The 144,179-nt window shown below is 43.6% G+C and overlaps 4 protein-coding genes and 2 long non-coding RNA genes across 12 annotated transcripts; 4 read left to right on the top strand and 2 right to left on the bottom strand.

Annotated features, from left to right (window-relative positions):
- Positions 1 to 8,891: 8,891 nt before the first annotated feature.
- LOC308585929 lies at positions 8,892 to 10,805 on the top strand. The gene is made up of 2 exons (XR_014007686.1): positions 8,892 to 10,161; positions 10,197 to 10,805. It is a non-coding gene; the product is annotated as an uncharacterized lncRNA (long non-coding RNA).
- A 3,155-nt stretch (positions 10,806 to 13,960) lies between these two features.
- On the bottom strand, positions 13,961 to 21,844 carry PAQR9 (progestin and adipoQ receptor family member 9). The gene has a single exon (XM_081190455.1). The coding sequence runs from the start codon at positions 17,857 to 17,859 to the stop codon at positions 16,486 to 16,488; it is 1,374 nt and encodes a 457-aa protein (XP_081046581.1). The 5' UTR covers positions 17,860 to 21,844; the 3' UTR covers positions 13,961 to 16,485.
- A 20,837-nt stretch (positions 21,845 to 42,681) lies between these two features.
- U2SURP (U2 snRNP associated SURP domain containing) lies at positions 42,682 to 78,610 on the top strand. 5 transcript variants are annotated; one of them, XM_081190083.1, is made up of 27 exons: positions 42,682 to 42,810; positions 47,137 to 47,184; positions 48,542 to 48,640; positions 49,997 to 50,111; positions 50,518 to 50,660; positions 52,695 to 52,762; positions 53,874 to 53,968; positions 54,051 to 54,086; positions 54,177 to 54,259; positions 55,836 to 56,001; positions 56,849 to 57,060; positions 58,564 to 58,607; positions 62,647 to 62,751; positions 63,435 to 63,501; positions 63,594 to 63,757; positions 64,136 to 64,298; positions 64,932 to 65,011; positions 65,733 to 65,820; positions 67,171 to 67,293; positions 68,845 to 69,001; positions 69,867 to 69,962; positions 70,242 to 70,308; positions 71,789 to 71,951; positions 73,731 to 73,841; positions 74,893 to 75,011; positions 76,206 to 76,382; positions 76,735 to 78,610. In XM_081190083.1, exons 1-27 carry the CDS (start codon positions 42,766 to 42,768, stop codon positions 76,871 to 76,873), a joined length of 2,973 nt encoding a protein of 990 aa, XP_081046209.1. In that variant the 5' UTR covers positions 42,682 to 42,765; the 3' UTR covers positions 76,874 to 78,610. The 5 variants fall into 5 exon arrangements, with proteins under 5 accessions (XP_081046209.1, XP_081046212.1, XP_081046211.1 ...); XM_081190086.1 differs by having other exon boundaries at positions 42,683 to 42,810; positions 50,521 to 50,660; positions 54,051 to 54,083; XM_081190085.1 differs by having other exon boundaries at positions 42,683 to 42,810; positions 50,521 to 50,660.
- Positions 78,611 to 78,641: 31 nt separating this feature from the next.
- LOC308585040 (uncharacterized protein) lies at positions 78,642 to 118,320 on the bottom strand (the record flags this gene model as incomplete). Of its 3 annotated transcripts, none has more annotated exons than XM_081190536.1 (4): positions 78,642 to 79,459; positions 80,853 to 80,949; positions 82,584 to 82,656; positions 116,719 to 118,320. In XM_081190536.1, the coding sequence occupies one exon, from the start codon at positions 118,318 to 118,320 to the stop codon at positions 117,367 to 117,369; it is 954 nt and encodes a 317-aa protein (XP_081046662.1). In that variant the 3' UTR covers positions 78,642 to 79,459; positions 80,853 to 80,949; positions 82,584 to 82,656; positions 116,719 to 117,366. The 3 variants fall into 3 exon arrangements, with proteins under 3 accessions (XP_081046662.1, XP_081046661.1, XP_081046660.1); XM_081190535.1 differs by having other exon boundaries at positions 80,853 to 80,944; positions 116,719 to 118,028; XM_081190534.1 differs by lacking the exon at positions 80,853 to 80,949 and having other exon boundaries at positions 116,719 to 118,028.
- A 122-nt stretch (positions 118,321 to 118,442) lies between these two features.
- On the top strand, positions 118,443 to 120,285 carry CHST2 (carbohydrate sulfotransferase 2; the record flags this gene model as incomplete). The annotated part of the gene is made up of 1 exon (XM_081190461.1): positions 118,443 to 120,285. One exon carries the CDS (start codon positions 118,443 to 118,445, stop codon positions 119,766 to 119,768), a length of 1,326 nt encoding a protein of 441 aa, XP_081046587.1. The 3' UTR covers positions 119,769 to 120,285.
- Positions 120,286 to 128,607: 8,322 nt separating this feature from the next.
- LOC308585198 lies at positions 128,608 to 143,725 on the top strand. Its single transcript, XR_014007140.1, has 3 exons — positions 128,608 to 128,809; positions 142,902 to 142,966; positions 143,614 to 143,725. It is a non-coding gene; the product is annotated as an uncharacterized lncRNA (long non-coding RNA).
- Positions 143,726 to 144,179: the final 454 nt, after the last annotated feature.

Here is a 144,179-nt window from a genome sequence, read left to right as displayed (position 1 = left end):
AGGGGAACCAATTCTCTCCAGAGTGCTATGTAATACAAGGCTGAAGATTTTGCTTACTTTCTGGTACTGCTGCACATGGAAACCAAGGCGAGCAAGTCGTTATTGATGTCCTTAGTAAGAAATTCAATTATTCCCGGGAAATACCATTCTTTTTTTATTGTGCTTTCTAGTGTGGAATGCAATCCCTTTTCCTTGCCTTTTGCAAGTCACTACTGTGGCAAATGCCATGTCAGGAGAATGACCACAACTGACACTGGTATGATGAAAACTCAGGAGCAACGCACCACAACATGGCAAATACCTAATTTACCACAGCAGGAGCTTGCAGATACATACCAGTGAATAAAAAGTATGATGTGCTACAGTGGTACCTCGGGTTAAGAACTTAATTCATTCTGGAGGTCCGTTCTTAACCTGAAACTGTTCTTAACCTGAAGCACCACTTTAGCTAATGGGGCTGCCGCGCCACTGCCACACAATTTCTGTTCTCATCCTGTAGCAAAGTTCTTAACCCGAGGTACTATTTCTGGGTTAGCAGAGTCTGTAACCTGAAGCGTCTGTAACCTGAAGCGTATGTAACCCGAGGTAGCACCTTATTTGGTTAGCTCTCATCTGTCTTAGTGTGGGCCCCAAAGATAACAAGTGTTTAATCTTTCCAGACTTAAACAAATGGCTGTCACTTACACAGATGGTGGTTTCTCTGACATACTAGTGTTTTTCTATAGAATTATCTTAGATTAACAGCAAATTTTACTGCTGTTAATCTCACCCACATGATATATGGCAAGGTGGAGACCCTCTGCCCCACCCACCCCAATATTGTTGGACTGTAGTTTCATCATCCTTGACCGTTAGCAATGAGGCTGGGGCTGATGGGAGATAGAGTCCAGCAACTTATGAAGAGTCACAGGTTCCCCATCCCTGAAGTATGCACCAGACCTCGTGTGTCTCAACATTCCCAAAAGTATGCTTAATTGGGACTGGGGACAGGCCTTTTTCAGTGGCCATATTGAGGCTCTGGAACTGCCTCCTGTGAGAGGCTCATTTTGCTCTCTCAATACCCTTAATGTGGACAGCTAAAATCTCTTGTACCATAGTTTTTCCTACTTTACATTCACAACAACCCTGCAATGTAGGTTAGGCTGAGAGAGAGCAACTGGCCAAGGTTACCTGGTGAGCTTCATGGCCGAGTGGCGATTTCTCTCACACCTGAGTCCAATACTGGCTCTCCTGCCCTGATCTATTTTAAACTTGCAATTCTGTATTGGTTTTTACTCCATGAGGATGCCAATTGTCTTAACAGCTGCCTCGTACTTGGTTGTGTTCTTCTCCTTTTAATAATTTTGTTTTACTGTATTTGCTTCAGCTTGTTGTTAGCCTCCTTGATCTTAAAAGAAAGGTGGAATATGTGCGCTTTAATGAAGGAATATATTTAGACACACAAGGCCAAACCTACAATTCTTACACTTGCTTTCATCTCCTGCACACATCCGAGGTGGAGAGCCACTAAAAGCGAACAATGATTAATTGTGTCACTTAAGATGGCGATCGGTGTTTTTTGTTTTAATGCAACATCAACTTTACCGTGTGTCAAGAGAGGAAGTGAATTAGTGTTGCATTAACAAAACAGGTCACCACCTCAAGTGACATAATTACACTGCCATCTGTACTCAATAGGGCTCACTCCCAAAGCAGTGGGTAAAGGATAATAACTTTGGTGTATGTCTCAATTTTTTAAAAAGAGCTTTGTACATAGCAGCCAGAAGAATGACGCCACATTCAGCACACCTTCGCCTCTCCTTCCTGTAGAGTTTATATCTAGAGACAATCATGTTCAACAGGTTCACAGTCAGTTTTCTGCAATTCTATAATCCTAGCAATAGCTATCTCTTCTCTGATGCCAAGCACTCCAGCTTGCCTGTCTTGGCCTGCAGGTTTGTAGAATTAGCATATCTAGAAAGATACTACCTGTATCTTTTGTGACTGGAACAGACACGTACCCAGTATATGTGAGGGCAATTGAAGCCACCTGTTACTACAGCACTTCCCTTTTAGGATAGGATGCCTCCTTGATTTCATTCTCCAGCTCAAGACCAGCCTGAACATTTTGATCAGAGGGACGATAGCACACCCCAAAGCCAAAAGGAGGAGCTGGAAAGACAGGTGGAAAAATAAAACGGAATATATGGCAGGCTGCCTTCCAACTAGGTGAGAACTCACCTGCTGATTACATGCGCTTTGCAAGTAGGAACACCAATGGAGATTGCAAGGAGATGCGGAGAAGCTCCTGACACAGACTTCTGGCAAGCCTGTGGCACTGATATACAGCCTAGGAGGGCATCTTATGACTCTAGTGTTTAGTCAATTGGGCACAATGACTGTCAATAATAGCTACAAATCAAAACAAGCTCCTTATCACTCCTTAAAAAGGAGGTTGGATCCTTCCTAAGAAACAACTGGCAACAAAACAGTGAAAAGAGACGTCTCTGCACAACAAGACGAATGATACTGTACGGAATTTTGCAAAATGTTATGCTTCACCAGTGACCTTCTGGTGTAAACTAAGCCTCTTGGGTTTGTCGATTGGAAGGTTGATGGTTCAAATCCGTGCAATGATGGTGAGCTCCCACTGCTCTGTCCCAGCTTCTGCCAACCTAGCAGTTCGAAAGCATGCCTGTGCAAGTAGATAAATAGGTATCGCTGTGGCAGGAAGGTAAACGGCTTTTCTGTGCGCTCTGGCTTCTGTCGTGGTGTTCCACTGTGCCAGAAGTGGTTTAGTCATGTTGCCCACATGTCCCAGAAAGATGTCTGTGGACAAACGCCACCTCCCTCAGCCTGAAGCGAGATGAGCGCTGCACCCCATCGTCGGCTTTGACTGGACTTAACTGTCCAGGGGTCCTTTACCTTACCTTTTTACCTAAAGCAACCAAGCCCCGATGACATGATCGTCGGGATTTTGCTATCTTCCTGAGCCCGGTAGCTAAAGAGAACGTTTCTGAATATAGTCATGTCCTAAGGACTTATTATTAAGAATATGGTGCCCAGTGTTGTGCTGACACTGAAGAAATGATAGGGCCCTAACTTTGTCTTGTAATATAATCACTGTAGGACCAGCTAGGCTGATTCTACTGAAATGAAACCACTGACAAAGCGTTCAAGGCTCATCTGTACCACAATGTAGCCTTCTTGAAACTTAACACATTTCAAAATTGTTCAATTCAATGACATATGGTTTTCCTTTTTAGTTGCTCATATTGGCTAGATCCAGAGAGGGTTAAAGGGAAAAAAATGGTGTAAAAAAAAAAAAGTACAAAGATGGAAGTAATCTAACCAGACACAACAATATAGTAAGAGTAAATTTTTTGAGGTCTTAGAACAAAGGAAGGAAGTCAATATGTGTAAATGTACGTGATGATATGGGTTTTTTTCTGTAGATGTGTGTTTTTTCATTTTTGTTTAGTTTAGTTTTGTTTCCTTTGCTTTTTTTCTTTTTCTTTTCTGGTTTTTTTTTTTTGGTATGTTCCGTTTTGTTTGTTTGTACAGTATTATTTTGGATTCAATGTCTGTAATTTTTGTTATGATTCTGCATTGAAAATAAATAAATAAACAAAAAACAACAACAAAAACAAAACAAAGAGATTTAAATCAGCTAAGACTGATTTGTCCCACTGATTTCAATGGGTTTGCAATGAGCATGACTAACACCCATTACATCTTCCAGATTGCATCACAGTCTGAGTCTAAGTGACAGTAAAAATGCAGTGAGAACACTTATGTACACATTGCATGGAATCGTTACAGCTGCGAAGGCCATCATTTACATGTAACATGGGAGACAATGGGAACTGTGGTCCAGCAGATCTAATGTTCATAAGCAAACTTCACAAGCTGATCTAAAAGCTGATTTCAGAAACAGTTTTATTTGGATTTCTTTACTTCCCCCCTTTCTGCCAAAAAAATGTACAGTACCTTGATTTGACAATATAATTAGCAACCAAGACTTTTAAGAACAAATTATTTAAAAAGCAAACAAGCAAACACAGAAGATTAAAATAAACACTTGCACTTTGCTATCTTCGTTTTCACAGGCATCATCTTAACAAAACCCTGTGGCAAGAACAAGTGCTCAACACACCAGCAGGTACAAGGATATCCCTAACAAATTCCATTCAATAAACTCTTAAATACAGCAGCAAACTCAGAAATATGAACTCATAGTGGGATGTACAATATAGGCCCTTTAACCATGGAGTTCCTTCACTGGTAGCCCAGGGGAAATTGTTGCCCATTGGATCAGACAAGAACCCCCCAGAAATGAACAGACATTGACACGGTACACATATCTTCTTCTCCTTCCTGTAATAGAAAAGGGATGGAAGGAGAAGGGAGGAGAGCTGCAAGGTTGATAAAGAGAGGCTGGAAAGTGACTGGAGAAGGATTCCCCCCCCCCCCATTGCAGCCATCAACCAAGGAGACTATAAGTAGTTTCCACGGCACCTGATTTAAGGCTCCAGAAAGTGGCTGAATTAAGGTCTCTTATTTCAGCTTCCCAGCCTCAAAAACACAGTGCAACTTTATTTGGCCCAGTTCTGGGGACACACCTCCCCTCTTCTTTTTTGCCACCCTGCAAGGAGGCAGAGGGAAAGAATGCATGCAAGGAAAAGGTGCATAGCCCCAAATCCATGGCAGGCCACCAAGGAAGCAGTTGTTCAGTGGCTGCTCTTGTTCCCCCTGAACACACTACTTGGAAGTGGTATTAGACAGCATAACAGCAAGCTGCACATCCTCCGTCCCTGCTGATGTGAACAGAGGGCCCGCCACATCTCTCCTGGGTGTGCGCATGTCTGTGAGCTGTACCTGTATTAGCAGCACATCATAGTCCCCCGCTATGCCTGATATTTTGAACTATGTTGCACCAGGTCTCCACAAATTTGTCAATGAATAGCTCAAGCCTACCCCAGGGTAGGGCAATAGGCACCCTGTTCAAATATGCTGTTTCTACTTTAACATTTCCACTGAAGGGAGAGTTTCTACTTCCAGGGAGATGCTGACATATGAGTGCTTCCAAACATGTGAGCTATATTCACCTGGGCTCACTTCTTTTACCCCCCCCCCCAATTATTGGGTTCATCGGGTGACAACAGCAGAAAACAACTATTTTTGCAGTTTGCATCCTGGCTGTGGAATGGTCTCCCCAGAAAGACTTGCCTAGTGCTCACTTTGTGGTCCTTTTGGGCCAAGACCCTTTTATTTTCCTAGTCCTTCGACTCTTACATTTTAAAATCTAAAATCTATTTCTTGGTGAGGATTTGTTCTACTGATTTTGTTCTCCTGGTTTATATTTTATTGTTTGTACTTGCATTTTACTGTTATTAAAAGCCATTCAGAAAACTCTGTTATTGGGCAGCAAATAAATATTGTGAATGAATGAGTAAGTAAATACCTTCAGCTACACTTCTGAATTGACTCTAAAAACCAAAATCCCATTCTGCAGCAAGTGTGATTGCAGTTTATGCCTCTATTAGCAATCTTTCTAGGGAGATACACATACCACAACTTCTGAAAATAAAATTGGCCTTAAAGAATACATAGGTGCTGGAGTTATCTCTCTTACTCTGTTATGTTGGGCAGCTCCCAACAGAAGGACTGAGAAGGAACAATTCTCAGCAGGCTGTTATCAACAAGCAACACATGGGAGAGAAAGAGATCTGCATTTTTATAAGATCAAGTACTTACAGGCACACCCCGGCTCTTTAAAAACCAAAGACAGCAAAAATAAATTACATAATACCCAAGAATAAAATAAGATAAATATCCAGTGGAAGTCACTGAGAATTAACTGGCTTTAATCCAAACCCTTCTCTTTAAACTGGCTGAAGCACAGACTGCCCTTCAAATTTATCCAGATCTGATTACCACCACTCATCGAGTAAGTCCCTAGATATATTTTGTCTGTCTCACCTACTCAGATGTACCATTCAGAAAAGTAGTTTCAAAAAGAGGACCACGAAGGTTGGGAAAGGGATAGAGTCTTTGAAGCTACAATTTTGTCCCCACTTACTTGGGAGTCAGCCCCACTGGACTGTGAATAATTTTCTCTGAAGTAACATTATTACATCTGGGGAACATTGCAGTCATTTCAGTATGTAACTGTACCTTGCCTTTCACTCTGAAAGGTGAAACACTGTACCAGCGTTGTACCAAAACAAATACAACAATATAAAACCAACAAGAATTTCCCCTATTTATTTTCACTGGCAGGACAGACAGTGACTTGTTTCTAAGCATGTACTAAAGGTAAATTCCGGGCAAAGCAATAAATATTTTCAAAAGAAACATGTTTGCCTTACCCCTCTCTTGCAATTCTGTATTCTGTTGTAAAGACACTTTGCTGTTCACACCATACCTGGGTAAGGCATTTTGGTAAAGACAATGAGAATTTGCAGTGCAATCCTAACCATGTCTATTCAGAACTAAGTCCCATTGAATTCAATAAGGTTTACTCCCAAGATCATTTCTGCATTTTTGAAACAGAAACTGAACCACAAGTGGAAGGGTTTGCAAGCATTTGTTTGTTTGTTTAAATCTTACAGGCATAAATGCTTCTTCTACAGATGAGAAAATGAACCACCAGAAGTAAACAACACTCTTAGTGTCAAACACTCCATTAGTTCTTTCTGCATTGCTTTCAAAGTGTTTCGAAGACACTTACTCATAAACATTTCTGATGAGGTAGTTAAGCAAATAATCCCCACTTTATAGGTGGAATAACAGAGAAGGATGACTGAATACATGTCTGGCATAATCCTGTTGACTAAATGGTTCATTCCTATGCACAATCAATGGAACTTAATTTGGGTAGGGGGATCTTAATTCCCCAGTGAGGACAACAAAACTGCATTTCAAAAACGTGAGCAATCTGGACAAAGTTAAGCACTACAACATACTGTTTATTTCTCTGAGTGTTAATCAAGCATGTGCTTGAAATCGGCAGCACTTTAAAAAGTGCCGAAGCTTTACTGGATTGCACCACAAAGCCACGACCACAGTGCCCCAACATGGCACCAGCAGCTGGAAGATACCCAAGACTCAAATAAGCCCTGTTTCCCCCTCCCCACATTCATACGCACATTATGCAGCGATGTAAGTTGCAATGAATGGAGCTGGATGAGTAGCAATATAGAGAACGCCATAGACCTCTTATTGTCTGTAATAACTTTCAGTCTGCTACCTGAAATATAGGCAAGGACGGGGACTTACAAGGCTCTACACCAGGAATGAGGAACCTGTGGCCTTCCTGACCTTGTTGGACGACAACTCCCATCATCTCTGACCATTAGCCATGCTGGCAAAGCGGATGGTTGTTGCATTCTAACCACACCTGGAGGACTCCAGGCTCTCTGTCCTGCTTTCTGCCCATGGTTGAACCAGATTGTGTCCCAAGTGTTTATGGTGAAGTTCTTAATTACATTTTCTTCTTATGAAAAACTTGTGAATGACTATACTGACTGCTGGCAACCAAACTGGTATTAGAATCCAGGTGCAACTTTAATTCTCAGCTCTGTGCTCCAACAACTTAAGCAGGAAACTGTAACGTGCATAATTGGGCAATTACTGTGTGCATGATGCCTTGCTTGTAAGGCAGGGGTGTGCAGCCTGTGATCCTCCAGATATTGTTGGACTACAATTCCCATCGTCCCTGACCACTAGCCACATTGGCTGGGGCTGATGGGAGTTGGAGTCACCCAACAACATCCTGCTGTAAGGCATGTGGACAACAACCAAATGATTTTAGCTAGTCCCTGTACAATTTTGCCAGGAGGAATACAGAAGATGGCTTCTACTGATTCAAACACAGAAAATAGTCAAGTTACAGTTCTGTTGGAATGGCTAACTAGGTGGGAGTCTGAACATGAGAAACTAAGTTCAAAAGAAGCTCAGAATGAGTAAGGCAGAATGGCAACGTTTTTGTCTGCCTGCTCCATTTCTACATATTAAACATGGAGAATTGTGGATTCACAACCTTTTCTGTGGCCTCTCAACTTGAAAATGTTAGCCTCAGAAAGGGATGAATATTTTGATGCCAGTCCTAAGGATACCATTTTTGAAAAAGTGCAGCTGATGAAATGGACCGTGGTCCTTGAAAATTTATGCCGTAATAAATTTGTTAGCCTTTAAGGTGCCACAATAATCCTTGATGTTCTCACTCAGAAGCAAATCCCATTGATTTCAAGGAATCGAATTCTGAATAAATGTGTTGTGAACCGCCCTGAGACCCACGGGTATACGGCGGTATACAGATTTAATGAATAACAATGATGGTGAACAAATGCTTTGAAGTGCACTTTTAGCTGCACTCTTAAGTAGGTACAACTGACATACAAATGAATGTACTCCAGGCCCCACTTTCAGACATTCTATCATATCTAGTATGGTCAACTTGGGATGAAAAATAAACAAACTGAGAACTGGAACATGTTCTGCAGCAACTGGAAACATTATGTTTTGTGGCATATATCGTATTTTTCACTCTATAACAAGCACCAGACCATAACACGCACATAGTTTTTAGAGGAGGAAAACAAGGAAAAAAATATTCTAAACAAAATAGTGGATATATGATTTTTGTGGTTCATGCTGTGGCCACAGACATGTGATCTGACAGTGAGTTTGGAGTAGCCCAATGCAAAAATCCTGAGGATCCATGTGGATCCATGCTTTGTAACCATGGAGGAGGGAAGGAAGGGGAACCATGGATCCTCTGCTCACGACTGCAGCAGATCCCCCCCCCCGCCACCCGCAGGCATTCGCTCCATAACACGCACAGACATTTCCCCTTACTTTCTAGGAGGAAAAAAGTGAGTGTTATGGTGCAAAAAATACGGTATATCACATAAACTCTCAAACAAAATGTTTTGCCAAAGCCAGCAGGTTTCCCTTGGTACGCACAGCACCTGCCCTTTATAAGTGTGTATAAAGATGCCTTCAGGATAACATCCACTGATGCACTATTTTACGAAACACAGTTGTAAGCCTTGTATGGCTTAAGGGCCACATTCTGTTCTGGGAAACCTTCCAGGGGCCTCATGCCAGCCCAGAGGCAAAAGTGGGCAGAGAAGCAAATGTAAGTTTGAAGTTTATGCGGTACGCTAGTTTCCTCACTCATACACCTTTCTATCTTCCATCCAGACAAACAAGGGGTCATGATCAGAGTTCAAGATCACATTCCAGCAAAACCACCTGAGGCTGGTGTGAAGCAGGGCTAGTAAGGGGTGTGGCCTGGGAAGAGGAGGCGTGTCAGGGGAGGGTTTGTAGCCTGGGGGTGGAGCCCTGAGGGCTGAATAGGCTTGTATGGCTGGTCCCTGGATCTGAGAATTCCTACCCCTGGTCTATTAGGGAATCTTCCATAAAGGGGGTCCATGGCTCAAATACCAATGAACAATGGCCATCCCATTCCCCTACAATGTTTTAGAGAAAGGCGTTGAATCCAGACACATTACAGAAAGGAAGAAATATTCAAAGCTTTGTACAGATCTCTTCCCTAAACAGCCCTCAGTGGCAGAGCTGGTGTCTGAACATAGAATATGTCTATGGATATAATGAATGGCGTTGTGCCCTCTTACCTATCTGGAGTTGCCTCTTGCTCACAAATAACGTAGCATAGATTTTGCCACTGACTTAAAAACAAAAAGAAAATGATGGACCTTCATATTATAGAATCTTTCTCTCCATATTTACGGACAATAAATCATCAATTAGCAAACTATGCCGCCTTTGCTATAGGTGTGCCCTTCAACGGGGCTAAAACATTCAAATACTTGCACCCAAATATCCTGCATAGAAATGTGGCAATAGATATCTGAAGCACAGATAGCCTTAGCAATGATTTTCAATTAAAAAATGGTGATCTAACGTGATCTATTTTATCGGCTGTCTTATTATTTCTTGTTATGACATAAATTGGGTTTACACCGCCCTGAAATTCAAATGGGGTGAAGGGCAGTATATAAAGATTTCTAAACAAATATTTGCCTTCTGATAGATCCAGTAAAACACATGTAAGCACCCACAAGTAACAACTGACTCCTTAGGTGGACTTGGGATGGTTAGCATGCTTCATATCCATGGATCATGGAATGACTCCCGACTAGGAAAAAGGCTGTTAGGTCTCTAGGTGGAAAGAGTAGTAAAGTAAGTAGCTGTAAGAACAGCTAACACCATATCAACACCATAAGCTTTTATCTGTAATTGAGATATATATAGAAGCCATCACATGGTCTAAATATCAAATGTATTTTTACCGTTCACCACGGCCTTTCTGACATTGCTTTGCAGGATGCCCCTGACGATGTAACTAGTAAGCACAAAAAGCAAAACAAAAAACCCACCCGCCACTCATTATACTGTATAAACCTCTTTTCAGATTTAAATTGGACTCTGAGGTTTCTCATAGCAGTGAGAGTGTTAACTCCTTGACTTTTCCATTTTCCAGTGCATTTCTTAATTGTCGAACTCGATGCTCTAATGGCCTCTCCTGGAGAAAAGCTTCGGATAAATTATTTATTTTGAAGGCTGGGTGAGTCATTTTGGGGGCAAATCATTAAAACAATTATGTTGTTCTGGATGAATTTCACCCCAACAACAACATTTATTTTTAGCAAGCCCATGTCAGATTCACTGTGCCGTATACGCGGAATATGTGCAGAATACGATAAAAGGTTAAAACCTGCAGCTGCTCCTCATTTGGAGAAGAGAAGCGTATGAAACTATACAAAGTCACAGGCTGGGCATACTTAGCTAAAGAGAAACAAAATGTTGATATACTGCATACAGTGCAATAAACATGTACTTCCCCAGCCAGGCCCTTTTTTCCCCTTTGTATATAATGCTTAGCCATAACTGAGACTAATGAAGGTTAAGGCCACAAAATGTGTACCAAACTGTGGTTTCACATTCTAGATTGTGGCCAATACTTAATTTATAATTGTACTGATACCTGTTATCTTACTGGGCTTGGTGTTTTAAATTGGTTTTAACACCTGTCATTCGACTCATGGCCTGCTATTTGTTGTTTTAATGTGATGACTGTAATTTTCAATAGTTGGTGGTACTCTCTGTTAGCTGCTCTAGAAACTTCATTGGAGTTGAAGAGTGGATTATATATATGCACATTTAATTTTTTTATAAAAAAAAAATCCTAATGTATTAAAATGTAACAGTTAGCCATGGTTAAGGAAAACATAATGATGGTTTAGCATTAATCTGGTGCTGATAATCATTCAGTCACCAGACGAAAATGTTTCTTTATAAATAGGCCTTTGGCTGATTAAACATTCTATGGCCTTTTAAATGTGTTTATGGGAGAAAGGTTATTGCTGTGATTTCTGTGTTCTTGTTTTATTATGTATTTGTGTTCTCATTTTGTATTTTTATGTTGTGAAGCACCCTGTGATCTTCAGATGAAGGGCAGTATACAATTTAATAAACAAATATAAATCTCAGCTCAGTTATCCACAATATGAGCCATCCTTTCCCCTCCCCTCACACAGCCCCTCTGCTCCTAGCTTTTCATGACACACAACTAAACCAGGAGCCCTGTAATTATTCATAGTTTCCCATTTTGCCCAAACCTGAAAACAATAATTATTCGCTGCAGAACAAGTCAGGATATTAAACCAACTTCAAATTATGGTTTAATATCCTGGAAGCTGGCAACCATAGCTTCCCAGTTTGGATTAAATGGGAAACTATGGTTGGCCAAAGAGTTCCTGGCTTGTTTGCTTGCTCTGCTGCAGGCGTAGGCAAAAAACTTGTTCATCTTGGCTTATTAAGCAGAACCCAACCTTTCTATCTGCACGGGAGGGCCTCAGTGTTCTGGTCTTATCTGTGATTTGATGATCTAAGAGAAGAGTACCTATGTTTCAAATCAAACCAGGAACAATCCACTAACAAATGATACCATTTATTTCCAGTGGAGAAAACCAATGGTTTGCCACCTAAACTTCATAGTATAATATCCTTGCATTATATAGTACCATACCGCTATGTCATGACAATTATTGTCACGATTTGCTCGGATTATGTTATCTCCCCCTCTGGAAAAAATACTGCCTTGCTTACAGCCTTAAAATGATATGAGTACTGACAGAATGTCTGGTCAAGAATAAAAGCAACTGTTCATCACAGAACAACTTTTGAACTGAAATACCCTGAACTGCTCTTGAATTTATTCATTAAGGGGGTGGGGGTGCTCTTTATCCATATATCTAACAGGAAACTGAAAAAACAGAGTCACCAAAAAAAACACAACACCTTCAGATTATCCTGAAATTAGGTGACTCTTAAGGCCCATCTATGACTGCACAATGTTGAATTAGGAAATAGCAGAGGAAGAGAGAAAGAGTATAGAATGACAATTTTACTTCACCTAAGTTCCTGACAAATGGTTCACTCTTCCAAGTTGATCCTGATGTTTTCCTTACATTTTGATGTATTCAATTTAGGCCAGCCCACAAGACGTGTTGTTTCTGCTATCGAAATTCAAGGTCACCACTACACGAAAAGGCTACTTATCAGTGCCTACTAACCAAAATGGCTATGTTGTCAATATGGGAGTCTGAATATGAGTTGGTGGAAATTACAAGAGGGGAGAGAGAGTTGTTGTGCATCCCATAGGGATCTAGTTGACCATTGAGAGAAGGGGATAGTGGACTTGATGGGTCTTTGGCCTGATCCAGCAGGGATTTTTTTATGTTCTTATGTAGGATTCTGGATCACAGAGGGGTAGCTGTGTTAGTTCATTATAGTAAAAATTAAAATCATTTAGTATTGTGGCCTCAAAAAGACTAACAGGTATATTGTAGCATAAGGTTTTGTGAACTGGAACCCATCATCACACAGGTATATGCAAAATAAGCTCACACAAAGCTCAGGTGTATGCAAAATAAGCACGGTGACCACTCCCAACTGCAGTAATGCTCTGTGCTTTGCTATGCTAATTCAAAAGCCCAGAGTGGAAGAGAAAGATTTGTTTCCAATTTGACTCTTAAAATAATTGATTCAAACTGCTTATATGTACATTCAAATTTGGCATTTCCGTGCTGGAACCTCCCTTGGAAAACTCCCTTTGGTTTTGGAGTGCAGTGATTTTCCTGTAAGCAGCAGTGTGTTCTGGGAGAGTGAAATGTTCTGCTGTTTTCTTTTTAATGCCTGATGTACACAGACTTTGGGCAAAGACTGACCTGTTTGTGTTAGGCAAGACAGCAAAAGGGTGTTTGTTGTAAGCAAGGAGAGGCCTCTACCCAAAGGTCTGCAAGATTATGGATGACCACGTCGGACAATGATATTCCTTTTCATAGGTCCTGTGGCTGGCTTGATCTCTAAGAGTTCCCTTACCAGCAACAGGACAACTAGTGAGACTATATCAATTTAGGGTAACAACATTACACAATCTAACATTACCCAACAAGAAGGTAATAACATTACACAAGGCCACTCTGTCAGGGGCTCATTCACCTGCTCCTCTCTGAACTGGATATATGCAGTGACCTGCAAACATTGTCTTTTTGCTGTCTACCGGGGACAAACTAGACACAAATCTGACACAAAAAATGGGGAAGCTCACAAACCAGGGAGAGAACATTCCAATCCTCTCTTCTGGAAGCTTGCCCCCTTTAAGCAGGCAATTAGGACCTTCCTCTTTAGACAAGTGTTTTGTTATTTCTCCGGCTTAGTTGTTTGTTTTTAAATGCCGGCTCTTGGCTTTATCCTCACCGGTGACACTTTTATGATTGTAGTTGTGCTGTTAATGTTTTAAAACTGTATCCGTTCTTTGAGAATCACAATGATCAAAAGCATAAACAAATAAATGAATCACCCAGGACACCGCTGTTGATGAACAGACAGCTGATGAACAGAACAACTTCAATAGGAGCCCCGATGTAAAACTGCCAAACTATAATTGCTTGTAGGAGTCTGATTTTATTCATTTAGGGCTTGACTGTGCCCAAGGTTCTCTCCCACACTATGGGTATTCAAATTAGCACAGGAAAGCTAAGAAGATTATAAGCAATTACAGGGCATTGTGGGTGGTCACTGTGCTGAGTTTGCACAGAAATGGCACAGCATGTCTTGCCCACAATTCAGGTTGTTCTTTGCTATGCTGCTTATGATCCCATCACCGCCCCCAGTTTGTGTGTGTGTGTGTGTGTGTGTGTGTGTGTGTGTGTGTGTGTTATATTCCAACTGAGGAAACACTTCATGCACCTGATGAAATGGGTTCCAGTCCATAGAAGCTTATTATTGTAGGTTTCTAAATGCTGGTTTTTCTTCTTGGAATAGGAATCATGGACCAGTGCTTTGTTTACTTCCACAACTCTCCTGAAACAGTACAGTTGCGGATTTTCTCTCTGTGCCTCTGAGCTTTTATTTTCATAAGTTTTACCGATGATTTGTTTACACAATCAAAATTCAGAAGTAGTCCCCCCCCCCGAGTTATAGTCCTGAGATAACAGTTGCTATCAACGTGAACATAAAATTTTCAGCATCTTTCATGAATACTTCCTTGTCATCTATCCTGGGACATCCACATATTTTTCTATGAAACTGTAAACGTGACCAAGAGGTGTAACAACCCTGCCACTATCATATAGCACAGGAGGTGATAAAAGAACTTGCCATTGGATTGTTGTAAAGCTCTCTTTCAGCTCAACTCTGCCATACCCCCCTGGGTATGTGGGTATGTATGTATGTATGTATGTAAGCAAATCAGAAAGTTTGTTCTGTGGCTGTTATGCCAGGATAACTAATAGTGCAATCATATTCTGACACGTTAATACAGTGGTACCTCGCAAGACGGATGTCTCGCAAGACAAAAAACTCACTAGACGAAAGGGTTGTTTTTTTTTGAGCTGCTTCGCAAGACGATTTTCCCTATGGGCTTGCTTCGCAAGTTTGTTTCCTTTTTCTTAACACCGTTAATACAGTTGCGACTTGACTTCGAGGAGCAACTCATAGAACGCGGTGTGGTAGCCTTTTTTGAGGTTTTTAAAGACTTTGGTGATTTTTGAAGCTTTTCCAAAACTTTCCCGACACCGTGCTTCGCAAGACGGAAAAAATCGCAAGACGACAAAACTCGTGGAACGAATTAATTTCGTCTTGCAAGGCACCACTGTAAACTCACTGCTGATTTGGTCCTGTATTTAGTGCTACTTTTTCTAAGATGTTCTGAAACTATGTTAGTTCTAAAGTGAACAACTCCTTCAGCTATACTTTCAGCTTATGTGCCATTTATATAAATGTGCACCCTTCACAACTGGCAAGAGATGCATATTTTGTAAATGGGCATCAGAACCAGAGTACAGCTGTACCTTGGAAGTCAAGTGGAATCCGTTCCGGAAGTCTGTTCGACTTCCAAAACATTCGAAAACCAAAGTGTGGCTTCTGATTGGCTGCAGGAAGCTCCTGCAGCCAACTGGAAGCCAGGGAAGCCCTGTCGGATTTTCGGCTTCCAAAAGAACGTTTGAAAACCAGAACAGTCACTTCTGAGTTTCAATCGTTCGGGAGCCAAAACATTAGACTCACAAGGCATTCTGTATAAAGGTACGACTGTATTTTGCAAGCATTTTGCAAGAGATGGGCTTTATGTGTAGAGGTTGGGCTGGCTATGTTCCCTGCTCACCTTTTGTTTCTCACAGTTTAACCAACAGCTTTTGATCAAATTATAACCCAGTTCCACTATAGTTCACAGTTACTTAAAGGTATTTCTATACAGAAGTTTTAAGTACTGCATTTGCCTTGGGGCCAAGGCAAGTTAATGCAAAAAGAAACAGAACTCAATCTGCTTGTGTTGAAAACCAAGTTCCAGTGCATATGACTTCAAAATACTTTAACAGAAAATGCACACACACATCCTTGAGTGCATCATGTGCATTATCTGGTTTTAAATCTCAACAGTTTGTCAGTGCAGGCCTAGCATATATTGCTAATTGAAATAACATCTCCTAGACAGTCTGAAATCAGTAGATAGCATTCATATGGTCCATGCATATTGTTCCCCTGAAACCTTGATCCTAGGCACATTAGTTGAAAGTAAGACGGCGCGGCTTGCTTTCAAAAAATTTACTGAGGATCAAATTGTAGGAGAGTTCAAGAAAGGGTCCTAAATGGCTTTTCTTTGTATCCTAAGCAGCAATAAATAAGAGTAAGTTGTATACAGTGATGCGGCTAGAGCGCCTTTTTCTAAAATCTAAATTTGTTTCCAGAGAAACAGAAGTGTTCATTTTCCCCTAAGGAGTTCAGTGCTTGATTTGGACGAATTCAGTGCTCTTCTTAGCACCTTTCTCTGAAAGGTACCAGGGCTTCTTAGAGAGTTAACCTCCTTGAGTTTTTCTGCGGCAAGCCAGCAAAATAAAATATTTTTTTAAAAAATACCCTCCGGGCGATTTAAATGGAGACCTGCAACAGAAACCGTAAGGGGAGGCTACCTCATTCGTGTTTGCAGGCTTCCGGGACGTTGAGAAACTTCCTGATGACCAGGCCTAGGCACAGTATCAAGAGCAGCATGTAGCCCACCGTGCCCGCGAAGGTGGGCGAGGCGGGCGCGTGCCCTTTCAGGAACTGCTGCAGGCCTTCCTCGACGTAGAAGAGCTGGTCGTAGATGCTGAGGAAGGTGAAGATGTGGAAGAGCTGGTGGCTGTGGCCGATGATGTCGAAGAGGCCCGGCTGGATGCGCTCGGGGATCTTGCTGACGTTGAAGAAGGCGGCCACCAGGAGCCAGAAGTAGCGGCGGTAGAAGTGGACGAAGAGCGTGGGGTTGTGGCCCTGCAGGTCGAAGAGGAGGCTCTCGAGCATGATGGGGCAGGCCATGCTGAGCGGCATGACGAAGACGAAGGTGCGGATGGCGAAGGGGTAGGCGCAAAACTCGGAGCGGCTCTTGCAGCAGGCCACGGTGCAGGCCACGGCCAGCGCGAAGGCCACGGGCAGCACCAGCGCGCTGTAGGCGGCCAGCGGCGCGCTGCAGTCCACGTGCCAGCCCAGGCGCTGCTGCAGGTAGCGGCTGAGCGCGCGGGGCTCCAGCAGGCTGAGGCCCGGCAGCAGGTAGTAGTAGTAGGCCACGGTGCTGGCGAAGCCGTAGTAGCTGATGGAGGCGTAGTCCAAGTAGAAGAAGGCGGCGCGCAGGCGCAGCGACAGGCAGCTGAACACATGGGCCGTGCAGCTCATGGCGAAGGTGAGCAGCACGCCCGACGCGTAGCACCAGAGCGGCAGCAGCGCCGGGTGGTGGAAGGGCACGTCGCCGGCGCCGCGCAGCAGCAGCAGGCGGCAGAACTTGGCGGCGAAGAGCAGCAGCGGCACGAAGTGCGTCCAGAAGTTGAGCGTCTCGTTGGTGGGCTGCAGCACCGACGCCAGGCACTCCTGCGCCGTGCAGTGCAGGCGCCGGTAGCCCGACAGGATGAAGCACTCCACGAAGTCGTCGGGGACCTCGTCCCAGCGCAGCAGCGGGCCGGGGCCGCCTTCCCGACGAGACGGCGGCCGGCCCGAGGAGCGGGCAGGCTTGGGCGACGGCGCGGCTCCAGGGGGCGCCTGGCCCTCGTCAGATCCGCCGACCGCGGGCATCCTGGCACCCTCCTCCCTCGACGGCTCCCCGGCGTGGGGCTGGAGGAGAGGCCGGCCGCCGGCTGCTGCGTGCCGCTTAGAGAAACAGCAGCCCGAGCCGGGATTGTGATGTAAGCTCACCAAGGCAAAGCCGCTTTCCTTGCTGCTGCTGCTGCTGCTACTGGAGGAGTTGCGGTGGATTTGTGCTTCGCCCGAGCAGCGCCGGCGGCCACCGCCTCCTCCTCCTCCTCTTCCCGCATCATTCATTGCAGCAAGGGCAGGAGGCAGGCAGCAGCAGCAGCAGCCTCGCTCGCCCCCAGCCAGCGCGCAGCAGCAGCTCCTGCAGGGAGAAACGGCAGCCGCATCGCCGCGGTAATTCTAGCCCGGCCAGGCACGCCTGGGTCAATTTCTATAGCTCAGCCAGACTCCCCACCCGCTTGCGCCGCGGCTTCGGTTTCTTAAATCATCTGCGGGGAAAGTTTCCCCTTTCCCAACTGCGCCCTCGGTGCCGCGCGCCGGTTGAATGATTGATGCCCCGACGCAGGGCATAGACTGCAGTGCCTTTCAGCTCTCCGGGAGCACCGATTAATTGCTAAAGCCGGGGATGCCCCGCCCCCGCCGCCGCCGCGTGAGCCCTCCCCCCTCTCTCCTTCCCTCCCCCCCCCCTTGCCTGCCTGCCTTCCCATCTGTCACTTTCTCTGAATACTAGGCGAAACCCTGGCCAAGAAAAGGGATCCCTTCTGCTCTCTCCGCGGAGCTGTCCTCCTCTCACTGGTAATTCGATCTCCTTAGGCTTACCTTGGAGGTCTCTCGATGTCAGCTCCTGTGCTTGAACGTTGACGGGGGAGAAGGCAAGAGGCTGATGTTATAGAGGCGTGCACAAAAGCCATAGATTTAGGCGCAGTGAAAATTGATTTAAAGCAACATGTCGCCATGCGTTCATTAACAGACACAAAGATCTGTAGCCTCATTTGTGGGCAGCCCATTCAATACAGTAGGACTTGGTTCTGCTTTTACTGTAAGCGGGCTGTAACTTCTGACAACAGTAAACAAAAAGGACCCAAGGGGACAAGACACACTTCAGTACTAGAGCATAGAGATTTTTTTAAACAAACAAGTTAGTGTGAGCCCTTAAAGATACATCAACTAAACAATCTACTTTTAAAAAAACCCAAAATATTGCTTGTTCTATGATAATTAACCCATATAATGGCATTGTGTTGTACATTTTAATGCAAATTAATATGTACAGCACAATATCATTCTGTGGATTATTAAACTGACTGGTATATGCTTGACCTTTGTGAGATAAAGGGCCTGCTTTTTCCATGCCAGATGGTGTGGAATGATGGTGTGGCCATGATTTTTAGAGCACTTCCAGACTGCCATTACTTTGGGGTGGGATCCAGACCCATCCTGGAAAATTCAGGCTGCACAATTAAAGCTGATTTTGAGCCCTTTTGCAACAAAGCCTCTTTCCCAAAAGATAAGACTTTTTGTGACAAGTGAGTATGCACTGGAAAGTGTGGGATAATGCCTGATGCAACATTGTCTAATCTCACAAATCATGATGAATGCTCATTAAATCACTCATGTAAGCTTCTCTTGCCCTTGATAAACAGATACACCAAAAAGCTGAATGAAACAGTCCTGTTATCTGTGACTGGCAGTATGGAACAATTCTTTTGCTTTATCTAGAGTTTCTCTTCCCTCCCTGCCTAAAAGCCTCCTTCAAAACATATTACTGTATTTAAAAATCAGTTGAACAGGGTTTTCGATAGTCATTGCGTATTACAGAAATGTAGGTATTCTTATTGTACTGGGGCATGATGGCTGACCATAACTGATGATCCATTTCAAAAGATGAAATGAAGCAGCCACTTTAAATTTCCCACCAGTTTTAGGTGACCAATAAATAATAAAACAGGGAGATGTAATGTATATGCAACAAATTAATAATTGAAAAGAAAAGACAAAGGAGTGTTATACTGTAAACAATGGGACTTTCCATGTGATTAGATGTGCCCATCCGTGTATCCTGGGTGGCCAGAAGCCTATTAAGTTGCCACTGTGCTTAAGACCCATGAGTGCAACAATGCCACCCCCCACCCATGATTCTCAGGACCTTATATTCAAAGGCATTCTCTGCCTCCAATACCTGGAGGCAGTAGCCACCTTGTCTAGAAGCTTTATCCCCCCACAAATGTCTAATCCCCTTTTAGAGCCATCTGGTGGCACTGAGTTCCACAGCTTAATTATTTGCTCTTTGAAGAAGTTACTTTTGTCATGGCTCCTGAATCCAGCAGTAATCCACACATATAACTGGAGGCTGCAGAGGCACCAGCTGAGGAGTCGGATGAAGTTCAGGGTTCTAAGCTGGCTGCCAGATACCAAGAGACCATTGTAACTGAGGCTGTTGGATAGGGGCCTCCAGAAGAACCTCTGGACCACTAGGGACCTTTGTGGGCATCTTCCCCTGAAGAATCAGATGCCTCCCACTACACTTCACCAGTCTAGCAGCACAGGGAGTGCTATGGAATGGAGAAGGAGTAGCAGTCCTGAGGCCAGAAGATTTGCCCTTTAAAGTTCTGAAGTTCTCCGCAAGCGGGTGGAGCCCAGAGGAAGTCGACAGAGGGCTCCTCCACACTTCCATGGAGAAAGCATGGGTCCGAGCAACTTTTGGAGCAAACGTCAATCTGTGGAAAACCCAGTGGTAAAGATCAGGTTTCCCTGGGGGGAAGCGGTGCAAGTGGAAGTCTGGATGAGCCCAGAAGCTTAAAGGATATCAGTCTGCTCCCAACTTTTGCCAGGGCAAGTCATTCACTTGGAGCTATCCGTGGTCCTGTAACTTGTGAACAGCCTGGCCTCCATGAGATCAGGCATCAGATTAGAACATGACAGTTTGGTTCTTTGTTCTGACACACTCTTCCCTCTTTTCCTCCTTTTCCTGTTTGGCTCCAGGCCAACCAGTCAGTGTGACGCAATGCTTAGCGTAATGGATGATGAACAGGGAGGCAAACCTGCAGTCAGCCACAAAACTTGCTGGGTGAATTCAATTGCTCATGATCTTTTGGTCTAATGTATCTCGCGAGTTGTTTTCAGGATGTGGGGTGGCATCTATTTCCTTGGAGGAAGGGTGGAATAAAAATGCAATCACTCAGATCAAGTCAGAATAAGAGGCAATGAACATTTGGAGAAAGAAAAGAGAACCAAGTGCAGTTAAACAAGCCATGTTTGGCTTTCATACTAGAACAACAGATCCTACACAGAAGAAGATCCTGCACATCCAACAAATTTATAATAAAATACATATGGCAAAGGAAAATAGTATTTAATAAATATACAGAGTCATTCTGTATTCCAGCAGGGAAGTGGAAAAATATTAGGAAAAAAACTTTTCAGTGTGTAGCAAGAGAAGCTTAGGATCTTTGACCATACCAATTAAATTTCTTTATCTGCAGGCTTAGTATCTATGAAGAATGATGTTTCTCTTTAACTTCATATAATTTGACATTGAGGAATAATGCTTTTCTTAAGAACCAGCTAGTACTGGAGTCTATTTTGTGTGCTCTTTCTCCATCTATGAGAATCTGAAATGGCATCAGTGGTATTCTGGCTGCTTTAAGGAACCTTTCTTTCATTTGGGTCCAACTTGTATACAGTATTTGTAAACAAAGACAACACAAGTTTTCAGTGCTCTTCTTAATTACAGGAAACCACTGCTCAGGGAAGTGGGGAGCATTTAATCATACTGTTTAGGGTGCTGCAATAAAAACAAGTTGCAAATGCATAGGCAGCTCCCATAATTCCCCTCCCATTCCCCCCCTCCTTTTAACAACCATGGGAAGTGATGTAAACTAAGAGATAGTAACTGGCCCAAAGTCACTCAGTCGGCCCTATGGCTAGTGTAAATTTGAACATGGACCTCTCAAGTTCATGTCTTGATACTTGAACAACTCTACCCCAATGGCTCTCATATGGTCAAACTTCCCTCTGAAACCAAATGACTGGTTAAATAAAGTAAAGGATGTTGCCTGTATCGGCAAATTAACTAATATGGTTTGTGAGAGAGAAGGCAGACAGGATTACAGCAGTACCTTGGTTCTCGAACAGAATCCGTTTCGGAAGTCCGTTCGACTTCCAAAAACATTCGAAAACCAAGGTGCAGCTTCTGATTGGCTGCAGGAGCTTCCTGCACTCAATTAGAAGCCGTGGAAGCTGAGTCGGACGTTCGGGTTATAATAATAATAATAATAATAATAATAATAATAATAATAATTTATTATTTGTACCCCGCCCATCTGGCTGGGTTTCCCCAAACAAAGAACAAAGAACACTAACCAACCAGAACACTCACTTCCAGGTTTGCGGTGTTCAGGAGCCAAAAAGTACGAGCACCAAGGCGTTTCACAACCAAGGTACGACCAAGGTATGATCATTTTGCCAAGAAACACACACACACACACACACACACACACACACGTACACACGTGTGTGTGTGTGTGTGTGTGTGTGTGTGTGTGTGTGTTTAATTATATACTGGGTAACAAGGTACAAGAAAACACAACCCCACACTCCTTGTTAGGAGTGGCCTAATGCTGTATATTCAGCTGAATTTATTTAAGTGTAAAAGAATCAAAGTAGTTCTGGTAATGTTAAAGAGCCCCGTATTTTTCTTTTGTATTGTTCAGTGTTAATGAGAGTGGTGTTTATTTTCTCCTTTTTATTATTTTTTTCTGATTTATTTTATTTTATTGCAAAATGTTTTTGTATTAGCATTGTAAAACCTTTGAGATATCAAGCAAAACATAAAAGGTCAAAAAGGAGAAAAGAAATAGCTGTGCACCTGGATTAGGAAGTTACTTGCAGGGTGAATCTGATCAAACCTCTCCCTCTCCCCTGGTTATGAAAGATTGTGCTTCTTGTGGCAAGGTAAAAAGAAATTGCTTCTTTTGGTACTCTACACTGAAAATCTCATTTAAATAGGAAGTATAAATTATGCAAAAGAAAATGTGCAGGCGTTTGTTTTTCCTAGTTGATTTAGGAAAGCTTCACATGGTATCTTGAGCAATAAATTTCACTTGGTTGGCAAATGGTTGCAAAACCTATGTATGCAATTGTTTGGCAACTGTTGGTGGGAGAGAACACATTGAATAATCTGTATTTGTGGGAGTACTCTTTGTGTATAGGATTACTTATAGCACGATCCTCTGCATGTCTACCTGGAAACAAATTCTTCTGGGATGTATAGGACTTAAGCAGAGGTACATGTGTTTAGGGTTGCAGCCTAAGGCAGCATCCAAGCTGGAGTAGTTTTATTACTTTTGCCAAGCTGCCATTGTAGACAAATCCATTGTTGGCCTAGTAGCCAAACTTCTTCTGTGCTACAAGACAAGAGTCACGACTGGGAGAGGTATTCTGCTTAGGCATTGTGCAGATCATTATTCACCATTGCTAATTTGGCGTGAGGAGAATGTTGGTCACAATGATAATTAAGAAATAAGAGGCCTTTGCACAACAGGCCAAACCCTGTACATTAAGTGAACCACAGGAGGTTCTTTGAGATTTTATCTCTTCTAATACCTCAATCCAGCCTACACATATTAGGCAAGTCAGGTCAAACCACGTGTATATGCAACACATTCACCTGCTTCAGGTGATTCCTCTTCAGGGCTCACCTGCAGTTCCCTTTGCCCCACAATTTATTCTGTATGGTCCATGACTTCTAGGCATGGGTCCAAGATGTTTTTCTTTTGTGCCACTGCTTTCCCTGGGAAAATCTGCCGTTTAACGCTGAATCGGAGCAAACATCAATTCGCTGGAAACCCAATGGACATTTGCTCCAATTCAGCAGTAAACAGTGGGTTTCCCCAGGGAAAGCAGCAGGGAAATCCATGCCTAGAAGGACCAAACAGAAGTGTGGGTCAAGCCTTGTTTGGGGTTACCACTTATCTATCACTATAGAGGAGGAAACACATCTCTGGAAAATATGATGTATTTGCATAAAAGCTGCATGTGCTAATTGATGGTAGAGATGCACACTTAGAAATACAGAGCACTCCAAACTGTAGGAATGCTCTATGCCAGTGTAATTTACCCTTATTCCAAACTCTGTTCAGGAGTAGCACTACTGCTGCCTGAACTGACTGGGACCTGGCAGAGGGAAAAACGAGTCTTTTAAACAGTTTGATTTATGCCACCCTTTTTTGTCAGTATACCTTCTGCTGGATTGCTAGATCCAGTGCCAGATTTACATATAAGATAAACAAGCTATAGCTTAGGGCCACACTCTCTTGGGCCCCCCCAAAAAAATGTAAAGGAAAAAAACACCTGGATGTACATTTCCAAAATATAAGATAAAAAACAAATAAAATAAAACCTGCACACAGCAACAGTGTTTTGTATTGTGTAGGCTCCTATGATGTACATAATGGGCCCTGCCTGCTAGCCTGCTCCCATATATATATATATATAATATTCAACACAAAAAACAGCGACAATTTGTTGTTGACAAAGGACAGCTGGACATATAAAGGGCCCCATTACCTTCAGTAGCTTAGGGCCTCATCAAACCTAAATCTGTCCCTGGCTAGATCACATGAACAAGGTAAAGGGAATTTGGAATAAGGGTAAGTCTTCCCTTGCCCTGCTTCTGCCCTATGTTGCCTTGCCTGTTTTACAGGACTTGCTCCTGCTGACTTACACAGGTGCATCCGTGCTTGAGCTGGGATGAGGAACTCCTGCTGGGCGAACTCCAGCTCAGCTGGAAAACTGCCTATCCAAATTCCATTAATCCAGGCAGAACTTGGGCTTTGGATGCTCCCATAATTACTTTAAATATAAATACCATGCATCTCACAATACTGGGGAAACCTGTAAGCAGGTGGCCTGTGTGCTTGCTCAGTTGGGAACATCGGAATCTGCCTTTATGCTGTATCAAACCATTGGTCCTCCTAGCTCAGTACTGTTTACATTGACTTACACCAGCTGTCCGGGGTTCCAGATGGGAGTCTTTTCCAGCCATATTTGCAGATGCCAGGGGTCTTCTGCATGCAAAGCAGGTGCTCTGCTACTGAGCTATAGTCTTCCTCATTTGCTGTCCAGGTATTAGCTATTGATGGGCAACATCAAGGTCTCTGTTCTCCTATTTGTATCTTTAAGCCAGATTTGAATACTGGACAACCCTTCAAATAGAGGACACCTATCTGTAAGGAAAGACACATGGCCACCCTACTCTCTGGGGTTTTCAGCATTCACTTGTGCACAGCTGCATTTCTGGGCACTCATTGTAACATGTGTCTAGAAAAGCTACATTACAGGTGCAGGTTACAACAGCCAAGGCGACATTTTTCCACCTTCGCCGCATCAAGCAGTTGGTCCCTTACCTTTCCCGCCCCGACCTGGCCACAGTGGTTCCATGTGATGGTCACCTCCAGGCTTGACTACTGTAATTCGCTCTACGCGGGGCTGCCCTTGTTCCACCTGGCCTTTGGCTTAGAATCAGTTTGATCCCCCCCCCTCTTTCTTTTTCCTGTCTCCTCCTATGAAGAGACTGCATCCTAATGTTTTAATGTTGTATCTTAATCTTTTAAATTGTATTTTAATGAACTTGTTTTTATTGTTGGTTATTAGCCGCCCTGAGCCCAGTCTTGGCTGGGGAGGGCAGGGTATGTATGTATGTATGTATGTATGTATGTATAAATAAATAAATAAATATTATTACATTGCTTACAGTGGTGCCTCGCAAGACGAAAATAATCCGTTCCACGAGTCTCTTCGTCTAGCGGTTTTTCGTCTTGCGAAGCAACCCTATTAGCGGATTAGCGCTATTAGCGGTTTAGCGGCTATTAAAGGCTTAGCGGCTTAGCGGCTAAAAGGCTATTAGCGGCTTAGAAAAGGGGGGGGGGAAGCAAAAAAAATCGCAAGACTCGCAAGATGTTTTCATCTTGCGAAGCAAGCCCATAGGGAAATTCGTCTTGCGAAGCGCATCGAAAAACGGAAAACCCTTTCGTCTAGCGGGTTTTTCGTCTTGCGAGGCATTCATCTTGCGGAGCACCACTGTACTTTCCATACTGTGATGGTTCTAGCAACTGAAGACAGAAATGCATTCTAAAAGTTTCTGACCTACCTCTGATCTCACCTATGTGTACATTTTGGGGCAAAAATAGCCTGTTAATGTCTGAACAGCTAGAAGAAACACATTGCAGAAATGCTTGTGGATGTGTGATGTCACAGCCATATTCAAGAAGGTAGAAGGAACTGTGATCACGCAAGTAAGCAAGTTCATGTCGACTGTGGAAAAATTCTTATACAACCACACCAAGGAAGAACGGAATCCTAAACAGTGGACAGGGATGGCATTTCAATAGGGGAGGGTCATATCCACCAGCCACATGATGTGCAGGACACAGAAATGGACAATTTCCAAAATACGGTCTAAAGCAGGCATCCCCAAACTCGGCCCTCCAGATGTTCTGGGACTACAACTCCCAATATCCCTAGCTAACAGGACCAGTGGTCAGGGATGATGGGAAATGTAGTCCCAAAACATCTGGAAGGCCGAGTTTGGGGATGCCTGGTCTAAAGTACGTGGGGTCCTGGTTGAATTGCATCCCTGACTGGGCCCTACCCTTCCAGAAGCTAAATTAAAGTACTCATTTTAAAAAAACAAAACTGCAAAGAGTGTAATTTTCCTACCCCTAATCGCCACTATGTATTGAGCAAAATAAGGGGGTGGGGTGTCCTGTAGCCTTTGACCTAATTTCATAAGTGGGGGGCAGAGGGAGAGATGGTGGGTGGTAGGTGGAAAACATGGAGATACCAAATCAAATCAATTAAAAGTGGAGGAGGGTAGCAAGCAAACAATTCAGATCTTTGGAAGAGTGATATGCCTCTCACCCAGCAGTCCAATGGGCAAGAAGAAGTGGGTGGCAGGAAGACGGAGAAGCAGAAATGTATGGCAGAGTGTGAGTGGGGAAAGTGGGTGGCTCACCCACTGTCAGCTGTGGCCCTGCCCACTACCAACATGTGGTCCCTGACAGATTATCTTGTGAGAATGCAGACTTCAGATAAAAAGGTTAACCACCCCTGATTTAGAAAACGAGGTACTGCTCAGAATGGGGGAGTGCAGTTTTATGATTTTTCACTACAGGTGCAGAAGTGTTTTCCCATCAATGATTAAGGCTGCAGTTCAAAGCACGTTGACTAGACAGTCCCACTGAACATTGTGGGATTTCCTTCTGAATAAACACACTTAGGATTTTGCTGCATGAGTAGCTTCTCTTAGGATTTTGGCATTTTCCATCAACTATTTTTGACATATGCATGCTGGTCTAGTGCATGGTCAGCATGTTACATGCTGCTAGAGCTAGTTAAATATTGAATAGTAGTAGTAAAATAAATGATTCATAGTGTAAGGCATCACATATTTAGAAGTCTGAACAGTTACATCTTTCGACCTTGTAACCTTGAGCTTGTGGTGGACCAGCTGAAAAAAAGAATGTCCACCCCAAAAATGTTTATTCAGGTATAACATGACGGTGAGGTTTTGTGGGGTTTTTTTTGTATACTATGCAGTTTTTTAATAATAATAATAATAATAAAATGATGCTGTTACACATCACTTATTACTTGCTAAATAATCTTTTCTGCCTTTTATAAGACTTGGGATAATTACAGGCAAGTTCATTTTCCAAATGAAAGTGGCCCATTTCCAAGAGTTCTATGACAGTTTTATTTCTGATGAAATACCACTAATAATTCTCTTTAAAAAGATAAATTAATTTATGCATACCTGATACATAAATGTGGATAAACAGGCATATTTGTGTGACACACCCATAGCGAAATTTTCAAAACTTAGTTGCCCTCAACTTGTATGTAATTAAACAGCCTAATTAAAAGCCAATCCCATATGTGGATTAAGTACATTTGTTCCCGATGTCTTGCAACTGCAATATTATCTCTGGTCTCTATCTAGGGTGTAGAAACCTTCATATTATTTAGTGGAGGAAAGGCCACATCTCAACATGCATTGGCTATCTACTTCTTTTCTCCTAGCCTTCTAAAGCATTGTGGGATTTTCACGTTTCCTGGGTCCAAGTATCCTCCAGACCAGGCTTCCTCAACCTTGGCCCTCCAGATATTTTGAGACTACAATTCCCATCAACCCTGACCACTCGCCCTTCTAGCTAAGGATCATGGGAATTGTAGGCCAAAAACATCTGGAGGGCCAAGGTTGAGGAAGCCTGCTCCAGACAGTTCCAAAAGCAGTCACAAGGTGGCCACCTGTAATGGGCCACCAGAACTGACCTCCAAAGAATGTGTCACCTGTGGCTTGTTCCTCTGAGGCTGGATCTGCCATCATCTTGGCACCCCCATGCCACTTCCACAGCAGCCTATTGGTGAATAGGGAACACTGCTGGTCTCCTCTCACCCTTAGGGAAGAAATGGTGGGGGCTGCCTTTGTTAGGATTTTTATCTATCTGAGCTGCTCCGGCGAGTGGTACTATGATTGTATACATCATGTGTGTGTCTGAGACAGCGTGAGAAAGGAAGTCTGTCTTATCTCTTCCTTTGAGTACTACTGGAAGTTAGTTTCACTTCTGTGTGTGTCGCAGGTTTCTGTACTGGTGTTCAGAGAGCGCAGACATACTGATGGAGTCTCTGTATATGACTGTAAATAAAGTAGTTTTAGAACTACGACTGAGTCTTTCTTCTGCTATGATATGCTAGAAGACTGGCGTGCTGTTTTCAGGAGAGGAGGGTCGCCTATTACTGGTCTCTCTGGACTGAGGGAGATTTATAGCCAGAGAGGACCACCGGAGAGACGCCTCGAAGACCTGGGAAGTTGGCAGCCATTCCCAGGGCATTTTTCCAACAGCCTTCAGGGGTCTCCTGAGCTCTGTACCCACTGGGCATGATTCAGAGTAGATCCATTTCTCCCTGTGAAGGCCTTAGATTACCAGTTCAGCTGCTGGGTAAGGTTGACTCAATTCCCTTCTTTGTTCCCGATGTCAATCTTTACTCTCCCTTGTTGATCATTATTCCCCCCCCTTTCAAATTTTTCTTCACACCCCTTTCTTTCCTAAAAAAGGCCCATTTTGTGATTTGCCTCAAGTGCCAAAATGTCATGGGCCAGCTCTGTTTTTTTCCATTCTGTTGTAGCCGGCTATTCAGCACAGCCCACTGAGTGGCTGAGATTCCCTCTCTGGGAGAGAGACTGGGGCTGGGAGCAGGGGGCAGGAAAACACCAAAAATAATAACTATACCAATCAACAGCAGGGAATTAGGGTTGCAAAGAGAGTTGTGGAGGGACATAGCAAAGGGAAAGTTATGAAGCACAGGAGGAAAGACATAACTGGATTTAGAGAAATCTGTGGAGTGGTGAAGGATAGACAAAATGTTATTGAGATAGGGTGAGTGTGATGGGTAGGGCAACAGGAAATGAGCAAAACAACAGATGGAAGTACAGAGTTTGATGCTGTTGCCTGGCAACCAGCAACTGCCAGTAAGGGAAGACTGTTTCCATCATGGGATGAGCCAGGTCCAGCTACTTGGCCTCAGAGGATTTTTTGCGAGAACTGTTGCCTGGTTTGACACTAGGGAAGGGACAAGGAAATGAATAGGAAATGCTGCCTTTACTGTGAATTTTCTGTTCTTCTGCCAGATTTCTACTAGATCTGAGTGTGATTTTATTGTGAGAATCTTTTGTAAGCTGCTATGAAAACCTTGTGGGGCTATAAAGTGGTGTGGAACTATTTTTTATATAAATATATAAATCTGCATCATAACCTGCCCTATGGGGTGCAGAAGGAAGATGGAGCACTATAAAGCAGAGAAAGAAAAGGAGAGAATGAACAGAGTGCATTTTGGGGTGCTGAGGAAAGTGGAATTGGATTTTAAAAAATAACCATACCGTTAAGACGTTAGCAATTTCCCCACTTGCTGGCCCTCATAGTGTCTTGAGAGATTCATCCCTGGTTTTCAGAATAAGCTTAATGTATTGAAATCACCAAAGCAGAGACATCACCTTGCCAGCAAAGGTCCGTATAGTTAAAGCTATGGTTTTTCCAGTAGTGATGTATGGAAGTGAGAGCTGGACCATAAAGAAGGCTGATTGCCGAAGAATTGATGTTTTTGAATTATGGTGCTGGAGGAGACTCTCGAGAGTCCCATGGACTGCAAGAAGATCAAACCTCTCCATTCTTAAGGAAATCAGCCCTGAGTGCTCACTGGAAGGACAGATCATGAAGCTGAGGCTCCAATACTTTGGCCACCTCATGAGAAGAGAAGACTCCCTGGAAAAGACCCTGATATTTGGAAAGATGGAGGGCACAAGGAGAAGAGGACGACAGAGGACGAGATGGCTGGACAGTGTTCTCGAAGCTATGAACATGAGTTTGACATGAGTTGAGGCAGTGGAAGACAGGCGTGCCTGGCGTGCTCTGGTCCATGGGGTCACGAAGAGTCGGACACGACTAAAAGACTAAACAACAACAACATTGAAATCACCATTCACTGGAGTGACAGCTATACATTATGTTTACCATTGAAAACAGTTTGTGGGGTTTCTTTCAGTGGTGCAAGACAACAAAGATAAGAATGAGCCTGCTGCTAAATGCCATCCTTTCAAGTGTCAAGATCAAAGAAAGGTGTGCCATATTTTCACTATTTATTTATTTATTTCATTTATATGCAACTTGATTAACAAAAGCTCTAATTGATCCTAAAATGTATCAATTAAAACAGTTACAAAATTAAGAGCATTTTAAAATTTAGTCTCTTTTACCCCACTGTCAACACTGAGGTTCCGTCATAAGCATCTTTGAAAGATCTCCTGTGCAAAAGACCTGGCATACTGAGTGATATCATTCAGTGGCTGCTAATGTGTACTGGAAAACAGCTGTGCCACATTGTGCTATAAATAGCACAAATTCAGGGATATACTTCCATATGGAATCAATTGTTAGGGGGATGACCTTTCAGATTCCAGCTAAATCTCTGCCATGCTTTCCCTTTTCACAGAATTCCCTGATACCACCCTGCTTGTAATTTGGCAAAGATTATTCATTATGAAAGCGCACAGAAGCTGAAATCATGCGTGTGCGCGCGCACACACACACCAGTTGGTTTTTAGTTAATGAGGTGGATAATTAAAAAGGATTAATGAAGTGGAGTAAAATGAATGGGTTATGACCGAAGATAACAGTGGAAAGCACTACAGACTTTGCAACCATTCCTGCTTTCACACGGACACTGTCATTTTCTCATTCTTCTCCCCAAACCAAACATCTTACCTTAAATGTTTCCTATTCACCTCACGAGCAGAACTCTAGGCTCCCCACTCCTGTTGTTTGGCCTTTTACTTCTCTGCATGCATCCACTGTGGACCAGATTAGTTCATGGTGCTTTGCTTCTAAAGTATGGCCTCTGTCTGGGCCTCTTTTGGCTCAGAACCAGATCAAAAATAAAGAAGCAAGGCAGAGGATGAGACTGTGTGTCAGTTCTTCTGTGAAAGATGGAGGGGCCACCTAGACGTTAGCAGGAATCCAGTGGGAAGCAAGTGCCCTATTCCCCTGTCAGGTCAGCTGTGTTATTGCTGAAGACAAAAATGCTGCAATAATCACATTTTAAAAGAACGAATTAACACAGATTACTCTCTGTCCCAATAAAAGAGGACTGGATTAACCATAGACCCAACAGTCAGTGTGGCATTACTGTTAGACTAGGTTAGACTTGGGAGTTCAGTTCCCCAATTAACCATGAAGCTCACTGAGTAACCTTGGACCAGTCACTGTCCTCCAGCCTAACCTACCTAACTGTGAGGAACAAATGGGGAGGGGAAGAATCATGTACACAATCTTGAGCTTGGAGGAAAGGCGGAATAGAAATTGAATGAAAATGCATAAGTAGTGGAACCAAGGACAGGTTTTAAAGGTTTAGGACTGGTTTTTCCACACTATTAAGTTTCTTAAGGGTGTTGAGAGTTGTTAAGAGACACCCCTCCATTCTCCTCACAGAGCTCCAATTCCCAGAGTGGATTAACAACCAGTCCTTCTTTCCCAGGGAACTCTGGGAACTGGAGCTCTGTGAAGGGAAGAAAGCGGAATCTCCTTACAATGTAGATGGTCAAATTATCCTTGTCCAGAAAGGGCACAGTTGATGCACCTGCTGAACCTGGTGATAAATGCTCTTTAAAGGTGCCTGGGCCTCCATGGACAACGACTGCTCCCAGAGCACCCCTAAACTGCATACAAGTTCTTTCACAGGGAGTGCAACCTCATCTAGAACAGGCAGACCCCCAATTCATGGACTTGGGAACCACTTGCCCACAGTGATCCTGTCTTAGTAAAGGTAAAAGGTAAAGGACCCCTGGACAGTGAAGTCCAGTCAAAGACGACTATGGAGTGCAGCGCTCATCTTGCTTTTCAGGCCAAGGGAGCTGGCGTTTGTCCACAGACATCTTTCTGGGTCATGTGGCCAGTATGACTAAACCGCTTCTGGCGCAACGGGACACCGTGATGAGTGCCAGAGCACACGGGAATGCCGTTTACCTTTCTACCAGAGCGGTACCTATTTGTCTACTTGCACTGGTATGCTTTCAAACTGTTTTAGTAAGATTGAGCTTCAGTCTGTTGACCATTATTCACTCCACTGCATCCAGGCATTGGTTCAGATTATCCTCTCCTGACTCCTATTTAATAGAAAAGTAGAGCTGAGTATCATTAGCATGCTAAGGACACTGTGCCCTGAACCTCCTCATGAATTGTTCCCAAGGGCTTCTTAAATAGGACTGGGGACAAAATAGTGCTTTGCGGCACCCCACAGCTGTGCTGCCAAGATGTAAACACGTAGTTCTCCAATGCTTCTCTCTGCTACCATCATACATGTAGAAGCGGAACCACCATAAAACCATGCCTCCAACTCCCAACCCAGAGAGATGGTCCAAGAGGATATTCTGCTCAATGGTATCTAAAGCTGCTGAAGGATCCAATAGCAGGCTTGCACTCCCCTAGCTGCTCCATCAAAGGTTCTCTGTCAAGGCGATCAGAGCCAATTCCATGCCAAACCCAGGCCTGAATCATAGGAGTCAAATCCTACAACTCCCCCGTAAAATATTTGAGGGGTCACCCCCACAAAGTTAATAGGCATTGCCATTCAAAAGGTGTGTGTGCACTATGTCGTGTAATCGATTATTGAGAGTGGCGCTAACCTGCTCCTACTCCCCCCCCCCCAATATTTTATTCTAGTTGGCACCCCTAGCCTGAAACCAGAGTGAAACAAGTAATCTGTTTCCTCCAAAGGTGTCTGCAGCCAAACTGATATTACTCTATGTTCAGTTTCTGTTTCAGTTTCAGTTAATTGGTTCTCGTGGGAAACTTGCAGATTCTAGCTTCACCAATTAACTCAAGCTGGTGTCAATTTACTCTTGGCAGAAAGCCCAGGTCTGCTTGACCTAGAAACTACTCACTCTGATTGGTTAACGAGCAGCACTCAACTCTGTTATCTAGGGATTGCTAGCACAGTTTGATGTGAGGTGTGTTAGGAGTTAGAAGTGCTGTGTATGGTTTTGAGAGAGAGAAAGAGAGGGTTTATTTTGCTTTTATTTGTATGCAGAAACTCTGCTGGTTTTATTTTCTCCTTTTAATAAATCCTGTAAATAGTTCTTCTGAGTCTAGCTGACTAGTCATTACTGCCGCAACTAGCTTCTTCGCTGTGCAGGAAAACTCTGCTACGTTTGGGCTAAAGCCAGTAGGGCTATGCCTGACACTCCAAAGTTCCATTAGGTTATGGGCATTGTGCTGCCAGCCTGAGTTGCGGTGGTGTCAGCATCAACGGCGTTGGTTCCAGTAGTTCCAGAAGTTGTTGTTCCTGGCTGGTTCCTGACCGTGGTGAGCTGGTGACGCAGCGGACACAAGGACAACAGCTGCAGCGTGTGAGTGCTGGGTGCTGTGGTTCCTGTTTTCTCTCTCGGTGGTCGTGAGTAGCTGGTTCCGGGTTCCAGGGACATCGCTCTCAAGATGGCCTCACAACCAGTTCAGATGGCTTTTGAGCGTCTGAATGACTCCAATTACTTGCTGTGGTCGGAACGCATGCAGGCAGTGCTGCAGAGGGATCGTCTCTGGCAAGTGGTGAGTAAGTTTCCTGCAAAGCCTGATGATGAAGACCTCGATAGAGACCAAAGAGCAAGGGCCACAATTGTCTTGGGGCTGGAAGATTCCCAGTTGCCGTATGTGAGGGGAATCAAGACAGCTAGAGGTGTGTGGCAAGCACTTAAAGAACTCCATGTGCGTGAGACAGCGGTTTCCAAGCTGTTCATTCGCAAGGCATTGTACAAGGCAATGTTACAGCCTGGGGTTACAATGCAGGAACACCTACACAGTTTACAGTTAAAGTTTTCTGCGCTACAGGAAAGAGACTGTGCGTTAGACCAGCAGGAGAAGGTGGCTATTATTTTGAGTTCTCTCCCTGAAAGCTGGGATAATTTAGTTTTGTCTCTAGAAGGCATACAGGAGCGTGATTTATCAGTCAGTTACGTTACTGGGCGTTTGATTGAAGAATGGCAGAAGAGGCAAGAAAGGTCGGTGGCTGCAGAGGCTTCTACAGGTGGGCGGTTTGGAAGGAGTTCTCATGCCGTGCCAGAGGTGAAGCAAGAGCAGCGTACTGGTGAGGAGTCAGCGTTTGCTGTTAGGCGTTGTTTCCGATGTGGGTCTTCAGCGCATCTAAAACGACAATGTCCGGAGTTGGTCAAGTCTCAGTTGCCGGTGCAGGAGCAGAGACGAGATCAGCAGCAGCAGCAGCGGAAAAAGAAATTCTTCAAACGAAAACAGTCGGCTCAGCTGGTGACCGGCGAGGTCAAGATTGCTGATGAGAAACAAGCGGTCTGGGTGGTCGATTCGGGAGCGTCTCGCCACATCGTGAATTCAGATGAATTGTTTGTTTCCAAGAACTCAGCACAGCGCAGCCAGGTGGCTCTAGCAGACGGAAGTACTTCCGAAGTGATTTCGGGGGGTGCAGTTTTTGTTCCTTGTCTTCGTGAGTGCCTGAAAAATGTACTTTGTGTGCCGTCATTAAGGAGCAATCTGATGTCTGTAGATTGTTTGCTGAAAGCTGGGTTTAAAGTGTATTTTGAAGGAGACAGTTGCATTATTAAGAAGGCTGGTGAGATTTTAGGCACTGCTAAGTCAGAGGGAGGCTTGTTTTGGCTTAAAGCAGGATCTCAAGTTGCAGCAGTAGTCAGTAAATCCCAGCCTGCAGTGAATAACAAAGCTATACATGACAACTGTGTGCACTTATTGCATAGGAAAATGGGGCATGCTTGCTGGAAAAGTGTACTAAAAATGTCTGAATTGGCTGATGGGGGTAATTTAAAGAGTTGTAACAAGTACCTTGATTGTAATGTCTGTAAAAAGGTTAAAACCCACAGAGTCTCTTACCCCAGAAGTGACAGAGTTAGTGAGTCACCGCTACAGCTGGTTCACATGGACGTAATTGGTCCATTTGCTGTAAGCAGGGGTGGAGCGCGCTTTTCATTAACAATTGTGGATGACGCCACGCGTTATTCTTGGGTTTTTCCCATGAAGAATAAGGGTGACGTGTTCACTAAGTTTAAAGGCTGGGTGGCATCTGTGGAAAGGTTTCTGTCCATTAAACTCAAAAGGATTCAGACGGACAGAGGTGGCGAATTTATGTCAAATGCCTTTAAAGATTGGTTACAAAAGCGTGGCATTGGGCATAGAAAAACGAACGTTTTTTCCCCAGAGGAGAATGGCGTTGCAGAGCGAAAAAACAGATCTTTACAAGATATGATGTTTGCCATGCTTGCTGATGCTGATTTGCCCATGTCTTATTGGGGGGAGAGCATGCTCACCGCGTGTTATCTCCAAAACAGGCTCTTTCATCAAACAATAGGTACAACCCCGTACTTTAAATTGTTTCAGAAAAAACCCAAAATTGACCATTTGCATGTGTTTGGATCAAAAGCCTGGGTATTAATTCCGAAACAAATGAGAAAGAAGGGAGATCCTAAGACCAAACAGCTAGTGTTTGTGGGTTACCAGGAGCTGGGAAAAGGTTTCCGTTTTGCTGAAGGGACAAATGGCATTGTGATCTCCAGGAATGCCAGTTTTTGTGAACATAGTGGCTGGGAGAGACTACATGCCAATACTGAGGTTTGGTTTGAACCTTCCCAGGAACTTCATGACTCTGAAGGTAGACACAGAGAATCAGAGTCTGAGGGGGAGGAAAGTTCAGATAAGAGCTCTCAGGAAAGTGAAGTTAGCCAGAGACCAGTTGCTAAGCAACAAAAGAGAGGTCGTAGTTCTGAGGAGGAAAGTGGGTCAGAAGAAAAATTTTCTCCCAGAAGATCTAAAAGACAAAACAAAGGAGTGCCTCCAGTGCGTTTTTCTCCTGATACTGCAAATGTGTTTAGTGTAAGTGCAGAACCCAAGAGTTTTCAGGAGGTGTTAAAGTTACCAAAAAAGGAGGCAGAGCGCTGGAAACAGGCAATGGAGGAAGAAATATCCTCTCTGAATGAGCACAAGGTTTTTACACCAGTAGCAGCGCCTGAGGGGGCAAAGATTGTAGGCTGCAGGTGGGTGTACAAACTTAAACCTCTGGTGACAGGAGAGTACAAATACAAAGCTCGTTTAGTTGCTCAAGGATATTCTCAGAGGCCTGGAAAAGATTATGACGAGACTTTTTCCCCTACTGCTAAGGGGGACAGTGTAAGGCTGATTTTAACGCTTGGAGCAAAGAGAAAACTCCTGTTAAACCATTTTGATATCCAGACTGCATATTTACATGCATCAATATCAGAAGACCTGTATCTAGCCGAACCGCCTGGTTATGAGACAGGTTCCAATAGAGTGTTAAAATTAAACAGAGCTCTATATGGTCTCAAACAGGCTGCAAGATCTTGGAACAAATGTTTCCATGAGGCCTTAGTGTCATTTGGTTTCAAGCAGAGTACAGCTGACAATTGTGTTTATGTACGTGGTACAGGCAGTGATCAAGAGTTTTGTCTGATTTATGTAGATGATGTATTGTATGCCTGTAAAACAGATAAACAAACTAAAAGGTTTGCCAAGCAATTGTCCAGTAAGTTCAAAGTGAAGGACTTAGGCCCGGTTAGGACATATCTAGGGTTGGAAGTGTGCTGGGCCCAAGATGGCAGCTGCCTAATTAGTCAGCAGAACAAAGTTAAACAACTACTGACTACATACAGGATGCAGGATTGCAAAGGGGCAGCGGTACCTATGGATCCAGGTTTCATAAAAACACTTCATACAGATGAGAGTCCTGAATTTGAACATCCTGATGTATATCACTCTGTAATTGGAAGTTTATTGTATATAGCACAGTGGTCCAGACCTGATATTAGCTATGCAGTAGGCATATTAAGTAGATTGGTCTCAAAACCCACACTAAATGCCTGGAAAGGGGTAAAACAAGTTCTGAGGTATCTCAAACAGACAATTGGCTATATGTTACAATTAAATTCTTCAGAGGATGAAATGTTGAGTTGCTACTGTGATAGTGACTGGGGAAATTTGCCGGATAGAAAATCTGTCACAGGACTAGTCATAATGGTCGGTGGAGCTTTAATCAGCTGGCGGTCACGCAAGCAAGACGTTGTAAGTGTGTCATCAACGGAATCAGAGTACGCCGCATTGAGTGAATTGTGCAACGAGGTGATTTATTTCAAGCATTTGATGGCAGATTTAAATGTAAATTGTGGAGAACCAGTACAAGTTTACATTGATAATCAAGCTTGTATAACCTTAAGTAAAACAGAGGGTTTCAAATCACGTTCAAAACATATCTCTGTAAAATACCAAAATGTACGTTGCTGTGTACAAGACAATGTAATCACCTGTACTTATGTGTCAAGTGAAGAAAATGTAAGCAGATGTGTTAACTAAACCATTGGCAAAGATAAAGAACATGCGAATGTGCAAGGGTTTAGGTTTGCTGGAAAAATAATCTCCTACATAGGTGTATTTGGTGTTAATTGTTCAGCAGAATCTGTGAGGGGGTGTTCAGTTTCTGTTTCAGTTTCAGTTAATTGGTTCTCGTGGGAAACTTGCAGATTCTAGCTTCACCAATTAACTCAAGCTGGTGTCAATTTACTCTTGGCAGAAAGCCCAGGTCTGCTTGACCTAGAAACTACTCACTCTGATTGGTTAACGAGCAGCACTCAACTCTGTTATCTAGGGATTGCTAGCACAGTTTGATGTGAGGTGTGTTAGGAGTTAGAAGTGCTGTGTATGGTTTTGAGAGAGAGAAAGAGAGGGTTTATTTTGCTTTTATTTGTATGCAGAAACTCTGCTGGTTTTATTTTCTCCTTTTAATAAATCCTGTAAATAGTTCTTCTGAGTCTAGCTGACTAGTCATTACTGCCGCAACTAGCTTCTTCGCTGTGCAGGAAAACTCTGCTACGTTTGGGCTAAAGCCAGTAGGGCTATGCCTGACACTCCAAAGTTCCATTACTCTAAGCATCTTACCCCAAAAGGGGGTATTAAAGACTGGGTGGTAGTTGTGAAACCCCTCTGGGTGCAGGAAGGGTATTTTCAGGAGCAGACGTACCACCTTCTGCTTTAAGGCAGTCGGAACAGCACCCCCACCCCCCCTACCCCAACTATACTGTTTGTCAGCGCTGATCACCCTCTGGGTGAGGAACTGCCTTCCTCCTACTAAAAAAAGGTCAGCCTGTGATTCATTTTAGGCAGACAAAAGCATGTGATAAACAAACAAATCAGTGTAAGAGTAAGCCAGTGTTTCAGAGTACGGTGGTACCTCGGGTTAAAAACTTAATTCCTTCTGGAGGTCCGTTCCTAACCTGAAGCTGTTCTTAACCTGAGGTACCACTTTAGCTAATGGGGCCTCCCGCTGCTGCCACGCGATTTCTGTTCTCATCCTGAAGCAAAGTTCTTAACCCAAGGTACTATTTCTGGGTTAGCGGAGTCTGTAACCTGAAGCGTCTGTAACCCGAGGTACCACTGTATATGCTGCCTTGAGGTGTACATGACACATTGTTAGCGTCTATGAATAGATTTCTGTATGGTTCATCTTTTCCTTTAGAAAAATGTGTTGACTGCACCCCCTAGTGGTGAGGAACCCCACAAAGACTTAAAAAGTGTTCATGCAAAAATGTGGCGTGGGTGAGCACAATCTTTTACTAGACCATGCCACTAAAAATGTGAGGCCTGGCCCTGGCAGCTGACTTATCTTTATATGATGTACCTACATCTATATACACAGTTGATGCAAAAGCTCAAGACTTTTAGGCTTCTGGAGATTTCTTCCATTCCTTTGATACGACAGCTGCATCACCACTCTGAACCAAATATGATGTGGGCTTTTTTCTTCTTCCATATATTGCCTATTTGTTGTTGTTGTTGTTGGGTTTTGGTTTTTTTGCAGGTTTCAGCACTTGATTGTATTTTTATCCCACCTTTCCAGGCTGGAAAGTCCTCCCAATTCAGCTCACAGAAATAACATTACACTCAATACAAATAAAAATAAAGCTGACATAAAAATATGAAAACTAAAACAGCAGCATAGAACAACGTAAACTCAGATCAGCAATACACAGAATACATAATACACAATCATAAGCAGTGGTGGCTTAAAAATCCATCCCCACATTAATAAAAAATGAATGAGAACAAAAAGCTTTTTAAAGCCCATTCTGAAATGGCTAAAGTGGTGGTCAAATGTACTTTGGTGGAGGAAGACAGTTCTACAAAGATGGGGCCACCAGTGAAAATGCTCTTTGCACCTTTTTCATTTGGGCCCACTGAACTGATTGGACTTAATGTAAGTACGATCTGTGTGATTGCTCTTAAGAGTATGCCAGATGGAGGAGCCGTATGGGCAAGTTCACGCAAGTGTGCTGGTACAGACTAGGTATTATATATTCTTATCACTTTACTCCTCAAGCAGCTGTGATTTATGGTAGGTGCTTTTTTTGAGCAGCCTTTAAATGCATATAGAGCACATTACAGTAGCATACCCTCCAACATTTCTCCGATGAAAATAGGGACATCCCATTCTATAATGATAATTTTATTATTGATACTCCACCCATCTTACTGGGTTGTCCCAGCCACTCTGAGTAGCTTCCAACATATGTCAAAAGGACCCCTGACAGTTAAGTCCAGTTGCAGAGGACTCTGGGGTTGTGGTGCTCATCTTGCTTTACAGACCGAGGGAGCCGGCGTTTGTCCACAAACACTTTTTCCGGGTCATGTGGCCAGAATGACTAAGCCGCTTCTGGTGCAATGGAACACCAAAACCAGAGCAGTGCACAGAAATGCTGTTTACCTTCCCGCTTGAGTGGTACCTATTTATCTACTTGTACTTATTGGCGTGCTTTCGAACTGCTAGGTTGGCAGGAGCTGGGACTGAGCAATGGGAGCTCACCCTGTCGTGGGGATTCGAACCGTCGACCTTCCGAACGGCAAGCCCAAGGGGTTCAGTGGTTTAGACCACAGTGCCACCTGTTTTTACAAAATATGTAAAAACATAATAAAACATTAAACATTTTTTAAAAAACCTTGCCTATACACTACACGGTTGCCTTCAGACAGCTCGAGGGTTGGATAATTCCATACCCTCCCAATATTTCTCCAATGAAAATAGGGACGTCCTAAAGAAAAGCCGGACATTCCAGGATCAAATCAGAAAATGGGTCGACTTCTCTAAATCAGGGACACCCCTGGAAAATAGGGACACTTGGAGGATCTGCAGTAGTCTATTGATTGTAACTTGTTTGTTTTCTCTTCCTGAATCTAGCCCAACCTCCTGCATTGCAGGGGATTGGACTCGAATGACTCTTTGGGTCCCGTCCAACCCTACAATTCTATGAACTAATACATGATTGTACCAAGTCTTCATACACAACCCTGGACAACGTACAACTTCCTGGGCCTTTTGATTACATAGCTGACATCCCAAGTGGCTTGCAATAATTAATGTATGGAATTTTCTGCCACAAGATGTGGTGGTTGTCAGCTTCATGTTTTTCCCCCTTTAATATTTCTGGGTTGCTTTTCCAGGTTGTTGTTGTTTAGTCGTTTAGTCATGTCCAACTCTTTGTGACCCCATGGACCAGAGTACGCCAGGCACCCCTGTCCTCCACCGCCTCCTGCAGCTTGACCAAACTCATGCTGGTAGCCTTGAGAACACTGTCCAACCATCTCATCCTCTGTCCCTTCTCATTCCTCTGTCCCTTCTCCTTGTGCCCTCAATCTTTCCCAACATCAGGGTCTTTTCCAGGGAGTCTTCTCTTCTAATGAGGTGGCCAAAGTATTGGAGCCTCAGCTTCAGGATCTGCTTTTCCAGGTAGTACCCATTTAAAGTGGCTAACAACAATGTAGTACATGAAGCACACAAGTAAGAGATAAAACCACCTAGTCTTCTCAAAGATAAAAATACCAACAAAACAAAAAGGAAATAGCCACAGTCCACCCAACTTCATTACGCAGGCAGGATAGCGTAGGTGAAGCCAGCTTCGGTCCAAAACATTTAGAGCTTTAAACATTAAAAACAGCACTTTAAATTGAGCCTATAAATGCACTGAAGCTTCCCCTCAACAGGACTCTGGACCACCTCAAGTTTTCAAACCATCTTCAAGTACATCTGCAGTGTGTATTGAAGTCTAGTACAGTGTTTCCCAACCTTTTTTGGGCAAAGGCACACTTGTTTGATGAAAAAAATCTCGAGGCACACCACCATTACAGCCCCGTGACGTCAGCGCGCAGCGTCACGCCGGGAGGGACGCACGAAAGTGTAAGTTTCAATTTTTTTCCTCCCCCTTGCCGGGGAACCTCCAAGCTTTGGGGGTGGGGTGGGGAGGAGGCAGCAAAGTGAGGCAGGAAGAAGAGCGCGGCTTGGCTGGGTGAGCTTTGGCAGGGAATGAGAGCCGCGAGGCGGGCGCTGCGGACGGAGGCGCTGCCCGCCGAGCTCGCAGGCAGCCAGGCAGGCAGACGGCGAGAGCCCCACGCTGGGCGGCCTCTCCTCGCCGCCCTGCCTCTCGCCGCCCGACTCGCCCGCCTCCCTCCAGGCAACATCTCGCGGCACACCAGGCAACATCTCGCGGCACACTAGTGTGCCGCGGAACAGTGGTTGGGAAACACTGGTCTAGTAGAATATTTCCAAATAGCGCTGCAATTCGCATACCAGCCGAAAGCTGGGAAAACGCACTCCTGACTACCAAAGCCACGTGGTATTTCCCAGCCAGCGATGAGTTCAAGAGGCCCTCCAAACGGCACACGTGGACTTTCAAGGCGAGTGCCGCCCCATCTTGGACAAGCTGCAAGCCTCCTTCTACAGCTGGGCATCTTGAAACCTACAGGACCTCCGGTTTTCTCAGAATTAATCTGTTTGTCCTCATCCCAGAACTGTCTCCAAGGCGCCAGTTTAGGATTTCAACACCACTTCTCTGACTCACATTATCCCTGAAATAAAATCCGCCCGAAAGCTCTGTCCCGTAACGCTATTTATTATACACATTACTACTGGAGCTACTCAGCGCTATAGGAAATGCATATAATTTACTTATGGCCAGGATTCTATATACTGTGTGTATATATATATATATATATATATATATATATGTATATGTGTGTGTGGGGGGGAGAGCGAGAGATAAAATGAATATATCCCTGCATAATGAATACACACACACACACATATATATGTGTACATATGAATATGTGTGTATATATGTGCATAATGAATATATATATTCATTATGCATTACTTAATTAGCAGCAATTGGGCTCATGGGTTGGCGGGCTTTGGGCGACTTGCTTGAGTGTCCGGATTAGCGTTTGCAGCACATGCCAAGCTGACATAACGTCAATAGGATTTAAGAAATCTGCATCCCATTCGAAGCAAGCCCTATCACCGCGCATGCGCGCTAACGCGCCCTCTCTCTCGCCTTATGCCCTGCGGGCGAGGCGCAGCTAGGCTTCCTCCTTTGCTCAACCTTTTTTTTTTTTTTGCCTTCCGAAATCTCGCGCTCGGCTATCGGCTCGCCTTGCCTTGCCCTTCCTCCTCGCCGCCGCCGCCGTTCCTTCCGCCTAGAATCCCTCTCTCTCCCAATCCGTGGAGTCGGTGCTCGATTTCCCGCCGCTGAGGCTCGAGCGGGGGAACAGAATCAAGATGGCGGACAAGACGCCTGGCGGTTCGCAGAAGGCCAGTGCGAAGGTGAGGCCGCTCTTGGGGCCGAGTCGGCGGCTCCGCCTGGTCCGAGGGGGGCAGGCGGGCAAGTGCCGGTGGGTGGGCGCGGGGAGCCGGCCTGGAGACGTGCGTGCCGCCGCTGCGGGACGTGGTGCGCTGGCGGGCGAGGAAGCGAGCTCGGTTGGCTTCGCGGCCTAGTCTCTCTCGGCCGGTGGCGGTGCGAGGGCGACGGATAGGGGGGACTTATAGCGGGGAGGAAGCGGAGCGGCCGCGTCTCCTCCGTTTCCTTACGCATTTTTAAAAAAATTTCTCCCTTCTCTCCGGGAAAGAGCTGCTTCTCTTTTTTCGTTCTCTCGCTCCTCCGATGCACCGTCTCTCCGGGGTTTCTTCGGAAAAGGCTGCAAAAACGTGGGGTGTATATGGGTCACGATTGCATTCTGCATTTATTATTATTGGGAGTTTATCTCGGTGTGGACTTTTAACCTCCCCTCCCCATTTTTAAGCCCTTGTGTGCTTGGAGAGAGAGGTCTGGTGTGTGTGATCCAGGCTTGTGAGCATCCCCTCCACCTCCGAGTCGCATAAACATTCAGTTTAGGCATCCTGGCGATCATTTTACTTAGGTAATATTGGCACATATTTGCGACGCGGGGCCATTTAAGATAGCTAACAGTGTAGCAGTTTACAGTATTTTGAATGTATTGTCCTGCATTGTCACGAAGGAGATGCAATACTTAAAAATGACAGAAATGATTAAACTGTAGATCATTGCTAACAAGGCTGCACAATTCTCATGACTGGCTTTTCATTGAATTTACACACCATAAAGTACTTTATGTACAAGGCCTTTTGTTACATGGGGGAAAAATATGGATATAGACTTGAGTGAAATGGCCCTTCCTTATTTGACACGTTAAAGCTGTTCTAGAGCAGTTTATTCCTCCTTACATGAGTTATGTTTCAGAATTTTGTTGACTGATTTTGTTCCCAAAAAGTTTCTTGTCTTTAGGTATAGATTGAAAATACTTCCCTCGGTTTTGTGCTGCCACCTTAACTGGGTTTCTGGAATTAAATTATGTTTATTATAAAGGAGGGTACAGAGGTTATAGCTTATGCATCTTTTAACTTGGGACCAATTAATCATTTTATTTGTATACTGCCTTTCCAAAGTTAAAACCATGCTCAAGGCAGTCTGCAACATATATATTAAAAAATCACATAATTACAAACATAACAAAACTAAAAGTAGTCATAAACAATAAATTAAACATCAAAAGTACACAACCACATTGAATAATGTGTCTTCAGCTAGTTGTTTCCTTAGTCTTTTTATACATGAATTGTTTGACATATATTCTTATTCATATATTCATGTAGGTATTTTTGTTTTGCTTGTATTTTTGAGGATTATGTGTGCATTATTAGAGATCAAGAACCATTTAAATAATGGTAGCCAGTAGACTTCTCTAGATGTTGAACTCCCATCAGCGTCAGCCAGCTTGGCCAGTAGTGGGGTTGACAGAAATTGTAGTCCAACAGTGTATTAACTTGAGGCGACCACATTGGCTATCCTTGTTCTAAATCAAGTAATAAAATAATCAGCAGTACTGGGAAAATGTGTTGTGGCTTTACCTTTTGAAAAAAATATATATATATAAAGCACCTACTGGTATATTTTTTCTAGATGCTGTACAAATATTTAAGAAACAAATTGTCCATACCTACACTCTTACAGTTTAACAGACATGATACAAAAAAAGAAAAGGAACAGAAAGCAAAGCAAATTCAGGCACTAGTTTTTTTAATGTTTAATGAGCAAGTGGAATGCCCTTCTGAGAGGAGTGTTGCCAGCTCTGCTCCAAGCTCTTATTACATTTGCAGGTTAAAAGTTTAATATACAAAAAAAGGACTTGGTTCATTAGGTGCTGCTGGGCTACAGTTCTAATCAACCTTGACTGTTGGTCATAATGACTTGGGCAGAGGGAAACTGTACTTCCAACATCTGAAGGGCTACCCCCAAGTTGGCTACCCCCACCCTACAATTTGGTAGTGGTGGTGAGAATCACCAGTGACAATCATTTATGAAGCAGGGATTATTATGTCTAACCTGACCAAATGTTGCACAGCATCCACCTTCTTTCAAGTGATTTTAGTTGATGTACTTTCTATGGGAAAGCAAGTTTTCCTAAAATATTGGGACAGTTTGAAGAAATGAAGAGCAGCGGTGATTTAAGCAGACTGCACAGTGCAGAGTTGAGTAAAGAAAAGCTTATTCACCCCAATTCAATAACTGTGAAGCTGAAACCCAAGTTTTTTGGTTAACTGCCTTTTCTCCCCACCCTGTAACCTACCCTGCCACATCATCTGGCAAACTGCCTTTGAAACTGAACAGTTTCAAAAGTACTGTGTGGTACAGGATAGGGCTCAGCTCTTCCAAGAGGGGAGAGGATAATGAATTTCACTTACGCAGTGCAAGCCACCTGTGTGTGTTCGAGCAGCTTTTGGAATCTCAGCCATTGCCTGGAATACGGTCTTCAACTGGATTATTTCTGTAGAAAACACTGGCAAGGCCCCCCCCCCCATTCTATCTATCCAAATATTACTTGTACAGTAAAGGAAATGCAATATTCTTGCCTTTATTTTAAGAGGGAAAAGCTTCCACTTGCATTGTATGCAGATGCATTGAGAGATCTGTTCTTAAGTCCCACAAATAACAAAATTTAGGTTGTAGTAAAATCAGTGAAATTTAGCCTGTTAAAATCAATGAGAAATTGTTACTGATTGCCATTTTAGTTGTATGGGAACGGAACAATAGTAATAATGATGCATGGTCTCTGAAACCTGCTTCTTTTCTAGATACTAATAAAATCCATTTTCTACCAGTGCTTGGCTTTCAATAAAGTTGGATAGTTTTTTGTATTAGAAAATAAATTACCAGGTTGTGATTCAGTTTCAGTTATTACTTTATTTCCAGTGTTCACATATTTATTGAACAAGAAAGTTAGACAAATGGTTTTCTTCATAACATGGCAGAATAGACTTGTTTAGAGAATTTGAGGCAAGGATCCTGTCAGGGAACTGACATCGGAGCCAGAGGCGGAGGGAAGGCTCCCAAGTGATGCTGGAGAAGGACCCAGTAGGGAGAGAGGCAGCTCATCAGCTGGGGAAGGAAATCAGCGCAACACCAGGGATAAAGGGGGGCAGATGGGGGAATCGGCGAGAGGCCTCCAGGACTCCTCGCCGGACACCAGCGGGGAGAGCACGGGTCCTCCGCTACCCACACCCTCCCTGCGCAGAAGACTTCCGCGCAGGGAGAGTAGGAGGAGACTTGGCGTCAAACAGCTTTTATGCTGGAAAAGGTTTAAGAAACGCCCACTGACGGATTCTGCTAGCGACTGAAACAGCCACGAAGTGAAGGGCTGTCCAGACAGAAAGGTTTAACCAGGCAACCTAGCCAGGAGTGGCGGCAACTTACGCACGAGCAACCCCTATTACTATTACAGATCCAATGAACCATAAAACTCGTTCTGTCTCAAATAGCAGGTACCTTAATAAACAGTATAGAGTTCAGTTGATCAAAACAAATAGACTAAAATTGAACCTAGGCAGGTGTTTGGATCATAATGTTATTGCTTTGTTTTGTTGCTTTTTGACCTTTGTGAATTAATTTAGTTTTTGAATACTAATTTGAGAGAAACCACATAATTTCATTGCATAATTTAATCGGCTCCTTTCAAATCAGTATTCAAAAGCTAAATCATTCACGAAGGTCAAAAAGAAAAGCAATAAAGTTACCGATTAAATTCTGCAATGAAATTATGTGGTTTCTTTCCAGGGTCTGAATAGCAGATTGGATTTTGGTCAATGAAAATAGGAGGAATTTAAAATTTTACTAAAATGTTGTGTGCTTTATAGCAAGTGGATTACATATGAGGTAGATAAAGGAATTTCTGGATCAGCAGCTGGAAATGAAGATAGTCACATTGGAGTACCTGGAATAGACAACTTCAGGATTATTGCTGAAAAGCCTTACAAAGTGAAGGAAAGTGTTATATCAAAGATCCTAGATGGTGAGGTGACCACTTTGTTCAGTTAAAAATAAGCCAGATTATTTTGAAGAATATTGCCCCTCCTTTTAAAAGTATATTGCCCTTATAGAACTTGAGCTCATTTTAGAATCCCTGGAGTAGAGAGATGACTGTATTTTTCACAATTCTTTTCAGAATGGTCAAACCTGAGTTTTGAGTTGATGGTGAAGGTAGTTCAAAAGAAAATTGATTATTTATGGGTGTAAAATGTGTTGACAACCAATTAAATGCCTCCAGAATGTAATTCTTGTATATCCTTCATTTTTAGGCCAGAGTGCCGGACACAACACGTGTAACTGGATCTCCAGAGAATCATGTAAGTCTCAAGGTGGATGAGCAAAAATCTTAACAAAAATCTTGTCCTCACCAATGGATATGTATGAGCTGTTGTCTCTTTAAAAATGATTGTTGTTACTTTGGTTCATTCCCTTCCCAAAGTGGGCTTTTTGTCAGTTGTACTACATGTTGGATATAGTACAATGGCCTGCAGTTTCTTTAATATCATTGAATACTGTTGGTGTGAATGAGTTTTAATGTGGTTGAGCATTTCAAGAAGTGTTCTGTAAAACGTATTTTAAAGACCATGCTCATTGATATAGATCCTGCTTTGAGATATGGATCTTCTCAAAATCACAAAGTACTTCGTTGTTGTTAATTAAATTTGTATGCCACCCTACATCCGATCTCTTAATATAAACTTAAATTCACTTAATCTTTGAACCCTTTCCCCATCCCTTCTATAACCTATGATTTTTCTACTGTTCTGCCTCCCAGATCACCATGTCTTGTTCCCTTGTCTCTTCCCTCTTCTAAAACTTTATTTGGCCTGTAAACCCCCAGCCCTTCCCTACCCAAACATTTTCTTCTGTATCTTCCTGATATCTGTCTTGTGCCTTTGACTAACAGGTTTCTCTACCTGTAAGAATCCTAGTCCTCAGCATCTCAAAGTTGCCTAGCTTGGTTGCTGATTCCCAGTGGTGCAAATAACTTTCCAGTCTTTTCATATCCACCCCATCCCAGGAAAATGTGGAGTTTTGGGGCAGTATCACAGGCACAAGCTCTCTGTCTTCCTGGTGGCAGAGGTGTGTTTCCCATACGTCCAGGTTCCCCACCTATAAGATCCTTCCAACTGTGAAGAGGACTTCTTAGTCTGCCGAAGACCTTGGAGAAGAGAAATGTTTTTACCTGGTGCCTAAAGATACATAACAAAGGTGCCAAGTGAGCCTCCCTGGGGAGAGCATTCCACAAGTGGGGAGCCTCCACAGCACTTTGAATTGTCAGTGAATGCAGGCAGGCAGGCCAGGATTGACATTATACGCTCAAAACTCTCTTGCCCCATTGAGCAACCTGGCTGCTGAAGTTTCTGAACTGTCTTCAGAGGCAGCCCCACGTATAATGTGTTGCAGTAATCTAACCCACAGGCTACCAGAGCACAGATGGCAGAAGTTAGGCTATCCCTATCCAGATGGGGACTACATTTCCTGTGTCTCTACCGACAGAGGTCATCGTACAGGGCAAACAAAACCGTTTCCGTGCCAAAACAGAACCTAAACCCTGATTGAAATGGATCTAGAAATTCAGTTTCCTCCCAGAGCACTTCAGGTGTTACTGGATAAATGAATGCATCTAAAATCCCAGTCTTATGATCGAATTAATGTTTTTTTCTCTTGCAGCCACTTTTAGAAAGCAAACTTAAAGCATTTAGTATTGGCAAGATGAGTGCTGCCAAGAGAACTTTAAGCAAGAAAGAACAGGAAGAATTGAAAAAGAAGGTAATACTTCGGAACTATTTTATTATTTAATCAGATGGATATGTTCTACTTATTGCTGCTACTCACAGCTTGTTGCTGATAAAATCAGGAGCTTTTATTTGGATAACACTGACTTAGTTTAGTGTTGTTTTTCCTGTTGTACTCTTAAAATTGTATCTTGTTAACATTTGCTGCCAAATCTAAATTGTGCACACAGCTGTTTCTCTAAACCAATGGACAGATTTCAGACAGAAAAGTTTAGCCCAGTAAGATGCAAGTTCTAACCAAGAGTAGGTTGGGCTACAGGATCACTCTTTGCATCTTGCATGCAAATTTCTTCTCAGCCCAATTTGGCTATTGTGTGTGGTGTTTATTGTTTTTAATCCTGGTTATAATGAACCTGGGGGGGGGGTCCCTTTTTTCTAACTGAGTCTTAAAGAAAGTTCAAGAGAAGCAAATTAACTAATTGGGACTGAACACCCCAGTATGTCTGCCATCAGGGACAGGCACAGCAGTTGGCTATACCATGTCCTGGTTTTCCAGTCTCAGTTCTTTGTAGCCGTTATGTTTCTAATTAGTCCCAGATTTTATCTTGAGATTGGAGTCTTCCCTTTGAAAATGGAGATTGTATCCTTCATACTCATAGTTTTATTTGTAGTCGTGATGTAGGTTTTAGAGAAATTTTTCCAGTGTCATCATCAATTTGGATCTGACATGTTTCACTTAGTAAACAAGGTGTCCCTTTTTAGTTATGTTTACTATTGTGTCCTGGATGAATCAAAAGTGTTTCCAGTGGCCATAGGGAGTAGAAGCAAAAATATTTAAATAGTGGAGAGAAAAAATGTAAGCTCATTTAATGACAGTTATTTTTATTGGAATACTCTTAAGACAAAGCATCTCAATAGTGCAGGCTTCTTACATTTACCGGTAAATGGAAAAAATGAAAGCATTGTTAAATGACAATTCCTAACGACTGCCACCTGAAAAAAGTTAATTGCAACTTTGAAGATATCCAATCTGGGCAGTATTATATTATCTCTATTTTGCTAAAGAATTTCCCCTTCTCTCAGTGTCTGCTCATGAATGCTGAGATACCTTGGGCATGGTATGGGATATGTTGTTGGAGGCTGCAAATGGAGGAAGGACTTAATGGAAATCCCCTTCCTTAAACTAAAGGAAGAGCAGTTTAGGATCCAAGCCAGTAATGCTAACTTAAATCTATGAGTTTCCTCTTCATGTGGGGATAAAGTATAGTGGCAAGAGAATTTGTATCCTACACCTTTGTTGGTAGTTCAGGTTAGCATGGGTACAAAAATGAATAAACAATATGAAAATCTCTCAGAATTAGTAATTTGCAAAACATTTTGGTGATTGTAGGAGGATGAGAAGGCAGCTGCAGAAATTTATGAAGAATTCCTTGCTGCCTTTGAAGGAAGTGATGGTAATAAAGTGAAGACGTTTGTCAGAGGAGGTATTGTTAACGCATCTAAAGGTAAGATATGCCACTATACTACATAGAATTATTTATCAGGAATATTTTGATTACTTAATTTTTTTATGCTACTTAAAATGTTTGGGTTTCAGATTAAGAAATATTTCTGACATGTTTCCTTGTAATGATGAAGTACCATGAAGCACAATTGTTATGCCCCTCCCCAAAAGCATGCGTCTCATTTTGAGAGCCCAGTGGGGCTTTAGATTTGAGATTTTTGAACAGCAACTCCCTGCTTCCCATGTAATCTGGCAGAAGAAGAAAAAAAAACACCTTTGGAAAGGTGTGCATTTCTCAGTTTGTGATATTGCGGGTTGGGAAACTGTTTAAAAGGGGAGAAAGTTAAAAGGCACATTGCTAGTGTGTTCAAATAGAATCTTTCAGTAACTATTAGCCTGTCTTTCAGAAGAACACGAAACTGATGAGAAACGAGGGAAAATCTACAAACCTTCATCAAGATTTGCAGATCAAAAACCCCAGAGCCAGAGCCAGTCATCATCTTCTAATGAGAGGCCTCCATCCCTTCTAATAATAGAAACCAAAAAGCCAGTAAGTTTAGATTTTGCAAGTTTTTTGTTTCCCTATATCTTGTTTTGAAAATACATTAATTACTATTTTAGTTATTTATGCTTTTCAAGTGAATCTTATAAAGTGATGTAGATGAAAATTATGGAATAAAGCAGAAAAGACAAACAGGAAATTCCTGTAGTGGCAAACCATGTTTTGGTGTTATTTACGAAAAGTGAAAAAGTCAATATTATTATCATTATTTATTGCATTTATTTGTTGTTTACCATATAAAATATCTCAAAGTGACTTACAGTTGTGAAAGCATAAACAGTGCAGAATTTAAAATAACATCAATTCTGGTGGTATTTGATTTAAGAAACATTTCTAGAAGAATGTGCTGTTTTCTAATTATATTAGTTTCAGTAAATAACTAAATTAATAAGAGGGAAAAGGTTGTGAAATCCTACCTGAAGGCTAGTGAGTCTTCTCCCCATTTTATCCAAACATAAGGAAAGGCATCTTGTTATCACCAGCCAGCACAGGATAGGGCTGTTATTAGAAGCTCAGGGATTATACCACAGCCTTCTGCGGGTCTTGGGATGGGGTGCAAGTGATTTGTGGCTCTCCTCTTCACCTGAAATACCCCTCAACATAATGCTCTTATATGGCGTTGCAGCTTCTGTGTGTTGAATTGCAGGCCATTTTAGTGTTGACGTGTGATATTGATGAAGTGTGAATAGGTTTTGAGCTTGAATCCTGACAGGATGGAGGTTGCATAGGTGTTTTCCTGTGTCCTTGAAACTAAGCAATTCTGTAGCCTGGATGGGGTTGCATCCCCTTGAAGGAGCAGGTTTGCGGTCCAGAGGTACTTCTGGATACAGCTTTGTCACTGGGGGTCCAGGTAGCCTCAGCCCTTTTAGCCACTTATCAGCTATGACTGGTAAGACAGCTATAACTGTTCTGGACTGGAGAAGCTTATTCACAGTAGTTCATGCATTGGTTATATAGCACTGTGCTATATGTAGGGCTACCCTTGTGCTCCCATATGGAAGCTGCAGTTAGTGCAGAATGCTGTGTATGGTTGCTGACAGAAGTACCGTATTTTTCGCCCCATAGGATGCTCCGTCCCATAGGACGCACCTAGTTTTTTTTTTTGGGGGGGGGGAAATAAAGGAAAAAAAAATTCCCTTTATTTCCCCCCCAAAAGCAGGTCGGGGAAACAGAACCAGGTCGAGGAACAGCGGGATGGCGGCGCTGCGCCTCCCTGCTGTCCCCCGAGCTTGTGGGGCTGGCCGATGTCTGCCCCGCGCGAGGGGTGCTCTGCATCAGGAAGTCTGGCAAGGCTCCACACACTGCGGATGTCTGCCTGGCGCGGGGGGCGCTCTGCTTCAGGGTGCCCCGCCCGCCGGACGGCAGGCTGCTATCGACCTCCTGTAGGGCTGCTAGGCTGCGGATGTGTTCCTGAAGCCTGGAGAGCGAGAGGGGTCGGTGCGCACCCTTCAGCTAAAGCCTGCATTCGCCCCATAGGACGCACCCAGTTTTCCCCTTCATTTTTGGAGGGGAAAAAGTGCGTCCTATAGGGCGAAAAATACGGTAAGACCCTTCCAGCAACAGTAACACCTCTGCTCCCAGACCTCCACTGTGGCAGTGTGGTGTAGTGGTTAAGAACGGTAGTCTTGTAATCTGGGGAACTGGGTTCGCGTCTCCGCTCCTCCACATGCAGCTGCTGGGTGACCTTGGGCCAGTCACACTTCTCTGAAGTCTCTCAGCCCCACTCACCTCACAGAGTGTTTGTTGTGGGGGAGGAAGGGAAAGGAGAATGTTAGCCGCTTCGGGTAGTGATAAAGCGGGATATCAAATCCAAACTCCTCCTCTTCTTCTTCTTCTCCACCACTGGTTTAATCTGGTTTTTAGCTAATTGTTCATTATAATTATTTCTTGAACGTTTTAAACAGTTGCTTTTAACTGGTATTTTTTTTACTGATAATGTTTTATTCTTTCTGTAAACTGCTTTGAGATGTTGATAAAATGGTCATTGTGTGTTCCTGAATATTATTCAACTTGTGTTATTAGCCTTTGAAGAAGGGAGAGAAAGAAAAGAAAAAGAGCAATTTGGAGCTTTTTAAAGAAGAATTAAAACAGTAAGTATTTGCCTTCATGTTGGTTCAGATAATCAGATTTTCAGAATTTGATTTCTGTTAAAACGTCAACATAGGACAGATAGTCCTGTTAGTATATTGCTTGAATTTTAGATAGTGTCTTCTAATGTTAGCAAAAATATTAACGCCTCGGAAATTTTGTAGCCCTATAATCCCTTCTGTAAAGATTTGTTTAGAATTTGGAAAATTCCACAAAATATAGAAGCAATAGAATATATATGAATTAGGGAAGATAAGAAAACATACTGAGTGTTCTGAAAAATCCTAGCTCCTCTTATTTTAGCCAAGTAATAAACATGGATCTACATAATTATTCTGTTTTCTGGTGTTTTTATGTGCTTTTCTTATAAATGTAGGTTATTTTCATTGGTTTTAATAAAATATGAACAAAATGCCAGTGGAGGTGTTCTTTACCTGCTATGCCATGCATAGAATGCAGAATTGATAATATAACGGGCCTACGGTTAAGTTACATTTTCATTGAGTTTTAAAATACATTTTTTGTGTTAAAAAGTTGCATAAGTACAGTATAATAGACTGTGTCAGAACTGCTGTCATTCACTTGCACTGGAATGTTGAACTACAACATGAAAATGCAAGTTACGTTTCGAAAGTAAAGACTACAGGGCTGGGCCCATGGGAGTTGTAGTCCAGAGCTCTGGAGGTCACCTGGTTGAAGAAGGCTGCTCTACATCAATGAGACGAAAGTGTCACCTCTGAAATTTTGAATTGTGCATGCAGTTTTTATTGGGTTGGATCCAGACTCTTGAATTTAGTCCCTATTGAAATCAGAGTTATAACTAATTTCATTGATTGAGGTGGGATTTAAATAAACTTAGTCTTGATCCAGCCCATTGTAGATTTGGAGAAATGGGGAAAGTTGCTCCTGTTTGAAGTGGAATTACCTTGGGCTAAACATGATGACTTGACACAAGGATAATTGAACAGTCATCCTGTGGGACCTTTATTTTAAAGTATTTAAAAATGCTTCAGGCTGTTCTCTGTGTTGAAATTTTTTAAAATAAAAAAACCCATTTAACTATAGCCATTAGGATTCCAACCAGTTACCACTTACATAAAATATCTTCTGTAGAATTCAAGAAGAGCGTGATGAAAGACATAAAACCAAAGGTAGATTAAGTCGTTTTGAGCCGCCTCAATCGGATTCAGATGGCCAACGCCGCTCCAGTAAGTAGTTATTATAATTTTATTGTAGTTATTTAAGTCTACAAAAGCTGTGGAATTAATAGGCATATTTTGCTTCCCTTAGTGGATACGCCTTCAAGAAGAAACAGATCTTCGGGTGGTAATAAAGTTTCATAACTATTGAATTAAAATCTTTTGTTAATGTAAAACTTACACTTTAGATTACATCCTGTTTTCTTTTTCTTTTTAGTATTAGATGACTATGCTCCAGGTTCACATGATGTAGGAGATCCAAGTACGACAAATTTGTACCTGGGAAACATTAATCCCCAGGTAATGATTGCAGTAATTGATGTTTGGACCAATCCTTCCTGTGTTAACTTTATATATATTCCCACGTCTGCAGTATACAAATATTATTGTACATATTTCGGATAGCACTTAGGTGTATTAAACCCATTTTTGCTGAACAATCATGAAATGTCAATTCTCATTTTACAGCTAGGGAATTGATAGAATCTCTTTGCATGAAATTATCAGTAGCTGAGTAGAGATTTGAATTTCGGCCTCTGAGTTCCAGCTTTATCTGCTGTACTTGGCGACCATTTAATTGTTTGCAGTGGTACCTCGGGTTACAGATGCTTCAGGTTACAGACTCCACTAACCCAGAAATAGTACCTCGGGTTAAGAACAGAACAGAAATCGCATGGCAGCAGCTGGAGGCCCCATTAGCTAAAGTGGTACCTCGGGTTAATAATAATAATAATAATAATAATAATAATAATAATAATAATAATAATAATTTATTATTTATACCCTGCCCATCTGGCTGGGCCTCCCCAGCCACTCTGGGCAGCTTCTATAGAAACCAAAAATACAGTAAAATATCACACGTTAAAAACTTCCCTGAACAGGGCTGCCTTAAGATATCTTCTGAATGTCAGGTAGTTGTTTATCGCTTTGACATCTGCTGGAAGGGCGTTCCACAGGGCGGGCACCACTACCGAGAAGGCCCTCTGCCTGGTTCCCTGTAGCTTTGCTTCTCGCAATGAGGGAACCGCCAGAAGGCCCTCGGCACTGGACCTCAGCGTCTGGGCAGAACGCTGGGGGTGGAGACGCTCCTTCAGGTATACTGGACCCGAGGCCGTTTAGGGCTTTAAAGGTCAGCACCAACAGTTTCAGGTTAAGAACGGACCTCCAGAATGAATCAAGTTCTTAACCTGAGGTTACCACTGTACTTTTTGCAGAAAGCTGTTCCAAAAGTGGCCTATATTCTCATGTTTAAATATAATGGAAAGTATGGTTCAAGCTCTAACAACATGAGTGAAGATACTTCACTATAACTTTGTTGTGCACCCTCCTGCTTAAAAAAAGATTGATGGAATGAGATACCAACATTCTCATGCCAGGCATAAAAGCCACAGAAAAGAAAAAAATCTCTGCTTGCCCACTTGCACTTCCCATTATCTTTTTTGTTAGTCTTTCTGCTTTATGTCTAACCTTTCCCCCATTGATTTATTCTCCCCTTCACCTTCCTGCTGTGTCTGGGAAGGAGTGGCCAATTGTTTCTCCTCACACAGCCTAGGCTTTTGGACCAGCATATATTTGGCAGATTTTTCACCATTCCCATACCTTGGAATTAATTGCAGGATAAGTGGCCACATGCTATGTCAGTGAGCAAGGAAGTAAATCTGTATTGCAAGTTAAAGGTACAGCAGATTAGTATGTTTTAGAACTAGTTCCAAACCATGATTTGGTGCTATGACAGTGAGCCTTCAATCTGTGTCTGCCTTATTCATGGCCTTCTCATAACACTTTTACAATGCCTGGTTCCTTAGCTGCTTTCTTCTTGTGTCCAGTTGAAAGGAAATCGTTGAATCACATTCTGGTTTCTTCCTATTTGCTATAGATGAATGAAGAGATGCTGTGTCAAGAATTTGGACGCTTTGGGCCTCTGGCAAGTGTCAAAATTATGTGGCCAAGAACTGATGAAGAAAGAGCGAGAGAGAGGAATTGTGGATTTGTTGCTTTCATGAATAGGAGGGATGCTGAACGTGCGCTAAAGAACTTAAACGGTAAAGAGAGGGTTTCAAAAAAACTTTTGAAATATGAAATTTGAGGAAAAGCATTGGGAGAAGCAATGTACTTTTTAGTAGAAATTAATTGGGGGTAGAGGTATATTTTCTCTTTCATTTGTGCTCCATGTCCCCCCTCCCCCCATTGTGGGGTGCTCTAAATTTTAGAAGAACCCTTCTGAGCCAACTCAAGTGGAACTAAGACAACAAAGAGACATCTTTGCTTACATTAATCATTCCCTCGTGGGGCACAAATTAATAAAAGGCAAAGGCTAGGAGGTAGCATTGGAATTTCTTTGAAGATTCCAGAGTGAAAGAATCCAGGAAAGGGGGAGAAAAAACCCCCACTTTTGTACACCCTATGCAAGCATTGGGCACTTCACAAAAATAAGTTGTGTTCCTGTCAAAAAGGACTTGTAATCTAAAAGTCTGCCTGAGTTGCCTTCCAGTGTAGAAGATTGTGTAGGCAGTTCGTAAAAGTTGAAGGCACATGAGTGAGTATTCCGATACTTGAACTAGAACTCCTTTATATGTAATAAAGTTTTACTATGCTTGCTGGTCTTCAGGGTCAGCAATGCTTAGTTGTTATAGGCGCAGTATGTCCAGCTAGATTCTTACTCTTGTCCTTCTTAAGGATTGGAAGCATACATTTCTCCTAAATAAAACTGAGAGTGCAGGACTTAGCGGAGAGGGGAGAATTCACATTCTGGCAGCAGCAGGCAGCATTATTCTTTGATACATGACACAATAAGTGAGCTTTTATGTGGACACCACTTGTTTTCATTGAAATACTGCTATTTCTTTCAACTTGCCTATTTCTAAACCAATGCAATCTTTCATTTGGCAGGCAAGATGATCATGTCTTTTGAAATGAAACTAGGCTGGGGCAAAGCTGTTCCTATTCCTCCACATCCTATATATATTCCCCCCTCCATGATGGAGCATACTCTCCCGCCACCTCCTTCAGGCCTGCCATTTAATGCTCAGCCCAGAGAGAGGTTGAAGAACCCAAATGCTCCAATGTTGCCGCCGCCAAAAAACAAGGAGGATTTTGAGAAGGTAAAAAGTTAACCAGGGCCATACCTCATCTTTATAAATGCTAAATCTATGGCAGTCTTTAATATTGTCTTTATAGAATTGCACTGTCCAGGTCTTAGCTAAAACTGAGTTGTTCCCTGCCTTAGCTTAAGAAGCCTCATTTCAGAGGCATTGCCTTGGTATATTTATGCCACAGAATTGGGCCTTGTTTTTCATTGCACTTTTAAATCTGGCCATCTTGGGGTTTTTTCCCCCTCCACGCTCCCTGGTTTCCCCCCCTCTTATGTCCCCCTTTTTGTTAGCTGCCAGATTTGCATTATCTAAATTATTTCACTTTAAAAGGCTAAATTTTAAATCCAGGCAGATAAATTAACACTAAACTGAGCTCACAATTAGTTTTTTTTAAAATGAAGACATTGATTCAGTAGCTGAAGAGGGCAGGATATTTAAAAGGATATTAGTCTTTAGAACATGGTAAGTATATCTTAAAACCAAGTGTAAGGTCACAATGATATAATAAGTTGTAAAGTTCTTTAGAGTTGGAAGGGTTGGGAACTAGAGGCCAGTGCAAATGTAACACTCTTGTTTGAATTGAGAGCTGGCTGCAAGGTTGTGTGCCCCATCACTTTCTGAAGTGTAAATTGGCCAATGTTGGCCTTAACCATGGCTAACAGTTGTGTTGGCAGTGTTGCTGGCTGTGAGCAAGGCTACCCAGGGATCGCTCCCCCAAGCAGGATCTGAAATCAAAGGTCCAAGCTTGCATTCTCATCCTGGTTAAGTGAGAGTCCTGATTAGCCTTAAATGTAGTCCATATTACTGCAGATGTAATGATTAACTGTGGTTAAAGCCAATGGTGCAGATTGGAGAAATCAGTCTTCAGAAAGGAGGGGATGGAAAGGAGCACATAGTCTCACAGCCTGATTACTTAATCATGCTTAAGTAAATCATAAGCTATAGTTTGTGCAGGACCCAAGTAGCATATGGAAGGGAAAGAAGATTTCTTTTTTTCTTTTTACATTGGTCTTTCATCTAGCAAGCCCCTTCATATGCATGCAGTGGACTTGCCAGGGCACAGTAAGGTTTTGATTTTTCCACTTCCTTTAAAGCCTTTCCCCTATTCTGTACTAGGAAACTGTTTCCAAAACGCAAGAGGCCTTTGGAAATGGCTACTGATGCAGTAGTGGGGAATTGCTGTTCGGAAAAAGAAAAGCCCTGCTGTGTGCATGGATCCTGCCTGCTCCTCTAGATTGCTGCCATTGCCCGTATAGTACCTATTCAGTGCATTGATGTGCATTCTCTCAGGAATGTTCTAGTGCTTTGAAATTCGTGAACCTTCAGTGGTTCGCTGCACACAGCCATTTGCTCTTTATGTAAATCCGTAGTGTATAACTTCGCAGCAGTGATTGCCTGCAAAACTTGTGATAGATGTGTAGTATTTTCAATGCATATGTATTTTTTTGCTTGTTACTTGTTAACAATACTCACATATTCTATGTTTATTATCTGATGTGACTTCATATACAGACTCTGTCGCAAGCCATAGTCAAAGTGGTTATCCCAACAGAAAGGTACATTTTTTTCTTTATTATTACTGATCTAAATATAGCAAATATCCCCTTTTGGAATTTTACAGAAAAAGTGTCATGTTGAGGAAAGTTTTAGGCTTGACTGAGCAATGGTTATACCACCCAGGTTGGCAGTGAGAATGTTGGGGTCTATATTAAAATTGAGGTTTCATTTATTTTAACTAGTATTTCAGTTCAGAATAATAATTTAGATGGATTAAATATGGGATTATTTTTGCAGGTGAATGAAGACTGCTGTATTTCAGTAAAATTCTGAGTGGTATATATTTGCCGAATGACTGATGGCTTAATGGGGTATATTAGTATAGTCTCTCTTATCCAGATAGTCTGAGAGTATCCCATGAGCATTTACTCAGCTAACCTGTGACCCTTTAGATGTTGCTGGATTATGAACACCCCATCGGCCCCAGCCACCATGGCAGGGGTAAGGAATTATGGCAGTTGTCCAACAACATCTGCAGAGCTGCAAGTTGGGCACTCTTGTTTAACTACACAGATAACCAGAAAGATATAAATGCTACTTACATTATCAGAAGGTTTAATGGAGGATATAAAATTGGGATCATTAGAAGAATTTGGTTACTAAAGTTAGGATAACTATATGTTCTTTTCTGTAATGTTTCCTTAAAGGCTGTTTTGTTGCACTTGCCCCAATTACGTTTTGCTTCCCCGAGTTAAGAGTGTCTAAATATGGAAGATAGCTACATAGCCCAGAGATTTGACACCAAGGGTGCAACTCATGATTAGTGCAGTGTAAGTGCTAGGCATACCCTTGCTCAGCCAAGCATAAAATTATTCTCAAACATTGTAACACAAACACTTGCTTTAAAAAAAGAAAAGAAAAAGGAACACCAAAGAATTCAAATTCTCTTTGACATTGGCCTTGGTGAGCAACACCAGCTGAACTGTCTGCGGCAGCGGGGGACCAGGAAAACATCATGGGATGGATTGGGAAAGTATACAGTTTTTGACCAGACACTGGTACGATCGGCTCCAATTAATGTGGTTTTATTATAACTGAAAAGACTTTTTTGTTGGCCAACTTAATGTTTGAAATTTTTAAACTTATCATCCTTTCATGCTACACTGTTTTTTGTCATGAACATTCTCAGTACTTTTGTAGCAAGGCTGTAAGTTTTTGAGAGAGCAGTGAAGACATCTTTTCCATACATAAAACACGCAGTATTAACGTAGAGGAGTTGCAGCTTCTGGTGTTGAGGAGTACTAGTGCAATGGGGGATAGTTGAGACGGGCCAATAGAACGTGGTTGCAAACATTTAGATAGATTTTTGTTGGCTAGCGTTTAAATTAATATCTTTTAGAAAAAGCAGTGCTCCTATTTTGCTCACTGCAGCATTTCAGTCTGTGCCATAGAAACTGTTCCTATGTACATCTATAACTGTATTTGAAAGTATTAATATGAAGCATTTTGAGCCTCCTACTAGATATTTTATTGACATAATTTTGGTGAAACAGTTAATGAACATTTCCAGTATTTGCTTTGATCCACTGAGACCGCAACATTTCTAGTAAATTAGTTTTATCTGTGATGCTGCTCAGCGACCAAAATGCAAGAGCATCAGCTTTGAACAGTAAGAAGTGGTAAGATTGTAGCTCATCTTTAACAACTTTGCCATCCTGTCCTGTTGTTGCTTCTGAGTGTGATGCAAAGTTTTCAGAGATTGGATGCTGCAGACCTCTTATTCCTTGATAAAGGGTTTGGTTTAATTTTTTAAAAACTTCATTTGGAGCATAAGAGGCTGATATGCAGAATCAACATTGGGGAGGGGGGACGTAATACTTTCAAATGTAATAAAGGAATGCAAAGAAGGGCAGGTTTGTGCTAGAGGAGAAGTGGCATACCATCAGGGCTTATTGTGAAGCCTAGGCACCTCAGTTAATAGCTTTTTATAACTTGTGTGCCACTACTGAATATGCCCAATTACTTGTAAGTAATGTGATCCCAAAGGCTCTTAAAAGTCAAAACCAAAAATGACTTCCCAGTATTTTCAAATACAGTTGGTGGATACTCAGATTTTTTTTCCTCCACTTGAGACTTCCAGAAAACTGCAGTGAGTAAAATGATTACTAAGTTATTTGGAATGTGTGTTGAGCAGCGGTTCTTGGATGATCATAGAAAGTTTTTAGGATAAGACTTCTAGACTGCTTCTAGTAGTTAACAGCATGTTTTAATTGTAGTAAGAATAGTCCTAATATTCATGAAGGTAGGAAAAGATTTCCCTTTTTAAGTTGTCAAACAGATGTGCATTACCTGTGAGTGATTAAGATTGGACAAAGTCCTAATGTGCAATGATACGCACATTGAAGATCTATGAAAAGCATTAAGCAGAGTATGACACTTAGGAATAATTGTAGTTTTAAAATACTGAGACATGCATCTCGTTTAGTAGTCACAAACACCTTTTGAATGTGGCAGGAAGCCAATACTGCTTTGATTTAATGCAAATAGCATCTGTAGTAGGATGAAATTGGGGCTGCTGGGGGGGGAAATGTACTGCTTTTATTCTAATACCTATTACATATTGTGATATCTGTCTTGGTATACAACTGAGCAACCCAGGGAAGCCCTTTTCATGTGCAAATGAGCATTCATGCACCATGGGTTTTTCATTGATTGGATTGATTTCTTTTTAAACTCTGGAAAGCTTAAACTGCAACAAACTACTGCTGTTCAGAAAAATACTTTTTAAAAAACAATACCCAGCCCCATTGTGTATGGATCTCTTTGCTCTTCTCTGGATTGTGGTCAAAGGCTTGTATCTGAAGATAAATTAATTCAATGGAGTTTGATGGAAGAAAAGTTTTCAACTTTCTTCTGCTGCAGCCACCTGTACCCCATGAAAAGCCTCTCTGGAGGGTTGGGGTGGGGGAACTCCTCAGCAATTTTGGATGTGGCCAAAGTTGGCCAGCTCAGTTTGGGCTGATTTCCCCCGCCTCCTGTTTTGGTTAACTTCCCACCCCATCCCTCATTTCGGAGGAGGGCCCCTGGCTCTCCAGTCAAGCATTTGTGGAAGCTCAGGTGGTTACAGGCAGACGAAGGCTCAAGAAACTTTCTTTCCTTGACCTGTCTTAACTTAGGATGTAAGCAAATCGGATATATTTCAAAATTAAAAACTTTTCTTACTATATTGTAGTAGTTGATTTTTACATTGTTTTATGAGTTGACTTAAATCCTTGAGTGCAATTTGAAATGCCTAATGATTGAAAATCTTTAAATTATTGTTCATGGTAGAGAAGCGTTTAGAACTTGTGGCTCAATAATTATTATTACTAAGCGGTATGTTGTCACTGTTGACAGCTTCCTTTTCATGGCATAAATACTCGCCTGAAGAAAAGTGTTCTTCCTAGTGTCCTTGGAAGTAAAATGAAAATTGTATCCTGGTGGCTTCTCATCCAAGGAACCTGATTAAGATCAGGTTCTTAGGCACTCAACTTTCAGCAGTACTGAAGCATAAGATGCCATACCGTTTCCTTCCGCCTCTGTTGTATTTTGATTGTTAGCATTTGTGTGTGTATGCACAATATTTTAAATTTTAATTGAGCTTAAGCAAAAGATTTTATCAAACAAAAAGTTTAATTTTGAGAAGAGTATACTCCTGCAGCACAATTCTATGCATGTCTAATCAGAAGGAGGCCCCAGTGAGTTCCAGTGGCCCTACCCCCTGATAAGTGTGCATAGAATTGCATTATTATATTTAGAAACACAGTTTTTATTGCATTAGTTCCGATTCAGGCAAAAGTGAACAACAAACTGGAAAAGAATATTGCATTTCTCTTTCTAATATAATTCAATGAGCCACAGGACCTACTACTACTTTATACTAGTTTTATTTTTGCCCATCATGGTGTTCAGAACACTGCTCCAAATTCTTAATTTGTATAAATCTTCTTAACTGTGCAGCAAAAATAATCTTCTCCATTTATTAATACCTTAGGTGGAGTGTAGTTTGTTTAGTGTTAGGTCTGAATCAATTTTTCTTTAACTGTGTTGTTGTTGTAGGAATTTGCTTGCGCTGATACATCGAATGATAGAGTTTGTGGTGCGTGAAGGACCTATGTTTGAAGCCATGATTATGAACAGAGAAATCAACAATCCAATGTTCAGGTGCTTATTTTTCTATTTCTGTTCAGTGCTGTCTTTGTTGCATGTACTGTCATTGTTGCTTCAGTACTGCTGTGTGCAGCTATTCACAGGTGTTTATGCAAACCCGACTACTTTGTAGGCATAGTTCTCGCAAGCAGAAAATGAGGTTTCAAGTATTTGTGTGTAGTGCACCTTTTCAGACACAATTGACTATATTTCTTAAAAAAATAAATGACAGTGGATAGGAAAACTGACCTAACCTTTTCCTTGACATGTCAGTCTTGTTTCTTCTTCTTCTTCTTCTTCTCATCATCATCACCACCACCACCACCACCACCACCATCATCATCATCATCAAATTTGTATACTGCCCCTATACCTGTAGAATCTCAGGGCAGTTCACAACATAAAATTCCAATATAAGAATCACAAAATCTCTCCCACTCCCGTTCTCTTATGATTGAATAGTGTTTCATGTGAATATTCACCAGCAGCCTGAAGTGGTACAGTGCAAATACTGGTATGCTACCAGATCTGCTGCTTGTAAGATCTAGGTCTTGAATGTTGCATTGATCAAAGAATGGTAGGGGTGTGGTATAGTGGTAGAAACTAGGTTTTTTCTGGTGCTGAAATGCTGCTTTTCCTTATGTTAGTGATCTCAATAGGGACATGCTCTGATTTCACACCCTCTGCTTTTTATTTAGGTTTTTATTTGAGAACCAGACTCCAGCCCATGTATACTACCGGTGGAAGCTTTATTCAATTCTACAGGTAAAAATACTTTTAACTGCAACTTCTAATATTACCTGTGATCGGCATACTGGTTGCTTTGACCATGGATGCGTGTGGTTTGTTTTTTTTAGGGTGAATCACCAACCAAATGGAGGACTGAAGACTTCCGTATGTTTAAAAATGGGTCATTTTGGAGGCCACCTCCTTTAAATCCGTATCTCCATGGGATGTCAGAAGAACAAGAGCCTGAAGCATTCGTAGAGGAACCTAGCAAGAAGGGTGCACTTAAGGAGGAGTAAGCATCTTTAAAGAACCTAATATGTCATCTTTTCACATAGACAAGTGATAGCTCATCTGCACTATTCCAGTGTGTAGAGATAGGAGCCTACACAGAAATTCCAGTATGTGGAAGAGCTGGCCAACTTTTTTGAAAGCATCCTAACACAAAGTTTCTTAGAAGTAACTAATTTCTAAACATCCATGTTTCCCCTCCTGTTGAGTATGGGTGAAAATGATAAACTACTACTAAAATTCTCTCGTCTCAGTAAAAAAATGTATTGCAGATTGTTCTCAGTTACTTTGACTCTGAAATAGAATGTTCAATAAGGCTCATTTATAAATATACAGAAAAGGTGTTGCTAAGTTTTCTAAAAATTTGAAACTGGAATTTTAGACAGAGGGACAAGTTAGAGGAAATCCTGCGTGGGTTAACACCGCGTAAGAATGATATTGGAGATGCAATGGTTTTCTGTCTTAATAATGCTGAAGCTGCTGAAGAAATTGTAGACTGCATTGCTGAGTCACTATCCATCTTGAAGACTCCACTTCCTAAAAAGGTATGATTGATTTCTCAACAGTTTTTATGTTTTATGTGTAAATTTGTGCATTGTTGATTGGCTGCAAAGCAATCAGTATCTATGTATATAGTAATAACCAACTATGAAAGATGCTTTTTGCTTAATTAAAATAGTCTTCTACCCTAGTTGTAAAGCTTTATAATAGCCACATGTTCCTTTTGTGTTTTTCCTCTTTGATTAAAAATAAATTGCACAGGTATTTGCCTTTTGTCAGATTGTGCCAACTGTTCATGAATCCCCGCTGTCCCCCCCCCCCCCGAAGTTGGACATTGAGTATTTTGGTGCTGAACTTTGGATAGTTTGGCCTTTTGTAGCAGCAGTTTACCGTATTTTTTGCTCAATAAGACTCACTTTTTCCCTCCTAAAAAGTAAGGGGAAATGTGTGTGTGTCTTATGGAGCGAATGCAGGCTGCGCAGCTATCCCAGAAGCCAGAACAGCAAGAGGGATTGCTGCTTTCACTGCACAGCGATCCCTCTTGCTGTTCTGGCTTCTGAGATTTAGAATTTTTTTTGTTTTGTTTTCCTCATCCAAAAACTAGGTGCGTCTTGTGGTCTGGTGCATCTTATAGAGCGAAACTGTAATATTGGTAACACTTCTAATTTTTTTTGCAGATTGCAAGATTATATTTGGTGTCGGATGTTTTGTACAATTCTTCTGCAAAGGTTGCCAATGCTTCATATTACAGAAAATTGTAAGTATCAACATTTTAAGCTTTCAAAAAAAGTCAAAAACCTTTGTAGATTTTGAATTTTTCATGTTCTACCTTTTAGTACTGTCTGGCACCTTGACAAATCTATAGGAGTACCAATCCTTAAAAAAATGTTTACACTTGATCAATTTGGAGCCAACTTAAAATTGTGTAACTTTCCTCTGTAGCATGCACTCATTGTTAAACTAGGATAATTTCTCTCTCTGTATGTGTGAATACAGTCATACTTCAGGTTACTTGTTTTTGGGTTACAGACCGTGGGAAACCCGGAAGTACCAGAACGGGTTACTTCTGGGTTTCGCCACATGTGCAGAAATGCTAAATCATGCTTTGCGCATGCACAGAAGTGCCGAATCGTGCCTGCGCAGACACGGCGCTTCAAGATGCGAACGCTGCGGGTTGCAGACGTGCCTCCGTCACGGATTACGTCTGCAACCCGAGGTTCCACTGTATATACATGTGCTAGGTGTCTTGAAAGGCTGGGTTGGCCTATAGCAATAAATTTTGACAAATTGTAGTAACCTTTCTAAAGGTTTTATTTGTGAAGCTAATTTTAGACCTATTCCTAAATGGGTGTGTTTAGGGCCTCTTCTGAATAATAAGAAATTTGGGTGCACATTTTTGTAGCTTAGATGCAAGTTGAATGACTTTTGCTGTGGCTACTCAGTAATGCAAACTGTAATATATGAAAATGTTGTTTCAGTTTTGAGACAAAACTTTGCCAGATATACTCTGATCTGAATGCTACATACCGAACAATACAAGGCCATTTACAGTCTGAAAACTTTAAGGTATGTGTATGATTATTTATTGAATTTGTTTACTTCCATGCAGTGAGCAGTTTCAGGGTGAAAACAGCCGTCCGTTGCAACTTAAAATACTAACCAATTTATTATCATGCAAGCTTTTGTGGATCATAGACCACTTCAGCAGATGAATGAAGTGTAGCTGTGAATTGGCAAACATATATATGCATGATGGGGGCAGGGCAACAGAGAGAAGAGATGGGAAATGTAGAGAACTGATTCAGAGGGAAATGAGGAACGAAACCACCACTAACAGACAGTGATATTTACGTATCTAAAAGTAGATTCGCTGCAGTGACCAATTTAACAAGGCCATAACACACACATCTTGCTATTGGTAAGCTAGTTAATTCAAGTAGAGTGGAACAATAATATCAATTCTTGCCACAAGTGATACAATTTATCAAGTGTTTCAATTCAGTGGTATCCCATGGAACTTTCTCTCAGAAGTTTATTTTTTATTTCCAATATTTATATACCACCTAACAACAAAAGTCCTCTGAGTGATTTACAAGTAAAAATTAAAAGCATAAAATATGATAGGAAACTAACATCTTGACACACAGTAAAACCAGCCACAGAGAATGACATCAGTACAACAAATAGTACAAATAGAAAAAAAATAAAAAAACCAAAAACATATGACTGAAAATGTCACCTGGCACCTGGTACTTAAAGACAGACCTCTGAGGATGCCAACCCTGGAAAGGCCCTCGCTACTGCCAACCTCATTTGTTCCTTTATTGACATAAAAAATGAAATTATAAATATATAATGTAAATAATACAAAACAGCAAACAAAGTAGTGTTGTAAAAATATAAGTATTAAATAAAAGCTGTTCTGCTTGGTGCCAAAAAATAATCAGTGCAAGCCTCCCTGGAGAGAAAATTGAATTAGGAACCTGCCCTTCAATAAATATACAACCTTTCATGTCAGAAAAAAATGACTTTGTTTATCACCAAAGCAAAGTTTGTGTATAGTTTGCTGTGAAAATAAAATCCCAATTAAATATAAATAGTGCAGTCTACACTCCATTGCAGTCTGCACCAAATATATTGGTTTTTATTGGCTGTACCCAAAAGGTGGTATCTGTCTAAGTCATACTTGGAGTAGACCCATTGAAATCAGTGGACTCAAGTTAGTCCCTAACAAGGATTTCTGTGGGTCTGCTTTGAGTATGACTTTGCTGGATGCCCCCCAAGTTTACTAAACACATCAAAACCGATATGAACAGTGATGGGTGCAGTGCTAATTAGATAGGTGGCGTTGTGCTTTGTGTAATGTTCTTAAAGTACTTCTCAATACAAATGACTAGCATTGTTTACTACTTTTAGCAACGGGTAATGACATGCTTCAGAGCATGGGAAGACTGGGCGATTTATCCAGAACCATTTTTGATCAAACTGCAGAATATTTTCTTGGGGCTTGTAAATATTATTGAAGAAAAGGAAGTGGAGGTAAGTGTGAGATGAGACCATTATTGGTACTATTCGTTTGGAAGCAAACAAGAGAATCTGAAGCCTTACAGGTAAGGAAATCATAGCAGAGGTTTGTAGCTGGACTCTAGGGCATGAAGGCTTCTCTTGGTTCCCAAATGAATCTTTCCTTTCATTTGAAGTTGCATAAACACAGTTTTCCCCTAATGTGAATGTTAACATTGTCCATACCTTTGCCTTTGAACTAGCTCATTTACCAGTTACGTATTGGAAATTACTTGGAACCTGAAGCACGTGCATTGCCTCTTTATCAGTATTCAGGTGTGTGTTTGTGAGTGAGAGAGAATTTTAAAATACCTGAATGCTTGAGACCAGCCTCCATCTCTTCCACATTATGTGGTTAGAGTTGGAATTAACGGATTAAAATACATGTTGTCTATTAGGGCATTTGTCTCAAGAAGCTGGAATGTGTCTAAAAAGTTGTTAGAGCCAAGAATTTCTAACCTGTGGCTAATTCCTCACAGGTGCAAGGAGAAGCAATTTTGAGAAACGTATAGTTGTTGAGAGTTGGTTGGTTTTGTAATTAGAGCAGAAGATACAAACAACTTAGGGCCTGGTTCTTGTCTTACTGCTCATGGTTTGTTTGGAGAGAAGCAAATGAGCCTAAGTTTGACAAGAAGTCACAGTACAGTTTGTCTCCTCCCCTGCACAGTAGCAGTGGGGAAGGAGCAAAATGCCCATAGTTTCATCAGCATGTGTAAGCATAGTTTATTTTAAGTACTATTTCATGTGAAGTGCAAGCCAGGCCAGGCCAAAATTATTGGGTTATCCAAACCATAAACATGTACTACTCATGCCAGTGTCTTTTGTGAAGTAATTCAACAAAGTAAGCAGGAGAGATTACATATTTTGTATGGAGACTTACTGCAGTGTAAACAATAAATGAACTACAGAAATATGGGAACTCCGCTATCTATTAACTGGTTTCTAAAGGAAAACATGGAAACTTGGAAAGCGTTTGCATGTGCTGAACTCTTTATTAAACACAAACATTGGTGTCCCCTTCCCCCCTCCCCCCACCCAAGAAATTGTGCATCTACTACATTTATGGACCCTGAGAAAAATGTATTATATTTGTAACCAGGGTCTTACTTCTGGCATCTTCATGTATTTTGTGAATGGTAAACTGCTTTGCATACTGGACAGAGGTATTTAATGCGTCAAGTAAATCCAGAAACTTCCTATGTGTTCGGTTGTACAACAAACTGTGATGCTAGCATGCTAGTGGTGCTAGTAGCATCCAGATGTGGAAAACAGTATGCTGCAGGTTGAAAGACTGGGGGAATCAGACATATTGTGCAGATGCCCATGTCACATTGTATACCGGGTGCACACACTGGGCCACTTCAGCCCACAAGGAAAAGTGCTGGATTTGTGAATTGCCCCGTAATAGGAGGTGAACATAATTGCTCTGCACATTTTTGTGAACTAAATGCATAAAATGTATCTGAAATGAAGCTGTAACAACTTGAGGAAAACACTATGCATATAAAACTTACATTTGGTTTACAGGAAGTACCCGATGATCTCGATGGAGCTCCCATTGAGGAAGAGCTTGATGGTGCTCCTCTAGAAGATGTGGATGGAATTCCTATTGATGTTGCTCCAATTGATGATCTTGATGGAGTCCCTATTAAGACGCTTGATGATGACCTTGATGGTGTTCCCTGTAAGGAATACTAGATTTAGTGTACTTAGAAGCCTGCACTTTCTCACTGCAAAACACACATTTAACTGAGGCCCCATTTTTTCTGGTACTTTGGTGTTTAAAATGCAGTGTTGCCGAGATTTGAGAACAGGTGTTTTTATTAGAAATTTGGCTTCCATAGAATAATAGTAGAAAATTGGAAGATGTGAAGTGTGTTGGTTATTACTATTCTGTCTGTGTTCAATCATATATAAGCAAGATCTGTATTTTCATTACCTTGTTAGGCCATAAATCAACTTGGGGCAGAAACCCTTTTATTACAGGTTTATCTTGAATGCCTCCTAAAATTGATAGCTCCAGTGCAAAATGATAACACAGCAGAAAGACTACAGCGACTCCTTTGCACAGGCTAGCTCGAATGTTCCTAGATCCCACAGAGCTTTAGATCAGGCCTCTCCTAATTTGTGCATAATTTCTGGAATTTAGAGGGGCTTGAGTGCATGTCTCCCAGAATTATGATCTCTGTCTATGTCTTGGTCTTCTCCATGACATACAAGTCTCCATATGCAGTAGGCTTTTATGTGAAGTGAATCCTCTGCCTTTACTTTAAAATGGCATGGGCCTTAGAAGATTGTGTTATGGGCCCTTCCTGAATATTCAGGTCTGCCATTCTAAAAGCACAAGGTCATAGATCCCATTGGTGGGATGCTTCTGAGTAAACATGCAGAGACTTGCTCTGCGCGTAATCTTTTACTTGCAGCAACGTATGCTGAAGCCTGCACCTTTTAAAATAGCTTCTCTTTTTCAAGTGCCCTATATAAGAGAGAGCATACTAAGCTGGACTACTTTGGAATGTTGGTCATTGCTATAATCTTTTATTCAACAGTGGATGCTTCTGAAGAGTCTAAAAAAAATGAGCCAATTTTCAAAGTTGCCCCTTCAAAGTGGGAAGCAGTAGATGAAGCTGCACTTGAAGCTCAAGGTTAGTGTCGTATCTAGCTTCTGCCACTTTCGTTACGTACATTTCAGTTAAATGGGTTTTAGTTCAGCATTTCTTGCTAAATATTAATGAAGCAATACTTTAAATTCACTAGCAGACATCACAAGTGCTGCTCTTATTCTGGAACAGTGCCATTAAATAAAAAAGTTAGAATTTAACTGCTATGCAGCATAGCTACAAATACCTTTTTTTAAAAAATAAGATTTATATTATTTTATGTAACACTGGCCAATGTTTTTGCATCCCCCCCCCCCTTACTAGCGGTAACAACATCTAAATGGGAGCTTTTTGACCAGCATGAGGAATCTGAAGAGGAAGAAAATCAGAAGTAAGAATTAAGGTGTTCTGTATGTCTTCTCTCCCCCTTTTCCCGTGGCCACTCTGATCCTAAACATATTACACAATAACAAGGATCATTTCAAACATGCTATGGGGGTGTGAAATGTCTATGCTTCTGGAGTCCCATATTAGGGAAGAGATCAGCCTCCCATGGATAAATACAAAAGTTGTAACCTCATCCATTAATGCACATGTTTCCTTTAATTACTGGACTCTGGTAGCATGTTAGACCAAAGAACTGTCTATTCCTGCTTCCACGCCCAGTGAAAATCTGTTCAATGTCCCATGTGAGTTAGGCTCTGTAGAGTTATTTTAGAAAGTAATGGTAAAATCTCTTCTCCATTAGTATCTCAGATATAAATGATGTGGGTGCCAAAACAGCCTAGAGGAAAGGCAAGAGTGGATTCCTAGATATGTGGGAGATCCTTCAGGTTTTATGGGAAAACATTAAAAAAAGATATGTGGCTTCTATCCCAAACTGAATCTGACTGATTCAGGTCTATCTGAGATTTGCCTGAAGTGGGTTGAGGCAGCCCCGGGTTGGGTTCAGCAAAGGGGAGGACAAAAGGAATGGGTTTTAAACCCTGATTAAATGTATGGTTGGGGTGGGGCAGAAGTAGATGCAAGCAAAGACGCTTGCCTGTCCTCCCTCCCTCCCATGGCTGCTGGCTGCATGTTTAATTAAGGTTTTAAACCCTACATATACATAGGGCTATGTGAGGCCCCTATTTGGATTTGGGGTCAGATTGGGCCCAAATGATGCCCCAAACTGGCTCAGAGGGAGCTGAAGCAGCACTCTCTCAGTAGTTGGATGCATGGAGCCAAATTGGGACACATGGTCGTCTTCTTCTTGAATCCAGACACATCCTGGCTCAAAGAGAGGTGCTGCACTGGCTTTCCATAGATCTGGGCATCCTCATCAATGAAGCACTCCATGCATTGTTGGATCAGTCACTGTTGATTCATTGCTGGGTCAGTAACGGGGAAATCAGATGCACTTTTGCACCGCTTTGGTTTCATGCTGAGTTGTGTATCCCCTCCCATAGTTACTTTGAAACCAATCCAGCAATGATATACTTCAGCCACACTTCATTGTGCTTGATTATACCTGTGTTATATTTCCTGTTCCTGGTCAAGCAAGTGACATTTATATGGAAGGCTGCTTCTGCTTGTGAAAGCGTGAATGAAGGGTTGAGAGGAAGCGTAAACAGATATAACCCATCCTCCCTGTTTTCCCTGTGCTGTTCTTCTCCTCAGTAATTTTTCTTTGCAGTCCATGCCTAGTATTTTAAATAAAAAGGATGTTGTATAATAATAGTAAGAGGATGTTACAGAACAAAAATAGAAGTATGCTGGCACATGTATCTGTGCTTGACTTTATGTAATGACAAAATGCTCTGTTGGAAAATGATAAACAGCAGATTTCCCCCAGAGAGAATTAATTCCTGTACTTCCATTTTTTTAAAAAGCCAAGAGGAAGAAAGTGAAGATGAAGAGGACACCCAGAGTTCTAAATCGGAGGAGCATCACATGTACTCCAATCCAATCAGAGAAGAAATGTCAGATTCAAAATCTTCAAGCAAATACTCAGAAATGAGTGAGGAAAAGCGTGCCAAACTCAGAGAAATTGAGGTGTGTGAGAAAAACATGGATAAAATTTATTTTTATACTCTGACATAATTGATCAAGCATAAAAATAATCAGTTTCCCTGTTTTCAAATTTTTCACTTGGATTTCAGGAGTGCTAATCAAATTTTATCATATTTAAGAATTACTTGTATTTGTACTATGTATATGTGAGGCTGGCACTGGGTCTTAATAGTTTTATTATTGAGAGATGTAACATAAGGGAAACATAGGTACAACCTGGAGGACCCTCCTGGGCAAATTTTGGGGGAATGTGATGGGAGAAGAGGAAAAAGTTAAATTGCACAAGCAAAAAAACTATTACACAGTTCAGTGGACATAATTAGGGCATTATTCAATCATAGCAAGTGTTGGGAAATAAATAGGGGAGGGCAGAAGAGGCAACAATTGAGCCATGCACATGAGAAGCCTCGAACATTTTGAACTTTGAAGCCCATAATGTACTGAGCAAGTATATTTCTAAGCTACTTATTTTGCATAATTATTGGAGCCTATGCACTTTATTCAGTCTTGATTTAAGGATGATATTTGATCTCTTCTCAATTGTTAGAAGAGAGTGGTGCTTTTATTTTTGAATTTCTAAAGCACTTATTGCATTCCTAGAATGTAGGAAGAACTATTGGGTAAAAGTGTATTCTAGTCATAACTACTTGGAAAGTCTAGGGTGCCCTCTGCTGGTGAGAAGAGTATAACTGTATTACAAAATGAGATTGGTCCTTTAGGATTAATGGATTCTTATTCATGGATGCTTATTTTAAGGATCCCTTTTCTAAATATGATCTCAAATATTAGGAGTAGTAATGCCCAATGAAAGTCAATACATTGGGGCATAATAATCTCTAAATTTATTGTATGATCTCCATTAAGGTTTTAAGCTGCATTCCTACTTGAGAGCGAGGAACTCTGCATTAATTTTCCTTTCATTTTTTGAGATTTAGCAGTTGTGTTGAGATGTAATGCTTAACCATTGTTAAGCGTTATGTGAATGAGCCCCTCCTGTGTGGTTGCTTTCAATTAATCACAGTTCAGGTTTACCTGTGGTTTAGGGTTCAGGCATAATCTTAAATGAGACCCACTACCTGCCAGTGTAGACAGTACTAAGTTAGATGACCAGTGGACTGACTTGATATAAGGTCGCTTCCTGTGTTCCTAATTTGGCTTGTTTCAGTGGTAAAAGCTAACAGCAGTTTGTCCCGGGATAATGCTAAACTGCAATTGGTTAAATAAAAGCAAGAATTTCAGATCTTGTCATGACTGTGGAGGAGAATTTCCAAACCCAAGGCTTATTCATGTAATGCCAAGTCATAATTTTCCTTTTATCGAACCTGATGAAGAGACCAACTCCAGAGTCTTTCAGCCTCACTGATAATCTGAGGCGTGTGGTGGGATTTTATTTATTTATTTATTAAACGGAATTTGTATATTGATTAATGATAAATAAAACTTCTAAGTGATGTACAAAGAATATAAAATATACATTAAAATGGTCAAAGCTTTAAAGGATCAAAACATAAAGTCAGTTTAAATTTTATTATAAACTAAAGGTACATATTAAAATACATGCCAGCTTTACATGTATTTTACTATCGTAATTGCACCAATTAATTGTTTTGAGAACTCGCCACTGAGGAGAAATTTATGTGAATGTATCTAAACCATGTACCCTAGGGCCAAAACGAAGTAAATAAAAAGCCTAATCCAAATGTGTATGTTGTAACTTTGCCAAACTTGCAAGTAACTCTAGTTGCATGTGTATTTTCGCAGCTGAAGGTAATGAAGTTTCAAGATGAGTTGGAATCTGGAAAAAGACCCAAGAAGCCAGGCCAGAGTTTTTCAGAACAGGTCGAACACTACCGTGACAAACTGCTCCAGAGGGTAAGTAGTGCTACTGTTCTGGATTTTTTAATTTAGTTTAGATACAGATTTCTATTCATATTACTGGAACCTGTTTTGAGTATAATTCTAAGTTATTGCTTAGCATGATATGCACAAGCAGCAGCGCATCTCAGGCTCAAATCCACTTGCAGTCTGGATCCAACCCATTGAATGGTACTGGCCTCACGTTACACTTGGCAATCTTAAATAAGAATAGTTTTTGGAGCAGTTAATAGTTTGCCTGTTTAGTGTTTTAGACTTATCCAGATAGATTATTTGATCTGTATAAGTGCATGATATCTAAAGTCATTTCTGTGGGTGATAGGTGCTTTGTGGTAGGGCTGCATTTAAAATTGAATATGAGCATACAGAAATTGACACAAGGCTTTATTACCTTTTTAAGCATATTAAAGTGATAGACTTGTGTAAACTAGACAAAATAATAAATAGCTTGGTATTTACTGTCCTGCAATAACTTCATGATATTTGTTGTTACTGTATTTTTAAAGCGATTTAGCATCAAAACCTCAATTTTAAGGTTACTACGCTTAGTGATCACATTGCCACATATAATGGGCACATTTAGCTCGATATATTTTTTTAGAAGTTAAATGCCAAAGGTTTTGTAGCTTTGAGATAAAGATGTTTGAGAATCCGAAAGAATGTGATTAAGAAGACAAAGATGTTTCCAAACTTGTTTTAAAAGTGGCTACTTGATTTTAATGTTTGACTGTATGGCAATGACTGTTGGTTAGTAGTAGAGGATATACAGAAGATCCCGGGTTCGTTCTCTTATGTATCTAGGTAGCGGTGGGAATGTCATTTCTCTGAAACACAGGAGAATCATTGCCAGTCAGGGTAGATAGACAGCATTCAGCTAAATGGATCAGTGATCTAATGTGGAGTCATAGGAAGCTGCTTTAGACTGTTTCTTGTTCCCTCAATGTCAAGCTTTGGCTCTGTTTTGTAGGGCTTAAAATGAATTAACATATACATCTTGCTGTATGATAAATTCTGAATTCTCTGAAGTGCCCAATTACTTTTAATCTAGGAGAAAGAAAAGGAGCTGGAGAGGGAAAGGGAAAGAGACAAGAAGGACAAAGAGAAATCTGAATCCAGATCAAAAGAGAAGAAAGAGAAAGAAGAATGTACACCAACAAGAAAAGACAGGTATATAACTTAAGGCGGCTAGATAGAATGCAACGAGTTTTCCCCTTCTTCCCCTGCATGCTCCCCAAATTTGCTCCAGGGGCTCCTCCAACCCTTCAGAGCCAATTTTGAGGGGGTGGGCTGCAGGGGAAAGGAAGGGAAGTTACATTCCGCAAGCAGAAGTCTCTTGCACCAGCAGAGCAGAAACTTTGGGGGCCACTCTGTTTTTGAATTGTTTTTCTGGTCACCTAAATTTGAGTGTCTGAATTGGAAAAATACTTTCAGTGGGATGTGAGTTATCACGTTTGTGTGTGTGTATGAAGACAGTATTGCTTCTGCCACCTTGCCATTGTTTACCCTGCAATTTCACAATCAAGGATCTTGGCATTTAGAAGAAAATTATCATCCAGTCAACTGATAACAGTGATGATAAATATATACAGCCACTTTAAAAGGAACATTTAAAGCAATGGTTGCTTTTTTAAATGTTAAGCATGTCAGGATAAAACGGCAAACAAGGGTGCACACAAGTTACAATATCTGAAGAACAAGGCTATAGCTTAAAGCATTGGTGGGGAATCAGTAGGCTGTGGGCCTATTTTGGCCCAGCACGTGGCCTAATTTAACCTGCAAGGTTGTTTCCCCACAAGCCATGCACACCCAACCTGTATGATGTCAGGTGTAGGGCAGCTAAAGGTGTGGCTGCAAAGGAATAATCAGGAAGGCTTTAAATGCTGTTTGGCACAGACTTCAGACCCTGCTGGATCAGCTACACCTTCAAGTTGCCAATCAGGAACACTAGAGTAAAGCTTATCCCTGCCAAAAGCAAATCTTGAATACAATGCCATTCAGTACTGGGAACTGGAGTGTATTCAATCCCAGCAGGGCTTGAAGTCACTGCTGATTAATTCAAATATTAATCATTACTGATAAGCATCTGAAATAAATTTTACCATAGGTTTTCGGACAATCAGTTGCAGTTGTGTTTTTTTAAGGCGGTATAATTAAGTCCCAAGTTTTATTTAACCATGCAGTTTTGATGGGCAGCCTGATTGCCGCTGTAACTCCTATTGCTCTGGAAATGTGCATAAAGAGATTTTGAATATTTATGCATTTAATGTTCTGAAAGCAATGTCAAACTGCTTTAATATATTTGGTGAGGTGATGGGCATCTTTGTATAGGTGCTCATAATTTCTCTCTTTTTTTTGAAAAAGGAAAAGGCGACACAGCACATCACCCAGCCCATCCCGCAGCTGTGGAAGCAGGCGAGCAAAATCACCGTCGCCAAAATCGGAACGCTCGGAGCGATCTGAAAGATCCCACAAAGAAAGCTCGCGCTCCAGGTCATCTCACAAGGATTCTCCCAGAGATGCCAGTAAAAAAGCTAAAAGGTAACGTTCATTTCTGGAAATCCATTTTTGGTCAGTGTGACTCAGCAGCTAAGCCATCATTTGGCTTGGCCTGTCGTCTGAACCTGGAATCATCCCTTGAATAAATAAATAGGAACAGTTATCTTTGTGTAATACTGTGGCGTTACAAAATTCTTGGGTGACACATATGCAGTAAAAAGGTACAGGTAGTATTTTCTTGTCCACTTTTATACATACATGTTAAAGGATAGAATTAATCTGTTTGGGGAAGAGTGCATCAGATCCAGTTCTGAACTACTCTAAGAATGGGGTTGATCTTGGCAGGCAGAAGCCAAATAAACAATCTATTGACATTAATACAATTTATTTTTAGGTCGCCGTCTGGCTCAAGGACACCCAAAAGATCAAGGAGGTCGCGATCCAGGTCACCTAAAAAGTCAGGAAAAAAATCCAGATCTCAATCCCGCTCTCCACACAGATCCCACAAGAAGTCAAAGAAGAGCAAACACTGACAAACTCTTAATTTTTATGATGCTGTCACTTACTGGAAATGCGGTTTTGTTTTTGTGCCTGAAGAGTCTGTTTAAAAAAAAACCACACAAAACAAAAAAAGCATTCCTAATTTTTTTTTTTTGTGAATGCACGTGTATACTCATGAGTAACTGCATCGGTAGACCTGTCATTGTTTTATATTGTACAAAATACCTTCATTGTGGCTACTTCCCAGAATGAGATTTTGTGTTTAGAAACTTCATCTGAAATGTGTGTAACTGATCTGCTGGCAGTAGTGATATTTTGTTTTAGAATGTTGTGAGTTAGGAAAAAACCCCACCCACACACAATTGTTTTACCCCTCCCCCCCTTTTTTTGTAGCTTTGACAACTTGAATTAGATTTCAAATAAAATCTGAAAAGAAAATGTAAAAAAATAATAATGGTGTTTTCTTGCCCCTCTGAAACAAGAGTTCTCTCCCCCAACCCCAGCCATAGTTTTCCATCATACAGAGCTGCCAATGCGAGCTTCTAGCAGGAATCTTTCATACGATGGTCAGGTTATAGAACTCTTCCGGGTATGTTGGGATCTATAGCATGAATATTGTCACTTGGCAATACGTTTTACTTAATGCAGGGACATTTATGCAGTACAGGTGTTCTTAAATGTTACGAGCTCTTGCTTGAATTTCCAAGCATAGCCTGCAGGCACTTTGAGAACACTTATTCTCTCTCATCTTACAGCCTAGCAGCCAGAATGAGTCTGTTGATAGTTCTTTCCAGGGACATCAGGTCTGCTTCTTCCATACCTACTAAGCAATGTGATTGTTTACTGGAGAGTGATTATCACTGTTGCAGCTACTTTCTATCTGTCTGGTGCTATAGATGCTTGAGCAGCAAAGTACATAGGAAGGAAGGAAAGCAGGGCTTGTGGGTATTAGGAACCTCAAATGCAAACTTGGGCCTATGGCCTCTTCTGTTTGCTTATAAACTCTTCCCTTTCGACACCATAAATCTCTTGAGTCATTCATAGTAGCAGGATCACATAATTGATTAGATTAGATTTAAACCAATGCACTAGGGCAGTTTTAGTACACATTTCTGGAAATGTGACTCTGGCAGACTTCCACTATTCAGTTTCTTCCTGCATGCTCTTTTTCTCCCCTTTTACTCAGATGTGAAATTTGCTGTTTCCATCTGAAACACACATATTTCATAGGAATGGTTTCAAGGCACATAGTTCTTCACTGAACATGAAATCCTTTCAGCTGGTATCTTCAGTGAAATGGTATTGAAGCCACAGTATTAAGTGTTTTAATTACTTTCCATGAATAGTGAAAAGAGAACAAATTATATTTCCCCCTTACAACAAATACTGTCACAATGATCAGAACTCTAAAATGCACATCATGAAGTGTCTTTATAAAGTGGATTTTATTCCAGAAGATGACCTTGTAAATGCATTTTTGTATTGAATTCCTCCTTTGGCTGTGAAAATTGTTGAAAGAGTAGCAGAAATTAGATTTTTTTAACTTGTATCTTTTTCTAATATACTTGTATTCCTCCCCCCTTCTCCTTCCCCAGTTTTGGATGCCCTTCTGTTTTAAACCTGTTTTTTTCCTCTTTTGGCATTGATATAACATAGCACCTCCTCTGGGTCACTTAACTTTTTTTCCATGAAAGAAAAGTCACAAAGGTTCACTGTTTGTTTCCTGGAGGAGTGGGCAGATTGTAATAAAAATGCAAAGTTTAAAGGGATCTGGACTCCGGTGAAGTGTTTTTTTTTAAAAAAACCATAATTATGTTTATAGAAAGCTACGTGCTCTTTTATGCTATATATGGGGTTTTTAAGTGTTTGAGAGACAAAATTTGTATTTGTTAGAGGAATATGATGCAAAAATACCTAAAATACACATTTGGAGGGTAGGACCCAGATTTCCTGTCTGCTTACCTGTATTGCTTGCACATTCTCATACAGGTGCTACTGATTTTTTTCCATTCTTGCTACATCTCTTTATTCAAATATATAATTTTTTAAATTGTGTTTACATCCTGCCTTTTTTCCAAGGTATATCCAAGCGGTTTACAATTCAAAATGATGAAAATAAAAAGTTATGAAACAGCCAAACCCTCTGAAGCTAATAGAGGTCTCCTCGGCAGTGGTAAATTTTGAAGTGCCGGATCTGATTATGACCGCCCCCATACCCATGCCAGCTGCATTGTTCTCTAAAGAGAAGCAAGGACATGGGTAGTCAAAGAATGGAGTTGGCAAAGGATGTTGCGCTGGCTGGTCTTTCGGAAGACTTGGGCTCGTCCCTGATTACCCATGAAGTTCACCACATTATGTTGGGTCAGTTACCATCTGAGTTTACCCAAATAAAAGGGTTCATTAGATGCCTGATTAGACTTGCTTATGCTCCACCACATCATCGCTCTTCAGGAGCAGATGGATGGTATGAGATCACTGACCTGGGATTCTCTTCAGCCTTCCGCTCAGTCTTTGTGGACCTCCGAGTAGTGCCAGCTAAAGTCTTGTTACACGCCAGTTCGAAAACGCAGAGACGATGAAAGCTTAGGAACAGTGTGGTGTGAGCCGACAGAAGGAAGCTGGGGAAACGAGAGATACATGGCTTTTAGGCACGAGAAGAACAGAAACCTTGTGGAAAGTGATGGTGCAGAACCTCTCCATCTACACTCAGGTTGTAGATATGTGTAAATAAGCCATATTTCATGAAGACACCACAGTCTCTGCTGTTTCCAAAAGAAAGCAGACCCTGGGCAAAGCACATCTTGCAACCCCTGGAATCTCACATTGTTGGGGAGATTGGGGTGGTGTGCGGTATTTTAGCAGAAGCTACTTCATTCCTGTTTCAAAGGTCTTATTTTTGGCATGCGGCATTACAAATATGAGTATGTGGAAGTACAGCTCAGACTCAACTTTTTACAAAAATAAGCCAACCACAACGTTCTGAGAGGTTAGCACAGGTTAATATGTGTGCAGCTGAACGGAAATTCAACAAGAGTGCTGTTCTGCATGCATCTTTAGATACAGTTTTAATGTGTAAAATACTGAAAGCATAAAGTGCTGAAAAAGCTTCAAATACAAACACTGTCAGTGTTGGAAAAGGAAAAAGTCCTGGCTTCCTTTGTCTCCTCAGCCTGGTCCTCGGACCCTTGTCAGCCTAAAAGAGTCCACGAGAAGAGCGTCCTTGCAGAGTATTTTCTGCTTTTATTCTTAAAAGTCTTTATCTGCAAAACGAATGACCAACTGTACACACATCAACACTACCAGCTTTCTCCAACCAACCCACCACCACACCAACATTGACCACTGTATATAGGTAAAGGTAAAGAGACCCCTGACCATTAGGTCCAGTCGTGACCGACTCTGGGGTTGCGGCGCTCATTTCGCTTTACTGGCCGAGGGAGCCGGCGTACAGCTTCTGGGTCATGTGGCCAGCAGGACTAAGCCCCTTCTGGCGAACCAGAGCAGCGCACGGAAATGCCGTTTACCTTCCCGCCGGAGCGGTACCTATTTATCTACTTGCACTTTGATGTGCTTTCGAACTGCTAGGTTGGCAGGAGCAGGGACCGAGCAACGGGAGCTCACTCTGTCGCGGGGATTCGAACCGCCGACCTTCTGATCGGCAAGTCCTAGGCTCTGTGGTTTAACCCACATCGCCACCCGCGTCCCACACTACCAGCTTTCTCCAACCAACCCACCACCACACCAGCATTGACCACTCTATATATATATACACAGGTACAATTAGGTGAAAGGTTGCATGAGTCATTGTAGGTCGCCGACTCATGCTGACTTAGTTCTTTTAGCATTAAAGAAACCGGCCAATTTTTAGCCGTGACAAACATGACCACCACCTGAATATGAGTGGGCAATTGAGTAGTGTCTTTATTGTTAATAGCTAAGCAAATTGCAAGGCGAAACTGATGGGCCTTATAACCAGGTGGTGGGCAAATCAGTTGGTTTGGTTGACTCTACCTGCAAGCGTTGTTTGTCTTGGATTTGCCTCTTCTCTCCAACTTCTGATGTCAGCGAAGCTTATTAGTAATGATAGGCTTTCAAACAGTTGTCTACCCTTGGACGACAATTATGGTGTTTTTTAAAGAATGAAAAGAATCTCCTTTGATAATGCTCGTCTTCTACATACACGAAGCTTGTCTTTTTTGTTAATGGGATAAAAGGGGGGGGGGAATTTGACATCTTTTTCATGCCTAGGATATGCATTTACTGTGGGGGAAGAGTGGTGTCTAAATTTAGGAGAAAACCTCTGGAAACCTATTGCAAGGAGGGTGTTTGTATTTAAAAGCTTGGGGTGGTGAGAGAGAGGTGAGGGGAAAGGAACTTGGAAACATGGTAGCAGAGTGATTGGTTCTCACAAAGTGCCAAATGATTCATAGTTTGGTATGCTGCTTCCACTGTGGTCTATCCAATTACAGTCATACCTCGAGTTGAATGTGCTTTGGGATGAGCACGTTCAAGTTGCACTCTGCGACAACCCAGAAGTAATGGAGCGTGTTACTTCCGGGTTTCGCGCTTGCGCATGCGCAGACGCTCAAAATGACGTCATGCGCAGAAGCGGCAAAAAGCAACGCGTGCGTGCGCAGGTGTGCCATCGCTGGTTATGTTTGCTTCTAGATGTGAACTGGGCTCCGGAACGGATCCCGTTCGCATCTAGAAGTACCACTGTACCGTACTTTATACCCCGTGTATAAGACGACACCTATTTTTTTTTTTGGGGGGGGAATTGCCAAAAATCGCTCAACCACCTGACTGACTCTGCCAATTGCACGTGTCACGAAGCCTACATTCGTCTGCCCGCTCGCCGCCATCAGCCGCCAATCACCTCCCAATTGCCACAGCAGCAGCCAATTGTCAGCAGTCCTTGCTGCACCTACCAATCACCCACCCAATCTAAGATGGCAATCTCCTGCTCGCAGCGGCAACCCATCGTCTTGTACACGGTAAACTACGGTACTTCCTGGTTTAAAACCCCACACATACATTAAGTAAAATATAAACATCAACAACCAACTACACCCCAATCACCACGGCCCCCTCCACCTCTCCCCCTTTTCTTCCTAATGTAACACTATTGTCTCAACAAATGAAAGTGATCTGTAGAAAATGTACGGTAACTTGGAAAAATAGACATTGCACATACTTTTGTAAACCAAGAAATTTGTAATAAAAAATACGTTAAAAATAATAAAAAACCTATGTTTTGATATTTTCCCAACACACCAGGATTGCACACCAAGTTCAACTCTTGATTTGCAGGACATGGATCACAGTTTTGGATATGTAATGAGATGGATCCAGAGACGCGGACAGAAGAGGATGGTAGAAGTGGACTTTTGTGCCTTTGATCCCTTTGGGGGGGGGGGTTGGTGGTGCGAGTCAATTTCAAAAGTAGGTGGATGTTCCTGGATACTTACCCTGGTTACCAAAAGGCATATGCACCTTTTGGCCTATTATACAATTTTCTGTGGCTTACCTACCTCATTCTTTTCAAAGTTCAAAGGACAGCATGGGGCACAATTTTGTTTTGCAGCCTTCCGCTAAATGTGCAATACCGTGAAATATTGCACAAATTGATACGTTAACCATTAACTGTTGAACACAACTCCTTAAATTATCTAACAATCTGAGAAACACATTGGCTTTCCTTACTACATATATACCATTTAGCTAGGAAATGTAATTAGTTACCTCTCTGAGTGGAAGCAGGAGACCAGCTTTCAGGAGAAATTCCATTGGTATTTGGTGTGGTAGAACCACTCACCTGTGAAGGGAAATGCATGTGACTCTCAATGGGCAGTCAATACATTTCACGGAGAACCAATCAATGAGCAGTTGCCTAGCATATGTCTCTGGATTGTTTGGGGGACAAACGCCCATGAGAAATATCTGGCTGCATTGTAAAGTGAGAAACAGTGTTAAATATGTAATAAACAGGGATGGAGCTTTTTGGGATGGGAAACATGCATGTGTCTGCACCCAGGGCTAGGCATTTATTTTTTTTAATTACTCATGCATCTCAGCTCATTGCCAATATTAGTTATGCAAGCATGCCACTTTTACTTTAATTTCTTTTGTTGCTAGGGGGGAAATATATTTTTATTTAACTCCATTGGGTCTTCCATAAGGATGCACTCATTATTCCAGAGGCCTTGATGCTCCCTGCACTTCCATATGCTGCTTTCTATTTAGGCTATATTGAACTGACCTAGTTTTATTTTTTATTTTTTAAGACAACCCCTCTAGGGTTATACGGATATTGTATTGTCCCAATTATTATATATATATATATATTTAATTAATAGCTAGTGTTTCTCCCCTGTAGCTTTCTCTTCTAAACATCAGTACCGCAGAATCTGGGTTGTTTGAAAATTATGTTTTATAAAGCCTATTCAGGTTACATTTCCCCTCCAACCAGTTTCACTGTTACAGCCTTCAGATGTGAAAGGACCAGGTTGAAAAATGTTTAATTTTGTCATTTTCAATATATATACTGAAATACAATCTGGCTAACCAACTGTTAAGTTGTGGGTGAACATATCAGACGACACAGCGATTCTTCAAACAGCTCTTGTTTATTCACAGGCCAGAACAGAACTGAACTGAAGGGTTCAGTCAGCCTGCTTATATAGAGCTCCAGTACAACGTAACTGTAACAATTTTCTAAAACTATCCAATCACTGAACATCACTTTCGATCTATCCCTTATTTGCATAACTATCTACAGTATCCCTCTGCTGGCCCAGGGTGAGAACCTCAGTACATAACACTAACAATGCTTTCAAGCAGGAGTGGAGAACTAACGGCCCTCCAGAGATGTTGGTGAGCTACAGCTGCAGCCATAGGCCATGCTTTCTGGGGCTGATGGGAGTTGTAGTTTTGCAACATCGGGAGTGCCATCGGTTCTCCTCGGCTGCTGTAAAGTTTGAGCTGTAAAAGTTAATTGAATGAGTATTCAGATTTATTCCCTTAAAAATTATTGCTCGTTTAAATGATCCATCTTATCTACTGAAGACTGATCAGAATTTTTAAAAAGTTCTTAGACCTGTAATCTATTTTCACTTTTAAACATGAAGTCAAGTCCATTGTGTCTGAGTAAGAATATAGTGGTACCTCAGGTTAAGTACTTAATTCGTTCCACTGTTCTTAACCTGAAGCACCACTTTAGCTAATGGGGCCTGCCGCTGCCACTGCGCCGCCACCGCGCGATTTCTGTTCTCATCCTGAAGCAAAGTTCTTAACCTGAAGCACTATTTCTGGGTTAGCGGAGTCTGTAACCTGAAGCGTATGTAACCTGAAGCGTATGTAACCTGAGGTGCCACTGTAATTGTTATTAGATGTTTGTGGTGAGAAACTTCTGTTTAATTTCAACTGGGGGTATTTCCACCGCCTTCAAAAGTTCGGGTAGCCTGGGAGACACCATTCTTTGTGGCAGCCTTTCATTTATAGAACCTGAGTCCCCATGGAGGTGCATCTGACAGCATCACTTTATAGTTTTCATTGGTACCAGAGCACAATATCCCAGTTTCAGTCCCAGACAACTGGAAAACACAGGTGATGCTTTAAACTATGTTAATGCCATTAGTTTTGCAGCTCATCAATAGTTGAAAAGGGCTCAGAAGCAAAACAACAGCAACAAAAATCCCATCATGTTTTTGGTTCAACAAGGACATTATCTTTCATCAAACATGAAGGTATTTTTATTTATGATAGAGTAAATTTTATATGGCCTTACGTAGACATCTGTAAGCAACCTTGTACAAAACAACAACAACAGATGTAGCCTAAGCTAGTTGATTTATGGGAGAAGCCCTAAATGTCTAACAGGTACATCTGTCATAATTCAGCATATCTGACACTGATCACCATGGAAAACACCCTACCTATGCAGATCTGCTGTGCTTGGAACCAAGAAATAAGATACCTCCAGGGACCAAACTGAGCATTTTCTGTTGAGGTGGCCCAAAACTTTGAAGGAAAACTTTCCTAGTGGGAGCTATTAAGGCATGAATGTTCCATTTAAAAACAGGCTTAGACTAGTTTATTTGCAGTTACAGATAGGTAGCCGTGTTGGTCTGCCATAGTCAAAATAAAAAAATTCCTTCCTGTAGCACCTTAAAGACCAACTAAGTTAGTTCTTGGTATAAGCTTTCGTGTGCATGCACACTGTATCTGAAGAAGTGTGCATGCACACGAAAGCTTATACCAAGAACTAACTTAGTTGGTCTTTAAGGTGCTACAGGAAGGAATTTTTTTATTTTGACTAGTTTATTTGCTATAACTGGATGTAATGAGGAAGATAGCTTTTTTAAAAAAAAACAAAAACCTGCCTCTTTCATTCAATTCCCCACAGGGATGGAGGAAGATGGCAAATGTGTATGTTAAGTAATATACACTGCAATATACAGAGAGGCAAGTTAAACAGAACCCCACAACACTCCACCATAGGCACTTGCCACAAGGAACATAAAATCTGAATTGAGATTCTGGGAGGAAGTTAAAAGGAAGCAAGGAAGAGGCCTCAGAAACCAAGGACAAATGCAAGTAAGTGTAGTTATGCACACTTATATTAAAATTAATTAGGGAAAGTTAATTAGGGTGGAGGGATGTGACAAAAGTTTTACTGGATTAATAAACCACTGGAAGGTGTAAGAAGTTTTCAATCACTTATGTTTAAAATATTTTTATATGCATTCTATACTGAAGTTTGTAATATTGAGCAGTATTATCTGACAGCTTGGAAGCATTCATACACAAACGCCAGGGACAGGGAGGGAGAAATCATGCTGTTAAGCCACAGCAAATATTTGAAAAACGTTAAAGATATTGAATTGCCTTGAAGAATATTACACGGTTATGTAACCCTAGAAAGAATTGCTATTTCAGTGCAACTCTGAAAAATGGGCTTACTCATCCTCGTGTCCTGAGGACATTCATAAAACTCAAAGCATTTCTCAGGATGCAAAACACTGTCAAAGCAAAAGGCAAGTATTGCCCAATTGTGCTGCCTTGCCCAAATACAACAGATAATGACTTGATATTGATTTGGCTTCCTGATTATTCCGTATTCACCATTGTGAAGCCTTCACTTTGATACCTGCCATTTTGCATTGTAGCATTTCACATTTTATTTACTTAACAGTAATAACTTTATATTGTTCATATCCCACCCTTCAATTAAAAACTCCTAGTGTGGCTGACGTAGAACAAGAAGATACAACAGAATAGAGTGCATTACTGCCAAACCAGCAATGTACAATAAAAATCTGTCAGACCTGATTTAACACCCCTGACCAACATCCATCAAAACTACTGCAGTAATTTGCTCAGTAATAAGGCCTGGCCAACTAAAAGGATTCTTCGCTTGCTGATTGTATGTGTCTCTGCGCGTGTGTTTATCACCTGCCAACTCATAAAACATGGCAGCATACAACAATATAGACAAGTATGGCAAAGCACTGAACAACATAAAAGCAATACAAAATAGCCCTGTTGTCATAAAAAGTTCAAGAGATGCCTGAAAGTCAGTACTGCCGAATCTCTGGTGGAACTGTATTCCACAGCACGGACTTGGCAACACGCAATGGTCGACTTCTAGCTGAAGCCAATTGGACCTCTGCAACAAATGAGAAAACAACAAACCACAGTTCTTCTCTCATGGATATAAGGGATGTAAGGACTCAGGTGATCTTCAAAGTATCATACAGTCATGTTGTTCAGAGCTTTGTATATTAACACGAGCCTTGAACCTGTTCCAGGAGACATCTGCCAGCACAGATGTCTTAGCAAAGGTGTCACATACTGTCAACTGTCTGCTCCCATCAGCAGTGTAGCTGTTGCCTTCTACACTAGTTGGAGTTTCCAGACTATGTCCAAGGCCAGCTCCACATCTAATAGGAAAGAACTCAGATTTAGTGCCAAGAGAACCACTCCATGTTTAATGTTTCACATTGTGAGAAGCAAAGCTACAGGGAACCAGGCAGAGGGCCTTCTTGGTAGTGGCGCTCGCCCTGTGGAACGCCATCCCATTAGATGTAAAAGAGATGAACTACTACCTGACATTTAGAAGACATCTGAAGGCAGCCCTGTTCAGGGAAGTTTTTTATGTGTGACATTTTAATGTATTTTTAATCTTTGTTGGAAGCCGCCCAGAGTGGCTGGGGAAACCCAGCCAGATGGGCGGGGTACAAATAAAAATTATTATTATTATTATTATTATTATTATTATTATTATGATGATGGCCACCAGAATTGAGAGAACGTTTGTCCAATCACCCCCTGCCTAACTTCAGGAAGTGAGGTTTGCAGCAGAATGTGATTGGCCTCTGAAATAATTAAACTATGGAGCTCGCTCCCACAGGAGGCAGTGATGACCACCAAGCTAGGTAAAGGTAAAGGGACCCCTGACCATTAGGTCCAGTCGTGACCGACTCTGGGGTTGTGGCACTCATCTCACTTTATTGGCCGAGGGAGCCGGCATACAGCTTCCATATCATGTGGCCAGCATGACTAAGCCGCTTCTGGCAAACCAGAGCAGTACACGGAAATGCCGTTTACCTTCCCGCTGGAGCGGTACCTATTTATCTACTTGCACTTTGACGTGCTTTCAAACTGCTAGGTTGGCAGGAGCAGGGACCGAGCAACGGGAGCTCACCCCGTCACGGGGATTCGAACCGCCGACCTTCTGATCAGCAAGCAGTGGTTTAACCCACTGAGCCACCCACGTCCCTGACCACCAAGCTAGATGGTTTTAAAAGAGGATTGGTCAAATTCATGGAGGAGAGTGCTATTGATGGCTACTAGCTATGATGTCTATGCTCTGCCTCTACAGTTGGAGGTAGTAATACTTCTGAATACTAGTTGCTGGAAGCCACAAATCCTGCTTGTGGGTTTCCCACAGGCATCTGGTTGGCTACTGTGAGATTGATGCTGGACTGGATGGGCCCCTGGCCTGGTCCAGCTAGTTCTTCTTATGTTCTTATTTAAGAATATTGTAAAGATCAGATAACTCCGGCAGAAGAAGATTCCTCTTCAGGTACCCAGGCCCTGTATGTTCATTATAGGTCATCACCATCATGGCAACATAGTCTAGCTATCTGAGAGTCATTTCAGAAGTCTACCAAAGGGAGAACAGCAGAGAGATTGCTACATTAACACAATGTCTTAATATATACAGTGGTACCTCGGGTTACAGACGCTTCAGGTTACAGACTCCACTAACCCAGAAATAGTACCTCGGGTTAAGAACTTTGCTTCAGGATGAGAACAGAAATCATGCTCCGGCGGTGCAGCAGCAGCAGGAGGCCCCATTAGCTGAAGTGGTACTTCAGGTTAAGAACTGTTTCAGGTTAAGAACAGACCTCCAGAACGAATTAAGTTCTTAACCTGAGGTACCACTGTATATCAATGACTCAAGGAAACAGTGAACAAGCTACAGTGGTACCTCAGGTTACATACGCTTCAGGTTACAGACTCTGCTAACCCAGAAATATTCCCTCGGGTTAAGAACTTTGCTTCAGGATGAGAATAGAAATCGTGCAGCGGCAGCAGTAGGCCCCATTAGCTAAAGTGCTGCTCCAGGTTAAGAACAGTTTCAGGTTAACAACAGACCTCCAGAATGAATCAAGTTCTTAACCCGAGGTACCACTGTATTGGGATGTGGGTGGTGCTGTGGTCTAAACCACTGAGCCTCTTGGGCTTGCTGATCGGAAGATTAGCGGTTCAAATCTGTGTGACGGGTGAGCTATAACAGATAGGCAGTACTAAAAAGAAAATTTATGTATTTCTCCTTACACACACACACCCTTTTCTGAACAATCTTTTTCTAGTCTTTAAGAAATGTATAACTCTTCCATTGCAAGAAAATCCTTCAGCACGTATTCATTAGAGTACATAATTCATTCATTCTCTCCATTTTCAGTATGCATGATCCATTCATTTAGCACTCAAGTATTGTGTAAGTGCCTCTTTGTGGGGAACACTGGTTGAGTGAATGGAATGCAGATGCCAGGCTAGCTGTCTGGATTGGCTGATGTCTTAATGGAACCCCAAATTTAAACAGTGTAGTGAAACTAATACTATTGATGACATTTGCTAACGCAAAGAGATTGCACGTCTACCGATTTCAACAATTTGTACACCACTTAAAACCGTAGCCTAAGCAGGTGTGCAGTAAGGTTACCAAAAATAAAATCCGTTCAAATTAACCGTAAAACATCCTTAAAATGCCTACCGAAATAAAAAGCTCTTTACTGAATGTCAGAAATCCAGCATGTTCCAAATGAAAGGTACCTCTGCTATTTAAAATCACGATTTTGATTTGACATGACAGCAGGCTCCCACATGTAGTAAAGGACCATTGCTTAAAACCTTGTTTATCCTCCAATTTTGAACCTAACTGGGCTGGAAGGAACATGTCAGGATTCCTAGAGACAGCCAGACGTGCTCAGAATCTCAGTTTGTTTCGTGTGTCTTTATAATGTCTTAGTCACTCTAGATAGACCACTTCTGAACTCATTAAGGGGAAAAAAAGGTGTCAGGCTCTTTGAGCGTTCCAGGACACCTCTGATGGGAAATCAATTGATACGTCTTAGTATCAGGAGTCATTGTTTTTATCTCTTGAACTTTTTTCTGTTCTTCCCACCACACAACTTCTCATACTAAACATATGGAGGGAGGGGGACATCTGCCACTGGGCTGCTTTTCAGATAAATCTGGCATTTCCCTCTTTCTTCTTCCAGGTGATTTAACTGTTTTGGAATTAAACTATCTGCAGAAAATGCTCCAAAGCACTTGCCTATGTGGTTATAAAATTATTAAGTGCTTTGAAAAGGATTACGGTTGCAAAGAGGTTGGAAGTAAATAAATAACATGTTACTAAAATGTAACTAATGTGAAGTGACAAGAAATTGACAATTGTTTCTCCACACCGATAAGACGAGAATAGACTTGAAAAGTACTTATTCAGTTACTTATTTGAAATATGTTTTCCCCATAGATATTACTTTTCCACATGCAGTGAGACTTTTGTACAATAAGAGAAATGAACTTAACTCCTTGGCTGAAAGAATTCCTTTTTAAGCAATGGGACTTAATGGTTAGGGAGAGAATCCTAAAGGAAGATCCACTGTGCTGAGTGAGGTGGTTCTGAACTGATAGAGCTGGAAGGTTCCCACCTCAGCTGGGCTATGCTGGCTTAATTCCCTCATCCTGGCTCAGCCAGAGATATGTTGGTGTATCTTCTGCAACGTGTCTCAGCCAGGATCTAGCAGCCTGAGCCAGACTTGGTGGATCTTACTTCAGTGCAAGTCCTGGGAAAAGGGATGTTTCAGAGGCATGGTGGCCATAGGACAGAGGGAGGGAGATTTGGGCTGGATCCTAAGCCTGTTCAGCATGGTCACAAGACCTGGGAACAAATTAGCTGGCCAAAGGATGGTGTCACTCAAGCTTTATTTAAAGGCTTGTTTTCCCTCTGCCAGGCTTAGGTTTGCTCAGCCAGCAGCATCCCTACTCTTGAACCGAGTTTGGATCTGGCATACTTCACAATGGCTTAATTTATGCCGGCTTGGTTTATGCCAGCTCTTTGTATTTAGGATTGACCTCTTTGTGGATTAATGAGGTGTCTTTGGGTGAAGCAAGGCAGATACGGGATGTTTACTGTCATTTTATTATATTCCTTATCCACTCGTCATTCAGCGGTCCCAGGATGTGTTGCAACAACTGGAAACTGCAATATGAAAAGCAGTTAAAGCATATTACAGTCAAGAGGACACAGTGGCGCCTAAAATATATAGCAAGTGTCAAAGGCCAGGATAAAGAAGTGTGTCTTCAACATATGTATTTGTCAGGGGTTCAGGAGCAGAGGCAAGGGCAAGGGAGGAAACAGAGAGCGAGGGGGAGGAGGCAGAAGAAAAGATGAGTGATGACGACGACCCGAGATCTCCGAGTCTTTCCAGTGAGTCAGAAGATTCACAGAAAGGAGCACCAGTGGTCAGGGCAAGGGGGGAGCCTAGGGGGACACCCCAGGAAGATAGGGCCAGAGGGGACTCCGAGGAGAGCAGTTGGAAATCGGGACCAGCGTCACAGCCAGAGAGCAGGGAAGAGGAAGAGCGCCAGAGATCAAGCGCTGGCAGCTCGCAACAGGGGGGAGGGCACGAGTCAGGAGTGGCCACACCTCCATCGGGGAGCGAAGAAACGGTCAGACGGAAAGTGGAAGGTTGGGCGCGCGCGCCAAGTTCAAATGCACAGGAAAGTGACGCAGTAGGCAGCCAGGAAAGGGAGCCAGGTCCTAAAGCCCGGCGCAAGGAGACAGGGAGTTCCGGGGGGTCGGCGTCAGAAGAATCCCGGAAGGAAGAGACCCCGGGGGGCAGAGGGACCCAGAGGAGAGCAGTCAGGCGGAAAAGGTGGAGCAGGGCTAGGATATTAAGTTGGTGCACAAGGGGCGGAGACTCAGACGGAGCTTCGCCGATCTAGCCATTAGACGTAGAGTTGCACGCAGCAGCTTGGGAATGGAAACTGTAACTCAATAAAGACTTTTACTTAATGACCGCTGGCTAGCGTGATCCTCTGTGAGCTAGGATCTTCAAGCAGCTCTGACAGTAAGCTCCGTCTCCGAATTGTGGGCATCTACAGCCTCGAGGAGAGGAGAGAAGCAGGTGCCCACTAGCTAGCTCACGAACGGCAGACAACATGACGGCTGAGCAGCAGATAGAGGAACTCAGAAAAGCAGTGTCACAACTGAATGCCGAGGCTCTCGCATCCAGGAAGAGAGAGGAGGAGGCAGCTGCCGCCTGCAGGGATCTCCAGGTCAGGTTGGACATGCTTACGAAGCACGGGCAACTGACACCCAAACAGGAGGGAATTGGGTTGGCGAGACGAACAGGCGGTCTGGTCTCTCACTTCGATGGGAACCTGCAGCAGTACCCCAACTTTAGAGCAGATGTAATGTGTGCACTGCAACTGCTGGAAAAAGACTTTAGAGATGAGCAAGAGAAGGTGGGGTTCATCATGTCCCATTTGCATGGGGAAGCTAAAGCATGGCTGCGCAATTTGTGGAGGGATAAGGATCCGGCGCTCCAAAATGCGGATGCCTTTATTAAAGCGATGGATGGGTGTTTCTTATCAAGCATTGACGTGGATCTTGCTCGGCAGCAGATACATGGACTGAAACAAGGGAGGGCCAGCGTAAGGCAGTATCATGCCCGCTTTTTCGCTTTGGTCAGTGCTCTGGAATGGGACAGGGATTCGGCTCCTGTAAGAGACCTGTTTTGGGAGGGATTGCACGGCTCTGTTAAAGATGAAATTGCGAGGGGGGAGAGACCCCGGACCACGCAGGAGATCGTTCAGAGGGCGCTAGCCGTGGGGGTGCGGCTGGAAGAACGTCCGTGGAGCAGGGACGAAGGGCGTGGAGGGCGCGAACCAGCCAGGGGCTCCTCCTTCCTTCCCAGAGAAGCAGCGCGTGCGCAATCCACGCATCCACCAGGAGGAGGAGTGGAACCTATGGAGGTTGGAAGTGCAAGGGCTCAGTCAGCAGCCAGAGCCCTAGCACCGACAACAGTGAAAGCGAAGCCTCCTAGAGGGAACAGGAAGTGTTACATCTGCGAGGATCCAGGGCATATGGCGAAAGAGTGTCCCCGGAGGCTCCACAAGCACACTGCAGCCTCAGCAATGGTAACTGCAGCAACGCAACAAGGAGGACCACAGCAGGGAAACGACGATGTCTGGCTGGAGGAAGAGGCAATGGGGCCCAGCCAGACGTGTCAGTGAAGAAGTCCCCGGAAATTTCACAGCCCATGGACCCCCTCCCGCCCAAACCAGTAGTGAGGCTCACCGCATCGCTCCAGCTGCCCAATGGAATCACCATGGACGTGCCGCTCACCATTGACTCGGGAAGCAATGCGGACTTTATAGGGCAGGACTTTGTAGACCGGCACGCTATACAGTTGCTGCCGGCCACGCTGCCCCTGCAGGTGGTCACGGTGGATGGCAGGGAGCTGCTAGGGGGGCAAGTGGTGAAGCAGACGCCACCAATGGTGATGCGCCTTGGGAATCACAAGGAAATCATCAGCTTCAACGTCACTCAACTATCGGACACGCCCATTGTATTGGGCATGAGCTGGCTGGACAAGCACAGCCCAACGCTGGCTTGGTACCAGAGGCAGCTGACCTTCGGCTCTTCCTTTTGTGCTGAACACTGCATCGTTCCCCGGCAGGAAGGAGAGGAAGAGGAGTCACAGCTGCTGCTAGGCACGCTGCAAGCGATTCCCCACAAGTACGCAGAATTTTTGGAGGTTTTCTGCGAGAAGGAGGCAGACAGGCTACCTCCCCACAGACCATATGACTGCAAAATTGACCTGCTGCCGGGGGCGGCGCTGCCTAAAGGGAAGCTGTATTCCATGTCTGAGGACGAACTGCAGGAACTCAAAGAGTTCATAGATCATAATTTGGAGCGCGGTTTCATCCGGGAGTCCAAGGCAGCGGGGGGCAGTCCTGTATTCTTTGTTAAGAAGCGGGACACGCCCCAAAAAAGACTTGTGGTGGACTATCGCGTCTTAAACAGTGTGACCAAGCCATCGGACTTCCCCATGCCCCGAATCGACGACCTCCTCGCAAAGGTACGGAAGGGCAGCGTGTTCACCAAGTTAGACCTGCGAGGGGCGTACAACCTCATTCGCATGCGGGAAGGGGATGAGTGGAAGACGGCCATGTTCACGCCTCTGGACACCTACGAATATAGAGTTATGCCTTTTGGATTGCAAAATGGCTCCCACGTTTTTCAAGCGTTCATGCATCACGTGTTAGCAGGGCTCCTCTACAAGGCGTGCGTCTGTTTCTTAGATGACATCCTGATCTTTTCGGAATCGCAGCAGGAGCATGACAGACACGTCAAAGAAGTGCTAAGCAGGCTACAGCAGCATAGGCTCTACGCCAAGCTGGAGAAGTGCCAATTCGACGTGACGGAGGTGGATTTTCTGGGCTACAAGTTGTCTGACAAGGGGCTCGCCATGGACAGCGCCAAGGTTCGACCGGTGTTGGACTGGAAGAGCCCACGCAACCGGAAGGAGGTCCAACGGTTTGTCGGCTTCGCGAACTTCTATCGCAAGTTTATCAAAGGCTTCGCTATGCAGACAGCGGCCATCACTGACACGCTTAGCTCCAAGAAAAAGAAGTTCATCTGGACAGAGCAGGCGGAGCAGTCCTTTCAGGCACTCAAGCGTCTCTTCGCGTCGGAAGAGCAGCTGCTGCATGTCGACCCCAGCAGGCCGATGAGGGTCGAGACAGACGCCTCGGACAGAGCCGTGGGAGCAGTCCTGCTGCAGAAAGACCCGCAGGGGGTTTGGCGGCCGGGAGCGTTTTACTCCAGGAAGCTCAGCAAGTCCGAACAGAACTACACCATCTGGGACAGGGAGTTGCTGGCCATTCATGCAGCATTCAAAGCATGGAGACACTTCCTGATCGGCGCCAAGCACACGGTGCAGGTCTGCACGGACCACAAGAATCTGGAGCACTGGCGCACGGCACAGTTCCTGAACCAAAGGCAGATACGTTGGGCTGAGTTCTTTGCGAACTTCAACTTCCGAATAGAGTATGTCCCGGGGGACACCAACATCATGGCGGACGCTCTCTCTCGTAAGCCACAATATCTGGAGGATGCCAAGCCAGAGGCCGCCATGCACATCTTCACACCAACAGTGTGGGCGTGCGCTGCGGCAACAGTGGACCTGGAGGCGGTGCGGCGAGCGTTGCAGGATGACTCCTTCGCGCAAGCGAAGATGGCAGAGGTGCACAGGGGCACGGCAGCGACCGACGAGTTCCAGCTGAGAGATGGATTGCTCATTCGCAAAGGGGCCATCTACGTGCCGGGAAACGAACTTCGCGCCAAGGTGCTGCAGCAGCTGCACGACGCGCCCACTGCCGGGCACTTTGGCAAGGAGAAGACGGTGGAATTAGTCGCCAGGGACTTCTGGTGGCCCGGAATGAGAGGGGAGGTCGCGGACTACGTGGCGAGGTGTGACACCTGCCAGAGGGCCAAACCGGTGCACAAACCGCCGGCCGGACTGTTGGAACCGCTGCAAACTCCGGTCGAACCATGGGAGAGAGTGGCCCTGGACTTTGTCACGGATCTGCCCAGCTCGAGGGGCAAGACGGCCGTGCTGGTGGTGGTGGACTTGTTCTCCAAGATGGCACATTTCATTCCGTGTGCAAAGGTGGCCACGGCGGAGCAAACCGCCAAACTGTTCATAGACCACGTGTTCAAGGTTCACGGTCTGCCACGGTCTATTCTGTCCGACCGAGGGCGACAGTTCATCTCGAATTTCTGGCAGAAGCTGATGGGCTTCCTGAACGTCAAGATCAACCTGGCGTCGGCGAGACACCCGCAGACCAACGGGCAGGCGGAGCGGGTCAATGCCATCATGCAGCAGTACCTGAGATGTTATGCGAATCAACAGCCTGCGACGTGGGTGGATTACCTGCCGCTCGCCGAGTTTGCCTACAACAACACGAAGCACGTGTCCACGGGGGTCACGCCGTTCTTCGCTAACAACGGGAGGCACCCCAGAACCTTCCCGGGACTGGAAAGGATGGGGGAGGGGGAGCCGCAGACAGCAGATGCGTTCGCGTCGGAGTTGCAGGAGGTCCACGATCAGCTGCGGCGACACCTGGAGCTGGCCAAACATGCATACAAGGTGCAAGCGGACAAACACAGAAGGGTTGGCGAAGAGATCCATGTGGGAGACTGGGTCTGGTTAGCAGCCCACGCAGTGCCGGCCAGGTCGTTGGCCAAGAAGAAGCTGGGGCATAAGCAACTGGGGCCCTACCAAGTCGAAGAGCAGGTCAACCCGGTGGCTTTCAGGCTGGCGCTTCCGGAGGGTTCCAGAATGCATCCGGTGTTCCACAGATCGGTGCTCACTCCCTACAAGGCACCGCACAGGTTTCAGGAACCCGGAACGGCACCGAGTCCGCTCAGAGAAGGAACCGGGCGCGCGGGAGTGGCACAGAAGGAACGCATCAACGAAGTCACGGAGATTTTGGACTCCAGATGGGGGGAAGAAGGGGTAGAATACCTTCTCGCCAAGGAGGGCACCCCGGCCAGTGCGAACAGCTGGGTGCCGGGCTACGCCTTGGACGAACCTCTGCTCAAAGACGAGTTTCATGCCCTTTTCCCACATAGAGCAATGCCAGCAGACTTTTTCGACGACTGGCTTTTCACGCCAACGCTTTCTGCCAGCACGTTCCGGGGGTTCGACTCGGACGAGGACCCGATACGAGACGCCCGTTCCCCGGAGGGGTCACCCTCGGGATCTGCCTCAGAACCCTCATATTGGTGGGACGATAGACCAGAGGAGCAGTGGCGCAAGAAGTGGCTGGAAGGTCCAGGACGAGCAACGCCGCCAGGAGGAAGTGAGGGAGAGACGGACATGGACGTTTTCGGGGACGACCCTGGTTTCGAGCACGGCGGCACAGAGATGGAAGCGGAGGTGACCGTCGCCGACGAGAGCAGGGAGGCAGAACCGGGAGACTTCAGATGGAGGCCCGCCACGGGAAGCGAACTGTATCCGACGTTCGTCCCTCTGACACAGCAGCACCCAGTTCCCGCACCGGAAGGAGGGGAGGGGGGAACGGGGGGCTTCGAGGGGGGGATGGATGTCAGGGGTTCAGGAGCAGAGGCAAGGGCAAGGGAGGAAACAGAGAGCGAGGGGGAGGAGGCAGAAGAAAAGATGAGTGATGACGACGACCCGAGATCTCCGAGTCTTTCCAGTGAGTCAGAAGATTCACAGAAAGGAGCACCAGTGGTCAGGGCAAGGGGGGAGCCTAGGGGGACACCCCAGGAAGATAGGGCCAGAGGGGACTCCGAGGAGAGCAGTTGGAAATCGGGACCAGCGTCACAGCCAGAGAGCAGGGAAGAGGAAGAGCGCCAGAGATCAAGCGCTGGCAGCTCGCAACAGGGGGGAGGGCACGAGTCAGGAGTGGCCACACCTCCATCGGGGAGTGAAGAAACGGTCAGACGGAAAGTGGAAGGTTGGGCGCGCGCGCCAAGTTCAAATGCACAGGAAAGTGACGCAGTAGGCAGCCAGGAAAGGGAGCCAGGTCCTAAAGCCCGGCGCAAGGAGACAGGGAGTTCCGGGGGGTCGGCGTCAGAAGAATCCCGGAAGGAAGAGACCCCGGGGGGCAGAGGGACCCAGAGGAGAGCAGTCAGGCGGAAAAGGTGGAGCAGGGCTAGGATATTAAGTTGGTGCACAAGGGGCGGAGACTCAGACGGAGCTTCGCCGATCTAGCCATTAGACGTAGAGTTGCACGCAGCAGCTTGGGAATGGAAACTGTAACTCAATAAAGACTTTTACTTAATGACCGCTGGCTAGCGTGATCCTCTGTGAGCTAGGATCTTCAAGCAGCTCTGACAGTATTGTTAACTGCTGTATAAGGGTTGTTGTTGTTTAGTTGTTTAGTCGTTTAGTCGTGTCTGACTCTTTGTGACCCCATGGACCAGAGCACGCCAGGCACTCCTGTCTTCCACTGCCTCCCGCAGTTTGGTCAAACTCATGCTGGTAGCTTCGAGAACACTGTCCAACCATCTCGTCCTCTGTCGTCCCCTTCTTCTTGTGCTCTCAATCTTTCCCAATATCAGGGTCTTTTCCAGGGAGTCTTCTCTTCTCATGAGGTTGCCAAAGTATTGAAGCCTCAGCTTCAGGATCTGTCCTTCCAGTGAACACTCAGGGCTGATTTCCTTAAGAATGGATAGGTTTGATCTTCTTGCAGTCCATGGGACTCTCAAGAGTCTCCTCCAGCACCATAATTCAAAAGCATCAATTCTTCGGCGATCAGCCTTCTTTATGGTCCAGCTCTTACTTCCATACATCACTACTGGAAAAACCATAGCTTTAACTATACGGACCTTTGTTGGCAAGGTGATGTCTCTGCTTTTCAAGATGCTGTCTAGGTTTGTCATTGCTTTCCTCCCAAGAAGCAGGCGTCTTTTAATTTTGTGACTGCTGTCACCATCTGCAGTGATCAAGGAGCCCAAGAAAGTAAAATCTCTCGTTGCCTCCATATCTTCCCCTTCTATTTGCCAGCCGGTGATGGGACCAGTGGCCATGATCTTAGTTTTTTTGATGTAGAGCTCCAGACCATATTTTGCGCTCTCCTCTTTCACTGTGTAAGGGTACTTACCAAGAAATACATCCACGAATAAATAAAATAAATAAAGTATTGAAATCAATATGATTTACATGCTTAATTCTGACCGCCTTACCACCAGAGACCTTAATCAAAAGGACGTAATAAAATAATGTACTATTTTTTTCCTCCATAATTTGCAAGTTTTATTCTGTTAGCAGAGTCCCCCCCCCCCCCCGCCCTTGGGATGCCCTCAAACTGTGTTAACTAAGAAAATGGCCATATATCTACGACTGCCAAAACCTATTAGTGTCTGTCCTGCTGACGTCTGAGGCTATCTATGGCATGTATCAAATCAGGGGGAAACAATGACTTGTTTATTGCTTAAATGAACTATATTGCTTGGTGCTAGCTGACATTTATAATTGATGTCTCTCTTTTGCCAAGGCAAGATTATCAAGCATTTTTGGATATCAAGTTGCCTACAGCAATAGAAGGAAGGCCTGAATCTTAGATCCTGCACAAACAGGATATGCAGTGGGGTGAGGAGGAGAAAAGGCTTGTTATGTTATATTAAAAAACCAATAATGCTGGGTTTGTTAAACAGCTCCAAGGAACTAGGGCTGCAATTCCATGCCCACTTACCTGGGAGTAAGTTCCATTGCACTCAGTGGGAATTACAGTGCAATCTTATACCTGCCAACTTAAAAATGAAACTAAGGCCGTTGTCCTATCTACACTTACCTAGGAGCTAGCCACACCAATACAGTAAGATCAAAAGTACATATACATAGGATCAGTGCTTTTTTTATGAGGGGACACAGGGGTACCCCTAAACATTTTGTGAATCTAAGTTTGCCCTCATTGAGGGGCAGTATTTCAATATGAGTAGGAAAATTAGAGCAGCCCTAAACATTTGTTATTTTTTTAAAGAAAAAAAGCACTGCATAGGATCAAGGCTCAGGGCTGCAATTCAGTGCACAGTTTACCGTATTTTTCGCCCTATAAGACGCACTTTTTCCCCTCCAAAAATGAAGGGGAAATGTGGGTGCATCCTATGGGGCGAATGCAGGCTTTCGCCGAAGCCTGGAGAGCGAGAGCGGTAGGTGCGCACCGACCCCTCTCGCTCTCCAGGCTTCGTGGACCTCTCCTCAAGCAGCGGGAATGCTCCCGCTGCTTGGGGAGAGTTGCCGGCATCCGGAAGCCTGCGCACGCTGATCTCAGTGCGTCCAGGCTTCGCGGATCTCTCCTCAAGCAGCGGGAACGCTCCCGCTGCTTGGGGAGAGTTGCCGGCATCCCGAAGCCTGCGCGCGCTGATCTCAGCGCGTCCAGGCTTCGCGGATCTCTCCTCAAGCAGCGGGAACGCTCACGCTGCTTGGGGAGAGTTGCCGGCATCCCGAAGCCTGCACGCGCTGATCTCAGCGCGTCCAGGCTTCGCGGATCTCTCCTCAAGCACCGGGTGCGTGAGGCTTGGGGCGGCAGCCTGTCGCCCGAAGCAGGGGGAGCCCTCCGGAGGGCTGCCCCTGCTTCGGGCGAGTGTCTGCAAGCCTCCCGCGCCCGGCAGGAGGTCCCACCGGGTGCGCGAGGCTTGGGGCGGCAGCCTGTCGCCTGAAGCACGGGGAGCCCTTCGGAGAGCTCCCCTTGCTTTGGGCGAGTGTCTGCAAGCCTCGCGCGCCCGGCAGGAGGTCCCGCCGGGTGCGCAAGGCTTGGGGCGGCAGCCTGTCACCCCGAAGCATGGGGAGCCCTCCGGAGGGCTTCCCCTGCTTCGGGCAGGTGAGCGCAAGGCTTGGGGCGGCAGCCAGGGCTGGTGGGGGGGAATAATTTTTTTTAATTCATTTCCCCCCCAAAAAATGAGGTGCGTCTTATGGGCCGGTGCGCCTTATAGGATGAAAAATACGGTAGATAAAGTTTGAGAAGGCATTATTAGCTATGATTCCTGCATTGCAGAGGCTTGGACTAGAGACTCTGTAGGTCTCTACCAGTTCTATGTTTCTATGTCATGGAACGCTCAGTTTTCTATTACAAAAAGCAGCTGAGGGTGATTGGGCAGGTGCAGCAACATTGGTGGGTTATGCTGAATGATGGCTTTGATCCAAATATTTTCCTGAAACTGCTATTACCTATAAAGGTGAAAGGGACGCGGTGGTGCTGTGATTTAAACCACAGAGCCTAGGACTTGCTGATCAGAAGGTCTGCGGTTCGAATCCCTGCGACGGGGTGAGCTCCCGTTGTTTCAGTCCCTGCTCCTGCCCACCTAGCAGTTCTAAAGCATGTCAAAGTGCAAGTAGATCAGTAGGTACCGCTCTGGCGGGAAGGTAAACGGCGTTTCCGTGCGCTGCTCTGGTTCGCCAGAAGCGGCTTAGTCATGCTGGCCACATGACCCGGAAGCTGTACGCCGGCTCCCTCGGCCAATAAAGCGAGATGAGCGCCACAACCCCAGAGTCGGCCACGACTGGACCTAATGGTCAGGGGTCCTTTATAAAGGTGAAACTGTTGTATTTAAGAGCCTGTAAGTTTCCCTTCTGGTGGCAGCAGCCTTGGGAGAATATGCAATTCCATTCAGAGCCATGCTGCAGAGGCCATGGGACTTCCCCTCTCCACATACTGTGTCCTGCATCCAAATAACCCACCCACATGCACACCCAACCGCCCAAAACATTTTGCTGCCTGAGGTGGAGCAGCAAATCCCTCCAACACACACCAAATCAAGGTGCATAGTATCATCGAACATGCACAGACTTGGCTTTAAAGGAACGTACAGTGGTACCTCTGGTTGCGAACGGGATCCATTCCGGAGGCCCGTTCACAACCTGAAAAGAACGCAACCAGCGTCTGCGCGGGTCGCGATTCACTGCTTCTGTGTATGCGCATGATGTCATTTTCTGCGTCTGCGCATGTGCGAGTGGCGAAACTCGGAAATAACCCATTCCGGTACTCCCGGGTCGCCATGGGACACAACCTGAAAACGCTTAATCTGAAGCAAATGTAACATGAGGTATGACTGTATTTCAAATAAGCAGATAGAGAATACAGTATGCAATCCTTACATCACTAGGCCTCCTGTCAGGGCTGGCCTAAGACATTTGGTTCCTGAGGTGATCCACAAAATGGTGGACTCCCTATTCCTGCCAGGGAAAAGGCATGAGTGGAGATCTCCATCACATACAATGTTTTGGTGTGTGTGTGTGTGTGTCCTGCCACCCAAGGAGATCTTGTCATTTTGCTGGCCCTGCCTCATGCCTCCTCTTCCAATAGAGCCAAAGATACAGGTTCTCCAAAACCAAAGAACCGAGATGAAGCCAGAGTTTAGTATTTTCTGTAAGGTGGAATTTGGTCTGTAATATGTTAGGTACGGTATATCCTTTATTGTGTGTGAGAGAGAGTGCACTGCATTTAGACACGAAGAGCTACTTGCGCAGGCTGATTTTCTCTGCTTTGGAGAGGCTCAGGATAAACTGCAGCCTGAGGCAGCTACCACACTTTGCCTCACCTAATGGTAGGGCCGTACCTGACCAATAAGGATGTGCATGTGTGTTCTATTTAAAGTAGCATGCTTTCAGGATTTTTTGTAGACAAGTTGTTTCCAGTTCTGCTCCTCTCCCACCATGTCAATAACTATTTAATAGTTCCACGAACAGGTTTAAGTGGCACTGCTGTGTGGAGTTTGATAGCGGCATCTATTTCTAGCACGGTAGTAGCAACTACCTTCCAAATGAATGGCAACATAGATCCATAGGTTTGCAACCAAACCCCCAGACTAAACTGTTGTTTGTTGGTACACTAGTTCATAGACCAGGCTTTTTTAAAAAAATAAAAAAGCTATCAAATTAATAATAAAGCCTGAATAGGTTAAGCATATGAAATTAGAAGTCACAAGTAAACCCTTTAAATCATTTTGTCAAAGGTTTATGGCTCAATTATTTTAATTTGCATGGGGTTGAAACTTTGCCTGTATGCTGTCAACATGCTGCAAATTATTTCCCTGGAATGTGGATTCAGATTCTTTGCTGACCTGCAGCAGCTGAAGCCTGCCTTAGTTGTGAAGACGTGAGGGCTTGCAAGCCAAGCTGGTACTTTGCTATGTTTCTTTACAGAAGCTTTACTAACAGATGTTGACATTCATAACTGTTCAACGTTCTTTTCTTCCAGTATGGATTTCCCCAGTGATGGAGAGCTCTTTGTGCCTGAGATGACAGACAAAAGTTTCTCCATTTTATTAGACGGAACTGCTAAGGTTGCTAAATCTCAGTGGGTGGTAACCACAGATTCTCAAGGCATATTTTCCATTGCATTGCTCTGGACGGTCATCACATCTTTCCCCATTTTGTTCTTGCTCTTTGAAGAGTTATTTATTGTTGGTGCTGGCCTAGCATCTGGAAGCATTCCTTTTTCAAGGAAGCATCACTATATCACAAGTTCAACAGCTTGCATTGGCTTACATATCTAATTTACTATCTAAATATGCCAATAAACCCTCCATAGTTTGCAAAGCGATATAAGAACAGACTAGAGATGTTTGGACTTGCAGATAGCTTACCATCTCCATTAGCCAAAATAGGGATTGCAAGGAGAGGTCAGGAATTGATAGTAAATACAAAGAGTATCCAACTGACTAAGCCATTAGTAGCAAGAGTAGAACCATTAATTTCAAATTAATTTCAAATTAATGGACTTAGGTCAGTCATGTTCATTGTTTTTCAACAGGTCTGCTCTGAGTAGGTCCGTGTATACACCATACAATTAAAACACATTTCCTAGAACAGGCTTCCACAAACTCGGCCCTCCAAATGTTTTGAGACTACAATATCCATCATCCCTGACCATTGGTCCTGCTAGCTAAGGGTCATGGGAGTTGCAGGCCAAAAACATCTGGAGGGCCGAGTTTGAGGACGTCTGACCCAGAAACTGTATTTTGTTAAGGGTGTTGGGAACTGCAGCTCTGAGAGGGGAAGACTACAGTTCCCAGGATTCTTCAGTGGAAGTCATGTGCTTTCATTATACGGTATGTATGCAGCCTTTGAGCAACATTGGATACAACCCATATACACTAACTATCTCTATCCATCAGTCCCAGTGATGTGCAAACAAACTCTAGGTTGTTTTCATTTCACCTCTTGGTGAGATGTTTTGAATACAGTGGTAGCTCGGGTTAAGAACTTAATTCGTTCTGGAGGTCTGTTCTTAACCTGAAGCACCACTTTAGCTAATGGGGCCTCCCGCTGCTGCCACACCGCTGCCGCGTAATTTCTGTTCTCATCCTGAAGCAAAGTTCTTAACCCGAGGTACTATTTATGGGTTAGCGGAGTCTGTAACCTGAAGCACCTGTAACCTGAAGCATCTGTAACCCGAGGTACCACTGTACCATGGAAAGCACTACAGTTCTTCAAGCTTTAGTCCCCTCTCCAAACTCAAATCTTCATGGGAAAGCTAATATTTCTTGTCTCTAGTTGATGCCCATGTAACAGGGCTAGTTCCAGGTTTTGGGGGGCCTTCAGCATAGTGCCCTTTGGAGCACCCCCTTCTATGTCTGTGGCCTCCCTTATGAGCTGTGGTGGCTCACCTGCAGGCAGGCAAACTGCTCCAATGAACACTGGGTGACTTGGAACCTCCATTTTGATTTCCCACAATGCCCTGGAGTGATGCCGATTCCTATTTCTCAGGGTATTGTGGGGAAATTAAATGGTGGTTCTCTCAACTCTCCAACAGTACTTGGAATGCAAGGAAAAGGGGACACCATCAGCAATGGGGCTCCAGGAACAGCCTAAGGTGGTTGGGTGCTGACAGCAGCCCTGCATATAAACATGCTTGCTCATGGACACAAGGAAGAGTGTTCAATGAAGGTTTACTCAGAGCAGATCTATTTAAAGTAATCAACATGACTAACTTAGGGTCATTAATTTCAATGGGTCTCCTCTGGGTAAAACTTATAAACGTAGAGCTGGAGGGGACCACAAGGGTCATCTAGTCCAACCCACAGCACTGCAGAAATCTTTTGTCCAACATAGGGCTCTAACCCACAACCCTGAGATTAAGAGTCTTGTGTTCTACCTACTCAGCAGGCACCCTGATCTCAAGCACTCGGTAGAATATCACCCTTCCATCCCCTTCCCACCAAATATTGATGAACATGTTTGAATTGCAGTGATTCTATAATGATTCTATGGGGATGCGGGTGGCGCTGTGGGTTAAACCACAGAGCCTAGGACCTGCCGATCAAAAGCTCGGCGGTTCGAATCCCCGCGGCGGGGTGAGCTCCCATCATTCGGTCCCAGCTCCTGCCCACCTAGCAGTTCGAAAGCACCCCTAAGTGCAAGCAGATAAATAGGGACCGCTTTCTAGCGGGAAGGTAAACGGCATTTCCGTGTGCGGCGCTGGTGCTGGCTCGCCAGATGCAGCTTGTCACGCTGGCCACGTGACCCGGAAGTGTCTCTGGACAGCGCCGGCTCACGGCCTCTAGAGCAAGATGAGCGCACAACCCTAGAGTCGGACACGACTGGCTCTGACGAGCAGGGGTACCTTTACCTTTACCTTTTATAATGATTCTATAATAAATACAATCAGGTGAACACTTTCTGCAGAAGACACTGTGGGGCAGGCAGTCGCCAAGAGTAAATGAATACAACGTGCAGCAGACAGGAAAGAGCCTTCAGACTTGTGTAATGGGGTGGGGGAGATTCTCCGTGATTCTCGGTGTGCAAGCCTAGTGTTATTACAAGTGTGTCTCCGTCTTCATCTATGAAACACTGAAGGATGTGTGAATAGTGGATATGGCACAGGGAAGTGACTAGGCCTTCAGCAGATCAAACAAGTTTAGAGTAACTCAGGGAAGACTTTTCTGAAGAAGCAGGTTCAACAAAAGGCCTTGATTTTATTTTATTTTTTGTTCTAGTGAGCATGGCCTTTAAATTCAAACAACACAACTCAGTCCTACTGTGACCACAGCTGCTGAACTGCCACATCTTCATAGAGACTGAAAATAGATGCTGTTCCCTCTGGTGTCAAATTGGGAGTGCAGCTGTGAATCTGGTTCAGTGAAGGATAAACTATTCTCCTCTCGTCTGCATCCCCCGATATCTCAGTATGGGATATTTTAAAACTGACTAGTCTATGAAGGATGTTTATTAGAGATCATGAACTTGGCCTACTGGCAACAATCTTGCATAGGCACATGTGCAAAAGCATAAGGCAAAGTTGTTGAGATTTTTTTTTGCAGAATATATATATATATATATATATATATATATATATATATATATATATGAAGTTTCTGAACTATTTTTAAGGAAATTCACCAGTTTCTGCCCGGACACTTTTTCCAACGGCTGAATACCAGCTATGTCAGGGATATTCCGGAAGTATGGCAACCATAGCATAAGATAACTGTCCAAGACATCCAAATGTTTTTTTTCTAAAAGCAAAGCTGTTGGATTTGTGCTTTTTGCAAGCTATTCGTGTCGCTTCTTTATTGCTAAAGTGAAAGTTCTTCCTTAACTAAAACCATCAATGAATACTATTCATAAATTAAGGCCCCTCCCCCGTGTTCTGAAGCCCTGGCCTACCTGGCTGCAAATCAGTATGTTGAGTCCCCAGTCCAGGGTCAGTCCACAAGTCCAAAGTGAACCTCAGTCTCACAACATCCAAGCAGAGGTCCCTCAACATGGGCAGCTGAGTAGACACAGCGCCTCAGCTCTGCTACCCTTTGGAACTTTGCATGCTGATTGGAGCATCTGGGCTTGATGATGCGTATGACCCACACCTGTTCCAAGCCTACTCCAGCCTAGGAATCTCATCCCAAAAGCTAGCCAGCCCCACCTGGCCAGCTAGGGAGCTGGGCTGTGGGCCCTTGCATGCCTCAGTTTCCTGGAGCACCCCTCCCACTGCTCCCTAAGTCTCAGAGCCTGCCATGTTTGTGATGGGTCCTGCTAATCTGGTTCCCGTGCACTGGCCTCCATCTCCTTGCCATCCCCCATCATCCTGTGAGTACTTCCTACACCCATCTTTTATTCCCTTTCTCCAGCTTGCCCTGGTATGTCCCAGTCCCAGCTAAAACCCTCTTCCTCCTCCCCGTTGTCCTGCTAGTTCACGCCATTTAGCAAGGCCATAGCTGCGTGAAGTTCATCAATCTTTTCCAAAGAGACTTGAGTAAGTACCTATCATCTGAAGAAGAGGGGAGCGGGATCTGCCATACTTTGTTTTCCTCAGCTTCTCATTTTTGAAATTTTAAGCTCAGACCTCCACATTAGTTTGTGATATCATTATCATTACCGTTATTTAAAAGAGTCACATGAAAATTAACCAGAATTTAGTGTCCATTTTCTCTAACACAGACTTTTTGGTATGCAATTACACTTAATATATACATTTTTGCACTGCACATGTTCTCAAATATTTATATTTTCCCTGATGCATTTTTATATGTTATTGTCACTAAATGTGCATTTTTGTGCACACTTTACCTTGACATATGCATTTTGTGTGCACTTTAATTTGGTATATGTATTTGCAACTGGCTGCACTGCAAATTCAGAGAACTGTAAATTTTGAAGGATGGCTGCGTTGTGGCTTTCAGATTGTTTTGGAAAGTGTGATTTAAGGGAGGGACATTTGCCTTCACATGTGAACTGAATTAAATTTCTCCTTCATCCTCAATTCTAGGTCCTAAATTGAGTTTGGAGTGCATTTTCTTTGACTGGTGTGGAAAAACCCTTGTGAAAGGGTAGTTTACAATATAAAAATAAAAAGAGAAAAAATATAAACTATTATAACAAACAAAAACAATACCCCCCAATTGTTTAAAAGGCCATAGATAGTTTTATGAGCCAAAGGTCTGGAAGAAGAGAGATGTTTTTGCCTAAAAATATGTAACAAAGGCTGTGTTGCTGAAATTTCAGGAAGAATTCTGTAGGCAAAATTATTATGGAATGCTGTTTCATTAGAATTGCTTATTTGGCGGAATATGGATCCCCTATGACAAATAAAGAGAAACCATTAGAATGCAGCCCAGATTTTATGGGCCCATTAATTTCAGCAAAGAAATCAAGGGTCATAGGTGCGTTCTCATTTATGCCAATGGATTTAGGGTTCCACCACAAATGACAGAGATTCTACCCATTCTGTATACTATTGCTCGCCTCTTATAAAGGATTTCTTTTCTCACTATACAGTGATATGGCAAACCATGAAGCTATTATTTATTATTATTTGCTTGAGCGTTTATGCCCTGTTTTCTAGTGTAAACATGCCACTCAAGTTAGCTTGCAATGTATAAAAAATACAAAACAAAACAATTTCAAAAGAGATAGGGTTAGCAATTTTTAAAATCCTCAAGACAGTATCTGCTTCATAAAAACAGGTGCCTGCTTGAGGTTTCTAATTGCTTTCCTCTCTTATTAGAAAACCATTTATTTCCCCTAACAGTACCATCAAGGTTATGATGATCTAGGACAGCCTTATTTTGGACTACAAATCCCATCAGACCCAGGACCGCCGTCAGCATGGCCGAGGTTGTAGAAAGCTTACCTAGGTATTATTCTTCACATGAGAAGGCAAATGGTTTCTTTGTTTCCACTGCTTAATGAATGTGTTAATCAGTGCCGTGCATCTCAAGAAGATTGAAAATGATCAGTTGAGAAGTACTGCTGGCTTTTTAAAATATAGATTAGAAGGAAAGATAACCATTTTCTGAACATTCCTTGGTGAATTAGAGTTACCGTATTTTTCGCTCTAGAAGACACACCAGACCATAAGACGCACCTAGTTTTTGGAGGAGGAAAACAAGAAAAAAATATTCTGAATCCCAGAAGCCAAAACAGCAAGAGGGATCACTGCACAGCGAAAGCAGCAATCCCTCTTGCTGTTCTGGCTTCTGGGATAGCTGTGCAGCCTGCATTCGCTCCATAAGACACACACACATTTCCCCTTACTTTTTAGGAGGGAAAAATGAGAGCAAAAAATACGGTATTTTCCAACAACTTGGTGCTGCTACAAAAATCCCATTCTGAAGGAACCTGTTCTTTAGCTGTTCAAGCTCTAAATAAGCTGTGTGTGAAGGGTGCCCATCATAGAAAAATCAATATTTTTCAAAATCCTGACCCATGAGTCACCATGCTTCAGCCATTTATAATGGCAAAGATATTATTACAATAGAAGTCTAAGACATGAACTCCACACGTTGTCAGGAAACAAATATATGGAACAGTAGATTGCAGTGGTACCTAAAATAGCTCATTGTATCACAATACCTACGTCCCACAAAGGATACACAGAACTACACAGTTCCATTACAGATTAAAAAGTAGACCTGCCTGCTCACCTTGCAGCAGTTATTAGTTTGAAAATTCCCACATTCGCTGCTCTAATTTTTAGGCTAGGGGCTGTGTGTGAAGCACCTACAATAATTGGTCACCAATTTACTGACAGTTTTAAGCAACCTCTGGGTAAATAGACTTAATTCAATCGTACAGCAGAGTCCTAAAAACATGTGAAAGTGTGATCATGCGAATCAGTTCATTGATTTTATTTTATTTCAGGCATTTATAGCTCATTCTTTAGCCGAAAATCACTCTCAGAGTGGCTTACAAAAATCAGGACCAAGGCAGACCCTGGTCTGAGGTAACAATCTAAAAAGACACGTGAGGAAAAAGTAATGAGAGGGAGAAGGGGAAAGCAATTTTAGGTGATTTATGATAATGATAATAAAAATAATAATTTTATCATTTATACCCCGCCCATCTAGCTGGGTTTCCCCAGCCACTCTGGGCAGCTTACAGCACATATAAAAAATTGTAAAACGTCAGACATTAAAAATTTCCCTATACAATGCATTTTCTGTCTCAAAACAGATGCTCAAGACAGTTTATATAGAACAGTGAAAGTGAGGTGATCCCATCTGGGATATAGGGCTGAGCAGCCTACTGCCCCCACTGGCCCCTAACGGGACTCATGAAGTCCTTTAGCTGCTTACAAGCATAGGAAGCTGATGTTGAGCATGTCAGGCTATCAGCCTATCTAACTCCATATTGTCTACCCTGACTGGCAGCAGCACTCAGAGGACATTCCCAGCCCAACCTGGAGATGCTGAGGTAAAAGGTAAATGTAAAGTCCAGTCAAAGGCAACTGTGGGGTGTGGCACTCAGGGGCGTCTTGCCCATAGAGGCAAGTGGCGTGGGGCACCAGGGCACCAAGTTCTGGAGGGCGCCAGGGAAGAGGTGGAGGCGGAGGCTGGGCGCGGTGCCTCCCCGCATCAACTCGCTGCCCTTGCCCACTTCGCTGAAGCAGCGCCGCGCCCGGAGCCTCTGCCTTCCCCCCCCCCGGAGGAGCTGCCCTCCAGCCACTGCCCACATCCTCCAGCCCTGCAAAGCTGCCAGCAGCGCCGTAAAAAGGTTGGCAACTCTGGGAAATGGGGGGCGGGGCGGCGCTGAAGGGATCTTTGCACCACAGCGCCAGATATACTTAAGTCGACCCTGGTGACGCTCGTCTTGCTTTTCAGGCTGAGGGAGTCGGCGTTTGTCCACAGACAGCTTTCTGGGTCATGTGGCCAGCATGACTTCTGGCACAATGGGACACCGTGATGGAAACCAGAGCGCATGGAAACACCGTTTACCTTCCCGCCATAGCGGTACCTATTTATCTACTTGCACTGGCGTGCTTTTGAAATGCTAGGTTGGCAGGAGCTGGGACAGAGCAACGGGAGCTCACCCCGTCGCGGGGATTCGAACCGCCGACCTTCTGATCAGCAAGCCCAAGAAGCTCAGTGGTTTAGACCATAGCACCAACCGCTCCCTTAGATGCTGGGAATTGACCTTGGGATCTTCTGTGAGCCAAGCAGATTCATTATCAGAGTGCTACTGCCCTTCCTACTTCGTCTTTTGTATAAAATACAAGTGTAGATGGGAAGCTGACTCATGTTAAAAGGACTTGAGTCCTCTGGGGCCTGCCTTTTATAACTTCTTTCTGTGTAAGAAAAGTGCAGCTAATGTGTGGAGTGGCCCTTCACCTCTAGCAGTGGTGAGAGATGAAGGACAACGTAGCACAAATGTATTGGAGGAAGAATGAGACCCACAGTAGATACTGAGGGATGTTCCTGTGATTTTAAACCCCCCCACAAAATTCACAGACTACTTCCAATTAATGTGAATGTTTTGAAGAAACGTTATCTGCCCATAAATATTCAATAAGCAGAAAAATAGGTTGCGTTTGTTAGATAAATTATTAACTATTTCTTTTTTTTTTTAGCCTTAGTATATGCTAAGATCTGGGAAGAGGATCAGAAGTGTTTAGCCCAGAACGTGGTCCTTCAGTAAGTGAAAGCAGAATGGCCACAGAAGGTTCTGCTCTTTTTATTGGGCTTTGCTGGAAAGCCACATGGAAAATTCTCCCTGGAGCTTTTGAACGCCTGTTAAAAACAAATGTGTAAAAGTTATCTGGCAAACTGTGTCTGCTAGTATAAACCAGCTGTGGACACATCTGTAGCTAAAGAAAAGAGGCTTCTCTGAGGGGTGTTTTACAAAGTATTGGCCTGAGCAGTGCAGCAAGTGTTGCCACACAAAGAGGTGAAGACAAGTGTGATAAACAGAACATACATCCTATTTTTTTTCCTGAGCAGGTGGCCTACTAGTATAGTCAAGCAACACTGCCAAGTCCATTGTGTCTGAGTGGTACCTCGGGTTAAGAACTTAATTCGTTCTGGAGGTCTGTTCTTAACCTGAAACTGTTCTTAACCTGAAGCACCACTTTAGCTAATGGGGCCTCCCGCTGCCACTGCGCCACCGCTGCAGATTTCTGTTCTCAGCCTGAAGCAAAGTTCTTAACCTGAGGTACCATTTCTGGGTTAGCGAAGTCTATAACCTGTAGCGTCTGTAACCTGAAGTGTCTGTAACCCGAGGTACCACTGTAATAGAATCATAGATTTGTAAAAGATAAAAGGTAAAGGACCCCTGGATGGTTAAATCCAGTCAAAGGCGACTATGGGGTCGCGTGCTCATCTTGCTATTAGGCCGAGGGAGCTGGTGTTTGTCTGCAGACAGTTTTCCAGCTCATGTGGCCAGCATGACTAAACCACTTCTGGCGCAACGGAACACCGTGACGGAAGCCAGAGCACATGGAAATGCTGTTTACCTTCCTGCCACAGTGGTACCTATTTATCTACTTGCACTGGCATCCTTTTGAAATGATAGGTTGGCTGGAGATGGGGCAGAGCAATGGGAGCTCACCCCGTCGCAGGGATTCGAACTGCCGACCTTCTGATCAGCAAGCCCAAGAGGCTCAGTGGTTTAGACCGTAGCGCCACCCACATCCCTATCATAGATTTGTAGATTTGGAAGGGAACCCAAGGGGGCTCCTTCCTGCCTCATTCCCAAAGCCTATCATCATCATCATCATCAACAACACCCTTCATCATAAGATCTCAGGGATGTTCACAGAATAAAATACAAGATAAAAACACCCAGTAAGCGCTTACTTTGTGAAGAAGGTGTGAGGGATCCAACAGAGGTCTCCTTCCCAAATCTTTCTCAGCCTTGGGCAGTGGCGTAGCGTGGGTTGTCAGCACCCGGGGCAAGGCAAGTAATTTGCGCCCCCTAACCCGTGGATTCGCGCCCCCTAACCCTTACCCCCAGATGTTGCGCCCGGTGCGGCCGGCCCCCCCTGCACCCCCCACGCTACGCCACTGGCCTTGGGAAAGGCTCTTGGACCCTGCCAGAGCACCACACTCCTTCCCAAAGCCTGGTGCCCCCTTACCAGACTTTTGGAAGGCACCACAAGGGCTGGGAGGGGGGAACTTTTGGCCTTGCATAGGGTGCTATATGACCCAGGTCCACCCCTGTCCCTGGCCATTGACTACGCTGGCCTAGACTGATGGGAGCATCTGCAGGACAGCACATTGGCTACTCCTAGTATACAAGATGGAACAGTCACACCTAATGGATACATAACAAATGTGTGTTATGTTTGATGAATTTTATATTATGCTACTTTATATTATGCTCTCTGGTTTCATTTCTATTGAGTTTGTTTACATACAGGAATGTTGTTTATGCATTTGTTCTGCTATTATGTTAATCACTTGACATATTTTTATTGTACTGTTTATATATGCTTTTTTAAATCTATGATAAACTGCTTTGAGATTTTCGGATAGTAAGTGGTCTATAATTGTAAATAATAAATTAACAACTATTAAATGATAATAACCCCCCTCTCAAGATTAACAGTAAAAATGAATTGCTAACCCAACCCTAATTTTTCATGCTGGCTGTTGCTGCACTCCATGGGGACACAGTGGCTTGGTTTAAATAGAAGCTACCAATCTTAGGGGCAGGGTCTTCATATGAAGGGAGATAGAGCTGATTCCTAAATTTCTCCTCCAAGGAGCTACTGGTGGCGGTAAATGTAACATGGTGGATACCAAAGCAAGGCATAAATAGAATAAATTCATATTAAGAAACAAAAAAGAGAAAAGAAAGTTATAATGGACACATGGGAAATATAAGCTCCATGTTATTTAATTGAAATAGGAATGAAAAGGATGTTATTGATTAGTTCCTCCAACTTTCAGGGGAGTTTGTTACATAATGATTTCTGTGACAAGGCACCCCTTAAGGCTGCAATCTTAAAATGCACACTAGAAGGTAAGTCCATGCTGAAAACAGTGCTACTCCAGAGCAAACATGCCTAGGTTTGCACTCTAGTGCAAAATCCTAGTGACATCTACTCAGAAGTAACCTCAGGGAAGGTTACTCCCAGGTAAACCTTAGGTTGCACTTTTGAACTCTCTTACTTCTGGGAAGTAATCCCCAATGGGCTTATTTTATGAATGGGATTGTGTTCTGTCTATTTCCCTTTTTTTTTCATGGAGTTAAAAATGTTACAGTTAAAGGCAGTGGCTTGACAATGGACTGGTGTTTCTTTAAAACTGCCTGAATAAGGCACCAAATTCTTATTTTCTTACCAAGCAGGAACAATTTGGACACAAGAGGGGGCAGATGGCGAAAACAAGTGAATAATATAGTCTGCAATACAAATCTGAATTTTCCATTTAACCTTGCTGTTATGATCCACATATCCTTCTGCAGAATAGATAATACGATACAACACTGAAGACAAAACATATCCCAATATTCTAACAGAGAAGTCGCGTGTTAACAAAAGAAGACAGTTAAAATGCAAAGACTGATACATCTACGAAAGCTAGATCAATCATATTTTGCAGCTTACTGTTAATTCAGTGAAGGCAGAACTTCACATGAGCAAAAATGCATTTATGCAAGGAAAATGAGCCTGCTTCAGAAAGCTAATGAGGTTGCTGAGTCTGAGCCAGAACTGCATACAAAGCTAAGCAGGACGAAAGCCAAGGGATAAAGATTTGACACAGGACTTTGAAAGGGACCAGGGAAGACTCGCCGTAAGAGTGAAAAAGTGGGACTCTCTTAATAAAGGCAACTCTGTTACAGCAATTGCTGAAGTTTAGGATTAGGATATTACACTTCGGCGTACATATCTCAATCTGTGATTAACTGAACACAATGATTACCGGTAACACACTGTAAGCTTCCTTAGTCTGGCTATAGGAAGGGTGAGGAATCTGAAAATATCCCCTATGCAGGGAACATCTGTTGGTCCATCTCTGGGGCCCCCAGTGTTGGCGTCTGCGGGTGTCATGGTGCTATTGAGTACGGTACTTCCTTGGCTGCCCACGAAGCCTGTGAGTCCCCCTCTCCCACCCATTCACTGACCCCCTTCATCATGAAGTGGTGGTGGGGGCGTTATCCCAGAAACAGATAGAGGTGATAGAGAGAGAGAGAGAGAGAGAGAGAGAGAGAGAGAGAGAGAGAGAGAGAGACGTTTGGACTACTGGCCCTTGCAACGCTGATCTGAGCCGCGGTAAGCACATAAGGCTGAAACAGGAAGTGGGATGAGCATCGCTTTCCCTACTTCCTCTTTCAGCTCCGTGTGGTTTTCTCTTTCTCTTTTATTGCTTTTCTTTTGAAAATTGGATTTACAAACACTGAAGACCAAACTCTGTGAGAAGAGAAATTCACAGGAAAACAAACCCACAGAAACAACTAGCTTTGTTTCCATCCTCCTCCCGTCTGATTGGGCTGCAAGTAAGGAGGCAGGTGGAGCCTGGCTGAGAGCACACTGAAGTTGGTGGGACAGTGCTCCCCTTGGCCTAATGGACTAGCCTCCATTGGATGACAAAAAGCACAGATAAAAACTTACTTGGGCAAGAGATTCCTGCATTGCAGGGGGTTGGCCTAAATGACCCTTGTGGTCCCTTCCAACTCTACAGTTCTGTGATTTGATGGCAGGCTCGTTATGTAGGGGACGCGGGTGATGCTGTGGGTTAAACCACAGAGCCTAGGACTTGCTAATCAGAAGGTTGGTGGTTCGAATCCCTGCGACGGGGTGAGCTCCTGCCAACCTAGCAGTCTGGAAGCTCATCAAAGTGCAAGTAGATAAATAGGTACCGCTCTGGCGGGAAGGTAAATGGCGTTTCCGTGCGCTGCTCTGATTCGTCAGAAGCGGCTTAGTCATGCTGGCCACATGACCCAGAAGCTGTATGTTGGCTCCCTCGGCCAATAAAGCGAAATGAGCGCCGCAACCCCAGAGTCAGTCACGACTGGACCTAATGGTCAGGGGTCTCTTTACCTTTACTTGTTATGTAGAGCTCCCCTTGCCCCCAGCATTGTGTTGTCTCCAGGAAGACTCCTGGATAAGAAATGGAGCACTGAACAGATAGACTCGCTTGACAAGACCAAATGTAACCAGAGGTAACTTTTCCCAACAGGAGGAGGTGGGACTACCACTGGTTTGAGGATAATGCAACTAAAAGAGATATTAAATCAGAAGATTGGTGCCTGAAGTGAAGTGTAACCCTAGTTTAAATGATATTTCTTTACAGAATAACATTTTAGTTCAGGATAATCCAGAAACAACCGGAATGCAAATGGTATGTTTGAAATATGTGTAAATGTGGCACCCGGATCTCTATGTTTACAGAGAATAAATATTTACTTCCTTAAACAATGAAGGTGAATGCATCAAAACCACAATGCATGCCATGTGAGACACAAAGGAAGCAATTTAAAATCTGTGTAAGCAAATGAGGAATAGTGAAAGCCTCTTTATACTCAGATTAAATAAAGCGTTGTAGGATAGCCTTGTAGTGATGAAGAGGAAAATTGCAAGCTGGAGGGCAGGTGAAATGTTGAGGGCCTTTGCAACTGGCAGAATATGTGAGTCTGAGTTACATTCTAAATCCAATACCATAAGTATATTATTCCTGGATGTGCTCATCAAAATCTAGGTTTTTAATGTATAATGAATCCATACTGTTTTCCAGCAAGCATAGCCTGAATTAATAGTATAATCTTGCATACCTGTGTCGGGCGGTTTTCCTTTTTCAGTATGGTAAAATTTATATCTGTATCCAGGCAGCACCGAAGTTCAAAGAGACAAAACAATGTAGTTTGGACCACAAAGGGTTCTCTTTCATTGGATTTGTGTGTATTTTGAAGATGCACCCCCCCCCGAAGATGCAATTTTAGAGTGGGTGTATGCATGTAATAAATGACGTTCTACATGAATAAAGGCTGGATCCAGACTTAAGCCATGCTTAGAGTAGACCCACTGAAATTAATGGGACTTTAAGTTAGCCCAACCCTATCCACCCGCATCCCCTTATCACATACATACTATACAGACCTGATTGCATTGCATTCAGGGTTGGACACAGCTGTTGCATGAAAAACTTAAGAGATGCAATATTACAGTGTGGGAACATCTTCCCTTTGTTTCTTGTTTACTTCACTTGATGGCTAATATACGATACCTCTGCTTTTGGAATGTCTGCACTGACTTTTCAGTCTCATCTTTCAAAATGTTCACAACCACCACCATCTCTGGAGCGAAGTTTCGTTGCGGCCAACTCAGTGCATCTTATGGAATATCCTATAATCCACAATGCCTCAAATAACCTGTCAGCCTTTAAAGTGCCTCGTTATTCTTTTCTGGGGGGCAACAGGCAAAAAGCGCAATCTTAGGATAGCTGTCCGGCCCATTTTAATTAGGAGAAGGGCTGAAGCCCAGGGATAGATGCTCTGGATGCAGAAGGTCCCAGGTTCATTCCTGACATCTGCAGGTACAGCTGGATAAACCCCCTGCCTGAAACCCTGGAGAGCCACTGCCAGTCAGTGTAGACATTATGGGGCCAGATGGACTGATGATCTGGCTTGGCAGATGGCAGTTTCCTATACTCCTAAGCAGCAAAAGCATCTCAAGGATCATCTCACTCTCAGCAGTTTCTTACATGAACATACCACATCTTTCAGGCTGCAATTCTATGCACTCTTTCCAGAGATGAAATCCCACTCAACACAGTGGGACTTACTTCTGCGCAAACACGCCCAGGAATGTGCCGATAGCAATCTTTTGCAGGTGTGCACGAAATTGTTCTGCGTTTTCAGCTTGCCTGTCTGCCTGACTCTACCGTATCCTGCATGAGTTTAACACGGTTGTTTAGAAACAGCAACGATTTTGTTGCTGGGGCTGTTTTTCACGAAATGTATATCCCGCTCGGTTGTAAGGAAACCCCAAAGCTGTTTATATAAAAAGAATGCAACAATGAAATTACCGCCACTTCCCCAAATAAAAATATTAAAAGCAACTATTTAAAGCATTCGAAAACAATTAAAACCAACGGTAAATTAAAAACCTGATTTAAACGCGTGTCAACATTCCACACGTCTACTGCTGTTCATGCCGGTATCTTGCGGGAGCAGCAGCAGCAATAGGAACAGAGGCGCAGGACGAAACTTTTCTAAAAAGAAAAGCGGAATCTGCTCACTAGATTCCTTATAGAACGGGACTGTCTGACGCGAGCATGCTGGCCTGCGTTTCCTTGGAAAGAAGCAGCAGCGGAAGATTCCTTTCGAGCCTTACAGAGAAGCTCAGCTGGCTGCACTTTGGGAAAACTTTCCCCAGCGCCCATCTCCCAACGGAGGGGATTGTGTGGCGGGGCGGACTGGAGTGGGAGCAGGCGGCACGCGGGCGGGAGGGGGAGCCCTGTGGCGATGCGGGCAGCCAGCTGAGCAGAGCTGCCCTTCCTTGCCAGCCGGCCAGCCAGCCAGCCAGGCAGGCTCCGCGGCAGAGCCTTAAACACTCAGCAGCATCCCTGACCCGGGGAAGGGAGGGGAGGGGTAGGGGAGTCAGCGGCAAGAGTGGCAGGCGCGGCATCCAATGAGGAGGCCCGGAGAGGGCCGCGGGGGCCGGGCGCGGGCGGCTGCGTTGGAGGCTGCAGCTCCTCGGCCATTCAGCAGAGGGGGAAGCGAGCCGGGCGGGCGTCGCTGCTGAAGCGCCGCTGCTATTGCCGCCTCCGCCGCTGCTGGTGCCTCTGGGCTCCGATTGCGTCGCGCTCTCTGCCTGGCGGGCAAAGAAGTGCTTCGCTCCCAAAGTCTCCATGGGCTGGCGATGGAGCGCCGCCGCCTGAGCATTGCAGAGACCTCGCCGCCGGCTGCTGCTGCTGCTGCAGGGAGGCCGGTTCTTCCTCCTCCTCCTCCTTCTCCTCTTCTTCCTCCCCTCCGACTGGATCGAGTGCCTGGCAGGCGCTTGGGAGCGATGGGCAGCCGCGGCGGGAGCACGCAAGTCGGAGGGATCTTCTCCAGCGAGCCGTTCGCATCGCCCTAGCGGATCCCCGCATCCGGCCTCGTCTCTTTCCTCTTCCTCCGGCCAGAGCCTCCTGGACCAGCCCGCATCGGCGCAAGGCAGGCAGGCGGGTGGGGGACCCAGGCTGAGCCAGGCGCGCAGAAGGAGGGAGCCTCGGCTGCTTCGCTTGCGCCCGCCACCCACTCCTAGGAAAACGAGCCGAAAAAAACCAGGCGCAATGCACTTTTCCGGATATCGGCGGCTCGACGGGGGCCTCTGCAACTTTCCCCGCTCCCCTGGCTCTGTCTCCGCTCCCCGCCTGGCGCTTGGGCTGCAGAGCGGAAACTCCTCGGGCTGGCGGAGGAACTGACTGAGCACCATCCCTTTGCTGGGATGATGCGTTAACTTGGTGCAGAGCAGTCCCCTCCTCCGCCTCCTCTTCTGCCTCCTCTCTGCCCGCTTGGCTGGGCATCTGCTGGCACTGGGGGGGCTGCTCCCAAGTCCTGCGAAGAGAAGAGCTTGGGAAGGTAGCTAGGGAACAGCGGCTTCTGCTTCCACAGAGCCCTGGGGGGAGCTGCCCCATGCCCAGCAGGGTGCAGTGGGCACCCAGGAGAACAGCGGCGACGAGGGGCTGCCCCCAAGGACAGCCAGCTTCCCTGAGAGACATGGACATGCCCTCTCTGCCCGGGAGAAAGCCCCTGGGCGTCCGGACCCACCTTGGCGCAAGCGCCTGCCTGTGATGTGCAACAGTTGGCAGGGCTGGTTCCCCCGCCCTGGCTCCAAACCGCCGCCAGCATGAAGGTGTTCCGCAGGAAGGCGCTGGTGCTGTGCATGGGCTACGTGCTGCTCCTGCTCCTGACGATGCTCAATTTGCTGGACTATAAGTGGCACAAGGGGCCTCAGCAGTGCAGCGAGCCCTCGCCCGCCCGCCGCACAGCTTACCCTCAGCAGCTGCCTTATTACACCTACCAGTCGCAGTCGGACACTCGGGCCCTCTACGGGCCCCCCGTGCCCCTCATCCGCAAGCGGCAGCTGGTCTACATCTTCACCACGTGGCGGTCGGGGTCCTCCTTCTTTGGGGAGCTCTTCAACCAGAACCCGGAGGTCTTCTTCCTCTACGAGCCGGTGTGGCACGTGTGGCAGAAGCTGTACCCCGGCGACGCCGTCTCCCTGCAAGGCGCGGCGCGGGACATGCTGAGTTCCCTGTACCGCTGCGACCTGTCCGTCTTCCAGCTCTACAGCACGGCCGGGGTGGGGAAGAACCTCACCACGCTGGGCATTTTCGGGGCGGCCACCAACAAAGTGATCTGCTCCTCGCCGCTCTGCCCAGCCTACCGCAAGGAAGTGGTGGGCATGGTGGACGACAAGCTGTGCAAGAAGTGCCCTCCGCAGCAGCTGCACCTCCTCCAGGAAGAGTGCCTCAAGTATCACACTCTGGTCATCAAGGGCGTGAGGGTCTTCGATATCGGAGTGCTGGCGCCGCTCATGCAAGACCCTTCCTTGGCTCTCAAAGTCATCCACTTGGTCCGGGACCCCCGCGCAGTGGCCAGCTCCAGGATCAAGTCCCGCCACGGGCTGATCCGTGAGAGTCTGCAGGTGGTGAGGAGCAGAGACCCCCGGATCCATCGCATGCCCTTTCTGGATGCTGGCCACAAGCTGAACAGCAAGAAGGAAGGGGGAGGTGGCTCTGACTACCACGCCTTAGGGGCCATGGAGGTGATCTGCGGGAGCATGGCCAAGACCTTGCAAACTGCGTTGCGCCCGCCTGACTGGCTGAAGGGTAACTACATGGCTGTCCGCTATGAGGACCTGGTAGTGGACCCCATCAAGACTTTGCGGCAGGTGTACGGGTTTGTCAACCTGGCGGTGAGCCCAGAGATGGAGAAGTTTGCTCTCAACATGACCAGTGGGCCTGGATACTCTTCCAAGCCCTTTGTGGTTTCTGCCAGGAATGCTAGCCAGGCAGTGAATGCCTGGAGGACAGCGCTAAGCTTTCTGCAGATCAAGCAAGTTGAGGAGTATTGCCACCAGCCCATGGCCATTCTAGGCTATGAGAGAGTCAACGGCCCAGAAGAAGTCAAGGACCTCAGCAAAACCTTGCTCAGGAAGCCAAGGTTGTGAATGGGCTGCACGCCTTCTGCAGAAAAGGGGTTGGATTGGAGAGCAGGTTACAACTTTGCCGAGAATTATGTTTACCTGAGAGACAGAGAGCAAGCAAAACGTGGCTCTTTCATGAGGACATATCATTGAAGAAGACCACCACAATCCTCCAGGGACTATTGAGGATAACATACATCCATGTTTCTCCATTGCTGGGCTGTCAATAATTTAAAACACACACACACACACCAGTGAGTATTTGTGAGGCCTCTTTTCTCTCCCAAAGTGTGCAAGGCACGTGATTCAGTATGTACCAGAACCTTTACATACATACTTCTTGTTGTGATGGTGATCATGAAGGACTTGCACAATTGCTGAAGCAGTGTTTTTTTTTGTGGGGGGAGGGTTGGGGCAGCAAGGAGGAAGGTAAGGTGGGGGAATACTCCGTAAAACAGAATTCAGAGGACTGGACTTTTGTATAAATGTTTAAATGTGATATTAATAAAGAAATCAATAAAAGATGCTGATTTTACAATGACTTAACTGTTTGGGAGGTTGCACATATCGATTTCCGCTCATTTTGAATCTACAGGGCATTGCTACAGAAATGTTGCTTGCGTTTGTTGAGATAGCAGTTGGAAAAGCGTGGATTGCGTGTGGCTGTGCATTTTACAATGCAACCATCCCTACGAAAGTTAGGGATGTTAAAAAGTACCGGTACCCCTAACAGACTCTGTGCAGGTGGAGGTTTTAATGGCAGATAGACATAATTGCAGGAACTTTTTAGTAAATACTCTCAGGTTGAGGAAAAAAAGTAGAACTGAAATAGTTTTAAACTTCCATAGCGATAACATTACAGCCTTTTGCCAATCTGGCAGTATTTGTATTTGCCTTGAAGTTTGGAGGTTGCTGTATGTACATAGTTTACAATGATACCTATTTCAGTTGCGAAATGGAAACAGCTTTTTATAGATATTTTTGTCATGGCATCATTAGACAAGTGTCAAAAGGAAGCAGTGACACAAGAGGCCATTTCTCTGTAGAAAGCTCAAATCACGTTGCAATGTTCTTCTCTTGCATGCACTGATAAGGTGTATTCTGTGAAGCGAAACGTATTGTTCTTACTATGAAGTGATGGGTAAATCCCAGAGTCATTACCATAGCAAGGTTTTGGAGAGACACCCATCCACTGTGATATTTGCAGCCTCTTATAATCATATCTGATAAAAGTGAGAGACTTTCAGCCTTACTAATTTGCTGGAGGAGCCTGTTTTTTTTTGCAAAAATCCTAAACAATGTCCTTTGATGTGCAGACTGTAGCTACCGTACTTTGTTTCAGTCTTGTTCATTGTTCTCCAAGTGCTTTCTTAAATGAAAATAATTTCTTACAAGGTCTGAGGCTTAAATGAAATCAAATTGTCTCCCTTCTATACTGTGTCAATTAATGAAAATGGAGCTTCCCAGGGACATTGCCTACTTAGATATTGTGCCGTGAGACAACAGAGATAATTTCTCCAGGGAATATAATGATGAGATCTAGGAAAGCTATTTCTAGGAGTAAGGTACTGAAGAGCGATTGTCTGTGAAAGCTGTGATAAAGTTTCTTATCCTAACAATGAATTTTAGGTTAAAGAAACAGATGATAGACAGACTGCTGAGCTAATATTTTCATAATAGTACAATTGCAGCTTGGGAAAAGAAGCAAATGCTATCTTAAGTCTGCAGCCCTATTCTTACTTGGGAGTAGGCTCCGTTCAGCCCAGTGGGACTTGATTTTCTTAATATTCAAGTTTGGGATTGGGCTGCAAATTAGCCAGTTTCATACAGTGAAGAAAGCAGCAAATGCTGCTGATTATTTTCTAATGATAGTCCTTCATAAGAACTGAAATAATTACTATTGGCTCACCAACAGCGTGAGAAGAAATGCTATTGTGGCAGCTCTGCTTGTAAAACAGAGTTTTAAAAATAGTCCTAATGGAAAGCTTCTAGAGTTTGAACACATCTCTGGGGAAACTGAGTGGTGACTTCAAGAGTTAATTATCAACAACATGTATCTTAATTGAATTATCCTAACAGCAGAACTAAGTGCCTGTTACCACATCAGTATTCCAGGTATTAACAGGATCCCAAGCATTTTGTATGAGGCTGTTTGCCTCACTTCATTTCAATTCCACCTCCAGAGGTACCATTTGATTTCAGGCAATTAAGCCTGCAGTCCCATCTGCACTTATACTTGGGAGCAGGTCTCACCAAATTTAATGGAATGTACAACTTAGCTTCTGAGAGTAGACATGCCTAAGATTGTGCTGCTAAATAGTTTTTCCCCACCTTGGTCACCTACTATTCCATTAAGTGCCTCTCTTCTTCCATTGTATACATCCAGTTCTACCTTTGCCAACCTGGTGCCTTCCTGATGCTATGGACCACTGCTCCCATCAGCTGTGGGAGTTGAAGTTCAAAACATCTGGAGGGCACCAGGTTGGTGAACGCTGTGCTGATTCACGGCTGATGGATGCACTCTGTATCCATAAGGACTGAGATTAAGGAGGTGAGCTCCCTCTACTGGGATTGTGGTGCCTTTCTGCACTCACTGCCATAAGGAGAGGATGCCAGCTACTCTTCTGAGGGCATTGCCTTGAAGAAAGAAGTCCTGCTGAGTCAAGTGCTAAGGGACTTGGAATATTGGTTTCTGGCTTCCTTCTGCCAGCGGTTCTGCCTCCCTAAGACCAAATCTCATTCACCATTCTTGGCCAGGAACAGGTGCTGCATTGTTGGGAAAAATGATTTTATTCTCGAGAGCACGATAAAAAGCATTCACACAGCATATTATGTCCGAAATGCTATTTCAACCTACCATTCGGAAATGTACTTCTGATCCTCAAATAGTTTCCTCCCCACATCCTGTTCAAATGCTCTCCACCAGAGAGATTTTAGATGTGATACATTTGCTGTAGAAAGCTAAGATCATCTCTAGGGGGAAAGGGGGGGGGGCAGGAAACAACAGCACCAGGTAGGACAGGTTTAACTAGGTGGCATTGGATTTTGAGTTTTATCACTGAAGTGTATTAGAAAAGGATATAGATAACATGGATAAGTGAAAGCATTTTGTGTATTTATTTATAACATACCTATCTTTCAGGGCAGGTAGTAACTTTGCTTCCTTATTGCATGCAGCCTGGTGTAATTCCTGTTTGGCTGATGGGAATCTGGTGTGGAGGGATAGTAACTTGCCCAAGGCTTATTGGAACATAACTGTTATGAGTTGGTGGTGGGGTAGGCTGTATGTCTGAGACCCTTCTAATTCCTGGGTCCAGGATGGATTCAATTCCTGGAATAGCCAGGCTAGCTTCCTGGTGAAGTGATGGCCTTCTAAGTATGGACTATTATGGTAACAAAGGAAGTGGCTCTTTGCCCGACAGAAAATGAGTGGCCTGGTCCCTCAACTCACTGGTCAAGACAAAGGCCAGAGTGGAGAGTTGAGTTATGTGAGCTAAAAGCTGGAAGCAAAGGCAGCAGGCTGGGAAGACCAAGAGTCAGAGCCATGCCTGATTTCTGCTGGAATTCAAGGCTGTGGCCATGGGAGAATCAAGACCTTATTGGGAAGTTAATGCTGTGAACCCCTCCATTGTAGGCTCAGGTGTCTATGTGTGTAAAGAAACCACATATCCTAAAGATACCACAGATTCCGCTGTCCCTCATTCCGAGGAAACATGAACCCTGGGTAAGTGTCTGGAACCCCTGGAATCCTGCACCACTCAGGGATTGGGGTGCAACAATATGAGGGTGTCTTATACTCAGCCTATCCATTGGTTCTTGCTCAGTCATGTCTAGTGTGACTTCCAGCAGCTCCTTAATGTCTCAAGAAATAGACTTTTCCCATGCTTACTGCTGGGGAAATCTGTAACTAGAGACCACAATCTCTTCTGCATGCAAAGGATGGGCTCTGTGATAGAGCTATAAGCGCTCCTCCCTTGTCAACTAATGGGCCTTTCCCATCCAATAAGGAAAGCTTCCCAGTAATCTGTGGTTGCACGATGGTTATAGGTCCATTTCCACACTTTTATCCCCTGTGTGCTGTGTGCACACACACACACACACACACACACGTGTGTGTGTGTGTGTGTGTGTATATGTGTGTGTGTGTGTATACATATATATATACATATACATACATACATACATATATACATATACATATACATACATACATTATATATATATATATATATATATATATATATATATATATATATGCATATGCATGCCCTGCTATCTGTCTGTTTTCCTCCAACTAACTAGACTAGAGAATGGTGTACATCATTTACTGTGTGCACCTGTGATAATGTTGCAATTATTTGAGGTGCTCCTGAAAGTGAGAGATAAATGCTATTGGCATGAGCCAGATGATGTAGGATTTAGATCAAATTATCCTATATCTCTCTATATGACATTGTGGCATGCATGCACAACTATGCACAGATAGTAAACAGTAATAATGCCTCCATTACTGCAGTGTGAGCATCTCCATAAGTGAAAAGCATAGCAGCATTTGCTTTTATTGTCTTTTTTTAAAAAACATGATACAAACTCATAAAGAGATGCTTTCTTTTACAAGGGATAGTCAGTGAAACTCTCATTAGGGCTTATCAGCAAACCAAAGCTGGTGACTGCCTCTTTCTTCTGCAGCAAGCATGATTTAAACAGCTGTCCTAATGACTGAAAAAGGAGGTATAAATTTAAATCAGGTGGGGAACCTGTGGCCCTCCAGATATTGCTGGACCTCAACTCCCATTGTCTCTGAACATCGGCCATCTTGGCTGGGGCTGATGGGAGCTGGAATCCAATACCACCTGGAAGGCACAAGTTGCCCACCCCTGATTCAAATTGACACATGTTGTAACCAGACGTCCCCAGACTTTCAGTATATCCACTGAACTCAGTGGGACTTCAGTCAGTCATGATTTCAGTGGGTCAACTCTAAGCATCCAGACGCTGAACTCCAGCTCCCATCAGCACCACCTTGCCCTTCCAACAGGGCTGATGGAGTTGTAGTCCAATAACATCTGGGAGGTTGCAGTCTTACATAATTTGCTTTCTCCCTGTTAGTTGGTATGAAGGCTGGGGGTTATCAAATGTGATTGGATATACGGTACTGCTCACATCTAATATTATTGACTACAAGAGGCCAGTAACTTCCACATTTTTATTAAGTGGGCTTACCATGACTGTTGCCTTTGTTCCAGCCCCCAAGACATGACTTCAGCCGTACAAGTATCCTTGTGTAGTATTGTCTTCCATATCTTGATTTATTTCCCAGCATATGATTTGTGAATTACTACTATGCTATGACACACAAGACATAACTGCTAGGCTGGATGGTTGGGGAGAAGCTCTTTTGTTCCAGACCTTGCTTTATTTTTTCCTGTATGTTCTATAATGTGAGAGATCTTTACCATGTGCTTAAACCTTTGTTGTTGCAAAATGCACATATGCAAATTGAGGAGTAGCTCTGTAAACTTTTTGCAACGAAAAACAACAGAGCCTTGTGTGATGTTAAAGACAAACAATCTTAGGATGGAATAAAGTTTCATGGACTACAGTCCAGTTCATCGAATATATGAAGTATTATCCTGTGATATAGGTGTATATATATCCATAGCTGGAGTGGGGCATTGTAAACAGTGAGATCAGGAAAACAATGACATGCAGAAAACTACAAATGACATTAGAAAAAAATAGCCTTTCATGCACAAAAAACACAATTGTGTTGATAACACACACATTATGGCATTGGGAAGCCAATTAATACATGTAGCATGACAAAAACAAACAAACAAACCACCATCATGCCAATACAATCCACAAGTGATAGAATTAAACATCTTGCAGTTCAGCGTTTTCACATTGTAATAGTCCATGAAAGCTTGTGCTAAATCTGTTAGATGTCATTAGGCACTTTATTGTTTTTAATGATTCGTTCAGGCTGTTGCTATTTGGTTGCATAATGTGGGAATGTGTGGGTGTCCTGATAATGAGTGCAAAGGAAATGGCTGCTTGGATCATAGGAAAAGTACAGGCCAGAAATCTTTCTATCCCTGGAGCTTAGGAGAAAGATCCCTCCAAGCGAACAATGGGCTTCTTTAATCTCTGCTTTGATCATCAAGGAAAAGGAAGGCTCTGGTTTGCCTGCAGCAATCTTCGAACTCAACAGTTCCATACTGAAGGGCTCTTATTTGCACTTCCTTGTAAGGAAAGGGGTGTATAGCTAGCCTAAAGCTATGCACTCCCCCCCCCCTTTTCTGAGCAGTGTGTGAAAATTCCCACACTGAAGTTACTGAATTTCTTTCCAAGAAAGACAGCTTTGAAGAATAAAGAACTTTGTTAGATAAATAAATGATAAATGAATTAAAGGCACACTTTTATTTGAATCTGGGATACTGCTTTTTGTTAAAGGAGAACAATAGCCCTACCCTTCTTGTGGTGAACGAATCTAGTTCCATTTGTGCATTGTGACCCATTACCTAAGAAAGGTTGCACTTGGGGGAAATGGTTCATAGGCGTTGTTGGCATCCGTCTGTCTCAATAGACAGTGCAGTGCACATCTGGGGGTGAAGTCAAAGCATTAGCAGCACCAAAGTGACCTCCCTGGGGTGTAAGCTTGGGCAGGGTGTATGGAGGTCCTGGGCTGCCCAGATGACAATGCCCAACTCTCGGCCTTGCTGATGTGGTCCAAAGAAAAGGAGAGCAATACATTTGGCACCAGCTTGGCTGCAGGAGTTGCCAGAAGGTGTACAATGAGCCATCGAACTGTCTTAGGGACTCAACTCCAGATTTGTGTAGGGTTAACTTTTTCTTCTCCCACAGATATCCTGCAAGGCAGTGGAGGTTTAGGACCAGAGTTTTCTTTCTCCTAGGTGGGCTACCTTCCCAGGTTGGCGAGCCCCATCTGCCACTCACTTCCTTCTACAGCACGTGCAGAAACCGCCTTCTTGACCATTGGACCCATAGTTGGTCTTGACTGAATCTGCTAGAGCCTATCTTTGTATGCAAGGGAAGTCACCAAGGTTTTGACACCCATTGACTACCCTCACCTGGTTTAGCCAGCCTGTCAAAGCAGTTCCCCAGGGTGTGGATGCTGTCGCATGCTGAAAGCTTCTAGGGGCCACAGGTGAGAGCTGAGCACAGAGTGGGGACCAAAGGTGAACGAAGTACCCAAGAAGGAGCATGGCGTGTCCCCCACAGAGTTACTACCCCATACAGCCCTCAGGGGTGGGTTACAACAATTAAAAACAACAACACATTATTACAATCAATTGGGTGAGTCTAGAAATCATAGAATCATAGAACTGTAGAGTTCGAAGGGACTTCAAGGGCCACCTAGCTTAACCCCCTGCAATGCTGGAATCTCAGTGAAACCATCCATGCCAGATGGCCATCCAACCTCTGCTTAAAAACCTCAAATGAAATAAAAAAAACTTCAATAATGACTATGCTGTCAAGGGATACCCACCCAACAGGAGTTAAACTCCAGATGTGCACACAGTGGCTTTCTATACTTGGCTTGTATATGAGGTCTGGTTACTTTTTGCTTGATAAGTTCACTAATTACTGTATTTTTCGCTCTACAAGACGCACTTTTCCCTCCTAAAAAGTAAGGGGAAATGTGTGTGCGTCTGATGGAGCAAATGCAGGCAGGAGGCTCTGCTCAGCGCTCCCTTTAAAGAGCCGTGTGGAGTGTGTGCTGCCCTTCTTCCTCCTCATGGAAAAGCCCCCAAGAGCTGCACACACATTCCGTGTGCTCTTTAAAGGGAGCGCGGCTCTTGGGGGAGCCTTAGCCGTGCGTCTTATGGTCTGGTGCGTCTTATGGAGCGAGAAATATGGTTCTCCACACAGAAAGAGTTCAGGTGTCTAAGTGTGATGTGAAACTTAGTTTTAGAGTCTGTTCCTGTCATCACTGTTTTTAAACTTGTTTAAATAAAATTTATACTGCACTTATTTTTTAAAAAGGAAGAAAAATGGACCCTGGGGAATTGGCCACATAGAAGAAGCCACATCTGATCTGGTGCTCTCATCTGGGTGATGCGAACACCACTCCCTGACCACAATTCCCATGTGTGCAATGGCTGAGGAAGTCATCATTTCCCCCATACAGCTGTACCCCTTGAGCCATTTGGGTGGCTCCTTGTGGAAAAAATTACAAATATCTGAACCAACCCTATAAGCATGTGTTTATGGTGGGCGGTATTTTGTTATAGTTTCTGTCCACAAAATTATATTATATGTATATAATGAAAATTATAGCAGAACTTGTAAAAGGATTGGATGTTTGATGACTGCAGTGCTCAGAACGGGAGGAAAAGGTTCTGTTGACAGAGTATTTCTAAGTAGTCCTAGCAAGCTCAGCAATGTAACAAGACAGTTTATCATAATTAAGAAGCAAGAACTCCTAGATGTACATTTTTTAAGGCTGGGAAAAATAAAAGAGACAGGGATACTACAGAGACAGAATTCAGTAACTACCCATAGAACATCTGCTGTAAAATAAAAATATAGATTCTGCCTAAAAAACAAGGTGATTTAAATGTCTTTCTTTCTTTCTTTCTTTCTTTCTTTCTTTCTTTCTTTCTTTCTTAGCAGATTCTGTAAATCAATCCTCGGATGAATGCCAAAATATAAATTTACTAAAGAAACAAAATTAATTATTGTTTTCCCTAGCACAATGAGCCATGTCACTAACCCAGAAATCTACCAAGTGGAAAACAATACTATGCATTGTCTCCATCTAATTGTTTAAGTAGGGCAAATATTTTTTCTCCCTCTCTCATAATACTAGAATGCCGGGTCATCCAATGAAGCGGAACGTTGGAAGATTCAGCAGAGACAATAGAAAAGTACTTCACATGGTATACTGTGGAATTTTCTCCCACGTGATGCCCACCCACCACCCTGGGTGGCTTGAAGAGACGATAAGACTATTGTAGACATGATGGCAAGGTGATGTTCTTATCACCTTGTTGGAAGCAGAATGCTTCTGACTGCTGGCTGCTGGGAATCACATTTGGGTGAGTGCTGTTGCATTAAGGTCCAGCTTGCAGATTTTCCAAAGTCAGCCTCTGTGAGAAGAAGATTCTGGACTAGATGGGCTCTTGGCTTGATCCAGCAAAAGCTCTTCTTACATTCTTAATGTATTTTGTGCCTGAATTCCTGTCCCTTGATAAAATAATAATAATAATAATAATAATAATAATAATAATAAGAAGAAGAAGAAGAAGAAGAAGAAGAAGAAGTTATTTATACCCAGCCCATTTGGCTGGGTTTCCCTAGCCACTCTGGGCGGCTTCCAGCAAAATATTTAAATACAATAATTCATCAAATATTAAAAGCTTCCCTAAACAGGGCAGCCTTCAGATGTCTTCTAAAAGTCAGATAGTTGTTTATTTCCTTGACATCTGACGGCAGAACGTTCCACAGGGTGGGTGCCACTACCGAGAAGGCCCTCTGCCTGGTTCTCTGTAACTTCAATTCTTGCAGTGAGGGAAGTGCCAGAAGGCCCTCGAAGCTGGACCTCAGGGTCCAGGCAGAATGATGGGGGTGGAGACGCTCGTTCAGGTATACTTTGAACAACCATGTTAGGGAAAGCTTCACCTGCTGATTTCCTAGTCACCCAGCTATTAAGACATTCGAGCCTCAACATGAACCTCCTCTTCTCCAGGTGCTGTAAAGGAGTAATCTATATGATGCAAAAGTGTGTCGCGTGTGAAACTTCACTAACTAGATCTCTATTGCGGAACTCATTGCCTCTGTATATTAAACAGGCACTCTCTGTGTTTAGTTTTAGATGCCAGCTTAAAATGTTTATATTTCAGATGCTTACTGAGCCCTCTCCCAGTTTCGTGTTCTTCTGCCCCTTTTTTTTACTTTTGTTTTCACACACACCACTTTGAGACGACTTGTTTCCTTGTTTGAGCAGTAGAGAGATAGGTGTAAATATACAAATAAAGCAAGCAGGGCCCCCTCCCCGCAGCAAATTAAAGTTCTTTCCAGCCCTCATGGGATGATTCTTGTTTTTTAAAACCTGATGTCAAATGAGGTTGCTAGCATTTTCGTTAATTTATGAATGCTTCTTTTTTAAATGTACTGTTTTTATTACAGAGTAAACAGCAGTTTGCTGTAATAAATATGTGTCCTGGCAATGTAACAGTTTCTCACCCGAAGAGTAGATTCTGTGGATAAAATTCTTAGTCATGTTTCCTTTTATTTACAAATTGCATATACTCAGGCTTAAATTCTAGATTCCCACACCCACTTCTGCAGCCCAAACATGGGAAGACAACAAATGTTTGCTGTGCCATCCCTAAGAACCTTAGGAAAGTTCTTGGAACAAAGGCACACTATGCCCATCAAATTAGGCAGATATCTAATTGTTTCAGCTTTAACAATGGCACTAGATTCACTCTCAAATATCCCAGTGAATCAGATGCTGCCATCACTGAGTTTAAGAACAGCAGGACTCTGAAGTATCATGGGGCAAGATCTAGTTGGCGGACTGACTTACAATTCTGCCAGCTTCCAATCTCTGTCCCTCCGACTCCAAAAGTTAGAAAGTTAGCACGCTTTCTAAGTAACTTAGCGGAGAATGAAAGCATTAATATGGGGTGAGATAAGCTTAGCCAGAATTCTGCCCACCCCCCAGCAAAAATCAGAACATGCTTAATTAACCAAACAGTTAGGCTTATTAACAAAATACACCAAACATACTTCTCAGTTATAATTTCTAATACTGTCCCTGCCTGATCTACTATGGGGGGTAAGTTACCGCTTACATGGTACCATAAGCACCATAGCAGAGGACAATACAGTGGTACCTCGGGTTACATACGCTTCAGGTTACATATGCTTCAGGTTACAGACTCTGCTAACCCAGAAATATTACCTCGGGTTAAGAACTTTGCTTCAGGATGAGAACAGAAATCGTGCTCTGGCGGCGCGGCAGCAGCGGGAGGCCCCATTAGCTAAAGTGGTGCTTCAGGGTAAGAACAGTTTCAGGTTAAGAACAGACCTCCAGAATGAATTAAGTTCTTAACCTGAGGTACCACTGTATACGGAAACAGAAATGACTCTCTCTCTCTACCTTCCTGGCAGAAAATGTGGCATAGAATCCTGGGAACAAAGTTTGCTAATTCCAAACTGAAGACCATTGGCAAGAGGCTAATAATAATAATAATACAGGAGTATGCAGAGGATTGCCTGAAAAATGAACCAAACAAGCCTGCTTTAGCATATAGAGCAGGAATGTGAAACAGAGCCTGTGTACACATGGCATTTTATTCTAGAGTCAATGGAGATTACTTGTTTTTTCTATGCTTTCACATAATCCAGATTTATTGCATATTTTTTTGCCCCCAAAAGGTGCTTCTTCTCAAGGTCATTGCAGATTGACTCTGCATAATCCTGCAGTGTCACCATTTGAAAACAGATGAAATCAGTTGTGGGTGGTCCCAGAAAGGGAGAGAGCATCCACACCTGTCTAATGACATCGTGGGTGAGCATGCGCCAACATTGCAATCACCACATCCTCCTTCATTTGCTTGGGCATGTCCAGGGAGAGAAAGGCATGGATCAAGGGCATATCAAACACATTATCATATACATACCATAGCAGGAGGGCAGGAACTAGAATCAAACAAGATTGAAAACAGCTTGTGGAATATGAGCATGAATGAGTATGACTGAGGAAAAACTACATTTTTGTCTTACAAACAGGTTAGTGTATATGCAGCCCAAGCTCAACCAAGATCCCGCATAGATACGATGACTAGGATTGAAATAAAAATCAGATATAGAATTACCGATCACATGAAATTTCATTATTTTTACCTGTTGCATGTTGCATCTTTGCAAAAATTCGCTCACAACACCTCCCCTCCGGGAAGAGGAGAGGCTTTGTCATTAACCCTTCATAGTGATGTAGTCCACTGAATGGGACTGCATGGGTGCAGGTGAATAAAAATTGCCTGGCAGAGATGCCCACTTGCAATCCTATTCCCATTTACCAGGGACTAAGTCTCACTGGAACATTATCATCATGGCTATCGGTTCTACTGCCTGCTTCTATTCTTAATTATGAATTGGCAGTGAAGGGGCTTTTCCTCGGCAGCAGCAAGCAGGAGGGATCCAGCAGTAGCTAATTTTGAGGGAAGAGTCCAAGATCACATGATGAAATTACACTTTGAAAGCAAAGAAGGCTCTCTCCCGTAATGCTGGCATCCCATAATGCTGGCAGAATGGGAAAACATTTGGAATACAACTATGAATTTTACAGCGTGTTACAATATTAAAGAGAACATGCTAAAGATGCAGTATAGATGGTATCTTACGCCGTCAAGACTTTCCAGGATGTATAAAAATATCACGAGTAACTGTTGGAGGTGTGGGGAAAGTAATGGAGATATGTACCACATGTGGTGGATGTGTAGGAAAATAAGAGAATTATGGGGCCTCGTCTATGATGAGCTGAAAAAAATCCTTGGAACAACATTTTTTTAAAAAGCCAGAAGCGTTTTGGTTAAGCATCGTTGGTAAAGATATCCTGAAAAACTTAAGAGAAATATTTCTATATGCTACGGCAGTGGCCGGAATACTAGTAGCAAAGAACTGGAAAGGGGAAAATGTTCTGACTATAATGGATTGGCAGAATAAGTTGCTAGAATATGTGGAAAAGGCGCAATTGACCGACAGCCTAAGGGGCAGTTCAAGACAAGAATTTGCACAAAAATGGGATAAATGCAAGAGATATGTACAAAAATATACCAATGGTTTTTTGTCTATGGCCGCATTTGAATGACCTTGGATAAAGAAATATAAGAGAAATAAGATCAATGGTACAAATTGTTGTAAGAATGTATTAGAGAATATATAAAGAATAGATTAATAATGGTAGGTACATTCACTATTAGAATAAAAGCATACAACAGGAATTGACAGGAAGTCCAAAGTTTTTATGATTTTTTCGTTAATAATTTTTATTAATAAGTTTTGTTAATAACTGCATAAAAAGTAGCATAAACACAGCTGAAGCTTAAGGTTTATAACTATGTAAGAAAAGACAAGTATATGTTTGTGTGTGTGTGTGTGTGTGTGTGTGTGTGTGTGTGTGTGTATATGATTGAAATCTCAATTTACTCTACGAGATGTACTATATATATGTAATGTATTGTAAGACTACAGTGGTGCCCCACAAGACGAATGCCTCGCAAGATGAAAAACTCGCTAGACGAAAGGGTTTTGCGGTTTTTGAGCTGCTTCGCAAGACGATTTTCTCTATGGGCTTGCTTCGCAAGACGAAAACGTCTTGCAAGTTTGTTTCCTTTTTCTTAACACCATTAATACAGTTGCGACTTGACTTCGAGGAGCAACTCATAGAACGCGGTGTGGTAGCCTTTTTTGAGGTTTTTGGTGATTTTTGAAGCTTTTCCAAAACTTTTCCGACACCGTGCTTCGCAAGACGAAAAATTCGCTAGGCGACAAAACTCGTGGAACGAATTAATTTCGTCTTGCGAGGCACCACTGTATTAATAAAGCTTGTTACATTGCAAAAAAGCAATAAAGCAAGAAAGCAAAGAAGGCTCTCACTAGCTGGTATAAGCTAGTGAGCGGAATAAGGGCCACTTCACAAAATGGAACAGAATGTTTAATTACACCGATTCTACAATCTTAAGCATAGTCACTGGGGAACTAGGGCCATTGCAATAATTCAGGTGAGTTTTGTTGCAGTATAGCACTAAAACTGTGATGTCCCCCAGTACACAGTAGAAAAGTATCAATAAATTAAATCAATTAAGGGGTATATGGGGTGTTAGGGGAGGGGTAGTTCCTACCTTGCACTCAGCTCTCATCTGCGGCTCCTAGAAGCTGTCAGCATGCAACAGCAGCCACTCGCTGACTAAACCAGGTGAGGGTAGCTGATGGGCCTCAAACCCTTGGTGAGATAAGGACTTTGCCTATATGTGAAGACAGGCTTTAGTGGATTGAGTTGACAACACCAATAGTGGGTCCATAGTCAAGAAGGCGGTTTCTGCATGTGCTGTAGAGGGAAGTGAGTGGCAGATGGGGTTTGTCAACCTAGGAAGGTAGCCAATCTAGGAGAAGGAAAACTCTGATCCTAAGCTTCTGCTGCCTTGTGGTAAAGAGGAGACTGAGATAGCCATCTTCAAGTATCTAATATGATATGATAGCCATCTTCAAATATCTCAAGAGATGTCACATGGAGGATGGAGCAAGCTTGTTTTCTCCTGCTCTGGAGGCTAGGATCCAAAACAATGGATTCAAGTTCCAAGAAAGGAGATTCTGACTAAACATCAAGAAAAACTTTCTGACAGTAAGAGCTGTTTGATAGTGGAGCAGACCCCCACCATAGGTAGTGGATTCTCCTTCGGGGGGGGGGGGTTAAAGCAGAGGTTGGATGACCACCTGTCATGTATGATCTACTTGAGATTTTTGCATTGCACTGGCTTGGATTAGATGACCCCTGGGATCTCTTCCAGCTCTACAATTCCATGATTCTATGACATTTGGGGCATTAGGCACACTGATTCATTGTGCTTACAGGAACAATGGACAGTTCCTTTCTGCCCTAAGAGTTGATGGTGATGTGATAGAAGCATTGTGGTGAACTCACTCATCCCAGAGATGGCAGTGAAACTAAATAAATGAGTGAACCCTACAGAAAAAGGATGCCTCTTATACCACATCCATCTCTCTTAAAAGCTTGTGTTGGCTTCCAGCTTGGTATTTGCAAGTCATGTGGGAACTGATGGTTCCGGCTCGACCAATTGACAGAGTGGGGCTGCCTAGCAATATCAGCTCAGGTGGCAGAGTCGTCTGATCGAGTGACTTTTGCACACTAATTGGTATCTCTTCCCTTTAGTTCTGGTGGCCCGCATTTCTGTTGAGGTGCAATCCAGCCATAGAAGGAAGTGTCTCCTGAAAGGCCCTTAGGGAGCTGTATGTGAACTATTCCTCAGCAACGGCAGTTTCACATTCAACATAGATCAGTTTACCCCATGTTGCACACATCTGGTGTGATGGAACTCCAGTAAGAGAGACGGAAGTTGCTACAGAAATGCAAAGAAACATACAGTTAAGATTTCCCTTTTAGAGGAAAGTAATCAGTGATCAGAAATTATTTTCTAATTTAAAGTATAGGAGAAAGCATTTCACAGTCCTTACTGTATCAGGATCCTCACAGTACTGGAGTTTCGGGTGGAACATTAATTTTCACACAAGACTTTTCACACTCTGAGTTGTTCTTGAATCAGCATATTCTCATTCATGTTATAGCTCTCAGCAACACTTACGTCACTGATGAATGTTCTGTGCATCAGTTGATGAATAATCTCTGTGATGAAGAGAGGAAAATGTGTGGGATAAAAGGTCTGTGATCTGTTTGAGACAATAGCTTAGTTTCTGCCAAAGAGGCAACCCATTGTCCTGTGTGATTAATATGCAAAAATAGAGATCCTCACTCAGTATGGATGTTAATATTAATGCCTGCCCTATTTGTGTGTCCCTTGTGCAACACATCCACCCCCACACCAGCCTTCATGCATAACAAAACTAAAAGACAATATTCCACACTGGAACAATTCACACTTCTCCTTCGATTTCATGTTTGCTCTAAAGGTCTCCGAAAGGCATCCAGGAAGAAGCTATAACCCAATTCTTGATGCTGTATTTCAAGCACAATCTTCTGTGAGAATCACCGCTAATCATGTGCGATGTTAAGTTGTGGGAGAAGATATCAGACGACACAGTGATTCTCCAAACAGCTCTTGTTTATTCACAGGCCAGGACAGAACTGAACTGAAGGGTTCAGTCAGCCTGCTTATATAGAGCTCCAGTACAATGTAACTGTAACAATTTTCTAAAACTATCCAATCACTGAATGTCACTTTCGACCCCTTATTTGCACAACTATCTACAGTATCCCCCTGCTGGCCCAGGGTGAGAACTTCAGTACATAACATGCGAGATTAGAAGAAAGGTTAGGTTGTTGTTTTGTGTGTTTGTGTGTGGGGCTAACTGGATGGCTGGAATAAAGGTCCCCTCCTCAGCCGACCACTTTAACAGTCATGACTTTCCCCTGTAAGAACCCTGTGAACTGAGGTTTGTTAAGGGTGCTGGGGACTGTAGCTCTGTGAAAAGCAAACTACAATTCCCAGTGGGGAATCTGTGCACTGGGAGAAAGCATGACTGTTAAAGAGTGCTTAAATACAAATACAGTGTATGGCACCCAAGGCTGGCTGCTGTGTCAGCAAATGACTTTTGAGCCAAGAGAAGCATCACCTCTTCTCTCCAAAGACCATTGATTATTTAATCTCTATACCATTAAAAATATCTCAAAGCAGTGTACAAAGGCAGCGACAACAGACAACTGAAGCAAAGTATTACAAAAATACACAGTTACATAGAAAAATGTTACATTAACACAAAGTTATTAGTACATAAAAATATAAATTGATATCAGTTCATTTTCCTTCTGACACATCCTCCCTCTCAGACTCCAGGTTCTCACTCAGGGTCCAAACAAACTCTCAGCTCATCCACAAACATCTTTCAACGAGAAGAGTTTCTGCAAGCAGCAGACCTCACCCTAGTCTCTCACCCTAGACTTGCTTTTTATGGGCAGGCCCAGGGTGGATGGCACTTCCTCAGGCTTCCCACAGCTGTGCCCCATTCAGTTGTACTCTCCACACCCAGTTCCAGGTGCAGCAGGTTTGTTGAGTTTCCCAGGGGGTCCAAAGGATGGGCAAAGTGTCCCCCTCCACTCACAGCGCTCTTCTTCACCTTCTGCCCTCACCTCCTCCAGCAGCTAGTCACCTCGTCTCCCTGTGGGGGACAACAGTTTAAGGTTCCCCCCTCTCTTTGCATGGACCTCAGTAATCTGAAACTGAAGGATTACCTGCCCATGATTCTCCAAGCAGCTCTAGGTGAATTGTGAGAGAGACTGATAGTATTCATTCTCTAAACTTGTGTGTCAGTGACAAAGAATCTGCCAACATCTGGCTCCTGAATATGGGTGCCTGGGGACTCTTGAGTCACTGGAGTTGTGTCCCGGAGGCACTCTGCAATCTCCATGGTGATAAAGCTCACAACAGTGACTAGTTTTCCTCCAGTGGTGGGAAAGTTAGCATACCTTTCTAACAAAAAGGTGTTGAATGCATACAAGAGCAACCAAGCTTCCCAACACAAGATCTGAATTTAGGCTCTGTTTTAGGCCCTGTTGTGTGGGACTGCCATTTTCCAGTTTTCCCTTTCTACCTGTCTCATATTTGCCCTCGTATTTCACTTGTTTGAGGGCAGGACCCACCTGGATGGGTGCTCATTCTTAGAGATTCATAGACCTGGAGAAACACAGAGATCTAGAGAACCATATGGCTTTAATTGTCAGAAGCAATAGAGAGATAGAATGTTTTGTTGGGACCCCAGTTAATATGACTTTGGGGGGGGGGAGCAGGGAGTTATTGACATCACACTTTAATTCAGGAAGGGAGAAAGTAACCCCAAATCACCCACGTAGAGCCTATGCATACTGCAAGTACTGTATATACACTGATATTCATTCCTGAAGTTAACAGAATTTAAGTTCCTCTTCATCCTGGAGAAGAGTGACTAGTGAGGTGCCACAGGGTTCTGTCTTGGGCCCGGTCTTATTCAACATCTTTATCAACGACTTGGATGATGGACTCAAGGGCATCCTGATCAAATTTGCAGATGACACCAAACTGGGAGGGGTGGCTAACACCCCAGAGGACAGGATCACACTTCAAAACGACCTTGACAGATTAGAGAACTGGGCCAAAACAAACAAGATGAATTTTAACAGGGAGAAATGTAAAGTATTGCACTTGGGCAAAAAAAAATGAGAGGCACAAATACAAGATGGGGGACACCTGGCTTGAGAGCAGTACATGTGAAAAGGATCTAGGAGTCTTGGTTGACCACAAACTTGACATGAACCAACAGTGTGACGCGGCAGCTAAAAAAGCCAATGCAATTCTGGGCTGCATCAATAGGAGTATAGCATCTAGATCAAGGGAAGTAATAGTGCCACTGTATTCTGCTCTGGTCAGACCTCACCTGGAGTACTGTGTCCAGTTCTGGGCACCACAGTTCAAGAAGGACACTGACAAACTGGAATGTGTCCAGAGGAGGGCAACCAAAATGGTCAAAGGCCTGGAAACGATGCCTTATGAGGAACGGCTAAGGGAGCTGGGCATGTTTAGCCTGGAGAAGAGGAGGTTAAGGGGTGATATGATAGCCATGTTCAAATATATAAAAGGATGTCACATAGAGGAGGGAGAAAGGTTGTTTTCTGCTGCTCCAGAGAAGCGGACACGGAGCAATGGATCCAAACTACAAGAAAGAAGATTCCACCTAAACATTAGGAAGAACTTCCTGACAGTAAGAGCTGTTCGACAGTGGAATTTGCTGCCAAGGAGTGTGGTGGAGTCTCCTACTTTGGAGGTCTTTAAGCAGAGGCTTGACAACCATATGTCAGGAGTGCTCTGATGGTGTTTCCTGCTTGGCAGGGGGTTGGACTCGATGGCCCTTGTGGTCTCTTCCAACTCTATGATTCTATGATTCTAAGTGACCAGCTCTGTAATTCAGCCATCTTGGATAATATTTGTTACACCTTCTGAGATGCAGGTTTGGCAACAAATGCAGCAATTCATCTGCCTGTTCAAATACAGAGGATAGTGGTTAGGAACATAGGAAGCAGCCTTATAACAAGTCAGATCACTGGTATCTACCTAATTCAGTACTGCTTGCACTGACTATCAGCAGCTCTCCAGGGTTTCACATGGGGGTGGGGTGGGGTGGGCATTCCCAGTCCTACCTGGAGATGCCAGGGATTGAATCTGGAACCTTGTGTATGCAAAGCAGATGCTCTATGACTGAGCCATGGCCCACCTGCATAGAAAGCAATTGAAAGTCTAACCCAGTGGTTGGAATATTCTTTCAGAAAAGCCAGATATAATGCAGTTTTGCACTTGGCTGAAGCAGTGCTTAAAATTATATTTCTTCCATTGTGAAACCCAGTGCTTGTCTACAAGCCATTTCCTTGGCTGGCTATAGAGTTGCTCGTTCATCCATTTAAATTAATGTGTCATGAAGTTGGGTACATTTCAGTATCCTGGTGATGTGTAAAGGCTGTGCCTGAACCTGCAGTTGGATGATCAGCCACATGGAGCTTTAAAAGTCTTGTTTACTTAGCTGCATCTTCACCATGATTTCAGCCAAGTGGCATAAAAGGTGTCAGAAAGTCAATAGAAGGAATTCAGTAGCTGTTCTCGAAGTGTTTGTGCTGGGCTCAGGGCCTGATTTATCAAGTTCGCTGTCTATTGTTTGATTTCAAAGAAATGTGACAAAGTGCAATGCATTGTCTTCTGTATGTTTCTTCAGTGGCACATCTTATTTGGGTTGAATTTACAAGAGCAAAGGGAAAATATAGGGCTGCATCATCTGTAAGGTGGTTGTGGCCCCTGGTGCAATTCCAAAAAGAGTCCCTGCCCCATAAGAAGCATATGAAATAAAATATCACAAAGTAAGTCTTGCGGTATCTTAAAGACTTAAAACAACGATGATGGCATAAATGTTTAAGGTCCACAAAATATACAAGGAGCCTGTGGGGTTTCACAACTGTCAGCAAAGCACATGCCCACACAATACATTTTGCCAGCCTTGATAAACAAAATAAAAATACTCCAAGCATGTTTTGTTTCACATTGTAAACACCTTTAACTTATCATTATTCTTTTTCTCACTTTCTGACTTGGGCCAGTCACCACCAGTCTAACCAACCACACATGGCTGTTGGGAAGATGTAGGAGGCGTAATATGGCTGCAAATTGGGATTTACTGACCTACATTTTTAAAAAGAAAGGAAAGCTCAGGGTCTGGGCCCCTTTGCAGGCAGGGCACTGGTGCAATTGCTACAACTGCACCATTCCTAATTTGGTCTTGTTCATACATGATAGAAGCTATATCCCTTCTGAGGTATTTGAAAAGCAGCACATTCAATGAATGGGCTGGTGGAACACCTTGACCTACGTGTAGAATCATAGGATTTTAGTGTTTAATGGACTTTGGGGGTTCTGTAGCCCAACTTCAATGCAGGATCTACAATGCAATATGCAACTACAATGTGCCCGACAGCAAATGTGGCATTGTCCAAGCTCTGATTAAATACCTTCAGTGAAAGAGGCTCCATCACTTTCCAAGGGAGCCTGTTCTTGTGTCAACCAGCTTTTACCACTAGGAAATTTCTCATAGTTTAGCCATCTTGCCTTCTGGAAAAACAGCAAACAAGCCTGTTCCATCCTCTACTGGAAGATGGATATTTGAACACATTCATTGAACACCTTCACAGCACTTTTGTGTATACAAAGAAGATTCCTATTACATACATGAGTTGGGGTATAGTTTAGGGTTTTTTTGTTGGGAGGTTCTCATGCTGTTATTATTGCCCTAATTGTTTAAAATGTTTTTTAGCTACATTTTAACTTGCGTATTTTTAAATTTGCGGGTTTTGTTGTTTTTCAAATTAAGGGACGTATGTTGTACCTGGGAAGAGAGGTGCCAGGGAGTGCAGGGGCAACTCCAATCGCAATGGCTCTGGGCAAGGGAAGGTTTGGTGTGGGAGGTTGGGTAGACTGGGTAAAGGGGACATGGCACAACAATTAGTGACTGTGCTGTGTACCAGCCCCTCATCCAACCTGGGGAATTGCAGTTGTCCTCTCAACACGTCCATGGGTCTGCGGCTATTGTTGCTGAATGCCAGGCCAACTCTGAGTAAGACCTTCCTCACCCATGATCTGAGGAAGCCAATGTGGTCTATATCACTGAGACCTGGGTGAGTGAGCAGGGCAGAGTTGGTCTCACCCAGCTGTGCCCACCTAGATACTTGGTGCAGCATCAGGGCAGGTTTGAGGGTCAGGGAGTAGGAGTTGCTGCAGTCTATAGAAATTCTATCGAAAAGCAGAGACATCACCTTGCCAGCAAAGGTCTGTATAGTTAAAACTATGGTTTTCCCAGTAGTGATGTATGGAAGTGAGAGCTGGACCATAAAGAAGGCTGATCGCCAAAGAATTGATGCTTTTGAATTATGGTGTTGGAGGAGACTCTTGAGAGTCTCATGGACTGCAAGAAGATCAAACGTATCCATTCTTAGGGAAATCAGCCCTGAATGCTCACTGGAAGGACAGATCCTGAAGCTGAGACTCCAATACTTTGGCCACCTCAAGAGAAGAGAACACTCCCTGGAAAAGACCCTGATGTTGGGAAAGATGGAGGGCACAAGGAGAAGGGGATGACAGAGGACGAGATGGTTGGACAGTGTTCTTGAAGCTACCAGCATGAGTTTGACCAAACTGCGGGAGGCAGTGGAAGACAGGAGTGCCTGGCGTGCTCTGGTCCATGGGGTTACGAAGAGTCGGACACGACTAAATGACTAAACAACAACAATAGAAATTCTCTCATTTCCAGGCTTTCTGCCCAGTTGGGGGGAAATCTAGGCTATGTGTTCCTGGCATTGGGCAGTCGGGACAGATTAGGGATTCAGATGGTTTCCTGCCCACCGCAATGCTCTGGCACGAGAGACTCATCCCCTCTTGTCCTGGGTTCTGTCACTTGGTGCATCAAAATAAAGGTTCCCTTCTGTATGCACTGTCCCGTCCTTTGGCTGCCTTAGCCCTGAGCAGTCACAACTCCATAGCTTTCGCTCTTCAGCTTCATCTTGTAAAAGCTTGAACAGAAGCCTTAATATGCAGATTGATTTAGCACTGCGGCAGGATGATTGAAAAGTGGATATCTATTCTAACTGTGAATCATTATTCGGGTCTGATTTGTGTATTATAGTCTTAAATGTGATTCAGGCAATGCTGCCTTAGATGCTGCTATATGAAGTGATAATGGGAAGGGCATTAGCTATAATGGGTCATGAGCCGACTCATTAGACAATACAACTGATTTTTACTGAGTGCATCAGTTTCAATAGCGAGTTTAGTTCTTTTGATGTGGAGCAGAACTGTTCAGTGGGTTATCTGTCAAAATCAAGATTCGGGTTACTTTAGGCGTCTCTCGAGTTGCTATTTTTTCACCTTTAAAGAGAAAGGTGATTTTCTAAGAATTTTCCATACATAAAATGAATTTTCTTCATGAAGCCCTTATAAAACCCATCATAAAGCCGGAGGCTTGATTTAACCAGTTTGGAAAGCCGCAATTCTCATTTCAAGCTTGTCAAAGATTCCAGCCAATTACTTTACTTCAAAGAAGAAATAAAGTGCATGTTTATAGCACACCTGTCTCCACCTTAGCTTTAGGAATGAAACACTCTGGTGCCGATGGTTTCTCTAAATCACTTATAGCCTTCTTCTTTACAACTTAATACACACCTTGCTCTAGTCCAGCCAGTTGCTGTATTCTCAGTCTTTGACTTGATTCACACCCACATTGATTTGTATGTGCAGTAACCCACAAGGCTGGCCATATATAGCCTCCAGAGAGGGAAGGTCCAAGGTCCAATACCTGGTATCTGTCTGAAACCCTGGAGAGCGGCTTCCAGCCAGTGTAGACAATACTGAGCTTGATGGATGAACGGCCCAACTTCCTATAGTAGACTTTCTGTTGTGTTGGTGCTGACCTTTAAAGCCCTAAATGGCCTCGGTCTTGTATACCTGAAGGAACGTCTCCCCCCCCATTGTTCAGCCCAGACACTGAGATCCAGCCTTCTGGCGGTTCCCTCATTGCGAGAAGTGAGGCTACAGGGAACCAGACAGAGGGCCTTCTCGGTAGTGGCGCCCACCCTGTGGAACACCCTCCCTTCAGATGTGAAGGAAATAAGTAGCTATCCTATTTTTAAAAGACATCTGAAGGCAGCCCTGTTCAGGGAAGTTTTTAATATATAACACTGTATTGTTTGTAATACTTGATTGGGAGCCGCCCAGAGTGGCTGGGGAAACTCAGCCAGATGGGCAGGGTTATAAATAAATTATTATTATTATTATTATTATTATTATTATTATTATTATTATTATTATATTAAACTTTCTATTCGTTAAACTGTTTCTTTGAACTACTCCTCATCTGTTTCAGGAGGATATTTTCACTGTCCCTAAAGAGAAGATGCATTGGCTTGGAGGACAGATTGCATATGAAAGGTGTGGAACATGATCTTGTGACATGCTTGCACTGAGAATGGCAATCCTTGGATGTGTATTTGTCAGGCCCATGTTCAAGTTTCTACTGCAACTGCTTTGGGTTTAACAATACTCGATTGGTGAAGGAAGATGCTAGCTGCCATCATGGGGCCCTAACAATCTGATACAAACAAATTCTACCATTGTATCCATGAAAAAATGTGTGACCGGCAGCTTCTCCTAATCAGTATGCAGGGGCATCCTTTTTAAGCTGGAATCTCTATGCAACAGTCTGTCCATCTCTTGAAATCTTCCATGACTACAATGCTCAATTATAAACATTTGAAAGATGGCTATATGGTACAAATGAAAGGGTGGATGTAACAGATCACACGAGTAATTTGTGTTTCACTTGCTTTCTTGGTTTCCCCCTAACTGCAGATAACATTAATTAAACCATGTCATTATCCTAGCTAAGATGCAGTAAATCAAATGCACTGTATACACTTCAAAATAGACTAAGTCAAATTTCCTAGAATGGAGTTTGTGTTATTAGTTCCCATGTATTGCTTGCACAAAGCATTTTATGAAAGCACCTAACATGGGGATCAATAGACTCCAATTATGATTGTTATATATGTGTATCTTGTTTTCTTTTGTTCTTAAAGTATTGAACTTCTAAGTCCCAGTAATTGAAGGCTGGAAGATAAACTCATACGCTTCATTCTACTTTCCTCCAGTGATTCACCTAGTAATCTTGGATCCTTTGGTGAATTTTTTTGGGGTAAGTCATTTGTGTCTAGTTATAGTTTTTGCTATATACAACACCAAAGCTAAAATGAAAAGCAAAATAAAGCTAACAATTCCAGTTCTGAACAGTGCAATGCAAATATCAGGGGGGAAATGTATCTTGCAAATTAACCTTTGAAGATGAAAGCAGGGGCATGAAAGGGTCTGAAGAATGGGACACCAAATGGTGGCTACATGTGTGGGAGGAAGAGGACAAGGGTGTGTGTGACAGTTACAATGTGTGGGAGGAACAACATGCAGGAGGTTACCATGCGTGGTTTGTGTGCAAGGGGGGCGGGTTTGCACAAAAGGAGGGGCAGGCATGGAAATACGGGGCAAAGTGAAAACTGGGGGGGGGGGACTGAGCTGCAGAACAGAAGAGTGCAGTGGCTTCAGAAATGGGATGGGGAGAAAAGCTCTCTAGAGTTACGGCTGGGGGAATGGC

The sequence above is a fragment of the Podarcis bocagei genome (assembly GCF_964188305.1).
Source record: "Podarcis bocagei genome assembly, chromosome: 4".
In the NCBI taxonomy this organism is placed as follows: Eukaryota; Metazoa; Chordata; class Lepidosauria; order Squamata; family Lacertidae; genus Podarcis; species Podarcis bocagei.
This window is presented reverse-complemented; position numbering and strand designations above follow the sequence as displayed.

Excerpts from the sequence above, each read along its gene's own strand:
- PAQR9 (XM_081190455.1), bottom strand. The coding sequence starts at position 17,859 with ATGAATGATGCGGGAAGAGGAGGAGGAGGAGGCGGTGGCCGCCGGCGC.
- U2SURP (XM_081190083.1), top strand. The coding sequence starts at position 42,766 with ATGGCGGACAAGACGCCTGGCGGTTCGCAGAAGGCCAGTGCGAAG. Across the intron at positions 69,002-69,866 it reads TGACCTTGATGGTGTTCCCT|TGGATGCTTCTGAAGAGTCT; the intron begins GTAAGGAATACT and ends TTTATTCAACAG. Across the intron at positions 73,842-74,892 it reads GTGACAAACTGCTCCAGAGG|GAGAAAGAAAAGGAGCTGGA; the intron begins GTAAGTAGTGCT and ends CTTTTAATCTAG.